We start from the raw sequence: 130139 nt of genomic DNA, 5'->3' as shown, positions 1-130139 counted from the left end.
TTAGATGTCAGGTCACATAATATTTAAACAAAAACTCTAAAGGGGTCTATGGAATTGAATAACCATCCCAACACAAGATATTGCAATGTGACAGCATGAATTCATGGACACCACATCCACACAGTTTGCCTGTAACTAAATATATTCTTGAATTATTTTTTAACAAGTTATCCAAATATGCTGTTTTATGATATGAAATTACCTTTCTATTATAAAAGGTTTTTATATCAGAAATACCATGTATGAATAACAGTTTTCTAAGCATGTCAGAGGAAAAAACTGTAAAAAAAGGTTGTAAACCCACTGATGAAGAGAAAATAGGAAAATAAAGTTCAAAAGTTTTATCATTGTCTTAATTTACGGGTTTTTCCTCATCCTTTTCAACATTTTTCACACTTTGTAGATAAACTTGTATTTTTACTAAGATTGCATGAGTTGGCAATTTCTGTCTTACAAAAAAATATCATCATGAAAATGCAGTCAAAACAATGTGATTCAGCTATTTGTTGTAAATGCATTTGTGGTTGCAATGTTTTTTTGCAGGTACCTTTTTAAGTGATTAAGGTATAATAAAGATATAGTGTAATACTGTTAAAGCATTTCTATTGCTAATTATTTTTACTACCTGAATTTATTAATAAAAGCAGTGAAAAGTTCATTTAAATGAAAAATTATAACTAAAATCAAATTAGAAAGCCTTCATTAATAAATAAAAATAAACTTCATTTGGCATGTTTTTGCTGTAGATAAGGAACAGTTCCAATGAAACAGCAATTATTAATAAAAAGCAGGCAAGTGACATGACTTATGAATGCTCTGTCTGCTTCATTTAGCCTGTGATAAAAGACTTTATTACGCAAAATTTTAATGTGTAGATACTGATATGCTTATTCATTTTTGTGATAGCACATAACCATGCTAAGGTTCTTCATAAATACTTCACAGATGAAGTGCATTCAGAGGACCATGTATGTGAAGGGTTAATAGTGAACCACTGAATTGCAGCACCACTGAAAGGGGTGACATCACATACAAATGTTTCTATCACGGGGTGAAGCTCAGGGCTTAAATTTCTCATCTCTTGTCCCTAAAATTTGTCTTTCTCTTGTTTCTTCCCCTTAGGTATGTTTTAAGAAAGAGCTAGTCAGTGAGTCAAAGGACATGTCCAAATTCATGTTCAAATTCAAGACAAAAAAAGAAGAAAAAAAATTAATTTAAATAATTAAATTACAAGGTTTTTTTTCCTTTTTCTGTGATGGGAAAATGAAAGTCCTATCTAGCCAACAGTAGCATTTTAACCACCACACATTCTCCTTCCAATATGGCATCTATGATTAGATGTGTCTTTATTTCTATATTATTAAAATATGTGGGCTCTCCATCCCACGCCAATTGGACTAACTCCTACATTCTAACTTCTTTTTCAGTCTCTTAGCTATTAAATAGATTGAGGTAACTTTCATTCACTTTCCATGCCACCATGATCACACTGAGTGCATCTTCAGATGTCCCTAGTGAATTCCCTGGACCAAATACATCATATTTTGTGCCATGTCTTTTTTAAATTCTGAACAACTTATTTCCCATACATAACTCTATGCGTCTTTTTTTTTTTTTTGGTACTAATATATAAATAAGGAATATTAGTTTATAAAAGTTGCTCTCGGGAGCTCATTAACATCTATTGTGCAATTCCTGTTCAGCCTTCTGATAGTACTGAAAGCCACATACATGCAAATGGTATAAACAGTATAAATGGTATGAACGCTCAGATTAGTGCACTTATCTGTAGCAGGCACAAGGCCTGCAAGGCCCTGGAGATCAGAAGCCTGAGCTAGGAAATACCAAAGTCAGCATGACTAAGGTTTTTAGAAGCCCCTCTCTTCCGCCTTTCGGACCCTGTTATCTCTCTGTAGATCCATAGGTCACTTTCCTCTGACCCTTACTATTGGACAGTTTTCAATCCCCCTGTAAGGTATAAAAACCCCTAGCTCTGCCCGGTTCGGCAGAGGAGAGCTGTCAATGGACCCTTCGCGGAGACCCGAATAAAAGAACCCTGCGGAACCCACACAGCGCTTCTCTCTCTCTCTCTGCGTCTGCTGCGGCGATACCCAGGGTGACGGCCCCAGGCGAGCTAAAAGAGCTGAAATCACTAAAGAGCTGACTGCAAATCACTATAGCTGCCTGGGCTGCCTGAACCCCCCGCTGGGCGATCCTGGACCCTCGTTGAGCTATCCTGGACAACCGGCCTCCCCGCTGGGCTTCTGCCCCGGGGGGCCATAGCTGGCGCCCCGAACATAGCCGACGCCCGAACAGCGAGGGGCCCCTGGGCCAACATCTGAACCGCCGTGATAGCCTGGCCGCGGAACTGAATGCCGGACCTGGCATTTCAGAGGAGCAGCATTTCTTCGTGAAATTGTCACTGCCTCCGCTCGCCAGAGATCCTGGAAGGAGAAGCTCTTCGTTTTAGAAGGACTCTTCTGGACAGGAGGTCAGCCGACCCGCACCCCGATACCTGGGCACGCGAGTGTCCGTGGAGGCTGACGAGCAGACGACCCCCAGCAGAACTTTGACCCACAACAGGCTGAAAAAGTGTAAGTTTAACACAGCCTCTCTTGCGCGCAAAAATATTTTTTCCTTGGGTCCTTTTTTTTTGGGTTTTTTCTTTTTTTTTCTCTTTTTTCTGCTGGTGGGAACTGAAACATGGGATCAAAGCTTAGTAAACGATCCCAGAACGAGAGAGATTTATATTCCCTAATCCTAGAAATCCTATCTTCTAACAACTTTTCTTTTTCTAAAGGTAACCTTTCAAAAACTAACCTGAAACGTTTTATAAAATGGATTCTCTGCCACTTCCCAGATACTAATACACAGACTATTACCTTAGACTCCTTTTGGGATACAATTGGGACCACGATATATAAGTTTCAAACTAACCAAGACTTTTCTGTAACTCAGTTTTTACCTATGTTCCACGCTATCACTAAAGCTGTAGAAAAAACTAACAAAAAGATTTTAACTACAGGGCTAACTTCTGTCGAACGAAACGAAAAGTTCTTATCTCACTTAACAGAAGCGCCTATTTCAAATGCTAATGGAGGAGATAACAGCCCCTCCACCCTGGATTCCAGCACTTCGCTGGGTCCTAGTGTCCCGCCATCTGCGCCGCAACCCCCCGACCCCAGGGCGCCCACGGCCCCTGCCCACCCCCTCTTCCCCCCCCGCCTTCCCCTCGGGAGCCACATCCTGCGCGCCTCCTTGCTCTGCGTTATCTCCGAGAGCATCTGCGCCAGTTCCCGCCGGGACTGACCCAAACCCCACCCCTCCCCCTGCTCCCCCCGACCCTACTGGGGCCACCCCCACCCCCCTTGCCGTCCCTCCTCTCCCTGCCGCGCCCGCCCCCACTCCCTCCCCCGCCCTCGCCCCCCCCCGCTACCATCGCGTCTTTCCCTGCCCCCGGCATCTTCCCTGCTGCGGCACCGGACCAGCCCGCCTGCGTCTCCGCGCCCCTCCCCACCACCGCGCTTTTGCCTGCCGCCGGAATCGTGCCCGCCGCACCCTCCCTCAGTCCCGCCGCCCCTTCCATCCCGCACCCCCCCTGCCCCCATACCCTCGCTGCGCAACCCCATACCCACGCTCCGCAGCCCCCGGTCGGGACCCCCCAGACTTCCCTCAGTTCTGCCCCCCCTCCCCACGCCCCCCAGTCCTGTGCATGCTGTATCACGCATTGCACGGCCACCCCGCCATGTGCCACGTGTAGCCACGTCCTGCCATGTGCTGCCTTATACCCGGTCCAGCCACAGGCACCTCTGCCAAATGCAGCTCCAGCCAGCCATAAGAAACATAAGGCAAGGTCTGATAGCTCTCACTTGCCGTCATCTGATGACAGCAGTGACAGCGATTCTGATTTGGAAATAGAATATGTAGATCCTTGGGCAAAAATAAAAATGGAAGCCACACAGGCAGGGGACTGGCAATTAGCTCAGAGAATTACTGCCTTTCCAGTAGAATATAAGAAGGGAAAAAAAGGAGGTGCCACTAATAGAAAGACATGGGAACCTATTACAAATAAAGAACTTGTGCAATTAAGAAATACAGCCACAGAACCTGGTAGAAGTTCACATATTTTTAGAAATTTCCTAGAGGCTACGTTCTCAGCACATGTTCTGGTACCCCACGATATTAAAAATATTGCCCAGTGCCTCCTTTCTCCCGCCGAGTACATGCTTTGGGAAAGGCATTGGAAAAAGCAATTAAAAACATTATCAGATAACTATGCGGCAGATGCTGATAAGACAAATTTTACACTCGAACAGCTGGCTGGTGAAGGGGATTTGCAGAAACCCTCTGACCAAGCTGATACTTTACCTAAGGCAACATTACAAGACGTGGCTATAGCAGCAAAAACCTCCTTACTTCTCACCCCAGATGATTCTACCCCTACCCAACATTTTTCTACTATCAAACAAGGAATAGATGAAAGCTTTATCAAATTTGTGGATAGAATTAAGGATGCTCTGGAAAAACAGATAGAGAGCACAGAGGCAAGAAAAGAACTGTTGTGTAAACTTGCCATGAGTAATGCGAATGAAAAATGTAAAACAATTCTGAGAGCCTTACCCATAGACACAGAACCTACCATAGAGCAAATGCTGGAAAGCTGCACACGCCACCTGTCCACTGAAGACACAGTGGCCCAAGCAGTAACTAAGGGTATTGCAGAAGGACTTTCTAGTGCATATGCAGTAATAGCTTCTAAAGATCAGGTCCGCTGCTACCACTGCGGAGATTTTGGACATTTTATAAAGGACTGTCCAGAGAGGTCACCTCCCAGGCACCCTCGCAATTTCCACCAAAGGCCCCAGAATCAGCAGTACTATCAGCCGCGTCCGGGAAACTTCCATCGGAGCGTGGTGGGGCCCCACGCAAGGACACCAAATTAAAGGCCATCCAGACCCAGTCACGCACCATCCCAGGAGATTCCAGACCACATGAGGAGGATCCAACACACGGAGCAATACCAAAGGGAACGCGCCGTCAGCTGGTAACTGCACTGTCCATTGACTTTAAAAATGACAATGTTTATCGTGTTCCCACAGGCAAACGTGGGCCAAAAGGAGGTCCTTCTAACATCCTAATTATAGGTGATTCTCTCCATACCCCAAAGGAAATATTTGTTGTTCCAGAAGTACAAACAGTGCACCCGGGACAAGAAATCTTTGTCCAGGTGTACTGCACAGACTTACCATATTTTCTTCCAAAGGGTACCCCATTCGCACAGGCCTTTCTACTCCCTAAGAATCACAGGGAACAGCTTCCTCTCAACCCCACAGCAATGTGGATACAAGTTGTGGGACCGAGTAAGCCTGTCATCGAGTGCGGTCTTACCTGCAGAGGAGAGAAGTTCCACCTACCAGGGATGCTGGACACCGGTGCAGACGTGACCATCATCGCCCGCTCTGAATGGCCAGCACACTGGGAACTACAACCTGTGGCAGGCATGATCACAGGGATCGGTGGAGCTACAGTTTCCATGCGGAGCAAGAACAACATCCTCGTCGAAGGGCCTGAAGGCAAGTTGGCAACCATCCGCCCATTTGTGGTAAGGGCCCCCATCACCTTGTATGGACGGGACATTTTATGTCAGTGGGGAGCCTCCCTACGTATTCCCAGTCCGGATTTCTAATTGGGGCCACTGAGGAGCGCGCACTGCCAGACACTCCTCGTCTCACCTGGAAATGCCATGACCCGATCTGGATCGAGCAGTGGCCCCTCTCTAAAGTCAAACTGCGCGCACTACACGCCCTTGTGGATGAACAGCTCGCCAAAGGCCACATCGTAGAGACCACCAGCCCTTGGAATTCTCCAGTCTTCGTACTACAAAAGCCTGGAACGGACAGGTGGAGGCTCCTCCACGATCTTCGAAAAATCAACGAGGTCATCGAGGACATGGGTCCCCTTCAGCCTGGCCTGCCCTCACCATCGATGCTGCCTAGAGACTGGACACTTGCTATCATTGATATTAAAGACTGTTTCTTCAGCATCCCGCTGCATCCCCAGGACGCTCCACGGTTTGCCTTCTCCGTTCCCTCTCTTAACAGAGAGGCTCCACTCAAGAGATATCATTGGTGTTTTCTTCCACAAGGACTAAAGTGCAGTCCAAGTATATGCCAGTGGTATGTTGCTCACATCCTGTCTCCTGTTCGGAACCTATTCCCAGGTGCGATCATCCATCACTATATGGACGATATCCTGGTCTGTGCACCAGAAAAAACGTACTTGGACAAAGCAGTTAAAAAGACTATTGAAACCATAGAACAGGCAGGATTTGAGATCCGTGAGGACAAAATACAGTACACCAATCCATGGACTTACCTTGGACTCCAGATCCGGGAACGGACCATCGTACCCCAGCAGCTCGCCATCCGAGACGACCCAAAAACCCTGAGAGACTTACACAGTCTGTGCGGATCCATCAACTGGGTACGTCCACTGCTAGGAATTACAACAGAGGACCTCGCTCCACTGTTCAGCCTTCTTCGGGGCAAGGAGAATCTGGACTCTCCATGCACTCTAACACCAGAGGCCCGAGATGCCATCACCAAGGTCCAAGAAGCCCTGTCTTCACGCAAAGCCCATCGCTTTGAGCCCAGCCTGCCTTTCCAGTTCGTCATTCTGGGAAAAGCGCCTCGGTTCTATGGACTGATTTTTCAATGGGACACTCAACTTCGAGACCCTCTACTAATCCTGGAGTGGATCTTTACAAATAACCAACCCACAAAAACCATTACCACCTTCCAAGAAATTATGGCACATTTAATAAAAAAGGCTAGAACTCGCCTCCGTTCCCTTGCAGGGTGTGAGTTCACATGCATATATTTGCCAATGACCACTGGGGACCTGGAACATTTGCTCCAGACCAATGAGAGTCTCCAGTATGCCTTAGATAGCTATACAAGCCAAATTTCAGTGCATATCCCAAAACATAAGCTTTTTAATCGTGATGTGACATTTCATCTGACTCCAAAATTAGTCCAAAGTAGGACACCTCTCAAAGCTCTAACCGTCTTTACAGATGGCTCAGGGTCATCCCACAAGTCGGTAATGACATGGAGGGACCCTAAAACCCAAAATTGGGAATCTGACATAAAAATAGTGGAGGGATCTCCACAGATTGCGGAGTTAGCAGCTGTTGTCAGAGCCTTTGAGAAATTCAAAGACGAACCTTTTAATCTGGTCACAGATTCAGCTTATGTTGCTGGCATAGCTATGAGAGCAGAACATGCTCTTCTCAAAGAGGTTTCCAATCCAAAGTTATACCAATTGATTTCCACATTAACACGCTTAATTTCCCACAGAAAACAACCTTACTATATAATGCATGTGAGGTCACACACTGACCTCCCAGGTCCCATTACAGAAGGGAACAGGAAAGCAGACACCTTAGCCATGGCAATAGAGACTGCTAATGTCCCTAACATCTTTGCCCAGGCAAAGTTGTCACACTCATTTTTTCATCAAAATGTGCCTGCCCTTATCAGAATGTTCAAGCTCTCAAAAGATCAGGCAAAAGCTATTGTTGCCACATGCCCGAACTGTCAAAACTACCAGATACCATCTATGGGGACGGGAGTCAATCCCCGAGGTTTAAACAGCTGCCAGCTGTGGCAGACAGATGTAACCCACTTTGCACCTTTTGGAAGGTCAAAGTACGTGCATGTATCGGTTGATACATTCTCAGGAGCAGTATTTGCATCAACACATACAGGAGAAACTGCGCAGCAAACCATAAAACATTTTCTCCTCGCATTTGCAACCCTGGGAGTACCAAAGGAGATCAAAACAGACAATGGACCTGCCTATACCTCTCGTAAGTTAAAAGAGTTCTTCAGTGAGTGGGGAATACAACACAAGACAGGTATACCTGCAAACCCCACAGGACAATCCATCGTGGAAAGGACACACCAAACTCTCAAAAGAGTCCTCAATCAGCAACAGAGAGGAACAAAAATCACTTCTCCAGTTGAAAGACTTTGCAAGGCTCTCTATGTCATCAACTTCCTGAACTGTACAACCTCAGAGCCTGATCCACCCATACTTCGCCACTTTGCAAATACCACCCAAGCAAAGCTCACAGAGAAACCACCTGTGCTGGTGAAGGACCCAGAAACACATAAAGTCTCTGGACCTTTCGAACTCATCACGTGGGGAAGAGGATACGCGTGTGTTCTGCTACCATCTGGTCCAAGATGGTACCCAGGGAAAAACATAAAACCATACCTAGGCACTGCAAATACCACTTCCACAAGCAGTGACAAGAATCCTCCTGAGTCAAACACGAGACCTCCTCAAAACCAGACCAGCTCGGCCTGGAGACGAAGACGTCGCCAAACATCCACAGGTGGAGGAGACGACTGTCCCATCACACAGCAGCAGACAAACCAGAAAGCTGAACAACATTCTGTGGCATCAAGCCCTAGACCAGGCACAGCCTGAAAACAAACTGTTCTTTGAATTAGATGTTATTACCCTTTTTACCCTAAAAACCCTATTATCCCTTTTATCTACCCTTACCAAAAGCCTCTAACCTTTTACCCACTCCCCCACTCTTAGCACCATAGAAAAAAAAAAAAAAAAAAAAAAAAAAAAAACCAGTAAAAAAAAAAAAACTAAAAATAAAAGGGGGGAGGTGGAAGGAACAGAGGAAAGGAACAAGAAAGGAACCCTAACCCTCCCCTCCTACCATAAAAATAACAAGTTTTGCTTATATTCCCTATCAGAAGCCCCATTCCTGCCCAAAGATGAAAAATATCTCCGTTGGCGCTGTCCTCACTGCTGCCTGGATGTTCCTCACCGTGCCGTGTGCCGTAGGTTGGATCGGCCCACAGCCGAGCCATAATGTCTGGGTAACCTTAGCAAGAACATTAAAACAGGATAACATGTGCTTATCCATGGGGAGCGTTGATAACCCACTTTCCACATGTCTAGTAGGAATTCCTTTTGTAGCCGATGATTGGCCCGCCTATAATTCAGAGCTTCTCCGCACCACAGGTAAGAGACCCCACCAGGTAGAAACTTGGGACGAGTGGACAAAAATACTGCCCAATGCTCTTGAGGAACCTCAAGAATTGGATCTATTGGGGTCCTCTAAGGCCACCTTCTGTGTCAAATTTTACTTTAGACGTCCAAAGAATAATTTGCCTGGAATTGATCTGAACAAAAACACATACCGAAAAGATATATCACCAATTAACAAAGCCTACAACCCTCACGACTGGTGTAATTACACTGCTCGTGTGATCTCTGTGTCCTCTCTCCATCCCAAAGTTCTACCCAAGGGAACGTTTCTCATCTGTGGTGACAGAGTATGGGCTGGGATCCCCTCACGACTCCAGGGAGGTCCCTGTACCCTAGGAAAACTTTCCACCCTTACTCCAAATATCACCTTGTTGCACAATTGGAAAAAAGAGAGCGAGTTAAAACGCCACAAAAGGTCCTACACAGCATTTGATGAAAATTGCGATCCCAAATTATACGATTGGAACAAACCTAAAAAGATAGCAGTCTCTATATTCCTACCATGGGTAGCTGCAGCTAAGGCCCTGGGTGACATAAATCACCTTGGGTGCTGGCTCAGTAAGCAAGCTAACGCTACTTCTGCTGCCCTGAGCGATCTCTTAAAGGAAGAAGAAACCACAAGACACGCCTCACTCCAAAATCGAGCAGCGATTGACTTCCTGCTGCTTGCCCACGGACATGGCTGCGAGGACTTCGAAGGGATGTGCTGCTTCAATCTCTCTTCACGCTCGGAATCCATCCACGCCAACATCCAGAAACTGAAGGGACTTGTGAAGGACTTAAAAGTAGAACAGACCCCAGACTGGGTCAATGACCTCTTCGGTCAATGGGGACTAACGGGATGGGCTGCATCTTTGGTTAAGGGAATGTTGTGGATTTTTCTTGTAATTGTCATCGTGTTACTTATGTTCTCATGCCTTGTCCACTGTTTTAAGAGAACCATAGGGAACGCCTTTTTTTCTAAATACAGAAAGTGGAGTTGTAGCAGGCACAAGGCCTGCAAGGCCCTGGAGATCAGAAGCCTGAGCTAGGAAATACCAAAGTCAGCATGACTAAGGTTTTTAGAAGCCCCTCTCTTCCGCCTTTCGGACCCTGTTATCTCTCTGTAGATCCATAGGTCACTTTCCTCTGACCCTTACTATTGGACAGTTTTCAATCCCCCTGTAAGGTATAAAAACCCCTAGCTCTGCCCGGTTCGGCAGAGGAGAGCTGTCAATGGACCCTTCGCGGAGACCCGAATAAAAGAACCCTGCGGAACCCACACAGCGCTTCTCTCTCTCTCTCTGCGTCTGCTGCGGCGATACCCAGGGTGACGGCCCCAGGCGAGCTAAAAGAGCTGAAATCACTAAAGAGCTGACTGCAAATCACTATAGCTGCCTGGGCTGCCTGAACCCCCCGCTGGGGGATCCTGGACCCTCGTTGAGCTATCCTGGACAACCGGCCTCCCCGCTGGGCTTCTGCCCCGGGGGGCCATACTTATCCATTGCAATTATCAATGTTTGCATACAATTAGAATCAAGTATTGTAATGCTGTAAGAGTGGCCCAGTCAGTCAAGAGAGATAAGAGGTGGAACCTATTTGTTTCCCTGGCAATTGCAAATATTCTCCAGATATGAAACTAGGAAAGCTATGAACCTGCAGTAAAGATGAAAAATGAAAAAGGGGAAAGGATCATCACCTAATGCCATTAAATTACTGAAAGCAAAGGAGTTGCTTGGCAGAGTTCCTTTTGCATACTTGTTGGGTTACTGCTGTATTGAAGTCTATGAGCAAGCTAGGTGAGTGAGTGGATTAAGATCCTGGAGTATATTTAGAAATAGTTTGGGTAATGCAGTGCACTGCACTGCTTTTGCTACACCAGAAGGGTCAACTTCTAAATTGAGAGATACAAGCTGGAATGGGAAGTCAGAAGGATTTAAATTCTCCTGTCTACTCCATGAACAATTAACAATCTAAATGAAAAAGTCACACACCAAAGATGGGGTAAAGTAAGCAGTCTCTTCTAGGACAATAAAACAGCATACCACTTAACCAGACTAGAAACTTTTCCTACCTGAATAGAAAAATAGACATATTTTTGCTCCGCTTAGACCAATGGCAGAAGATGCTTAGGAAATAGTAAGAATAGAGTAGATGTATAATACTATTTTCCTTGGAAAATCAAAAACATCAGAAATAACTCCTGAACTGAGGCTCTCTTTCTAATTAGTAATCTTAAACAAATTCTTCTTTCATGAGTTTAACCAGTTTTTAAACCCTGTAAATATTAACATCCAAAACATTTAGGAGTGAATGGGCTACTGTTTAGTAGCATGCTGTGTGCGGAATCATAGCCTTTATTTCGTCTGCACCTGCCACTTGCTAGGTTCATTTGCTTGACCTCATTTGTGTACTAGAAGGTATTGCACAGTCATTTCCTACTTCTGTTCTTTATGATACTCCTGATTTCATACCATTCCCTTGAATCCCACATCATACAATTTTTTCAACCTGAAGAGCCCAAGCCTACACTGTCATTCACCAGAGAAGAAATATTGAAACTGGGATATCTTTGTTTGTGCTCTTTTATAAAGGAATGAAATAAAGCAAAAGTGCACTAAACATTCACATCTTTTCCTGGTATAATTTTTTTAATCTTGAAAATTTGTCAAGAAATGCATTTGATAGCTTCCACTAGTACTTGCACAAACGATCTAAAACACAGATTTCCTGTGAGGGTACTCTTGCTTAGATGTTTATTTTAAAACAGGTGTCTGAGCTCTGAAGATCTGCAGTTCCCAAGAAAATGGAAGGTCTCTTTTGTGGTGGCTTTTCACTAAACCTCTGAGGCACTTTATATCAGGGGCTTAGAATGCAAGGTTAATGTGCTGCAGACTGTTGACTCCAGTGAACATGTGCAATGCTGTTTGACTCTTAAAAAGCATGTACTTTGTTACCAGTGTTTATTAATAAGAATTAAGAATAAGCTCTGTGCTGAAATAATTCAAAATTAAACATCTGGTTCTCTTTTAGAAGTTATTTCCATAAAGACAGCTTCCGTGCAAAAATCTGGCTGTGCCCAAGTGACTTAATTTTAATAAGGCCATTAAACTGAAATGTAGTAGCCTTTTACATATGTCAGGCCTGGAAGCCTCAGTAAATGCTTGAGTACTTCTAACACATAGATTGCAAACATACAGATTGACAACATCCAACTATTCTGCAATGGAGAGACACAACACTCTACCAAATTGGAGAACCACATGAGATCTAGATAGATATTTGTATCTATCTAGCTGATTAGGTAAAATCAGCCACAAAAATCATTCATGTGTAAAATGATAGACTGCAGTTGATACCCTGTATTTCATCTTACCAAGTTTATGACTGTGAAAACAAAAAGTATAGGATGAAGTAATGAGATGTGAGGCCTAAGAGCACAGCAGAACAGCTGAACCCAATAAAACAATTCATCTCCTGACAAAAATAATCCATCATCCAACATCTGTTGAAAACTTAACCATTAATTTTCCACACCATGGTATTCGGAGAACTTGTTATTGCACATGACTAAATTTTATAATCAAACAGCTGTAGAGGTCAAGGGAATAGCAATGGGATAGTAGGACTCAGTGCTAAAAACTGATTTCAAGCCAGACCTGTCTGCTACTGGCTAAGCATTATTTCCACATGACAGTGCAGCCAGCTGAGACAGCAATTGCTTTTTCAATTCACTTCCTGAAGAAAAAAGCCAACATTACGTAAGCCAGAATCACTGCTGGCCATTCTTGATTTGATCATCGGCACATTTTAAAATTTATGCACATAAAGTCCATCTCTCTTCTTTCAGTGAATGAAATAAGGATTGTCTTGTCACACTTGCCTTGCTGAGTTTGACAATGCCAGATATTCAGGTCTCCACAGGCATCCTACACAGACATACACACACACATACCTGTACACACCATCTCACTTTGCATTATCTCTGATGGGCAGTGTGGTCGGTCCTAAGAGCACCAGGCGGAGATTGCAGGAGGACTCTTGGAATGCTCGCATAATGAACATGTTCCAGAGATGGGGTAGCTGAGTAAGACCTTCACATGTACATCTGTGATTAACAGATCTTTATGCATGGCCAAATTCCCAGCTTCTAGTGGAAAACCTACAAATATTTATAATTGCTCCACTCTTGGACACATGGGGTTTAGAGTTCAGCACCTGCCCTGCCTTATGTGGCAGGCACTATATGAGACCTATCAGTTTGGCCCTGGAATGTGTACTGACATAGTAAAGGCTTATTTAAATCAAAAGCCACATATTTGGACTAGCAGCAATCTGCTAGTATTAAGTGATTAATTTATGGTATACTATCAAGAAAAGGTTCTCCTGTGCATGCTGACTCTATAGAATTCACCTCTCCCTCATGTTTAAAGTTGATTGTATCTTTGAGCTTGTCAAGGACAATTTCTGACTCATCAGTGTGTATCCTCATTTCTCCCAGGGTTATTTATCAGCAAAATATTTCCAGCTAGAGAGGACATTTGTATGATTATAGTTGTATTCACCACTGGCCATTTTGTGCACTGACCTTTGCTGAAGTTTTGTTGTCCATTCTCCATTATATTGCAAGCAATTATGAATAAAGCAAATGTGGTGATCCTTGATACAATTCATTTGTCTTAATTAGGTGCTTGTAAGTGATACATCCAATGACCACAGAAATACCAAAGCAAAACTAACAGTAATATTTCAATTCCTCGTACTACAACATGTACACTAAGCCAAATGCACTAAGCCAAAATCCATTATCCTCTGTAAGCCAGATAACATTGACATGCTACCATGAAAAGAATGCTTATTTGTATGAGGAAAGCACCTTTTTAGCAGGCTCCAAGGTGAAATTACTTTGGATTCTTATTAATCTTGATGTTCCCAGAGAAGTGTCTTCAGGTTTAGCACTGTGAAGTCAGAGCTAAGTCCATCTGCATTTGACCCCTCTGTTGGGAAATCCTAATGCAAAGATCCCGAATGTTTAAAAGCCAGTCAATGCTCAGCTGTTATCATTCATATCAGGTTGTTTTGTTGACTCTCCCTTAGAATCTGGTTCATAATTCATGTTAGACTCAGCTGCCTAATGAGAAATGGATCATAGAACAAGAGATTTCATAAAGAAGAAAAAGACGGATCATCTGAATATATACTGTGTATATAATGTGTTGAACTAAGAGCTTTCATCAAGATCTATATATCTCAGCAAACTGTTCATGAGATCCTATTAGGAAAGCCCTGACAGAATCTGAAGATCTTGAGTCATCTTTTTTGCTCATATGGCTCTGACACAGGAACACTTCGGCTCTTTTTTATGAAAAACACAATGGCTTCACCCTCTCTCCATTAGAGAACAGGTATATTAAGAAGTGGTCTGACAGCTGTACCACTTTTCTCCTTGATATATCCTGGTGCATCAACAACTAAGTTACCACACTACACTGACTGCCTCCCACCAGATATATCCTGAGTGGGTGTATTCATGTATAAATATTTAATGTAGCCAGTGAAGATAGAAACTGATTCTGATTGCTCTGAATCACCTTCTGAAAGTGATTATCGTTCCTCATGGACTAGAGAGGTAGCCTAGGCAAACTTAGCTAGCTATATTAAGCTCCTTATTTATTCCCAAAGAATAATAAATACAAGCTCTGCAAATAAGTGTTTGTCCTGTGATTTGTGAAACAGTAGTAGATGAATGAAGAATCACTGTCAAAACATCCAAAAGTCTAAGCCAGTCTAGTGACTAATCCTTGTCACTATTTACATGCTTTTTTGGAACTTCCTAGGTTCTGCATTGACATTTCATGTCTGATATACACTGTACAATTAATTCACTCATTCCAATACCAGTCTTCTCCATTCTTAAACCTATCATACTGTAGTAGATTTTTTCTTTCTTAAAAAGGTCTACCATTCTCCACCATCTCCAAGATTTGTTCCAAAACACTTTTGTCATCAGACTTTCTTTTTCACTAGTTCAGCAACACATTAATGGAGTTAATTCTCTCTATATAAAATTTTCATTACACATCTTCGCCAAAATTGGCTTTGCACACTGCCCTATTATTTTAAATAGACTCACCTGGAGTAATGATCTTCAGAAGATTAATAACATTTTTTTTTAACTTTGTGCTTTTCTAAAATATGGAAAGAAAGTATCATTATCCATAAGAGCCAAGGAATAGAAAGGTAAAGATATTTGCTGAAGGTCATAATGGAGAACAGCATTATTAATGCAGAATAAACAAATTAAATAAAGGAGACAAAAACTAGTGTTGTTCTGCAGCAGCTGAATTACTGTAACCCCATATCCTTCCATGACAGTAGTTCCCTTCCATAATCTTGTAACTTTCCCTGTCTCAGATATCTTCCAAACCCTTATGGCCTGCTCCCGCAATGTCATGAGCCCTTTGACCCTACTCCATGGCACACTGCATTTTTCCAGCAAATTAAGAGGAGTTCAAGATACTTCCTGTTGAAGATGTTCTGAAGTGCTTGGATGGCTAACTGCAGTTCCTATCTCCACATGTTTTTGTACCAAGAGAAGCACCAATATGGACACTTCTTATGGCCCCCCGGGGCAGAAGCCCAGCGGGGAGGCCGGTTGTCCAGGATAGCTCAACGAGGGGTCCAGGATCGCCCAGCGGGAGGTTCAGGCAGCCCAGGCAGGCTATAGTGATTTGCAGTCAGCTCTTTAGTGATTTCAGCTCTTTTAGCATGCCTGGGGCCGTCACCCTGGGTATCGCCGCAGCAGACGCAGAGAGAGAGAGCGCAGCGCTGTGTGGGTTCCGCAGGGTTCTTTTATAGGGGTCTCCGCGAAGGGTCCATTGACAGCTCTCCTCTCCCGAACCGGGCAGAGCTAGGGGTTTTTATACCTTACAGGGGGATTGAAAACTGTCCAATAGTAAGGGTCAGGGGAAAGTGGCCTATGGATCTACAGAGAGATAACAGGGTCCGAAAGGCGGAAGAGAGGGCTTCTAAACCCTTAGTCATGCTGACTTTGGTATTTCCTAGCTCAGGCTTCTGATCTCCAGGGCCTTGCAGGCCTTGTGCCTGCTACAACTCCACTTTCTGTATTTAGAAAAAAGGCGTTCCCTATGGTTCTTTTAAAACAATGGACAAGGCATGAGAACATAAGTAACACGATGACAATTACAAGAAAAATCCACAAGATTCCCTTAACCAAAGATGCAACCCATCCCGTTAATCCCCATTGACCGAAGAGGTCATTGACCCAGTCTGGGGTCTGTTCTACTTTTAAGTCCTTCACAAGTCCCTTCAGTTTCTGGATGTTGGCGTGGATGGATTCCGAGCGTGAAGAGAGATTGAAGCAGCACATCCCTTCGAAGTCCTCGCAGCCATGTCTGTGGGCAAGCAGCAGGAAGTCAATTGCTGCTCGATTTTGGAGTGAGGCGTGTCTTGTGGTTTCTTCTTCCTTTAAGAGATCGCTCAGGGCAGCAGAAGTAGCGTTAGCTTGCTTACTGAGCCAGCACCCAAGGTGATTTATGTCACCCAGGGCCTTAGCTGCAGCTACCCATGGTAGGAATATAGAGACTGCTATCTTTTTAGGTTTGTTCCAATCGTATAATTTGGGATCGCAATTTTCATCAAATGCTGTGTAGGACCTTTTGTGGCGTTTTAACTCGCTCTCTTTTTTCCAATTGTGCAACAAGGTGATATTTGGAGTAAGGGTGGAAAGTTTTCCTAGGGTACAGGGACCTCCCTGGAGTCGTGAGGGGATCCCAGCCCATACTCTGTCACCACAGATGAGAAACGTTCCCTTGGGTAGAACTTTGGGATGGAGAGAGGACACAGAGATCACACGAGCAGTGTAATTACACCAATCGTGAGGGTTGTAGGCTTTGTTAATTGGTGATATGTCTTTTCGGTATGTGTTTTTGTTCAGATCAATTTCAGGCAAATTATTCTTTGGACGTCTAAAGTAAAATTTGACACAGAAGGTGGCCTTAGAGGACCCCAATAGATCCAATTCTTGAGGTTCCTCAAGAGCATTGGGCAGTATTTTTGTCCACTCGTCCCAAGTTTCTACCTGGTGGGGTCGCTTACCTGTGGTGCGGAGAAGCTCTGGATTATAGGCTGGCCAATCATCGGCTACAAAAGGAATTCCTACTAGACATGTGGAAAGTGGGTTATCAACGCTCCCCATGGATAAGCACATGTTATCCTGTTTTAATGTTCTTGCTAAGGTTACCCAGACATTATGGCTCGGCTGTGGGCCGATCCAACCTACGGCACATGGCACGGTGAGGAACATCCAGGCAGCAGTGAGGACAGCGCCAACGGAGATATTTTTCATCTTTGGGCAGGAATAGGGCTTCTGATAGGGAATATAAGCAAAACTTGTTATTTTTATGGTAGGAGGGGAGGGTTAGGGTTCCTTTCTTGTTCCTTTCCTCTGTTCCTCCCACCTCCCCCCTTTATTTTTAGTTTTTTACTGTTTTTTGTTTTTGTTTTTTTCTATGGTGCTAAGGGTGGGGGAGTGGGTAAAAGTTAGAGGCTTTTGGTAAGGGTTGATAAAAGGGATAATAGGGTTTTTAGGGTAAAAAGGGTAATAACATCTAATTCAAAGGACAGTTTTGTTTTCAGGCTGTGCCTGGTCTAGGGCTTGATGCCGCAGAATGTTGTTCAGCTTTCTGGTTTGTCTGCCGCTGTGTGATGGGACAGTCGTCTCCTCCACTTGTGGATGTTTGGCGACGTCTTCGTCTCCAGGCCGAGCTGGTCTGGTTTTGAGGAGGTCTTGTGTTTGACTCAGGAGGATTCTTGTCACTGCTTGTGGAAGTGGTATTTGCAGTGCCTAGGTATGGTTTTATGTTTTTCCCTGGGTACCATCTTGGACCAGATGGTAGCAGAACACACGCGTATCCTCTTCCCCACGTGATGAGTTCGAAAGGTCCAGAGACTTTATGTGTTTCTGGGTCCTTCACCAGCACAGGTGGTTTCTCTGTGAGCTTTGCTTGGGTGGTATTTGCAAAGTGGCGAAGTATGGGTGGATCAGGCTCTGAGGTTGTACAGTTCAGGAAGTTGATGACATAGAGAGCTTTGCAAAGTCTTTCAACTGGAGAAGTGATTTTTGTTTCTCTCTGTTGCTGATTGAGGACTCTTTTGAGAGTTTGGTGTGTCCTTTCCACGATGGATTGTCCTGTGGGGTTTGCAGGTATACCTGTCTTGTGTTGTATTCCCCACTCACTGAAGAACTCTTTTAACTTATGAGAGGTATAGGCAGGTCCATTGTCTGTTTTGATCTCCTTTGGTACTCCCAGGGTTGCAAATGTGAGGAGAAAATGTTTTATGGTGTGCTGCGCAGTTTCTCCTGTATGTGTTGATGCAAATACTGCTCCTGAGAACGTATCAACCGATACATGCACGTACTTTGACCTTCCAAAAGGTGCAAAGTGGGTTACATCTGTCTGCCACAGCTGGCAGCTGTTTAAACCTCGGGGATTGACTCCCGTCCCCATAGATGGTATCTGGTAGTTTTGACAGTTCGGGCATGTAGCAACAATAGCTTTTGCCTGATCTTTTGAAAGCTTGAACATTCTGATGAGGGCAGGCACATTTTGATGAAAAAATGAGTGTGACAACTTTGCCTGGGCAAAGATGTTAGGGACATTAGCAGTCTCTATTGCCATGGCTAAGGTGTCTGCTTTCCTGTTCCCTTCTGCAATGAAACCTGGGAGGTCAGTGTGTGACCTCACATGCATTATATAGTAAGGTTGTTTTCTGTGGGAAATTAAGCGTGTTAATGTGGAAATCAATTGGTATAACTTTGGATTGGAAACCTCTTTGAGAAGAGCATGTTCTGCTCTCATAGCTATGCCAGCAACATAAGCTGAATCTGTGACCAGATTAAAAGGTTCGTCTTTGAATTTCTCAAAGGCTCTGACAACAGCTGCTAACTCCGCAATCTGTGGAGATCCCTCCACTATTTTTATGTCAGATTCCCAATTTTGGGTTTTAGGGTCCCTCCATGTCATTACCGACTTGTGGGATGACCCTGAGCCATCTGTAAAGATGGTTAGAGCTTTGAGAGGTGTCCTACTTTGGACTAATTTTGGAGTCAGATGAAATGTCACATCACGATTAAAAAGCTTATGTTTTGGGATATGCACTGAAATTTGGCCTGTATAGCTGTCTAAGGCATACTGGAGACTCTCATTGGTCTGGAGCAAATGCTCCAGGTCCCCAGTGGTCATTGGCAAATATATGCATGTGAACTCACACCCTGCAAGGGAACGGAGGCGAGTTCTAGCCTTTTTTATTAAATGTGCCATAATTTCTTGGAAGGTGGTAATGGTTTTTGTGGGTTGGTTATTTGTAAAGATCCACTCCAGGATTAGTAAAGGGTCTCGAAGTTGAGTGTCCCATTGGAAAATCAGTCCATAGAACCGAGGCGCTTTTCCCAGAATGACGAACTGGAAAGGCAGGCTGGGCTCAAAGCGATGGGCTTTGCGTGAAGACAGGGCTTCCTGGACCTTGGTGATGGCATCTCGGGCCTCTGGTGTTAGAGTGCATGGAGAGTCCAGATTCTCCTTGCCCCGAAGAAGGCTGAACAGTGGAGCGAGGTCCTCTGTTGTAATTCCTAGCAGTGGACGTACCCAGTTGATGGATCCGCACAGACTGTGTAAGTCTCTCAGGGTTTTTGGGTCGTCTCGGATGGTGAGCTGCTGGGGTACGATGGTCCGTTCCCGGATCTGGAGTCCAAGGTAAGTCCATGGATTGGTGTACTGTATTTTGTCCTCACGGATCTCAAATCCTGCCTTTTCTATGGTTTCAATAGTCTTTTTAACTGCTTTGTCCAAGTACGTTTTTTCTGGTGCACAGACCAGAATATCGTCCATATAGTGATGGATGATCGCATTTGGGAATAGGTCCCGAACAGGAGACAGGATGTGAGCAACATACCACTGGCATATACTTGGACTGCACTTTAGTCCTTGTGGGAGAAAACACCAATGATATCTCTTGAGTGGAGCCTCTCTGTTAAGAGAGGGAACGGAGAAGGCAAACCGTGGAGCGTCCTGGGGATGCAGCGGGATGCTGAAGAAGCAGTCTTTAATGTCAATGATAGCAAGTGTCCAGTCTCTAGGCAGCATCGATGGTGAGGGCAGGCCAGGCTGGAGGGGACCCATGTCCTCGATGACCTCGTTGATTTTTCGAAGATCGTGGAGGAGCCTCCACCTGTCCGTTCCAGGCTTTTGTAGTACGAAGACTGGAGAATTCCAAGGGCTGGTGGTCTCTACGATGTGGCCTTTGGCGAGCTGTTCATCCACAAGGGCGTGTAGTGCGTGCAGTTTGACTTTAGAGAGGGGCCACTGCTCGATCCAGATCGGGTCATGGCATTTCCAGGTGAGACGAGGAGTGTCTGGCAGTGCGCGCTCCTCAGTGGCCCCAATTAGAAATCCGGACTGGGAATACGTAGGGAGGCTCCCCACTGACATAAAATGTCCCGTCCATACAAGGTGATGGGGGCCCTTACCACAAATGGGCGGATGGTTGCCAACTTGCCTTCAGGCCCTTCGACGAGGATGTTGTTCTTGCTCCGCATGGAAACTGTAGCTCCACCGATCCCTGTGATCATGCCTGCCACAGGTTGTAGCTCCCAGTGTGCTGGCCATTCAGAGCGGGCGATGATGGTCACGTCTGCACCGGTGTCCAGCATCCCTGGTAGGTGGAACTTCTCTCCTCGGCAGGTAAGACCGCACTCGACGACAGGCTTACTCGGTCCCACAACTTGTATCCACATTGCTGTGGGGTTGAGAGGAAGCTGTTCCCTGTGATTCTTAGGGAGTAGAAAGGCCTGTGCAAATGGGGTACCCTTTGGAAGAAAATATGGTAAGTCTGTGCAGTACACCTGGACAAAGATTTCTTGTCCCGGGTGCACTGTTTGTACTTCTGGAACAACAAATATTTCCTTTGGGGTATGGAGAGAATCACCTATAATTAGGATGTTAGAAGGACCTCCTTTTGGTCCACGTTTGCCTGTGGGAACACGATAAATATTGTTATTTTTAAAGTCAATGGACAGTGCAGTTACCAGCTGACGGCGCGTTCCCTTTGGTATTGCTCCGTGTGTTGGATCCTCCTCATGTGGTCTGGAATCTCCTGGGATGGTGCGTGACTGGGTCTGGGTGGCCTTTGATTTGGTGTCCTTGCGTGAGGCCCCACCACGCTCCGATGGAAGTTTCCCGGACGTGGCTGATAGTGCTGCTGATTCTGGGGCCTTTGGTGGAAATTGCGAGGGTACCTGGGAGGTGACCTCTCTGGACAGTCCTTTATAAAATGTCCAAAATCTCCGCAGTGGTAGCAGCGGACCTGATCTTTAGAAGCTATTACTGCATATGCACTAGAAACTCCTTCTGCAACACCCTTAGTTACTGCTTGGGCCACTGTGTCTTCAGTGGACAGGTGGCGTGTGCAGCTTTCCAGCATTTGCTCTATAGTAGGTTCTGTGTCTAAGGGTAAGGCTCTCAGAATTGTTTTACATTTTTCATTCGCATTACTCATGGCAAGTTTACACAACAGTTCTTTTCTTGCCTCTGTGCTCTCTATCTGTTTTTCCAGAGCATCCTTAATTCTATCCACAAATTTGATAAAGCTTTCATCTATTCCTTGTTTGATAGTAGAAAAATGTTGGGTAGGAATAGAGTCATCAGGGGTAAGAAGTAAGGAGGTTTTTGCTGCTATAGCCACGTCTTGTAATGTTGCCTTAGGTAAAGTATCAGCTTGGTCAGAGGGTTTCTGCAAATCCCCTTCACCAGCCAGCTGTTCGAGTGTAAAGTTTGGCTTTTCAGCATCTGCAGCATAGTTATCTGATAATGTTTTTAATTGCTTTTTCCAATGCCTTTCCCAAAGCATGTACTCGGCGGGAGAAAGGAGGCACTGGGCAATATTTTTAATATCGTGGGGTACCAGAACATGTGCTGAGAACGTAGCTTCTATGAAATTTCTAAAAATATGTGAACTTCTACCGTGTTCTGTGGCTGTATTTCTTAATTGCACAAGTTCTTTATTTGTAATAGGTTCCCATGTCTTTCTATTAGTGGCACCTCCTTTTTTTCCCTTCTTATATTCTACTGGAAAGGCAGTAATTCTCTGAGCTAATTGCCAGTCCCCTGCCTGTGTGGCTTCCATTTTTATTTTTGCCCAAGGATCAACATATTCTATTTCCAAATCAGAATCGCTGTCACTGCTGTCATCAGATGACGAGAAGTGAGAGCTATCAGGCCTTGCCTTATGTTTCTTATGGCTGGCTGGAGCTGCATTTGGCAGAGGTGCCTGTGGCTGGACCGGGTATAAGGCAGCACATGGCAGGACGTGGCTACACGTGGCACATGGCGGGGTGGCCGTGCAATGCGTGATACAGCATGCACAGGACTGGGGGGCGTGGGGAGGGGGGGCAGAACTGAGGGAAGTCTGGGGGGTCCCGACCGGGGGCTGCGGAGCGTGGGTATGGGGTTGCGCAGCGAGGGTATGGGGGCAGGGGGGGTGCGGGATGGAAGGGGCGGCGGGACTGAGGGAGGGTGCGGCGGGCACGATTCCGGCGGCAGGCAAAAGCGCGGTGGTGGGGGGGGGGCGCGGGTACCCAGGCGGGCTGGTCCAGTGCCGCAGCAGGGACGGTGCCGGGGGCAGGGAAAGACGCGATGGTAGCGGGGGGGGCGAGGGCGGGAGAGGGAGTGGGGGCGGGCGCGGCAGGGAGAGGAGGGACGGCAAGGGGGGTGGGGGTGGCCCCAGTAGGGTCGGGGGGAGCAGGGGGAGGGGTGGGGTTTGGGTCAGTCCCGGCGGGAACTGGCGCAGATGCTCTCGGAGATAACGCAGAGCAAGGAGGCGCGCAGGATGTGGCTCCCGAGGGGAAGGCGGGGGGGAGGAGGGGGTGGGCAGGGGCCGTGGGCGCCCTGGGGTCGGGGGGTTGCGGCGCAGATGACGGGACACTAGGACCCAGCGGAGTGCTGGAATCCAGGGTGGAGGGGGTGTTATCTCCTCCATTAGCATTTGAAATAGGCGCTTCTGTTAAGTGAGATAAGAACTTTTCGTTTCGTTCGACAGAAGTTAGCCCTGAGATTAAAATCTTTTTGTTAGTTTTTTCTACAGCTTTAGTAATAGCGTGGAACATAGGTAAAAACTGGGTTACAGAAAAGTCTTGGTTAGTTTGAAACTTATATATCGTGGTCCCAATTGTATCCCAAAAGGAGTCTAAGGTAATAGTCTGTGTATTAGTATCTGGGAAGTGGCAGAGAATCCATTTTATAAAACGTTTCAGGTTAGTTTTTGAAAGGTTACCTTTAGAAAAAGAAAAGTTGTTAGAAGATAGGATTTCTAGGATTAGGGAATATAAATCTCTCTCGTTCTGGGATCGCTTACTAAGCTTTGATCCCATGTTTCAGTTCCCGCCAGCAGAAAAAAGAGAAAAAAAAAGAAAAAAACCCAAAAAAAAGGACCCAAGGAAAAAATATTTTTTGCGCGCAAGAGAGGCTGTGTTAAACTTACACTTTTCAGCCTGTTGTGGGTCAAAGTTCTGCTGGGGGTCGTCTGCTCGTCAGCCTCCACGGACACTCGCGTGCCCAGGTGTCGGGGTGCGGGTCGGCTGACCTCCTGTCCAGGAGAGTCCTGCTAAAACGAAGAGCTTCTCCTTCCAGGATCTCTGGCGAGCGGAGGCAGTGACAATTTCACGAGGAAATGCTGCTCCTCTGAAATGCCAGGTCCGGCATTCAGTTCCGCGGCCAGGCTATCACGGCGGTTCAGATGTTGGCCCAGGGGCCCCTCGCTGTTCGGGCGTCGCTGTTCGGGCGTCAGCTATGGCCCCCCGGGGCAGAAGCCCAGCGGGGAGGCCGGTTGTCCAGGATAGCTCAACGAGGGGTCCAGGATCGCCCAGCGGGAGGTTCAGGCAGCCCAGGCAGGCTATAGTGATTTGCAGTCAGCTCTTTAGTGATTTCAGCTCTTTTAGCATGCCTGGGGCCGTCACCCTGGGTATCGCCGCAGCAGACGCAGAGAGAGAGAGCGCAGCGCTGTCTGGGTTCCGCAGGGTTCTTTTATAGGGGTCTCCGCGAAGGGTCCATTGACAGCTCTCCTCTCCCGAACCGGGCAGAGCTAGGGGTTTTTATACCTTACAGGGGGATTGAAAACTGTCCAATAGTAAGGGTCAGGGGAAAGTGGCCTATGGATCTACAGAGAGATAACAGGGTCCGAAAGGCGGAAGAGAGGGCTTCTAAACCCTTAGTCATGCTGACTTTGGTATTTCCTAGCTCAGGCTTCTGATCTCCAGGGCCTTGCAGGCCTTGTGCCTGCTACAACTTCTCTTGCACCTATGAACCACTTCCTGTGACATTTGCTGGAAGAAAGTCAATTTCAGAATTAACTCTTCTGGGAAACTTTGTTGAAATTGGCTTAACCATTCACAACTGCATAAAGAAAACAGTCATAAGCAGTCATAAAGTCTGATCAACGACCTTTAAGAAACTGATCTCAAAGAAGTGCTCATACAACTCGGCTCTGTGGAGGGTTTTCTGGTACTTAAGTTCTGTCCATAAAAATCACAGATTTTGTGTTTAGTAATATTTCTGTACCAAACTGGACATTTTTGATGACATTACCTCATTGTTTTCACATTGCTATCTACTGTGTATAGCTCTCTTTGGATGATAGTATTTTGTCAATAAAAGTAATGAAATACCAGGTAAAATCGGGAATTTGGTAATTTTCTAATTTCCAGTTGCATTAATTAATTCCACCTTCCCTTTCTTTTTGTTTGGTCAATTAATGACAAATAAATTATAAACCTTTAATTTATGAAAATTAACCAACTCTGCTACTTGCCAAAGCCTTTCACCTCAAATATTTTCTTTTGACAATTCCTGTTAATGGATGCTTTTTATCAATATTTCATTTCCCTTATTTCCTCTCCTGATTCTCCTGCACCTTATTTAGTAAAGAGTGGCAAAAGGATAGCTTCTGTGGAAGTGATTCTTTATTTCACTTTCTCTTCAAGAAACTTTGATTTTGAAAATGCTCCAAGGTTGAATTTAAATGCAGCTGAATAAAAATATTTATAAAGTCCACAACCAAATAAATGGTTAAACTAAAATAGCACAAGGGCCTTTCAAGTTAAAGACAATTATTCTGAAATAGAAAAAAATACTTGTTCTAATAATACAAATGTTAGGTATGATGCCTACAGGCTAGTTAAATGGACTTCTGCTAGCATGGAAGTGTCATAACCCCAATGAAATAACTGGAGAAATTAGGTTTCTCTATCTAATAATTTACAGGCCAATGGTTTCTAAATAGAAACACTTATAGTCATTTTAGAAAAATCCCACAGACTTTAGTCCAATTACTAATTACTTTTATAACCCCATATAAAGGTGAAATGAGAGAAAGCATCTACAGATGCTGAATCATATTGGTACTGTGCAATCAGTATCAGAGGTGTGGTATTTGTCTGAACAAGCAATTCTTTTCTATCTATGGAATGTCAGAGAAATAATGCCAATGGAAGTGGTATTATTGCCTATCAAAGTACAATTTTCACTAGAAGAGAAGCTTCAAAAGTATGAAAAAATTGATTTTAGAAGAAGTAATTTGTCATCGACAGCTCTGTGGGAGCTAGTTGGTGAAAATCTGAAAAGCTGTTGATTAGACATCATTTGGTGTTTAAATTGTAATTTCTTGATGGAGAATGAAAATATTTGAACATGTTCATGAAACAGATTTGCCCCACAATAATTTTTCTTAGGTTGAAAGTATCAGCATTGGGATAGTAATAGTTCTCCTTGATTCCTCTTCCCTTTTTCTAAAACCTCTGGAAACAGCAAGACAGGCTGCTTGGAATAATAATTAATAATTAGTAATTTAAAATTATTATTTAATAATAAATTAATAATTTCTCTTGATAGAGAAATTTTGAAACATATTAGGAAAATATTGAAACATATTAGGAAAACACAATTCTCCTTTCTCATGTCTTTATTGGTTTGTCCCTATCAGTAAATTCAGGTAAACATTCACAATTTCTTTTATTAATTTTCCAGCTATTTCATTTGGAATGGAAAGAAGCCCTCTCTAACTATAATTTCTGGAACCAAACAATTTTTTTCTTTGCAATCCAAAATCATTGTACAATTTTTCCCAGGATAAATCTCAAAATGAAGGGCTAAAGCACAAAATATGTGCACTCAAAAGGGTACTTTTTTAAAATTTTTATGCAGTGAAACGACTCCCAGCTGTGACATATAATTGCTACCATTTATAAAGAACTTGTATAATACATAATATTTTTTATATAATAGAAAAGTGTTTATGCAGCATGATGCCTTCTTAAATTTCTCAAATATTATGCTGCTTTTAACTGTGACAGACTGGTTTCTCAGTCCTTCACTGATATCTCTGCTTATTACATGTTAAAATAAATCACTCTGTGATTTAAATTTTAAGTCTTAGATCCCAGTGACTGAATATTAATGCTTTTTCTAGGATCATGGAATTGTTTCAACATGTGATGTCTTAAAATATGTAGACAATTTATCCAAACAAGATACTTACTTGATTTTATGTCTGATCTCTTCAGTGCTAGGGGGGCTTGAATTTCTTCAATTTTCTAGTAGAAAGAACTTTGATGAAACATAAAATGAAACTATAATTGCTTCTCATGTGTGAAAAAGATCCCTCTTGTAACCCATTGGAAATCAATATGCCAGGCTGGGGAGCACATTTAGAGAAATGATGGTTCAGAAGAAAGTTCTTCAGCAAAATTAATTTAATTTCCTAAGAACATTGTTGAGAACAAAATAACTAGGACTGTAATAATGAAACTTTTATAAGGCCTAATAAAGAATAACATTATCAATTCAGGGATGATAGGAAAGAACTAGATGATCCTCAATACTGAGTAACAGGAAGGAATGATACTGAGGACTACAAAGTAGAAGGTTGTTCACAGAGAGACTGTGATCTGATAGCTAATAATTCTGAAAGGAAAAAGCATGAGAATGAGGACTGATGTTTGAGGGGATGGTTATCCATATGATGCTGCTATGCAAACACACACAAAATAATTTATCTAGTCAAAAATACTGATGCAGTTCCCTGTAGATGGAAAAGCACATTATAAAGCAAATATTACACTTCTAGCTTGTTATTTAGACTACATTGTTTCTTCTAACAGCAATGGCTGCTGTTCATCTGAAATACTAACTGATCTAAATGAAATATATCTTTGCTTCAGATTTAAAATTATGACAATAAATAACAATCGTCCCAGAATCCATTACCTGCTCCATTAAAACCTATATATTGTTTGCTGAAAAGGCACCCAAATTTGTTCATGTGGTTTAGATTTCAGCTCCTGAGGGCAGAGCAATTTGGTCACTGGAATAAATCATTAGAAAATCAGTTTTATTCACTGTGGTCACATACTTCATGTCAATTTCCCCTTAGTGGGTTTTCACAATAACTTTCCTAATGCATTATTCAGTTATTAGCTATAATTAAATCCAAGCCAAATTTGAGTTCTCGAAGATATGAACCTGTCTTTTTCCACTTCCTGAAATCAGAAAAAAAAATTCAAAATGAGGGAAAACAGCACTTTATTCAGAGCAAAAACAGATGATACATTTGCAACAATATCCCTTGAAAGTGCATATTAAAATTGCTAAGACTGCTGAGAAAACAGGATGAAAGTTAACTTAAATAATTAAACATACCTAGGGCATCTCACCTATGTACTGCACCAACTTTCAAAGTAGTGATTTGTGAAGAGCATTTCACAAGGAAAAACTGGTGTCACTGTGACTTCACATCCTCTGTTGAAAAATAAATAATTCAAAAGTAATTTCTTGCCTACATTGTGGAGAGCATCCATTGAAACAGTGGAGAAACGGGGAGACAGACAGTGGTGAACAGAGGTTTTTTTGCTTTTCTGGTGAGGGAGATAAAAAACCCCAAATTTTCTCCAGTGAGACCCTCTCAGATTTTTAGTAACGACTTTGCTCTGCTTTATTCTCCCCCAGAATGTGTTATACATACACCATCAGAAAAAAAAAAAAACCAAACTCTTTCTACTTTCCTCATGAAAACTCATATATTCCCTATAAATCATTCCACAGTCAAACAATTTAGTGCTGCTTCCTGGCATCAAACTATCAACTCTAACCTCCATTTCCTTACTTTCTTGTGGAGACTGGTTCTGCAATGCTAACAAAGGCAGAAACGGGTGAAATGACCCATTGCCTCTATTGTCAAGGCTTAGGACAGCAGATTATTCTATACCTTCTAGATATTTCATATTTAGATGGAAAGGAGATATCTTTAGCAGGAGAGAAGCATAGATGGATGTCAGCAGTAGCATTCTGGAAGGAAAATTGAGGCACTGGGTAGGCAAGAGTGAAAAAGAGAATGTTTCATTCCTGCCAAATGACCAATTCACTCTCTTCATGCATCAGTGATTCCTATTCCAGATTAAAACGTGAAAGAGGATGGGCAGTGAAATGACAGAATTGGCATCCAGGCAAAAGGTGATGCACAAGGCTCTAAACAAGAACCTCCAGTTCTTGGTTCTGCTGGGTGAAAATGGTACGGTGAGAATATGAATAAGATCCTTTGGGGCAAAGGGTCTGGTAAAATCCCCAAACTTGAGAAAATTCCACTTAATCTTTGTCTAAAATTCCATGTTTTCACTCCTTAAGGCATCAGGCCCAAGGCAAGAAACCACGGGAGAGGCAGAAATCTCTGTGTTGTTGGTCCTGTATCAAAGCACTTCCACGCAGAACACAAGGACAGTAGAAAAAAGGTTGTTTCAAAGACGTCTTTACATGTCTTTCCTGTTGGAAGTTACATGTGATTTTTCTTCATAACTAAACACATAGATAATAATTCTTTCTACAAGTTAAGCTCAGATCTTGGTCCACATTTCTAACAAAAGGCACAGCTCACATAGGTCCATGTAATTTCCTTCAGGCTTATCAGTGACTTTGCAATAGGAAATCCTTTTGTCTGAAACTGCACTATTTGTAAGATTTATGGCATTTTAATTACACTTTTTACTGTCTTGTTTCTTCTGAGCTGAAATTCAGCACAAAAATTGAGGGAGAAGAATTGTAAATCTTCAGCTTTGGTTCTAACAATGTTTTTTCTCTGGTTTGCATTCTGGGGTCCTTGAAGACTCTGTAATTAGTCCAGCATTGGATCGTCAGCATAAAATTAAAAAGTGTGACCGTTTCTGCTGATGAAGTGTTGCCAAAAAAGCTGCAGAATTGAAAAATATTATCATATTTCAGTGACTTTGCTCAATGTTATGCCTAAACCTGTGAAAGCACAAAGGAAGCATAAGCCTCTAGATATTTTATAATCTCTTAGATCCAGAAATACATCTTCTCATGGAAATCCTATCCCAGGCAACTCAAGCAGAAAGCTTTTAGCTGAGAAAAATACACCAGTTTCATTCAAAGCATTTTATGTGATGAAATGAATATTTTCTCAATGAAGGGGATGGGATTGTAAAGATATAAATAAACAGTCATGTCAAATTTTCTACCAGTATTAAATACTCGAGCTTTTGAAGAAACTCTTCAAGAAATCTTGGGGAGGACAACTGCCTAGAAAACCACCAATATGTTATGTAAAACAAAAGAAGGTACTGTCATTAACTTTAAACAGCATTAGAACAAGGATTCTGAACCAGCCCTTCCAGATGTTATATTGTTAAGGGAAAAAAAAAACAAAAAACCAGAAACAACTATCTGGTTTTAAGAGGAAGTTTGATAGGTTTATGAAAAGGATTTTATGCTGGAGTCGTGATATTGGGACAGTAATAACCATTATATTATCTGTAACAATTTCATATAAATTCTCACTCTCAATGCTTGGAAAAATTGTTTGAATTGTGAACTCCTTATCCTTACAGTATTTCAAAGATCCTGAGACTTAAACTGTCAGTTTGTAGCAGTTTGTAGAAACATGTGAAAGTGCATCAGGCGGCTATACAGCACGGAAGGGAGGTTGTGCTTCATTTGTCTTGTCCATCACCACACTTACCCCTGGCAGGCAGGACCCTGCCAGGCAGGCTGCTGACTGCAGTGCCCTCTGTGGGCTACTGGGAAGCTCAGAGGTTAAGGAGTGGAACACGTGTACTTCTGACCCCAACAGTAACAGACTGGCCTGAGCAAAGAGAAGATGATTCAGAAAAGCTGGTCTGATGCCAAAAAATTAAACAAAATCCTATTTAGTTCCTACTGTGTGGAGAGTAGAAATACAGAAACATTAGTGTGTGCACTCCAGAAAGATATGCTCTGAATGAGCACAAGCTTGAATTCTGTCACAGTTTCAGTCTCCAGATGGTTGAAAGTATAGTCCTTGACAAAAATCATTGCCAAGTCTGAGCTCAAAGTAGCAGATACTAAATGTGTGACTAAAGAAATAAGCCCAGCCACACAACTAAATGAGAGTGAAGGACAGGGAGAAAAACTAGATCCCATCCTCCATAGTAGCTCTCTGATTTTCTAATATTAGCAGAAAACCAGCCCCATTCCTATTTGCCGCTTTGAGTCAAAAGTCCCAATATTCTCTTTGCCATCTGTTCCATAGGCAGTGCTTTGATCCCTTTCAAATCAAACACCAGCCAGCCTCCCCTTGGCCCCAAACCCTTCCTTATCTCAAGAATAGATGCAGTTGCTATGGCTGGGTTGGGCACTCTGCATGGATACAGCTGAAGGTCACAGGCTGGACCACTCTCACACCAGACAGACCTGTGTTCAGAGAAGACAAAGGAAACTGATAAAACCCCATCCACAGAGATGGAAGATGCACCATGGCCTTGCTGAAACTCTCCTCAAGCAACAGATGCAGAAACTAGACATATTAGGATGGAGGCTCTGAGAAAGAAAAGAGCAATTCCTACAAATCCTGTTTAATGCATATATTTATTAGAGATATTATATATCTATAGAGAAGGCTAAAATATTAGAAGAAAATATTTGGGTTTTAACTTTCAAAATTGGCCAAATTAACCATTTTGATCTTATTTAACAAAACTTACATTTTTCTGCTTGGAAATAACTTTGTTGTTAAATTAGACTTATAGTTGATCTAAGCACAATCAATGTTTTTAGATCTTGGTGACAATTTTTTATAAATTAATGTAAAACATAATTTATTTGAATCGAAGATGCTTTGGACTTCCAGTTTGCAAAGTCGTGTGATGATTTATTCTAATTTAAAATAGATTTATTTTGATTCTTAAATCCATTTTCAAGTAAAATGAGAGATTTCCTCCTGAGGTTGTCCCTGCAACTGCAATTTATAAAGATTTTTTATGTTAAAAATATCTCCATCTGTGTATTATTCAGGTTATGGCTACTGGAAAAATCTTGTTTCAGATTTCAAGTTACTGAAATATGTATTATTTTATTATGCAGACAGGGACTTTTACTGAGATGCATGCTTCAATTTCTTTTTCAGTTTTTGAGAATGGCTGCTACATTGTGTGCAAACCTGGAAGAAAGCAAAGAACATGTTATCAAAATAAATCTCACTCAGCTGAAAAGGGCCAAACAGAGGTTAATTCAATTACTTAATGGTTGTCTCCTTTGGCCTCTTCCTTCAGGCAGCTGTGCTTTTATAGATTCCATTTCTCTCTGCTAACATGATTCTTTAAAGTTCTTCCTTTCATAACGGAAAAAGTACTTCATTGTTCTCTCCAAACAAAATCTTTTTCCATTATAGAGGAATAGAAATATGATCAAAAAATGTGCATATAGTATTGAAGGTGCTCCTTTAAATCAAGTACTTAATTTTCATTTAGAGTGAACAGACTACTGTTCTTAAATTTGTTTGACTTGTTCTTGAGGTCAGAACTCTTAAATATATGAGGTCAGAATTGAATTAAATATATGGTAGGAATAACACTGAAAATTTGATGAATGACATTAATTGATTTGATTGATAACAGTAATGTTTGACTCTAGTAAATACTTTTCTCCAGAGAAAGCAAGATAAATGGCAATAGGAGTCAAATATGCTTAACAGAATTCTAATTTAATGAGAACAAAATTTAACAAACTGCTTGTAAAAGTTTTCAGCATTCTTCCTTCAAGGAAATTGAGTGTGCTGATTCCTGCTAAGATTATTCCTCTGGAAGTTTAATGCCTAATCAGTAACCTGCACAAAATGATAACTGTCCTACAGGGAAGGAGGGCAGCAAATGAGCAGTGAATGAGATGGCAGGGACAGTTAATCTTTAGCAGGCACTTGTACCTTGTGAAATGATCATTCTATTGCCTTTAGGACACGCCAGGATGTTCATAGCTGGAGTACTCAGAACTAGACCTCCTGTGCAGATACACAGTACTCCTCTCTCATCTTCACAAACATCCTTGCGGTGATTTTTGGCACTAGCTGAGGTGGGCATTATTTATTACCCAGTCAGCCTGACTCAGTATTTCTCTCTCCCTGTAATAACATTACAATATTTATGCTATAGACATTTTCCAGAACAGCTTCTGCTTGATAGTGTATTCAGAGACGAAAATCACTCTTCTTCACTGATAAATGAAAATGGAAAACTTGCTTTCCCTGTGTGTTTTTGCTGTCATTCACTCAGAGAGCAAAGTTTTAAGTCATAACAATGGAACTAGGAATACGGAAAATTAATTAAAAATAATCACTGTAAGATCTGGGGATATGGACTGGATGACTAGACTATAAGATGGGTAAATCACTTGCTGGACCAAAAACTAGCTCAAAGTTGGGATTAAAGATTCAAACTTCAACAAAGATCATTTTTAATGCCTTGGAACAGAAAAGGAAGTGCAACAGTACAGGCTAGTAACTGGCTGGCTGGGTAATGATTCTGCAGAAAAAACATGTTAGAAAACAAGTCAAATATGAGGCAGAAGTGCATCCCTGCAATGAGGAAGACTAACAGCATGCTGTGCTGCATTAACAGTGTACAGTAAGGGAGGTGGTAAAAATGGTTATTCCCCTCCTCTTGACAATTTTGTGGAGGTATATAGGTGCTGTCCTGTCCCCTGTTTTGCCATCCCAGTACAAGAGGTGTGACTGGCAGAGAGGCCAGAGCAGGGTCAGTCACATGGTTAAGGGCTTGCATGGGGAAAGGTTGAAGGAAGAGATTTTTTTCAGCTTGGAGAAGACTAAGAGTAAAGACTAACTGCAATCTTCCACAACCTAAAGTGCAGTTACAGAAAAAGCAAAACCAGGTTCTTCTCACACACACAAAAATCATAATTTCCAGAGACAAAAAAAAAAAAAAACCACCATCAGAATGGTGACCACCAGAACAGGTGCCCAGAGATACAGCATAAAGTCTATCCTCAGAGATTTTCAAGATTTCACTGGTCAGTTCCTGAGTAAAATGGTATCATTTGGAAAACAGCTCTGCTCTGTCACTGTCATACTTTCTGAAAAATCCCTTCACCAGGATTTCTTCTCCTGGTAAGCTGAGAAGCCTCAGAGAAAATGAAAGCAGTAATTATCTGATTGCTTCTCCTGTGTTTTGCTGCTTTGGAGATTGTTTACCAACTGGTCATTGTTTGCTTGGTTTCATTTGAATTGTTTTTACTTAATGACCAATCACAGTCCAGCTGTGTTGAGACTCTGGAAGGAGTCGCAGGTTTTCATTATCATTCTTTATAACCTTCTGTCTGTATCCTTTCTCTATTCTGTAGTATAGTTTTAGTATAGCATTCTATGATATGATATGATATTATATATGATATGATTATCATACCATATCTTATCATAATGTAATATATTAGCCTTCTAAGAAGCCAGATTCATTCCTTCCTCCTCCATCCAGGGACCCAAAAAAGACCACACTGCTCTGTGCAGGACATAGTATCAGACCACTAACAGAGCTTCCTCCTAACCATAATTGCCCTATGAGTCCCCCAGCCTAAATTCCAGCCCTGGTCCTGCTCTGTGTTGAATTAAGTTCCTATCACAGTAAATCATTATCAATGTCATAAAAAGCTGATCTGTATGGCTTCCTACTCATCATACAGGAGTTGTGAAACACATAAAACAGCAGATGTTCCTTCAAGGACCTAGCAAGGGTGATTTACCCAAGGTCGTGCAAGTCTATGGGAGGTCTGGAAAGAGAACTAAACACAGCATTCCAGCCAGCCCTCTGATTAATCAGCTATCCATTCACGGTATGGTAGCTGCAGCTTCTACAGAAACAGGCCTGTCGAAGTGACGCCTTCCATCTGCACACCAAAATTTTTTACGTGGTCCAATAATGACTAAAAATGTAAATCTTCAGCTTCAGCAAACTCGAAGCTTTAAAAAAGAAACCCTGATGCTATGTCCAGTTCTTCTTTGTCTTTAGTATGTATTTTTATTCTTGACAAAAGGTCAGAAGCATAACAATAATGCATTCATATCCCCTTCAGCAGAGATGTTATTTTGATTCAGCAAACTTCTATGATCTTAGCTGTAAACAAAAGACCCTGACCAAGTATCAGAGAAACAGAGATTAAAATGATGGGATGTTTTAGAAGGAAAGGAGCAATCATGAAAGTATTTTCTATCTCTGTCTTTCTCTTTATGCAAAAGCATCATAACTCTTGGTCTCTTTCATTACTGCCTAAGTAAAACTCTTGCAGATTCACATTGATTTGTAGATTCTTTTAAAGTGCCTTATATTGCATCAAATATTGTGGACTTATTTATACAAAAGGTTGAATTATATTACCATAGCAATCATTCCTCTGAAGTAACAGATAATAAAATGATAGATGTAGAAACACATCTTGTAAAGATGAGGTCAGTCAGAAATCCTGTCTATATCCAGCTTGGATCCAGAGTTCCCCTAGAGCCTTGGTGCATTATGAAATTTTTCCTTGTTTTTTTAAAACCCTTATATATAAGCTAGGGTAACAGGAAGGTTGTAGGGTGCAATGAGCCAGAGTTTTGATCTGATGTAGCATTCCCATGTTACTGTGATGAAAAAAACCCACACAGATACAAGAATCCCTTTCTGTAATCAACCACGTTCTTCACAATATTGCCACACTTGCTCCTGTGTAATACATTCATGTGGTGAAAAAAATCAGAAGGCTCATGTCAACAATTATTTTTAAAGTACCCATCATTTTATAGCTTCAGAGAAAAAAATGATAGGAGAAGAGAGGCTTTAAAAATTCTGCATTGAGATCAGGTTAGCCATGCCCGTCATTTTGCTTTTCCCTATTTCTGTTCAAATGTGAAGTGCTGAACACACAAATATCAATAAGTGCAAGCTGTCCCTAAAAACCTGACTCTCTTTCAAATATATGAGTTTTATTTGACCCATTTCCTTATGAAAGGGATAGATAAAATGCCAGAAATCTCCCTTTGTGAGAGAAAATTCCTTAGGTTTTCTGCAGTGGAGAAAATCATTGCTGGCAGGGTATGCAAACATATTTCAAAGAACACCTCCATGACTTGCAGTAACAGTTAAGCTTTAAAGACAACTTATGTTCTGTGCAGACAAATTTGAGCTTGCAAAGTCATTCACAAGGCTCCGAGAGGAGGGGACTAAAAGAGGAGATTCACCTGACTAAACAGCTATCTTTGCTACATGTCACCGCAGGATTAGTTTCTCATGAATGGAGAATTTCTCTGCATTGTCAAAGATATAATTTCTAAAACAAGCATCTGAAAGAGATGAACTGTAGTCTTCTATTGTCTGCTAAACAAGTCTATACTGTCTAGCCTAGGCAGACACCTTACCTCTGCTTCTGCCCAGAACACATTTTTCCATTATTGACAGAATGGGTACAAACATGATTCTGGTAAATACTGTAATTGAATGGGGGTTTTTTGCTTTGTTTTTTTTTTTTGTTTTTTTTTTTTTTTAAATTTTATTTCTGAGTATCATATATCCTTACACTGTGTTTCAATGGCTTAGGAAACTGATGTCAGCTTTTTGGGATGGGACCTTGGGATATTCCTGCTCCAGCCCTGCTGCAGTGTGCTCAGCACTGAGGTCAGAGGGGGCTGCTCAGGGCTGTGCCCCCTTGGGGCTGGAAACCCCCAGACCAGAGCTGACACTGCTTCCCTGGGCACCCCACACCTCTGCCCCTCTGGCCCCAGGGGAGAAATACGTTTTCAACTGCTGCAGAACTGAAAGGAGACAATGCATAAAAAAGAGCTGACTTTGTATTTCCACATTACCAAACTTCCCAGGACACCTGCTGAGGTACCTGTACAACAGCACTGCTCCACCAGGGCATGTGCTCTACGTCAGAACTCATTACACTTCTCCTGTCCTGGAGGAGATAACAGAAAATGTGGTGACAGTAAATCCCAACCTCACTAAAAATAAGAATTTAAGCTTTTTTGCTGGTCTGAAAGTGACCAAATACTGCTGAGAATATAAAGTCAAGATAAGGTTAGAGATAAGTGTACGGCAGTCAAAGCCACTATCACTTACTGCTGGTTTAACTACAGAAAAAAGCAGAGCATTGAAGAAATGTTATTTTTGGTACACTCAGCCTTCAAATACGATTTTTCAGGCTGGCCTTTGATAACAGGTCTGTTTCATGCCCATTTCCTACTTTATACCTGCAATCAAAAAAGAATAGATCACCATCAAATGCATAAAAACCCTCCAACTTTAAGTCTTAGAATTATAATTTCCAGACCTGTTTTTCTAACTGGATTTGATCAGGTGAACACAGCAAAGTCATGAACTCATGCTGTTTTGGAGTCTTTGGGGTTTCTTTCCTGTCATATTAAATCATGGCAGGGAAATAAAAAAAGATATCTGAATGAGTGTCTTTCAGCAATATTACATTTGAATAATTTTCTGAGCATTGTTTCTGAGTCTTTAAAGTCATAATTTCATATTATTTATTTAATGTCCTGCTGGAAATTAATACTTCATATATGTCTTTCATGATAATATGGTATTTTGTCTGTACAGTTATCAAAACCAATATTATATACACAATAAATTTTAGAAAATTCTACACTTATTAAACTACAGTCAGGTTATTAAATTCTAAATATGATATTTAAATTCAAAATCACCATGTTCTGGGGCAAAATAATTGAAACCATGGTTTAAAAAAATCCACATCAGCTGAAAAAACCAAATTAATTCTAACAAGAACCAGTATCAGATTGTTTTGTCCTTTCCTGTGAGCAGGTGGTGTAAATACATATACATTTTACCAAAACATCCTCTGGTACAAGTACATCAAGCTCTATGGTGATTAAATTCTGAACCAGACCTTCAGGACATGTTTTATCAGCTCTGAGATAATTTATTTTATGTGACTTGGAACCAGTTGTAGTTTTTTCAATTCCAGAGAAAGATATATTAGTTTACCAGAACAATTACACATCACTGAGGTTAAAATGAAGGAATGGTATTACATTCCTGGCAAAGAAAGACACTAATTTAGAGAAGGCAGTGACAGGACTTAAAAGATACTGGATAGTAGAGTTGTCTATTAAAAGGCACATTTTGTTTGCATCTGACAATTCAATTGCTTCAAAAACCATGAGCCAGGTTTCCAAAATCTCAATACCTTTAAAACTGTAAAGACTAATTTTATCGAATTTAAATGAGGCTTCATCATTCTATCTGTCCATCAGTCTCCACGATTCACTGTTGCACATTAACCAATATCAATCATATTTTGACAGAGGTACTGGGGTCTCACCAAGTTCCTGCAAGTGCAGGGAAAACCACAAGTCAGGTGGAGTGCCAGAAGTGCAGCAGGTGGAGGAAAGGCAGGGGCTGGTTGGCACTTCTCTTTCTTGTCCCACAGCAGCAGCAGCCAGCAGTCACCTTCTCAACAGCTGTGGATCAATTGGTGCTTGACCAAGCACCATTATAAAGAAACAGGGTTAGCAAATGGGGTTTCTGAGATTCCTGGGTTTCCTCTTGATCTGTCAGGGAAAAAAAGTTCCTTTTCTGACCAGCTGAGGACGACTTGTAGGAAAATGGGCAGTATAATGGTAGGGAACACAGAATAGCTGCAGAAATTTGGAATTATGGTGGTGGAGGAGCAAGAAATGCTGTGGTAGAATCCAAGGAATGTAGGGCTCCTCAGTTCTGCTGTTCACAGAGAATGGAGTTTTCTTGTTAAATCCTCCTTGTGTTGTGTCCTCAGGCTATCTTGGAGTCAAGTATTCCAGCCTTTCTCCGAAGGTAGGAAGTTATTTTTAAGTTTTTTCCTTGGCAGCTAACAGTTCTCACAGTTCTGGGGGATGGAGCTTAAAAGAAATAAACTGAAATTTTAAAAAGCCACCCAAAACCAAAAGAAAAAAAAAACCCAAACAGACTAAAAAAAACAAACAAAAAGAAAGAAAACACAATACAGTTTGAGATATGTGGTTAAAATCAATAAACTGGAAGAGATCTTGAGTAGGTAAACTAAACTGTTCCTAAATTATTGCAAAGAGATTTTTACCTGTTTTATTTTTTAATCCGCCAGTGACAGAGATGTAAGTTTTCCTGGGTCCCCTGTTCCAGGGCTTCACTGTCTCTGCATTAACCTTACCAACATCTCCTGCCCAGTAGCTGTCACTATTATTGCTAATGCAGTACTTCAGAATAGCAGGAAACCTCTTACCAAAAAGGAATTGATGATTATTGTAGGCCCCTACAAACTGGAATTAATCTAAAAATTTAAAGAGAGGACATATGTTCCTTAGCCATAATACAAAGGTCAGTGACCTTTTCCATTTACCTTTAGGTGACATTAGGAAGAAAGGACCTCAGAAAACCATCCTGTCAATGAAACATTTTAATAAAAACATGAGTCTAGCAAAACGAAGGCAGAAGAGAAAGTCTTGCTTCAAGTTCTTACCATCACATCTACAGCTACACAAGTTATATAAATGTAATGTACAAAAATTATTATCAGCTGCCTGTAAGTAAAATATTTCCTTTGGTAAGAGACCAAAGATGCTTTACATCACTTTAATCTGGGAATAATTCGCATTTTAAAAGCTTCAAATTTTAAGTCAATCATATAACTTTCTTGCGGACAGACACTTGTTGACATCCTTCTGTAGGACGTAAAGTAAAAAGCTTCAAAGTAAAGCTTCCTTTAAGGAAAACTTCAAGATGTCTCTTACCTGCACCCACCTATCCTACTTCTTTTTGTTGCCTACTATTAAGAAATTTTAGAGGTCTCACACTATGCCACTTCTTTGAATGACAAGAAACCTGACCCAGGATTTGGCCATGAGCATACAGATACATATGACAGATTGAGACATAAGAGTAAATTTAATTCATAGCAATAACTCCTTGTTAAATATTAGAAGTAAAGCAGCATCTGCATGTGTTTTCTAAAGATACAGAACAATTTTGTTCTCAGCTCTTCCTTAAACAATCAAGATTGCTGCAAGTAAAACTGAAATGTGACTACTATGAAACCACTGCATTGTGAATATTTGTCCTTCTGCAGCATTCTGAAAAGAAAACCATCATTTAAAAGTAATTACTTTAGCCTAGGGAAGAGAGGCACTTACAAGTAAAAATCCTGATAGCTGTAAATAGGTCTTATAGCAGCATTAAAATAAAATCAAATAAATACCAAAATACCAAATAAAAAGATCCTTCTCTCACAGTAATTATGAAACTGATTTTTAAGCATCAGTTTGTTTTGCTTAATATTTTGAAGAAGGTGCTTGTGTGAATGTATGTCTCATTATTTAATAGTGCAGAGACCTTTAGAGTTTGAAAAAGCAGCTAGAATATGGCTATGACTTTGAATCTGAATTTGCAAAGATCAATGACCTTTTTCAGTAGCCATATAAATGGTCAATGTATCATCCTCCCTTCCCCTCTCCCAAAGGAAGCAGTAGCCACAGTCTCTCCCAGTGAAGGAACCTGATTTGTGTCAGGTTCTGCTGCACAAGCATCACTGGGAAATTAGGAATCATACTGACTCCTACTTGATCTGACTGCACTACAGCCTTCCGTGAGGCAAACCTCTGCAGAGCACCACTAATTTCCACGGACTCACATCATTCTCAAGGGTCACTGCTCCCAGCTGTGCCATGCAGGTACACAGTGGTCAGCAGGTATGGCTCTGGGAGCCCAGGTTATGTACCAGGCTATTAAGTATTTACTGTTGCCTAACTCCAGCAGAAAGAGTTCCTCTTCATCACTTCTAGGGAAACCTCTTTCTGCACACTCAGAATACAAACATGTTTGCTAATACAAACTCTATCACCAATGCCTGCCATGTCTGGCAGCCTAGTCCCTGGATGCCAGCCACTTGAGCAAGTTGCCAGGAATTGGATGGAGATGGATGCCTCCAAGCTGCCAACACACCTTAATCCATGCTCACTGGCTGCTTCTGTTAGATCCAGTCCCCTTTGTTTCCTGCTTTCACTCAGACTCTTTTCACTCCTAGTACTAGGCAGGCTTTGCTGTAAGACAAAGCTGAGTCTTATTTATCCGAGTCAGAGGCAGTTGATTCAGAAGCATAAATCTTCATTATTTCCTTTATAAAATCTTCATTAAAATAACCAAGTTATTAAAAATAATTACATCAAGTAATGATAAAAATCATTAAAATATGTCACACCCATTTTATTAAAATTTTGACTTTTGGTGTTCTTCCAGCTTTTTCCCTGATACTGCATATGGCTTTTATGGATACAACTTCAGAAAAGATGGAAAACTCTGCCTGTATGAGTATTGACTTGTGTTCCCTCCTCAGTACCTGTTCCAGATTCCCAGTGTCTGGAGCAGAGCCAGAATGAGCTCCTATCAGAAATGCAGCATATGAGTCTGGGGGTTAGCACCATTTCCACAGTTACCTCCCACTGCCACTCAGAGCTTAAAGTCAGGATAAGAAATTACAAAAACAGACAGAAAGTCAGAGTAATTTTGTTCTTGAGAGACCTTGAGGATTATCCAATGCTGACAGCCCTGACTGCTTGGATAAGATAACTTTTAGAGGGCTAAAGCCTTCATAATTGTTTCTCTCTTGGACACTGAAATTACCTGCAGACTGTCCTCAGGGACCCTCCAAAGGGACAAGCATATTAAGCTTCTAAACCACTCTTTCTCTGGAAATGGACACTAAATAAAGAGGCCAGAGGACAAAGAGGAACTGTAAATGTCTGTGAAACTATATCCTGCTGGCTCATTAAATTTTTTTAATTCTGCTTTTTTTAAAAGGCTATGCAATTACTAAGAATACATAATTCTAAATACAACTAGAAAATAGCAGCATTATATAAAGAACAGTTGGGAACAACCCGGAGAATATTAGTTAGCCCAGCTCTGGCAGGATCAATTATCCCTGTGTCGCTCATGAAAGACATATGGCTAAATTGTTTTTAATATCTCCAGCAATTAAGATTTTACAACCACTGCAGATGCCTGCTCATACAGAGCAAATCTATGACTAGCAGTGTCGCTTTCTTTTATAAGCAGGAAGTGTTTCCTAATATCCACATTGATCACTTCTTAATGAAAATAAACTTTATCATCGTTTCTTTATCTAACAAAAGCTCGGAAAACAATTTTTCATCTCTTTTTTAGCACACTTCCATATGCCTAAATCTTATTACATTGTGCCAACTATTTTCTATTCTATCTTATTCAGATCCTGTTTTTTCAATATTTCCCAAAGGCCACCTTTTCTAGAGATTCTCCTGGACTCTCTCATGCCTTTCTCAAAGTGTAACAAAAACAGAAATGTATCTTGGCCAGAAACGTCAGAGAGGAACAGAAACCCTGTGGGCTGCATGGCTGACAATATGTCCCAGACATGATGTTCACAGGTGCACAACCCCATTAACTTATGTTTATCTTGTGGCTCCCCACACACCACATTCTGTCTCAAAGAACAAGTATTTCATCCTGTTTCTGCTTTGACCATTTTTCATACCTGCCAATAAGCTCCAACTTTGTCTTTCAGACTACATTGGGAAGATCTGGCTACATACCTGCAGTGTTACTCCCCTGTCCTTTTTAGCTATTAACCAGAGACGTTTGGGATATATTTTGTACTTTCAGTTACCAAGTATGTTATCTTGTATATGCAAGACAATACTTTTTTTGCTTCTCCCTTATTTTCCTCCCAGACCATAGTATACCGATTTTTGCTCATATTATAGTCATGAGTTATTCCATCTCTATTATGTTGCTTATTTCACAGCAGTGATGAGATTAAGTTTTTTGCATTAATATATAGATGCCTATATAGTATCTATAGTATTTAGTCTAGAAAGCTTTGATGGATTGACCAACTGTTCCCATTTTTATTCTTACTAAAAAAAACCCTTTAGGGACTTAGTGGCTACTAGGAATAACAGTTTTGTATCTATAATATTGTTGTTTGTATTTAGCTGGGATCTTGTCACGTATCACTGATGCAGTCTGGTGCCTCTCCTTCCTAAATCAGAAAGCGAACAATTTAGTATTATCTAGGTTGGTGAGATAATACTCCACTTTTCTGAGGTGAATTCAATTTGTCAGTGGATCACTGAACTTCATTTCCTGCTGAAAAGACCAAAGCTCATGCTCTTGATGAACATTAAGATAGTCAAAATTTGAGTTTCAGTTACAAAGAAAGTAATTACACATGCAAATATGTCAATTACTTATGGAAATTGCAGGTTATATGAGTACCTGTTCATTTGCATGCACAATTACCCAAACTGAAAAAGAAACCATGACAAATTTAATGTGCCAATTGGGTGTGCAGTCAGGCATTCAGGTAACTCGTGCCTAATTGGGCACACGACATTTTGAAAATTATTTTCCCAGGTTTGTGTTTACCTTTAACATTTTAGGTGAAGGCCCTATAGTAATTATTTCACAGTTATAAAATTGAACAAAGGGTAATCACAGCTTCCACAAAGAACACACATCAGCACTGCCTGTAAGTTTTTTTCTACTTTGCTTTCCAGTTCAGTCTTGTCTGAAAACTATACAAGGTCCAGCCATGATGTTCATGTTGTCATTAATCAGTTTGCAGTCCCCATTCCACAGAAATCTATTAAATTTTTTGAAAAAAAGTCAACATCAAGAGCACCAACATGCAGAGGTTATAACTGACTTTTCCCTCAATTTTGGGATTTAAGGATTAAACTACATCTAATGCTTGCTCAGCATGAAGTTAAATTTCTAACAAGGATGACATTTAATTCAGTGGGGACCAGAATTTTGGTGACAGGCAAATATAGATATTTGTGGATGCCTGATTTATGTGTATAAGTGTCAGCTGGGTCATCACAAATCAGACACCTGCACACATACCTACTTATATTGTGAGTGGCTCTGCACATAGACAAAATGATAGAGGTATACAGATCCACTCCTAAGTTAATACCTGGGGTGCAGTACAAGCACTCACATTCACGTTAGTCACAGCTAAACTGGCTGAAAATAGCTGAAGAAGAGTCCCATAATAAAGCACGAAAGTTTTCAGGAGGAAACAATAAATGTAAAATAAGTCTCATGAAGGTAAGTAATTGCAATTCTGTATGTATAGCAGCAGCTTGCAATAAGATTTTATGACTCAAAAATGAGACTGTGGAGATCCTGTGAACAATTCTTTGGAAATGTAAGCCCAGTATTCAATAATAGTTACAAAAACAATTAGTAAATGCAGATTATTTTTTTAATTTAAAATTTAATTAATTTTAAAGTTTAAAATTTTAAGTTTTTTAATCAAAAAGGTCATGGAAAACATTAATAAGAAGTATGGTATATTATTTTTATGGAATATAAGATAAAGGGTATAAAATGAAATTATAGCCAGCAGGTTTAACATTAACAAAAGGAAGCAAGTTTTATGAGATATGCAATTAAACTGTAAAACCTTTTGCCACAAGATGATTTGAATAGCACAGATAATAACAGGTCCAGAGATTTTTGAACTAAACTTGGAAGTTACACTTAGGTATTCTAAAATATGATGTTGGAGATGTCCATCCACTAAACTTCTAATCCCAAGTGCCAGAAGCGCAGAGTGCGTCAGGAGTGGTGGCATCCTGTCCTTCCTGTGTCTTGTAGTATTTTCCTAAGAAGAAATGTTGCTTACTGTCAGACATAGACACTGTTGGACTGTTTACCTTGGTCTGTATGATTGTATTCATAATCTATATCAATCCTTTCCTTGGGAACTTTTATTTGTCTTTTCCCTGTCTTGTGTTCTGTTCTATTTCTCAAGCTTATTGAACTGCAACCTAGTTTTTTCTGACCATTTCCCCAACTTGTCAAGATCATGATATTTAAATCCATTTCCTCTCATCTTTAGTAACAATGATTACCTGAAGGAATGTCTGACAACAGTAACACTAAACCTTTGAAGACCTGCACAATAAAATTACCTTAAATATCATAAAACTGACTGATGCCATATACAAGGGAATTATAGCATTTTAAAGTTGTCATATAGATGTCAGGATTGATCTGGAAAGACGGAATGTTATGGTTCCCAAAAGTCTATATGATTTTCCTTCTATGCGGTTATTTTTCATAATATGACTATTAGTATGGAATACCCTAAGAGTTGTTTCTGGCTTATTAAAATTTATAAGATTGGTACAGCTACTGTTCTCAGTTTGTAGGCATATGTTAAATTAAGACAAGTTTAAAAAATGTTTAATGTGATGTTATTTTGAATGATTTCAGATTATACTTTCAGGGTAGATTTTCCTTCTGTTACCAAATGGTGATACTTATTTGGAGGCACAAAAACCTTAGTGCACTGAAAGCCTGTCCTTAGGCTGAAGACCCAAGAGCTCATTATTTTCACTTCTGGCAGTAGAGCCAGGAAGGCAAAGGGCTGCTATGTGCAACGTAATGTTGCTCCCTCTGAAGACTTAAAATATATTAATGCTAGCAAAGCTCTGTGTTAAATGACAGCTTGACCAGTGAAAACCTACATTTGCCAGGCATAGACTGGGGGCTGCACATGCACAGTGATAGACAGCAACCTGTGCAGATATCCTTTCAGGTGTCCAAAAGTGGATTGCACAAAGGCAGGCCTGGGAGACATCTAAACTAATCATTCAGAAACAGAGATGGAAGGAAGGACAGCAGGGAAGAATTTAGGCATTTTATCCTGTTTTGCGCCTCTTTTTTGTCCTGTTCTGCCATATTTCTTTCAGAAGATAAGGAAGAGCCAGTGTGTTTTTTAAAGTATGTCTGGAACACAGGGCCTGCATAGCCACTCAAGCTCCCACTCCCTTTTTTCAACACCATGGTGTACTAAGACATCTCTTGCATTTGAGGAGCAATGTATTCAGGGAGGAAGCTGCCAGAAAGAGAGAAGCAAAAGGTATTTTTATTCCCTTCCCCTGGAGATGCTAGACCTTATACTAACTCATTTTTCATGAACTTACCTGAAAGTGGACTGCAGCAGGGTTAGAGGTCACAGTCATGATTCTAAATTCCCTCAGTGAAATTAGCCCTAAAGAAATATTTTAGTACTTTTCTCTTTAAAAGATATTTTGATTCAGATTCAGTAACTTAGTCCCCAAGATGACTGTAGCTATAATTTTATTTTCTGAGATTTCTAACTTGTTTGACAAAAGCAATTTGTAAAGTCTGCCTTTCATAAGGTGTTTGATTTAGTGCCACATATGAGTCTTATTACTAAATTAGTTTCTTATACACCAGTAGAGAACACATTAAATGGATTAAGAATTCACTAATTGGCAGATGCCCAAATGCAGCTGTCAATGGAGTGTTATACTGAAGTGAGGAATATTCTAACAGGATGATCCCTGTACAGGGATTAATTCAATAATGTTTTATTAATTCTCTCTAATAATACCCACTATCACTGTTGGTAAAATGTGTGGATGACACATAGATTGTCAGAATAGCAGATAATAATGATATAGACATCTAACTTGTCAGTCTAGGCCCTCTCAAACAAATGATCTTTTTAAATGCCAAGTATCTCTAGACAAAAGCATCTAGACCATGCCTGAGAAACCAAATATTGCATATGAAACAGGGACTTTGTGAGAACCAGAGAGAATTAGCAACTGAGCATGAGATTCCAGAGTGATGATGAGGTGAAAGGGGGCTAATGAAGACACCGTCAGTATGCAAATAGTGGAATTGAGGTTGGGGACAAGAGTGTACTTTGTTATGTGACTCTGGTGACAGCATGAATACTGCTGGAGAAATTTCCAGCAATTGCCACTGTCTTCACAACAAGCAGCAACCTTTCTTCACAGACTGTTGTTCATCAAATCCTGTCTTCCTGTGTCACATCCTTTGGACAAAGCCTATGAGTTGGGTCAGGAGTAGGAGAGTGCTGTGAGCACTGGGCAGCAAAGCACTGCTGTGCTTGCAGCCCCTTGCCCTCTGCCCCTGCTCCTTTGCTCTTGGTATCAGTTCTGCCCAACGCCCCATCCCAGCAGGATGAAACAGCAGACTCAATCCCATATCCATGCTACCCCACAGTCTGACAACTTTCTTCATTCTTCTCAAAAAACATGCAAGTATTTATCTCAGCAATGAGGCCTGATGTATGGCTGCGTGTTTTGGACATTTGGACAGGCATAAATTAGGTACGCTTTTTTTTCAGTAAGATACAGCTTTGCACATCTATCACATTCTTGATATTTTGAAAAATATTTATGTTTATATAGTAAAACAATAAGATTAAAGTTTTTTAAATCTTCAAACAAGATTTCTAACAGTAACAAATCTACACCTGCAATGTTTCTCTTCTCACTATCTTACTACAAACAACATAAACAGCACATTATAGATTTATGACAACTTTAATTAAGACAACTTCCCCATCCTCAGTCTCTTCTTTTCATCTGATTGTATAGCTGAAATAGGCATATATAGACTATTATGGTTGATTAAGAATAGAACAAGTTATTGAAAACAAATCTATCAACATTGGAGTCACAGAGCTACTGAAGATTAAGATTCAAGCTGCTTAGAAAACACCGAAATGTCTAATAATGTTTTTTTATATTAAAACTTCCCAATTAACTAGTTTAGACTGCTCACTATAACATTTCAGACCCATGCATAAATACATATTAGATACATTAGTCTTGCTACTCTACTAAATGGAAACTTTTTTCCCACTAAATGAACTTATGCCCAATGCCCCAATACTGTCTTCAAAACTTGTAGGTTTACCCATCCAGGGAAAACCCATCCAAAAGTAGCAGGTATACCCTTCCAAAAGTGTACCTGCTTTCTGCTTGAATATACAATATTTAAAACATCCTTAATAAATACCTTCCTAAATATTGAAGGATCAGATTTTGACAAATTCAATAACATGGTCAGTCCTTATACTCTCTCTCATACACTTGAATTTGACAGGAAGGTTCCTTCAGGTCATCTCTCTATCAGAAAAGAAATCTGACCCCTGATCAGCCCATAGGTGAGAGTGGGCAGACACACCACACTAAGCACACACTCTTGTTCTCTTCCTAAAGCAGACAGAAGAGAAGGACCTTCTCCACCCAGTTGAAAGGGTGCCTTGCCTTCACATCCAAAGACAGAGACAACCTCATGCAAGTTATAATCACAGTGAAAACTAAGATATATCTGGAAATACAATGTCTATCAGTCCTTAAAAGAGATGTTTGAGTTGTCTTTATAGCCTCTCAGCTCTCCAAGAAACGCCATGCCATCCAAACTGAAGACCCAAGCTCTAGCCTGCACTTCTCACTAATCCCTTTTGGAGACACAGTGCAAGAGACTGTGATCTGAAGTAGAGGATTGTAATGTCATAGGGGATGGGGAAAATAATGCAGACTTTCTCAAAGGAGGGCCTGAAGCTGCAGTCTGAAGTGCCAAAATTACCTAAATCTGATATCTCATAGATTCTTCCTTTCCTTACATTTACAGTTGCTTTCTTTTTTCTTTTTTTTTCTATTTTTTTTCTTTTTTTTTTTTTTTTTTTTTTAATGAATAATGCACCGATCCTCTAGCATGAAACCAAGCTATCTCCAAATCACACCAGGCTGATTCCACAGAATCCCAGAGGAAGACTATGATCAATATACAACGTCTTTTTGCAAGACTCTAAACACAGTAGGACTACAACCAATTAATGTATTTTAGAGAAGCCAACCATCCTAAATCATTGGTAAACACAAGTCCAGAAGATTAGACTGCTGGAAAACCTATCTGTGAGGTGCAATAGATTGCTATTATTAAAGTTTCTAATGGGTTCCCATGGAAGGAGTGATTGATTTCCAGTAAGAAGCATTGGATTCACAATAGGAAAGCTACCACCAGCCTCTGTTTAAAAAGAAGGTCTGAAATGTATAAAGTAATTTGTGTACAGCATTCTCTTTTCCTGCTGTTAATTCTTTAAATTACCTTTTAACTGCTACTGATACCATTTCTTTTTTGTTCATTAGTCTTAGGTGGCCCTATCAGAGAATTCTCAAAACAAACAAGAAAATATCCTTCAAACTTTTATAACGAATATTGTTACCATCCAACACTTCACAGAAATGTGACTGTATAGTGAAAAAACATGTACTCAGATGTATAGACAATTCCATGGCTGGAGCCAGAAGAACATAGTATAAGGATGTACAAGAGGGTAAGAGCTATTCCATGTGTTACAAGCTCAGTTCATGGAAACACAGAGAGAAGGGGCTTTTTTAATTATTAAGATGAGCATGTTGCTATTCTGAAATAAACTCAGGCCATAGAGTATTCTGATTGCTATTGTGATGAATACTGTCATGCTACACTTGGTTTTCAGGCTCCCAAATTTTCTGATGCTGCCCTCAGTCATTCAGGAAAAAATAGCAGACTCAGATACAGCAACAATACACAGACTTCAGCTCTGGTTATGCAGCCTGTCATTTTTGAAGGAGAGCCATACAAATGTTGGTCCATCTCCAGCTTCCTGTGTCCACACAACAAGCAGTGCCTCTGGCTGCTTTCAATATCCCATGGCAAAGTGTGGGTGGCTGCTTAAAGAACTACTGAATTTGAGAGCAACTTCCAACATTGGATAAAGCTCCAACAGACACATCAAGACAGATATCCTAATACATTAAACACTTTTCTGCCATCCCTTTTTTCACTTCCCTTTTACTCTTTTGCCTCCTTTAAATCCTCTACATGAAGTTAGTTGTCTTTTTAAATTACAGAACAAGTGAGTACCAAAATAATTTTTTCCTGACTGCTGCAAGCAGCAAATAACAATTCTTCCTTTGCTGACTGGTAGGTCAAGAGAACCAAAGCTGCATCTCCACTCCCTGTTCCCACATGAGTCAATGCTCAGCTAGTGCTCAAACACAAAAATTCATTGCTCAGAGTAGAGGTCTGAGTTATTGACATCTCCCAACCAAGTTACAGTAACTGCAATCCCAAATGAGTAAGCGCTGCTAGTTCTGAAGATTTCCTTCACTCTATGAAAAATAGAGTAATTTTTAATTTAAAAAATGTGCTAAGTTCTAACTGCTCCTCTTAAAACAGCTGTGGATCTTTGGGTTATGATACCCCTCAGCAAAAGGATGGTGAGACATTAGAGTGAAGCCTCTGATAGAAGTCTTTGTGTCTCCATTGCTGTTTGAATAGAGGCTGATTTTTTCAAGGAAGAGATTTAGCTGACCACACAAGAAGTGTTCTCCAGATTCATAGGCAATGAGTCCATGGATCCAGCAGAGGACCATATGATTTTGGGACTTTTGGATTTTTTAAGGGAAGAAGAAAAATGTCATACTGTAGTATACACCCATCTCACAAACTATTCTGATGTTCATTATGTGATGAATGTAAAGAGGCACCATTTGTTAAGAGACACTGCAGTATCTTTTATTGATCCATCACAATGCAGATCAGTTGTTCAGAAAGCCTGAACTTATATTACTCACACTTCTGAGGACTTGAATATTCACCATAAGATCAATGCAGAAATGTTTCCTGCCATATCACACACAGTCCATTCCTTTTGCCTTGTCTCTCAGAAGAGTAGCTGGAGCACATTTCAGTACTTCTAGCATGAGCTGAAACATCTTCTGAAGGAGGTGAAGGAGAGGTCAGACGTGTGTGCAGCAGGGCCTCTTTGATGATGCAAGCCTTATTAACTGCATTTTATTAACCAAGAATTGTCCTTTAGAGATCTACCTCTTAATTACACATAAAAGGTTCAAAGGCAGCTTTTTTCATTGTTTAATAACTTGTAAAGAAAAAATTCTCTTCTCCTGTGGACTGCCTCTGTGCAGTGCATGGGCTGTTTCAGGTTCCCATTATGCCTCCCCTGGCAGTCATACCAACAGCTTCCCCTAGCTAAGGTTTCTGCTGTAGGATAGGAGGAGTAGTGCCTTAGAAGTGACTGTTCCTCTTTATTGATGAGGGTGCATAGAGTTAGGTCCCATGTAAATGAAGGTTGGTCAAATGAATGCCTCCCATTTTGACTCAAGTAGTTATTTGTCAGCTGCTCTTATTGTATGTTCTCCTCCATGCAAGTGTCCAGCAGCTGTAATTTTGCATCTAAACACCATAACAGCAAGCAGTTCCCTGCAGATTAACAATGCAAAACATAGCATTTGGAGCATAAATTATATGAAAAACCCTGGCTCAAGGCAGATGGAGTACCCTCGATTTTGGTACATTTAATTTGTCTGAGGAAGGAGTGGTGAGTAATTTAAGTGTTGTCAAGAAGACACAATGACCTATTACAGATGCAGATCAAGAAGAGAATGATTTTCAGCTTTGAAAATAATATATAAATATTTAAAGGTGAAGGTATAATTGCAAGTATAGACACAGATATTTGGGACCTTCTTTTTCACCGGTGATAGGAAAAACATTGAGGTAAAAAACTTCTTTCCATATGGCAGAAAGACAGTTTATTTTATCTTGAACATAGAAACAATACTCAAAATAATATGTCATGCATCTGATAAAATGCTGTGAATGAATTCAACCACCAGGAGCTACAGTCCAGTTCTGAACTGGACTCTGAACCTAAGCAATAGCAACCCACTCTTCCTTGTGCCGCCTTTCAGATGCTCTGCTCTGTGTTCACCTCCTGTCTGATATTATTCCTAGGCAGTTTCATTTCCATCATACAGCTTTTTAGAGTCAGGAGTGATTTAAATGCAATTTTCTCATTACTAGCTAGCCCTCTGAATCATAGAAACAGGATTTTGGAGAAAATACATGACAGTCAGGCAATTAACATATTTTTTCCAGTCAAATTTATCTTTTGCAGATGTGTTACACTCACAAAGGAAGAATAGGATCTTTCTGGATAACAAAAGATGTCTAAAACATCTTTGTGGACCCCAAAATTGATTGAAGTCTGTATTCCAGAGAGCTTTTCCAGCTGACTTGCCCTTGCACTCTTGTTTTAGAAAATACACCACTCTCTCCCTGAAAAAAAATTCAAAAGCCATGTTTCTTGCTTTTTTTTTTGCAATGTGCTCCACGAGGGAGGAAGTAGAACCAGAATACAACTCTCTACTTACTTCCCCTTCTTACCAGTTCTCCCCTCACATTTTCTCCAACATGGCTGCTAGTCAAGGGCACTGAGAGTTAATCTCTTGGCTCCCCTTTCAGAGAGTTCTGTGTTTCATAGTGCACATGACAATAACCATAGATTCTCCACTGATCAGAGCAGGGATTCAAGTGATTACCTCAGATATAGATGTCTTATATCAGGTAATGTGAACTTCCCACATCTATCTTAATGATAGCAAACCCCTGCAGCACAACAGTCTTTTAAGAATCCTAAAAAAGGACAGCTCTTACAACCAGCAAATCTGAAATCCATCACAGTGTTGGACAATAAATAAGCCTGTAGCATACAAACTATTTTAGTGAAGGCAGGAAAAGCCGTACTGGGGAAGACTGAAGGTCTGCCTAGTCCTGTTTCTGATAGTGGGCAGCAGCTAATGCTCAGGAAAGATATGAGAATACTGCAAGCAGGAATGGATGTTCCCCTGGTGAACTGTCAGAATACTTGGAGCCTTGTGTCCCTGAGACAGTGGACATACTCCTTTTGTGTTTAATGACCCTAAATAAATAATCCTTTTATGAATGTATTTTTGGAAGTCATATAAATTTTCAGCATCTACAGTGCTCTGTGGTAATGGTGAAAATATTTTAGAAGGTGAATGAAGACTCATTTTTTCTTATGCATCCTGAATGTGCAGCAATTTCATGTCTCTCTTTGCAGCTGATAATTTCATGTCTCTCATGTTACTCTTTGCTCATATAAGAAAAGAAAAAAAAATCAGAAGACTAAAAACCACTCATGAGTTTTTAGGCTTTTATCATACTTCAAACCCCACTGGCTATTTTCAGGGCCGTACTGTCTTAGCACATTTATTCTTCATGTGCAAATACCATTACATCATCTTTGTTATCACTCTATTAAAAATGTTTAGCTTTATCCTCTCTGTGCAAGCCAGCTCAATGCTGGACTTTATAGACTGACTACTGATGGTAATCAACAATGCTGCAAAGACAATACAATTTTTTAAATAAATAACACAATAACATTATGTGCTCTCTGTTAAAGTAAATTGATTTTTAGTTGAGAGCTGATCAGAAAGGGAACTATTACATGCTGGAATAATACTTTGAGCATGGCATTATTTATCCTAATGTTTGAGTTCCTTGCTATCACTGTCACTCTAGACTTTCACTTTTCCCTCTCTCTTATCTACCCCTCCATAGGGGGTAGATTGGTAGATTTATTTCCTCTCATAAATTGAGAAGTTTGTTGGTTTTCACATGCGAAAGTTTAAAATTAGAAACAATTCTGACAACCATATCAGAATTGTAGGATTTTGCAAAGAAAGATGCAAAGCCACAATCTTATTTATTTAATATGAACCTCAGAAGATTTGAGATTGAGCTCTTTGACTGTCAGCAGGTGACAGAGGATGAGGCTTGGGATGGATAAATAGAAAATAAAGAAATGAACAAATCTTTGAATGGATGAAGATGGTTCTGAAGGACTGGAGGCACATACTGATCAGGTCATGACCTTCCTGAAAGACACATTCAGCAAACAAGAGATGCTGATCCAAACAAAAGATAAAAAAGGAAATTTAGTTCATAAGAAAAGTATATGGATTTTGAAATTATACTTGCCTCATTTTACAACTAATTGTAAAAATCCCATAGTTTTTAACACAATAAAATATACAAGTTGAAGCAGAAGCATTTTATGCCATTGTTTTAACAAACACATCATCAAAGGAATAAGTTTATCAAAATAAATTTATTTAAACTGTTTTTAAAAATTACTTCAAAATGCAGATAATGTTGAAATGTTTTACAGCTTCAACTTTGCTGTATCCAAAATCTGCAGTAGAAAAGAGCTTCTTGTACAAATTCTGACCAGTCTCACACAGAATAATAGAGAAAGATGTAAAAAAAAAAAATTCATAGGCCTGAAACTGCTCCTTCCTGTGCAGCCTGACTCATCACACAGATGCAGGAATGCAAACAGGGTGGCATTAATCATCTGTGCCCTGGAATTATGGACCTCAGTATCTGAGGATGGAGGCAATAAAGCCGAGCAGTGCATTGCTTAAATTTATAGAGCAGGTGCAAGCATTAACTAAACTTTTCAGAAGACTAGTCTTGCATTTTAAGATGAGAGTTAATGACGTTATCATTTTCTAGTTCAGTAAATCAGGAAGTAAGTGACTTTTAGTGTCCTCTTAGGCTCTTTAATCTTATTTCAGTTCATTTGGTAAAGGAACCAATATATATTTGCAACTTATGACTTTATATGACAGAAGTCAAGCAACAGAGCACACTCAATTTAAGATCTTCTCTTCCATGAGAAATTGCGGTAGTTTCACACAAAAGACACAAAATCAAAAAGGACATGAGAAGAAAACCTCCTTTAAAAGGTGCAATGCTAATTATTCAGACTCATGATATCACTTTAATAATCAGAATAGAAGGCTTGATTTTGAAAAAAATTACATTGTTTTAGTTATAGATTATAAACAGACAGAAAATCAATTTTAAAATCAAAGCCATTTTGAGAAGGAAAATCAAAGTCAGGTCATTTTAATCAAAATGGTCGTGCAAATAATGACTCCAAACTTGAACATTAAAATCAATACCAGTACTGCTACTAGCCTCTGGTAGTTTTCCTCATAAAATAAAAAGTCCCTTGGGAAACTCTCTCAGCTTGAAAAAGCTGACAGTTTTATTCTCTGCCTTCCCAAAATTAGTTCTCTGATGGCACTGATACTTTTCTCCCTAGGGTGCAGCAGTTCTGTTCAGTGAAGCTGTGCGACAAAAATCCCTTGGAAACTAAAACCCATATAAAGTACCACTTATAAAGAAGAGGTTTCCATATCTGAAATGCAAATCAAGGAGCTCTGCTGTAACTGGTCTCTATGGTCCCTCATTATTTAATGACTTCAGCCAAACACAAACTTACTTCTGCAGTCTGAAACCCACAAATATCACTCTGCAAACAAGCAGCAGTAAAAGGCAGCAGGCAGGTGCCTTTTCATTAGGGGGTGCCCAACCAATACACAACTTTCCCTGACAGCCTTTTGTAGTAGATAAATTCTTACCTGAGCTTTAACATCTAAATAAATAAATAATTGAACAGTGGTCATCTTATTAGTCCTTTTTTTTCCCATGTGTGAGAATAGAGACAGGATAAAATTAATTTTTTCCAGCAGAAAACATTCAAGATAAACCATGTTATTTGCATTTTATTGCCTCTGCAGAGGTGTAAATGGTTGTCATCTTGGGCTTTATATTGCACTGTTAAGGTGCTTCTAGGAAAGGAAAACTAGGCAGGAAATTGGTATAATTATATATATTTAAGTTTCTTATATTTAATTGTTAAAACCAGCAAATATTTGAATAATAAATTGGGGGGAATAAACAGTAAAAAATAAATTTTTGTACCTGCAGGATTGTGAAAACATCATTTGATTAATTACCTTGAAAGAGAAGAAAGGACTTATCTCCTTCCCTTCAAAAAAACCCAAACAAACAAACAAACAAACAAACAAACAGAAAACCACCAAAAAACAGCAAAAAAAAAAGAAAAAAAAAGAAAAACTCTCACACAAAAATCCCCTCATCATCAATAAAATTGGAAGTCAAGAAAACAACAATAAATGAAGATTAAAGAAATTCTTCTCTAGTAGATCCATCTGCTTCCTTTCATAATTCAGGACATTAGCAGAGAAATTTAAAGGCAACGAACTTGAGAGAACTTAAAGGAAAAAGCAACAATATCAGGTCACATTCCCAGCTTCTCTGAAAACCTCTGCAAGATCTTCCACCAAACATCAAGTGGCAGAGGATGTTATTCACAGGAATTGGGACTTCAGGTCAATCTCAGTTAATGACTGAATTTTAATTAATCCACAATGCACTGCAGTTGCCTCTGTATCTTACTAAATTCTTATAATGAGGCAGTTTTATCATAGTGAGAAATTACCAGTAGGCTGAATCCTAGAATCACAAAATGTTTTGGGTCAGAAGGAACCTTAAAGATCAAGTAGTTCCAATCCCTCTGACATGGACAAGGACACCTTCCACTAGACCACGTTGCTCAGAGCTCCATCCAACCTGGCCTTGAACATTTCCAGGGATGAAGCATCCTCGCCACCCTCTGAGTAAATAATTTCTTCCTTACATCTAAATCTCCCCTCTGAATCTCTCCTCTTTTAGTTTTAAACTGTTCCCTCTTGTACAATCACTATCTGCTCATGTAGAAAGTTGTATTACTAGAAGACATATTCTTTTTCCCTTGGCTTTAATTCTGGAGGTTGAAGACCATCACTCTGTAAAGTGACAGCAAACCACGTCTCTTTAAGAGACTGTGTATATGACAGGTAAGTTTGCAAGCATTTTTTCAAACACTCTCTTGAGTGCAGCAGCATCATTATTTCATTATTAATTTTAGTCTGTAATTTTTTTCCAAAGACACCATATGTCAAAGGCTTTTAATGATACTGAAACAACTTAGGAGACTATTGTGGTTTAGCCTGCTTGCACAGGGGTGCATCAAATTAATGCAGCACATGAACTGAGATCCATTGCTACAGTTTTCTTAAAGAAGAAAAGAAAGTCATATGAACAAGAAATTAAATCAAAAAAGATAAGCTGTGAAGTGCCAGGTCCATGTTTCCTTTCTATTTTTTTTTTTCTGTAAACAAGACAATTTGTTTCTCCTTGAGGTCTTTGCTATATGAGCATTAAAAGGCTCTAATAATGATAATATAGAGCCTTAATAGAAAAAATCCAGGTCATAGTATAATGCACAGTTGTACCTCATACTTTAGTCTAAGCACTTTCAGATTTCAGAAAATATTTTTCAGGTATATTCTTGGTTTGCGGTCTCTTGATCTGAACTCTAAAAGGGTATATATATTAAAGAAAAAATTGTAAAGCTTTGAATATTTTCCATTACTGTGTTTATTTAGAAATTAATTTGATGCTTCATATTTCACATTCAAATTTTATAAATTTTGGTTTATGCATAAAAATATTTTTTTAAAAATCTCACTAAGATCAGTATCCCCAACTGCTTCTTCATCAGGATTAGACTTTATTTGGGGATTCTCGGATTGGGATAAGGTTAAAATCAGTCTCATTTTTACTTCATTGCTCCATGAGGAAGAAATTACATGTCTGTTGAAAAAACATCTCTATTTTCAGAGACTGAAATGAAAATTAATGCTATCAAACCATATGATTATCTGTTTTCTGCAGCATTACCACTGCTGGAGATAAAATTTAAACAGCCATATTTAAATCATTTTTTTCATTAATATTTTTTTCTGTAAATTTAATGGGGAAGGCTGCAAAGTTGTATATCTGAATAGAAGAGAATGATAGTGTAAAAATAATATTATCTCCATTTTGACCAGTGTGACATATTTTTGCTACATAGGCACTTTCTCAGTTGCTAATCTCCAGGGGTTTCAGCAGTTAAGCTGATGGATGATGGGAAGAGGATTTCTTGACAGCCCAGTAATCTGTCCAGAGGGGAAAGGATGCTGTTGGTCAGGGTTCAGGTACTGGAAGGGCTTTTGACTAGCCAACCATCTGGACACGTCTGGAAGGCCAGGGCTGTTTTCCCCCACTACTCAGCTCATGGGAATGAAAACAGCACTGACAAGAATCATGCAGGCAATGCAACAAAATACTTTATTTGCTACTGACACAAAGAATTTTTGGCTTTGTGAACACTTACTTTGTGTATATTGTGCTCAACAGACAGAGATGTGTGTAAACCCTGCCAGTACTATTGAAATGCTTAGCACAGCTCCCAGTTTCACTATCCACTCCTCTACCCTCCATCACTGCAGCACTGTTGTGGGCTGCACCAGAGCTGTGGCAGCATGACAGGTTAATTAACTCCACAGACAAAGCTCCCACACTCCTGCACATCCTCCTGGCCATGCCACTACACTGATGGGAGTTACACTGACATTCTCCTTTCGACTGGAGCTCTTGTATGAACTCCTGCCCACAGGGAGCAAAAAGCATTCCTCTGCCTACCTACCTACTTTTATGGTACTCCATGTCTAAAATGTCTGTGTAGCCTTAGTGTGGGTCCCCATTTGTAGCAGGCACAGGGCCTGCAAGGCCTTGGAGAACAGAAGCCTGAGCTAGGAAATACCAAAGTCAGCATGACTAAGGGTTTAGAAGACCCCTCTTCCGCCTTTCGGACCCTGTTATCTCTCTGTAGATCCATAGGCCACTTTTTCCCCTGACCCTTACTATTGGACAGTTTTCAATCCCCCTATAAGGTATAAAAACCCCTAGCTCTGCCCGGTTCGGGAGAGGAGAGCTGTCCCTGGAACCTTCGCGGGGACCCCAATAAAGAACCCTGCGGAACCCATACAGCGCTGCTCCTCTCTCTCTGCGTCTGCTGCGGCGATACCCAGGGTGACGGCCCCAGGCATGCTAAAAGAGCTGAAATCACTAAAGAGCTGAGCTGCAAATCACTATAGCTGCCTGGGCTGCCTGAACCCCCGCTGGGCGATCCTGGACCCTCGTTGAGCTATCCTGGACAACCGGCCTCCCCGCTGGGCTTCTGCCCCTGGGGGCCATAGCTGGCGCTCCGAACAGAGCCGACGCCCGAACAGCGGGGGGCCCCTGGGCCAACATCTGAACCGCCGTGATAGCCTGGCCGCGGAACTGAATGCCGGACCTGGCATTCCAGAGGAGCAGCACTTCTTCGTGAAATTGTCACTGCCTCCGCTCGCCAGAGATCCTGGAAGGAGAAGCTCTTCGTTTTAGAAGGACTCTTCTGGACAGGACGTCAGCCGACCCGCAACAACGACACCTGGGCACGCGAGTGTCCGCGGAGGCTGATGAGCAGACGACCCCCAGCAGAACTTTGACCCACAACAGGCTGAAAAGTGTAAGTTTAACACAGCCTCTCTTGCGCGCAAAAATATTTTTTCCTTGGGTCCTTTTTTTTTGGGTTTTTTCTTTTTTTTTCTCTTTTTTTCTGCTGGCGGGAACTGAAACATGGGATCAAAGCTTAGTACGTTGAAACGATCCCAGAACGAGAGAGATTTATATTCCCTAATCCTAGAAATCCTATCTTCTAACAACTTTTCTTTTTCTAAAGGTAACCTTTCAAAAACTAACCTTAAACGTTTTATAAAATGGATTCTCTGCCACTTCCCAGATACTAATACACAGACTATTACCTTAGACTCCTTTTGGGATACAATTGGGACCACGATATATAAGTTTCAAACTAATCAAGACTTTTCTGTAACACGTTTTTTACCTATGTTCCATGCTATCACTAAAGCTGTAGAAAAAACTAACAAAAAGATAGTAGCCTCAGGGCTAACTTCTGTCGAACGAAACGAAAAGTTCTTATCTCACTTAACAGAAGCGCCTATTTCAAATGCTAATGGAGGAGATAACAGCCCCTCCACCCTGGAATCCAGCACTCCGCTGGGTCCTAGGGTCCCGCCATCTGCGCCGCAACCACCCGACCCCAGGGCGCCCACGGCCCCTGCCCACCCCCTCCTCCCCCCCGCCTTCCCCTCGGGAGCCACACCCTGCGCGCCTCCTTGCTCTGCGTTATCTCCGAGAGCATCTGCGCCAGTTCCCGCCGGGACTGACCCACACCCCACCCCTCCCCCTGCTCCCCCCGACCCTGCTGGGGCCCCCCCCACCCCCTTCGCCGTCCCTTCTGTCCCTGCCGCGCCCGCCCCCACTCCCTCCCCCGCCCTCGCCCCCCCCGCTACCATCGCGTCTTTCCCTGCCCCCGGCACCGTCCCTGCTGCGGCACGGGATCAGCCCGCCTGGGTACCCGCGCCCCCCCCCCACCACCGCGCTTTTGCCTGCCGCCGGAATCGTGCCCGCCGCACCCTCCCTCAGTCCCGCCGCCCCTTCCATCCCGCACCCCCCCTGCCCCCATACCCTCGCTGCGCAACCCCATACCCACGCTCCGCAGCCCCCGGTCGGGACCCCCCAGACTTCCTTCAGTTCTGCCCCCCCTCCCCACGCCCCCCAGTCCTGTGCATGCTGTATCACGCATTGCACGGCCACCCCGCCATGTGCCACGTGTAGCCACGTCCTGCCATGTGCTGCCTTATACCCGGTCCAGCCACAGGCACCTCTGCCAAATGCAGCTCCAGCCAGCCATAAGAAACATAAGGCACGACCTGATAGCTCTCACTTCTCGTCATCTGATGACAGCAGTGACAGCGATTCTGATTTGGAAATAGAATATGTAGATCCTTGGGCAAAAATAAAAATGGAAGCCACACAGGCAGGGGACTGGCAATTAGCTCAGAGAATTACTGCCTTTCCAGTAGAATATAAGAAGGGAAAAAAAGGAGGTGCCACTAATAGAAAGACATGGGAACCTATTACAAATAAAGAACTTGTGCAATTAAGAAATACAGCCACAGAACATGGTAGAAGTTCACATATTTTTAGAAATTTCCTAGAAGCTACGTTCTCAGCACATGTTCTGGTACCCCACGATATTAAAAATATTGCCCAGTGCCTCCTTTCTCCCGCCGAGTACATGCTTTGGGAAAGGCATTGGAAAAAGCAATTAAAAACATTATCAGATAACTATGCTGCAGATGCTGATAAGCCAAATTTTACACTCGAACAGCTGGCTGGTGAAGGGGATTTGCAGAAACCCTCTGACCAAGCTGATACTTTACCTAAGGCAACATTACAAGACGTGGCTATAGCAGCAAAAACCTCTTTATTTCTCACCCCAGATGATTCTACCCCTACCCACCATTTTTCTACTATCAAACAAGGAATAGATGAAAGCTTTATCAAATTTGTGGATAGAATTAAGGATGCTCTGGAAAAACAAATAGAGAGCACAGAGGCAAGAAAAGAACTGTTGTGTAAACTTGCCATGAGTAATGCAAATGACAAATGTAAAATAATTCTGAGAGCCTTACCCTTGGACACAGAGCCTACCATAGAGCAAATGCTGGAAAGCTGCACACGCCACTTGTCCACTGAAGATACAGTGGCCCAAGCAGTTACTAAGGGTGTTGCAGAAGGAGTTTCTAGTGCATATGCAGTAATAGCTTCTAAAGACCAGGTCCGCTGCTACCACTGCGGAGATTTTGGACATTTTATAAAGGACTGTCCAGAGAGGTCACCTCCCAGGAACCCTCGCAATTTCCACCAAAGGTCCCAGAATCAGCAGTACTACCAGCCGCGTCCGGGAAACTTCCATCGGAGCGTGGTGGGGCCCCACGCAAAGACACCAAATCAAAGGCCACCCAGACCCAGTCACGCACCATCCCAGGAGATTCCAGACCACATGAGGAGGATCCAACACACGGAGCAATACCAAAGGGAACGCGCCGTCAGCTGGTAACTGCACTGTCCATTGACTTTAAAAATAACAATGTTTATCGTGTTCCCACAGGCAAACGTGGACCAAAAGGAGGTCCTTCTAACATTCTAGTTATAGGTGATTCTCTCCATACCCCAAAGGAAGTATTTGTTGTTCCAGAAGTACAAACAGTGCACCCGGGACAAGAAATCTTTGTCCAGGTGTACTGCACAGACTTACCATATTTTCTTCCAAAGGGTACCCCATTCGCACAGGCCTTTCTACTCCCTAAGAATCACAGGGAACAGCTTCCTCTCAACCCCACAGCAATGTGGATACAAGTTGTGGGACCGAGTAAGCCTGTCATCGAGTGCGGTCTTACCTGCAGAGGAGAGAAGTTCCACCTACCAGGGATGCTGGACACCGGTGCAGACGTGACCATCATCGCCCGCTCTGAATGGCCAGCACACTGGGAGCTACAACCTGTGGCAGGCATGATCACAGGGATCGGTGGAGCTACAGTTTCCATGCGGAGCAAGAACAACATCCTCGTCGAAGGGCCTGAAGGCAAGTTGGCAACCATCCGCCCATTTGTGGTAAGGGCCCCCATCACCTTGTATGGACGGGACATTTTATGTCAGTGGGGAGCCTCCCTACGTATTCCCAGTCCGGATTTCTAATTGGGGCCACTGAGGAGCGCGCACTGCCAGACACTCCTCGTCTCACCTGGAAATGCCATAACCCGATCTGGATCGAGCAGTGGCCCCTCTCTAAAGTCAAACTGCGCGCACTACATGCCCTTGTGGACGAACAGCTCGCCAAAGGCCACATCGTAGAGACCACCAGCCCTTGGAATTCTCCAGTCTTCGTACTACGAAAGCCTGGAACAGACAGGTGGAGGCTCCTCCACGATCTTCGCCGAATCAACGAGGTCATTGAGGACATGGGTCCCCTCCAGCCTGGCCTGCCCTCACCATCCATGCTGCCTAGAGACTGGACACTTGCTATCATTGATATTAAAGACTGTTTCTTCAGCATCCCGCTGCATCCCCAGGACGCTCCACGGTTTGCCTTCTCCGTTCCCTCTCTTAACAGAGAGGCTCCACTCAAGAGATATCATTGGTGTTTTCTTCCACAAGGACTAAAGTGCAGTCCGAGTATATGCCAGTGGTATGTTGCTCACATCCTGTCTCCTGTTCGGAACCTATTCCCAAATGCGATCATCCATCACTATATGGACGATATCCTGGTCTGTGCACCAGAAAAAACGTACTTGGACAAAGCAGTTAAAAAGACTATTGAAACCATAGAAAAGGCAGGATTTGAGATCCGTGAGGACAAAATACAGTACACCAACCCATGGACTTACCTTGGACTCCAGATCCGGGAACGGACCATCGTACCCCAGCAGCTCGCCATCCGAGACGACCCAAAAACCCTGAGAGACTTACACAGTCTGTGCGGATCCATCAACTGGGTACGTCCACTGCTAGGAATTACAACAGAGGACCTCGCTCCACTGTTCAGCCTTCTTCGGGGCAAGGAGAATCTGGACTCTCCATGCACTCTAACACCAGAGGCCCGAGATGCCATCACCAAGGTCCAGGAAGCCCTGTCTTCACGCAAAGCCCATTGTTTCGAGCCCAGCCTGCCTTTCCAGTTCGTCATTCTGGGAAAAGCACCTAGGTTCTATGGACTGATTTTTCAATGGGACACTCAACTTCGAGACCCTTTACTAATCCTGGAGTGGATCTTTACAAATAACCAACCCACAAAAACCATTACCACCTTCCAAGAAATTATGGCACATTTAATAAAAAAGGCTAGAACTCGCCTCCGTTCCCTTGCAGGGTGTGAGTTCACATGCATATATTTGCCAATGACCACTGGGGACCTGGAACATTTGCTCCAGACCAATGAGAGTCTCCAGTATGCCTTAGATAGCTATACAGGCCAAATTTCAGTGCATATCCCAAAACATAAGCTTTTTAATCGTGATGTAACATTTCATCTGACTCCAAAATTAGTCCAAAGTAGGACACCTCTCAAAGCTCTAACCGTCTTTACAGATGGCTCAGGGTCATCCCACAAGTCGGTAATGACATGGAGGGACCCTAAGACCCAAAATTGGGAATCTGACATAAAAATAGTGGAGGGATCTCCACAGATTGCGGAGTTAGCAGCTGTTGTCAGAGCCTTTGAGAAATTCAAAGACGAACCTTTTAATCTGGTCACAGATTCAGCTTATGTTGCTGGCATAGCTATGAGAGCAGAACATGCTCTTCTCAAAGAGGTTTCCAATCCAAAGTTATACCAATTGATTTCCACATTAACACGCTTAATTTCCCACAGAAAACAACCTTACTATATAATGCATGTGAGGTCACACACTGACCTCCCAGGTTTCATTGCAGAAGGGAACAGGAAAGCAGACACCTTAGCCATGGCAATAGAAACTGCTAATGTCCCTAACATCTTTGCCCAGGCAAAGTTGTCACACTCATTTTTTCATCAAAATGTGCCTGCCCTTATCAGAATGTTCAAGCTCTCAAAAGATCAGGCAAAAGCTATTGTTGCCACATGCCCAAACTGTCAAAACTACCAAATACCATCTATGGGGACAGGAGTCAATCCCCGAGGTTTAAACAGCTGCCAGCTGTGGCAGACAGATGTAACCCACTTTGCACCTTTTGGAAGGTCAAAGTACGTGCATGTATCGGTTGATACATTCTCAGGAGCAGTATTTGCATCAACACATACAGGAGAAACTGCGCAGCACACCATAAAACATTTTCTCCTCGCATTTGCAACCCTGGGAGTACCAAAGGAGATCAAAACAGACAATGGACCTGCCTATACCTCTCGTAAGTTAAAAGAGTTCTTCAGTGAGTGGGGAATACAACACAAGACAGGTATACCTGCAAACCCCACAGGACAATCCATCGTGGAAAGGACACATCAGACTCTCAAAAGAGTCCTCAATCAGCAACAGAGAGGAACAAAAATCACCTCTCCAGTTGAAAGACTTTGCAAGGCTCTCTATGTCATCAACTTCCTGAACTGTACAACCTCAGAGCCTGATCCACCAATACTTCGCCACTTTGCAAATACCACCCAAGCAAAGCTCACAGAGAAACCACCTGTGCTGGTGAAGGACCCAGAAACACATAAAGTCTCTGGACCTTTCGAACTCATCACGTGGGGAAGAGGATACGCGTGTGTTCTGCTACCATCTGGTCCAAGATGGTACCCAGGGAAAAACATAAAACCATACCTAGGCACTGCAAATACCACTTCCACAAGCAGTGACAAGAATCCTCCTGAGTCAAACACAAGACCTCCTCAAAACCAGACCAGCTCGGCCTGGAGACGAAGACGTCGCCAAACGTCCACAAGTGGAGGAGACGACTGTCCCATCACACAGCAGCAGACAAACCAGAAAGCTGAACAACATTCTGTGGCATCAAGCCCTAGACCAGGCACAGCCTGAAAACAAAACTGTTCTCTGAATTAGATGTTATTACCCTTTTTACCCTAAGAAACCCTATTATCCCTTTTATCAACCCTTACCAAAAACCTCTAACTTTTACCCACTCCCCCACCCTTAGCACCATAGAAAAAACAAAAAACAGTAAAAAACTAAAAATAAAGGGGGGAGGTGGGAGGAACAGAGGAAAGGAACAAGAAAGGAACCCTAACCCTCCCCTCCTACCATAAAAATAACAAATTTTGCTTATATTCCTTATCAGAAGCCCCATTCCTGCCCAAAGATGAAAAATATCTCCGTTGGCGCTGTCCTCACTGCTGCCTGGATGTTCCTCACCGTGCCATGTGCCGTCGGTTGGATCGGCCCACAGCCGAGCCATAATGTCTGGGTAACCTTAGCAAGAACATTAAAACAGGATAACATGTGCTTATCCATGGGGAGCGTTGATAACCCACTTTCCACATGTCTAGTAGGAATTCCTTTCGTAGCCGATGATTGGCCCGCCTATAATTCAGAGCTTCTCCGCACCACAGGTAAGCGACCCCACCAGGTAGAAACTTGGGACGAGTGGACAAAAATACTGCCCAATGCTCTTGAGGAACCTCAAGAATTGGATCTATTGGGATCCTCTAAGGCCACATTCTGTGTCAAATTTTACTTTAGACGTCCAAAGAATAATTTGCCTGAAATTGATCTGAACAAAAACACATACCGAAAAGACATATCACCAATTAACAAAGCCTACAACCCTCACGATTGGTGTAATTACACTGCTCGTGTGATCTCTGTGTCCTCTCTCCATCCCAAAGTTCTACCCAAGGGAACGTTTCTCATCTGTGGTGACAGAGTATGGGCTGGGATCCCCTCCCGACTCCAGGGAGGTCCCTGTACCCTAGGAAAGCTGTCTACCCTTACTCCAAATATCACCTTGTTGCACAATTGGAAAAAAGAGAGCGAGTTAAAACGCCACAAAAGGTCCTACACAGCATTTGATGAAAATTGCGATCCCAAATTATACGATTGGAACAAACCTAAAAAGATAGCGGTCTCTATATTCCTACCATGGGTAGCTGCAGCTAAGGCCCTGGGTGACATAAATCACCTTGGGTGCTGGCTCAGTAAGCAAGCTAACGCTACTTCTGCTGCCCTGAGTGATCTCTTAAAGGAAGAAGAAACCACAAGACACGCCTCCCTCCAAAATCGAGCAGCGATTGACTTCCTGCTGCTTGCCCACGGACATGGCTGCGAGGACTTCGAAGGGATGTGCTGCTTCAATCTCTCTTCACGCTCGGAATCCATCCACGCCAACATCCAGAAACTGAAGGGACTTGTGAAGGACTTAAAAGTAGAACAGACCCCAGACTGGGTCAATGACCTCTTCGGTCAATGGGGATTAACGGGATGGGTTGCATCTTTGGTTAAGGGAATGTTGTGGATTTTTCTTGTAATTGTCATCGTGTTACTTATGTTCTCATGCCTTGTCCACTGTTTTAAAAGAACCATAGGGAACGCCTTTTTTCTAAATACAGAAAGTGGAGTTGTAGCAGGCACAGGGCCTGCAAGGCCTTGGAGAACAGAAGCCTGAGCTAGGAAATACCAAAGTCAGCATGACTAAGGGTTTAGAAGACCCCTCTTCCGCCTTTCGGACCCTGTTATCTCTCTGTAGATCCATAGGCCACTTTTTCCCCTGACCCTTACTATTGGACAGTTTTCAATCCCCCTATAAGGTATAAAAACCCCTAGCTCTGCCCGGTTCGGGAGAGGAGAGCTGTCCCTGGAACCTTCGCGGGGACCCCAATAAAGAACCCTGCGGAACCCATACAGCGCTGCTCCTCTCTCTCTGCGTCTGCTGCGGCTATACCCAGGGTGACGGCCCCAGGCATGCTAAAAGAGCTGAAATCACTAAAGAGCTGAGCTGCAAATCACTATAGCTGCCTGGGCTGCCTGAACCCCCGCTGGGCGATCCTGGACCCTCGTTGAGCTATCCTGGACAACCGGCCTCCCCGCTGGGCTTCTGCCCCTGGGGGCCATACCCATTGCCACCCAGTTCCCTGAGAACAAAGGCAGGTCTGGCACTCTTTCCCCCATCCTCCAGCCCACAGGCTGGTCTCTTGTGGTAGGAGCTGAAGGTACTGGAGTCACAGGTGAACTGCAGGATGCTCCAGCCAGCTGCACATCAGAGCCAGGCAACCTGAGCCTGTCAGAACACGCTGTCACATGGCAACAGGAGATACCAGCTTTGAGGCCTCTGTCTTCTTCCCACAGAAAAACAACATTAGGGAAGGGGGTCCAGCATGAGAGGTGGGGTGAGACAAGCAGACATAGGTACACACCCACACACACCCAAAGGTGACACACTGAGATCACATTGTTTGCAGGGAAAAGCAGCCTGGCCTTTCATACAAATGGGTAGTGGTTATAACTCAGAACACTAGCATTGCAAGCCACACTATTATAGGGGTTTCAAATCTGCTGTCAGCAGGATGCAAGTGAGGGATTTCCAAGGGAGCAGAGACTGGTATGTAGCTTGTACAGTTATTTCATGATGACATGCTCCCTTGTGCAGCAACAGCTTATATATTGTGTAGAACCATGCAGCACCTGGGAGCTGAAGGACTGTATTCCCACAGAGATGAAAAATCATCAACATTTTTTCAACACATTGGTATAAGTAATGCATCTGCATACACCACTGAAATGATGTGTGAAACAGGAAGCTACTGCAGCCTATTTTTTTTAATCTGTGCAAACCAAAGAAAATATACAGAAAATGTGTACAGAGAAAGTGAATGTGTCCTTGTGTCTAAAGCAAGGCATACTACAAAAATGACATTAAAGAAGCACATAAACACATTACTGTAATTTACTGGGCCTTGCCTCTCATGGAAAAAAAAAATTAGAATGAAATATGGTCATTGAGCACACAGTGCTCAAATGTCACACAGCCTGTTCTATCCTACCATGGTTAATCTCTCCTGAGAAGAAATATTTTGCTGAAGAAAGGGACATCTCTGTGATGTGGCATCAAAAGAAAAGTAAATGAACACGAGATTATGCTAGGGAACATACTACAGATGAAGCTTAGAGTCAGGAGAGTAGGAATTATCTTGGAGGGGGAAACAAGTTTTTTTTGTGTGTTGCATCTCTAAGTGCTCTTCACCTGTCCAAGTGACAGTTCAAAATGGCATTGTACATATGAAATATGTTAACTCTCTAAAAGTTACTGATGGGTGGAAAGGGACATTCAGATGTTGCCCTGATTTTCTAAGATTTTCTAAGCCTTCTGATGTTTACATTCTTGTAACGAACTTTCTCACACACTTGCTGTAAATAACTTATTGTTTTGCATTATTTTATGGAGGAGGAGAAATTTGATGGACTGTTGGTTTGTCCAGTGTCACTGGAGAGGTGGCACTTTCACCCACCAATCCACTGTCACTTTTGTCAATTTATAAATGTTGGAGTCAGAAAATAAACTGTCCATTTTTTACCTTGAGAACAGCAGTGTGTTTGCATTGTATTTTTTCGTGTCTTATAGTGACATTCATTGTTAACACACTTTCAAGCTGACATAGCACTCAGTACTTTTCTTTCAATACCTTGGTAAAAAAAATGCAGCTCATCCAGTGAAAGTATGTCTTCCATATATGTTTTACCACAAGGAAGCCAGACAAACACTCCCAAGTACAAACACGAAAATATATATGTATTTTAATTTTCATTTGGTCATATTTTATTTAACAGAATGTCATTCTTCCTCAATAACCAATGATGACTCAAAGTAGTAGCACTCTCCAAAGCAGCCCATTGATCACAGAGAACTGATGAGATTTAAATATACAATATAAAGAGTGATGTTTCACAAAGTTGCTTTATCTTCAGACTTTAGGTTAGAACACAACAGAACAAAATTAACCATTTCACTAGGTTCAAGAATAAAATTCAAACTGACAAGTTGTGAAAAGATAATAGTTATTGAAAGTTTACAGAGAAAGAACATGATTAATAAACTTGTCCTTGCTTTACAAATCTCAGACCCCCTGAGTCCTAACAATACTAAACTGAGAAACAAATTTTATCCTGAGGATACAAGCATTGTTTGCAAATTACTCCTGCAATTTAATTTTGAATTTTGATATGGTGCTATATTTTCCATAAGGCTCCAAAGTAGATTGCTGCATGCAAAAAGAACATTATTCAGTAGTTACTGCTATGCAAGTACTACAGATCACAGGAGCCTTAAGGCACAGATTGCCAATCTACAATTTTAGATGTCACCATGACTAGCTGTTAATCATTATTCTCGTAACAGAGATGTATTAATAGATTATGTGAGTGTTTTTGTATTTGCATGAGTGCAGAATCAACAGAGTTAACATGATTTGTGCACAGCCTTCACTGGGACATGAGTACTTCCATAATATGTTGTTGATTAAAGGCTGGGGCAGTAGTTCTTATGTGAAGGGTGACAACTAACAGTCAGGGAAGGTAACATCTTAAATCACAAGAGCTGTTTCATCTACACTTCTAGCCAGACTTTTTCGTTTTATATTCTTTTATGATGCAGTTGGCCTTGGTCTCATTTTCCATCTCACCCTGTCAACCAGAGATTTATAGAAGGGAAATATTTAAAATACTGGTCCTCAAGATCTACTCTGCAGATTATCAGTGTGTTTGGGTTTTTACAGTTTTCTTCAGTTATTCACAGAATAAAGTACACACAGAAGACAGGATGCTGTTGAACACAAGAGGATAGGAGAAGGGATGAAAAGCTGGAAATGTTTTGCAGAACACATTTCACACAGCAATCCATAGGGTGAAAGAGATAGAGAAGCAAATTATTTAAAAGAGCCGTTATTCACAAGTTGAACACTAGCAAACTGCAAAACAATTTTTCTTAATATTGTCAGGTAATCTAAATGTGCCCCTCTGAATATATTCATAGCTTTAGAATGATATTTTCTACTGTTTAACTCCTTTTACCATTGCTGCATCAAAGATGCATGTGAACCTCAGGAACAACCATACTTAAAGGAAAGTGATTATACACTAAGTCCCATCAAGGATACAATGCAGCCAAACCCTGGAAGTCTTTAAGTTATCATAATCTTAGGCATTACTTGTAACAATCACCAATTTAATATTCTTAGGCATTAAGTGTAATGCTTAAAGTTGTCAGTTTCCTTTAAATCATCTCTGCTCTGAGTGACTAATGGCTACAATTAACACTACCAGCAGCACTGTTTAAAGACACAGGACACAGATCACCAGCTACAGCTCGAAGGCTGCATAATTAGCACAAGACACCGAGGATGGCAGGGGAGATTCCCACACCACTTCCACTCACAGCTTTCCACAGAGTAGGTGCTGATACTGATGTCAGGGCAAGGCAGGCTGTAACTTGAACAAGTGTTGAATTCTCCCAAAAATTTTCTCTGCAGCAGGGTTTTTGCAGACAACATCCCTCGATTCTCTTCCTATGGACAAGTTAGGGGGCTCTACCCTTCCAGCTCCTGCATGCCACATGATACCCACATCCTGCAAGCTACTGTGGAAACAGCAGCACCAGAGGCACTTCAGGTTTAGCATATGCATCAGGTTTAAATATATCAAAACTGAGTTTGTGTGGGAAAGTGAGAAACATGTTATCTCTCCTTCCTGATGACAGATGCGTCATGGGGTTTGTAAGACCTCTCTAATATTACTGAGCAGGTGAAAACCTCCCTCATAATTAAAATGGTTAACCAGTTCACTCCAAATACCTAATGCTGCTTTCTCCCTAGGCCTGCCACCTTTCCTTACAGCCATAGGGCTCCTTTAATTACCTCCTTCCATGATGACTTCACCCAGGGAGGACACATCACTTCTCATATTCCTGGGACCCATCTACAGGTGAGGCTCTGCTGTCTTTTTCTGACCCCTTAAATTATGTTCACAAACTCAGCTACAGCACCTACCATTTTACATTGTAACTTTTTTTCTAAAGATTTGGGAAACTCCATCATGGCCATACATGGTAGACCACATGAAAAATGGAAACTCTGCTCATTATGCAGAGGTGGGGGACTCATAATAGGCTGATTAATTTCTTGGAAGCATTAATGCAAATTCTATCACATCATTTTTGCCATTCATACAGCTTTCCACTGCAAGCTTGCTTCTCTGTTTTGATTTTTTAATTATTGTGTTTTATCATCTTCTATTATCTCTCCCCTTGATTTTTTTTCTACTCTTAAATTTTTATTAACCAAGGGACCTGAATTGAGATGCCTGCCTTTAGGCACTGCTGTTTGTTGCTGATGATGCGACAGCCTCTTTAAGGAATCACAGCCGCATTTCCATATCAAATAAAAATCGTAATTAACTCTTGCCATTTGTCTACTGCAAATTGACAGATATGTCAATTCTCTGGAAGTGAATTCTCTGCAAAAGGAAGGTTTGTCATACTTTTATTTGAGAGGACTTCCTGTGAGCCACTGCTTCAGAGAGAATAGATCTGGCTGACCACAGTCTCTGCAGACAAAATACTTTGGCCTCATTTTAACAAAACATGTACCATAAGGAATTATCAGCATCTTCCTTTGGAGGTCTCTCTACTTCCCCCATGTGCAATGCTTCCCCCCCAGCTTTGGATTCCACAGCAATAGTTGATCAATTCATATTTTGTACTCATTGCAGAAACTTCTTTTTTCTCTAGTTTTAAATTCTTCATGCAAGTGTTAACATGTCTTCTATCAATCAAAGCAGTTTACACACACAAGACACTGGAGGAGGAGTGACAAAAGAGTGGGAACTTCTCAGCCATGTTTCAACTTCACCACTGCCCAGCACTGCACAAGTTGTTTTTTGGGGTTTTTTTAACAAAACCACTTCTCAAATTATGCAATCCAACAGGGGTCAATGCTGTTTTGTGCCAACAGACGCTTATGAAGGAAACAAATTAAGATCTCAAAAGCCGATAGGAAAAAAATTCCTACACAACTGAAAGCTGAAATGCAGACTGAAAGGAACATCCAAGGTGATCTGCTAAATACAGATGTTGACACAGGATCATTCAAAGTTACAAGGCAATGCAGGACGTGGGATTCTATCTACCTTGCTTGCACTTTCATTTGGGCTCACTTGAGCATGCCTCTAAACAAAATCTTGATGTTCCTTGTATAGTTGATGGAAGATAAGTATCTTTTTTTGTCCCTTACAGAATTCTTTATGTGGTAAATTTCATTTTAGGGGAGTCTTCGGATTAAACTACCTTTTTCCCCAACAATCAGACAGGAAAGAAAGGCATTTCATTTGGGGGACATACACCCTTTTTGCCATTTCCACAGCAGAAATGGTTACATGTACACTCAGATTTAACTCCACAGGAAAGCAGATCACCCCTGGTTTGCAAAGGTCTCTTGGTAAAGTGTTCTAAAGAAGCTAGGCATGAGTGAATCAACAATAACACCTTCTTCACAAAACAGGGACACAATATTTTCTCTCCTGTTAAAATCAGACTGAGTGATCAGTGTAATCTTTTCCACATGGAAAAATGTCTTCCATTGAGATATGTTTCTAACTCACTGTGCTCCTGTTTTACTACCTGAGAAATGGGATGACTATTATTTTCTCAATTTCATAGAGTGTTTTGAAGTTTGTGGACAAAAGAACTATTCTCACCACCAGAAGTACACACTCACAGGCTACTTGCAAAATACCTTTCTTTAGAGGCACCTGAACCAGCAATGTGATTAAGTATTTTCTTCAGTGCAATGCTTTGTGACTTTTGCTGATGTCTTTCACATTGATATTTATCTTCCAAATTTGTCTTGGAACACAACACTGCTAATAGCTTAGCAGCACATTCCCCAGACACAATTTAAGATTATAAAATCCAAACTCTCCCTACAATCCCATTTTAATATTATAAATAAAATCCTTTAGCCTGATTGATTTTGTTTTTTTCTCTCTTGCATGCTCTTTCAAACAAATTTATCAAAAAAAACTGGACAAATACATACATCAATAATCATAACAGAAACAATATAATAACAAGGATATGACCAAAACTTATTGCAAAGTGTTTTCCAAGTAATGCTAAATGGTAGTTCTTATGATGCTTGACAAAATTTAATTTCCCGAACAGAACAGAAAAATAATAAAAGGCATGAACAAAATACTGTCAGGTTACAATTTTGTCAGGTAGTGTGCTTAGCATTGGCTCTGACTGTGATTAAGTAATACAAAGAGCATTCCATGCAAGGTACTGAGCTAAAACATTTGAGAGCGACATTAAAGTGAATCTGCTTCTCCACTTATCAGTGACCTCTTGAGGTCCCTTTTACTCCTCTTTCCTTTAAGACTGTTTTCAGTTTGTGACTAGGCATAGCATGTTTGTAGAGTGCAAAACATCTTCTTAAATATGCTATACAGTAAATTTACATTTCTGTAAAGACATCTCAAACTATTTTACAACTAATAACTATTGGGAGGGAGTCTGTGTATTTGTTGGAGCTTAGTGGGTCTGATTACCTGTCTCTATAAAGCCAAGAGTCTACTGACGTCTCTGATTACAAGCAGGTTTTGGTCATGGAAGTTTCCATAATTTTTCCATATTTTTAAACATCTGTGTCTTGGAAAAGTCATCATGTAAGAGGATATTTTTAGATCTTATCAAAGGCCCAAAACTACCAATTTTTACCCTTTTTTAAATGTAGTTGGACAGGTATATCGAGTTTCTCCACTAAGTTCCTTATATTGCAGGATATTTTTTATATGCATATCAGCATGCATAATTACAACAAGGTTTTATTCTACCCAATACACAAGAAAGGTAAGAAATTAAGAGGAGTTCCTCCCAAGCATGTGCATTCTGTTTTAGCACTTCAATTCTGCTATAAAAATTAGACAGCAATTCCTATGATAATAAAGATTGGAAAAAGTTTTCAGTCCAAATTCATTTAATAAAAATTGAACTACCTATAAAGATTTTCTACAATAAAGGAGGAACCCTTTATGTACCCTGATATGTAAAAGAGAAATGCCTTTAAAGAATAGTGAGAACAGGTAAAGTATATTTATTTCTTTTACCCATTTCCATATTCTTTTTCAATGTCACAACTGCAATTACCACTGTCAGAATTTGATTTAGTGAAATAAAAGCTGCAGCCAAGATGACCTATAGCCCAACTCTTCAAGAGAGAGGATCTTATTGAAAAAGCAATTTTGTTCTTGCTGAACGATGAGGTCCCAGTTACACAAAATTATAATATATCCTACTTTCACTTTCTGGAAAAAAATATAATCATACTCATTACCTTAAAATTGAAATCAGACATCAGAAAATATTACATAAATTACAGTTAAGTGCACAAATAAAGGATATTCAAACAAAAATTTATAAGCTTCAAAACAAATTTTAAGCTTCATACAGTGGAACAGATTTGCATTTTGTGATTAGACAGGTGGTGTACTCTGAAATCAGCATTCTGCTGTTTTACACCAGTCTGGCCCATGTATTTAAAAGGATCCATGAAGATTTTGATCACCACTGTGTCACAGCTTGTATAAATGTGGAGTACTGACTAAATCCTGAAGCCCTTACAAGGAGAAAATTTCTGCTGATGTTTTAGCTTTATCTGATAAGAATTTTTAAATCATAACTGTGGCAATACACTATTCTACTAATCAGAAGTGCAGAAATATATAACACACATTCAAAAATGGCACTTATGCGAATACTGGAGACACATCTCACCTACACAGAATGATTTTACAAGGAATGTGAAAAATAGAACTGAATAAAAGGGTATGTAAGAACTGATCATTTTTTCAAGTCTCTCAAACCACAGAAGCAGTATTAGGACAGTTTTTACTACTGACAACTTGTAGAACTGACTGATAAGAAGTTCAGGCTCTATATCTTTCCTCTGTATTTCCTAACACGTACCATGAAAACAGAATTAGGAAAGCAGAAAGGCAATGAGTTGTTCAGACAGGTTCCTGCAAGCTGATGGCATATTAGGGCATACACTATTTATCAGTGCTGCTAATGACCTGCGAAGAAGGAAAGCTTTACCTGTGAGTTGCCTGGGCTAATCAAGGGTGATGCTGGAAGAGTCAGGGTCGTCTCAGCCCTGAGAAACGCTGAAGCTGCTACCACAGGAGTTACAGCTAAACTCGAGACACCAGACTTTCAAGTTTTCGCTCTCTGCTCTTAACCCATCTCAGCCTACCAAATCTTACAGCTGTAATCATCCTGGATGAGAAGAGGTCACCTACAACCAATAACTTGGAAACTTCACCTATCACTGGAGTGATGGAAGAAATGTTTTAAACCCTAGCACTCGGGAGCCAAAGTTGCTGTGAACTATCACCTCCAGTGTGGTCAGTGTTTTCATAACTAATGCCTGCACTGCCTGAACATGCTCTTACAACATCTTTAATTATTCAGATGTCTTGCTGGGGACCCTGTGTGTCTTGACACTCTGACTGTCAATTTAAGTCCTAATAAGAAATTACATTCTCACCTCAGCACACCACAGGCTGCATGCACATCAGCCAGCACACAGAGATGACACAGCCCCTATGTTTCAGCTGATTGACCCAATCCCTAGTGAAACCTGTTGCCCTTTTGAGGTAAAATGTATTTCTCTATTATGGCACATGTTCAGTATATACAGTTACACTACAACCAAAACAAAGGTGTCCCAAACTATAGGCTGAGATGTTTGACTAAAATTTATTCATATTAGTCTTTGCTTGGAGTGTGATGCTGTTGATCTATGGAAAGTTTTACTCTATTAGTAATGACAGTGTATCAATATACAATCTATAATATATCTAAGTACATTGAATAGGTATGATTTCTTGTACAAACCTTCAATGAAATATACTTATCTAACAATGTCATCTTGTATGCTTGTCAGAGATTGGTAAAAATATATATATATATATATATGTATCCAGTCTCCCAGTGCACAGGATTCAGTGACTAATCTCTGCTGCCAGGCTTTACTTTCAGATACTGGTCATTCCACTGTAGTTAGAGGACTAATGTCTCAGTCCAAGGGAGAACAGAGTTCTGGAAAAATTCTTGATGTGCACCCAAAATGCAAGAGAAGTAACTCCAATGTGTCCCACATTACAACACCCAGATTATGGTACCAAGCCAGGTTACTTGTGTAAATGAAAAGTTAGGGAAGAAACCTCAGAGACCCATACAGTCAAATTACAAAGCTATCCAAGAGTTGGCTCCAGTTCACCTGTGATCTTTCTCACAACGCACATTGTTTATCCTAAATAACAATCCTAGACCCCAGTGTTATTTAAGAAACCAATTCCCACAGTTAGGAAACATTGAACCGATTACAGCATCTCTCAATGCCATATTCCCTCTCCATATTCCCTCTTTATCTTAGCACACTATATGATCACTGCAGAAAAAATCCAGCAGTCAATGTACTAGTTGGCTTCCCATGGGAAGGGCAACACTTTACTGCCTTTGATATTTTTCTTTGTTCAGTATGTTTCTCTCTGTGTATGTGTGTGCATGTGAGAACACACACGTTTTCTTCTCTTTTTTATGGTGCACTTCGCTGACATATTTAATAGTCACTCATTTCCATAGCACTTGTTTACCATAACTTACAAAGTAAAATTGGAGGATTATATTGTATTTACAAACAAGTTGGCACTTACAGAATAAATTATTGATTCCTTTTCTTTTTTATTTAATTTTTTTTGTCTCCACTTCTTTTTCACCAAAGGGCTTCCAGAATTCAGGCAGAATAGTAACACCTGCTGCCAATATGCTACATTAACATGAGTAAATAGGATTCCAGCTGTTACACTCCTTCCCAATGATTTTCTTGTCGCTGAGAGGCAGTGCCTTCCACCTCAGTTCATGTCCAATGCTCAAAAACTGCTAGTCAAGTGAAAGCAAGGGCTGCATGTTTTCTTCCTCATTCTTATCCATGCGTTTCAGCACCCCAGGATCCACAACTGACTGAGACCTGCAGAGAGACAACATGTTTATTAGACATTTCTAGATCAAGAAAAATGAGGGTTGACCTCAGCTTTCTTTTGTTTAATTTCTGTCAGGGTTTAAAAATAACATTACCCAAGCATCTGATCATTGCAGATCATTGGGAAATACCCTCACAGAGGGATGACAGGGCTTTAAAGGGCTCAGTGCTGATCTGTAAATATGGGAGCAAAAGGTGGAATAAAGTGGATCCTCTCTTCAGTGAAATCGTGAAGCAGGGAGTATCCTCCACAACAAGCACAAACAAAGCTGTCCTCAGTAGTGACTTAAGCACTGACTGTCTCTCCAGAAGGTTATACAGCAGTGGGCTGGCAAAGAAGGTACAATTCAGCCACCCAGCTGGCTAATCATACACTGCAATTAGCGGGATGTGTTAGCTGGAAGCACAGGTTGTTCCTTTTCTGAATAGCATCTTAATTCAACAGTGCAAGATCCTATGTCAAAGCTAGGAATGGTGCCACAGTTAGCAAGATTTCTGAAGCAGCACACAAATATGTCAAACTCACTTTTCAGCTCAACTGAACAAGGCAGGGCAAATTCAGTGATGACTGCAAAATTTCCCTAGATTCTCTGATTGAGCGCAGAAGCATAACATGAAACCAGTGCCCTGCAACAGCCATATGTGACAGGAAAAGAGGAAAACTGAATCTCCAGCAAAATCAAAATGTACCATCGAAAACAAAGCCAGGAGTGTTAAGATGGGGTCTCACATCAGCCATGGGTCAACCCATCAAAAAGCAGCCACTTCTGGGCTACAGTAAATGCAACCCTGGTTAGATGTTTCCTTTAGTGAGAAAAATCTTATGCAGGAGATGCCTATTTCTCTTTCTTTTTGTAATGATTTGAGATTACTAAAGAGCATGGGTACATCTCTACAATGCAGGCATTTATTCTTGATCAGTGGAAGCACACTGTGCCTGCAGCATTTCTAAAGATTTGCCCATTTAGAGGGCTACAGTGCAGAGAAAAACCTTTACAAATTCTAACCTTTCCTAAAATAAGCATATGTAGTCAATCCCCCCCTCTTATAAACTGGCATCATCCAGTCAAATCAATGAATGAGGCTGATGTGGTCCTTCTCAAAAAAATCTAAAGAAAACTTACAAAAACACAAGAAAAAACATCTGACTTAAAAGCTTGGGCGAAAACTTTAGACACAAGGATATTTTCTAATAATATTTATCCCATTTTCATACTAATACTAAAATCAAGAACATTAGCTTTTAAAATATAATCATTTCTCTTGTGATAAGCATAATTTAAACTTTTTTAATTAAGAGTGCACAATAATACTCATCCTGAACACTACTAAGTTCCTCAGGCAGAAAACTAAACCACTGAATTAAAAATGGGTTTTTTTAAATCTTCACAAGGTACCATACCAACGCAAAGCTGATTGAAAATTTGCTGGTGGGAAGCTGCACTCATGGAAAATCCAGTTCATCATGATAAAAATTGCTGTGGAAGCAAATTAACTTCAAAGGTTTGCCAACTGGATGTAAGTGCTAAAATTGAGCCTTTTCCTTGGCTGCCAGTGACTGAGCAGACAGGGTTTCCAGTTGTCATCTGGGGAAAACTGAAGGGGAGCTGGAATGGCTGCAAACCTGGCCTCCAGTTCCCAGTGAGGAAGCTTTGGCTATAAATTCCCAGGGCATCTAAAACCCGCAATGCCAAGGCAGGTGTGAAAATCGAACTGCACAAATCCTGATTTGTTTGTAAGCTCAGATGCCCAAATGCCTTGAAGAAGACGGAGAAAGTTTGCACTCAATTTTAAACAGAAATTTACTGTCATGCTTCATCCTATTCAGCAGCAATTCACAAATGAAGGTATGTGAAAGGAAAAACATTTGTTTAAGTCTATAGCTCCTTCTCTTCTGCCTACATCTCCCAGATAAATTTACAGACATTACTGAACACATTCTGAGAAAACACAGTAGGACAGAGGTACACTAAAAAGTCCCGTTGCAGAGGTGAGGAACCAAACCACAGCTCTTCTGCAAAGTCATCAACACAGACATCTGCCCTGCTGGGTTAGGTGAGAGGAGGATGCAGGTCTCCAGCTGGGTGCCTCAGGATGACAGCCAGGGGTGAACACAGCCACAGGCTAAATCTGACTGCTGACACAGCTGCAGTGTTGCCAGATGACATAAACAAGTTCTCCCCAGAGGTCTGTGCTACAGGTGGCATTAACTCCTCCTTATCTCCATCATCCTCCCCCCAGTCAACCTTCCTTTCAAGGTGAGGTCATCCAATTCACCCAAAATTCAAGGAGATCTGGAGGAATGGCAGTAGTTAACACCACTGGAATGGCAAAAAGAAATGGGGGGTAAGAAAGAAATTAACTCTCAGTAGCAGTCTGGGTTTAGAAAGACATTCTTTCAGGAAGTAAACTAATTTTAAAATGGTAAGCCAAATTAAACAGGGTAATTGTTGGAGATCTGCTAGATGCTTGTGAAATTTGTTCTAAGCTAAGCACTTTTTATCACCTTAGCCATGGTTTTTATATGTTAAAAATTGTATGCACTAACATATACTGACTGTGGGTGTAAACCGAGAGAAATAACCTATCAGTTTCTGAATACAAGTTAAAATTAATTTTTAAAGAAATAGAGTTTCTGTTTTATCATAACTTTTCTATTTGTGTTTTAACAGAGTCTGCACACCTAGTACACTGAAGTCTTGGGACTTTCTGTCAGTTTTAGTAGTAGCACAGTGAGTAGTACTTTTATGTCCAGCAGCAAGGAGCAAGGATTCCAGCAGATTCTGGAGGCGTGCTAAATGAGAAGGAATGCATTTAAGGTGAAGAAATTTTAGCATAATATTATATAGGTACATATTTCAACATGTTTATTTTCTGCACTAGGTCTCAGACTGAGTTAGTTCACCCATGAATTGATATTCATGAAAGAATATCAATTTGAAGCTTACACTGAAGTGTAATATTATATGGAAAGAGTTTTCAAGAACAAGTTAAATGAGAATAAAAATTATTTGACAAAGAATGAAGAATCTGGACAACTCACTGCTTTTCCACTTAATAATATGCTTGCCCAGAACAATCTGGAAAACTCTGCTCCAAACAGGCTGCTCCAAAAGGACTTGTCACAGGCCTTCTCATATTTTATTTTGTTGCACTCTTGGATAAAGTTATGTACTCTCACAACATCGTTTTGCAGCAGAAAGATTTCTGCACTTCAGTTCCTTAATTCCATCCTTATGTCTAAGACAGCTTCCCTATTGTCTCGTAATTCTTGTATTATGTGCAAATCATATATAAGTGCATTGCTCACCTTTCCCCTCCCTGGCTCTTTTTCTCTGTCCCATTTTCTCAATTAATTGTGTTAGTTACACATTTCTAGCTTCATATATATCTGGGCATTAGGGATTTTGGAGGCTCTGGGAATTTATGACCAAAGCTCCTTCACTGGGAATTTTGAGACCAGGTTTGCAGCCATTCCAGCAGCCCTGTCATACAGTTTCAGAATCTTTTTAAACTTCTTATCCTAGATCATTCCTGTCCAGTTTCTTGCTATTTCCCACTCTCAATAAAGTGGAGGTTTTTTCAACACAAAATCCTTAAAATTTGTTGGGTTTTTTTCTTTTTTTTTTTTTTTAATTTCCTATAGCAATCTTATGTTTTCTCCTCTGTTTCCACAAAAATATCTCCCTTTTAAACCACACTGTCCTTCCTAGTCTAGGCAATATTTTCCAGCCAAAATCAACGTCCTGGCTGAGAAATCTGAAAATATTTTATCCTGTTTGATCTGTTTCCCTTCTGCATCACATGCTGTCTCCTGAAACTGGGTTCTCAGCCTAGGATATCTAACTTCATTTTAATGACTTTATATATTGGTTTCTGCCTTGTTTGTTCTTTTCTGATCCATTGCTAGGTCTGTCCATTATAAGCTGCACTCTGACTTTTGCTGCCCTTTCTGCTGCCCTTTCTGCTACCTTTTCTATCACAGTTGTAATCTTTACCCTTTTCTCTCCTACTGCCCTGGCAAGCTTGGATCAGATTCACCCCTTCCAAGTTAATGACCTCACTGCTTCCATAGCTACTGGAAAGGTAACTAAGCTCTTCCTATACTTTACTTTGAATGGTAAAATGCAGCAAGCAATTACACTGTACCTTCTCAAAGAGAAGAATATCAGAATGCCAGAATGTTTGAGTATAACAATTGACACTGATTTCGGTCCTGGTTCTCCTCATATTTTCTCAGGCATGCAGTCATTGTGACTGATGATTCAGATGCCGTAAATATCCTGGCACCTACAGGCTGGTGGATACCAGGCAGTGGGCTATGAGATAGAGGAAGATAAGAGCTAACATCACCACCCAGAAAGATAATTGGCCCAAATTTACCCGCTGCATGGAGGCTCACACCAGCTAGCACTGTTTCTCTAATAAGTACTGTAGGCTGAGGTGAGATAGCAGCTTATTTCAAAGACTGTGCTGTGTATACAACCTATATGGCACCACGGAAATAATCAGCTGCACTGAGTTCACAACTCACATGTGTAATAATCACAGCCATGATGCTTCATCAACACTAATCTTTTTAAGAAAGGGGAAAAAAACCCAATTACCTTCCTATACGATAGACTGAACTGCCTACAGCTTCATAAAGGAGGAAGAAGGTAAATGTTAATTTTATGGCATTCCTAGAAGACAACAGTACCTTTAACTCACCTTTTCATGGATTTGGGAGAGAGGTCCTTTTCTATATCCTTTGCAGGAGTGTTGTAGGAGTCCGCGTTGCACTCACTGTCATCATCGTATTCGTGGTCAAGCAGTGTTCTTGCCCACGTGCCCATGTCATAGGGGGGCAACATTCCTCCAAACTCTGAAGGCAGGATCTCAGGGTGTATGAGCTGATGCAGGCTGTTGAGGTTGTTACCATGCAGGAATATCTGTATGTATGCATGCAGGTAAAAACACAGGAGCATCACCAAAAAACATCAAAGCCCAAATGACATCATCATTATTAGGAGGATACTGTGCAATTGAAATATTCTGGTTGTGTTGGGCTAACAGAGGTGCAGAGGAGGGCACACATCACCTCTGCCTTGAGCATGGTCATACTATGTTCATAAATCTCCACAATGATTAAAGCATAAATAACTAAAATGTTTACAAGTAAAGGGACTTAGGGAGGGTAAGAAATGCTGTCTGGTAGCTAGGTGGACAGAATATTAGATAGACAAACTGCCTTGTTAATCTCTTGTCAATTGCTCTCTCTAATTCTGTGAATTAAGTGAATCAATTAAAATTATAACAAATTAATAAAAATAAGTAAATGAATAAGTGAATAAATTAAGATTATAACAAATTAATAAAAATAATAATCACCATATACAACAAGGAATATATCTTGACTTTCAGCATGCAGCCATGAGTTCTATAAATAAGATAAATTATGCAGTGTAATGATAACAGTGCTGGAAATATTTTCCTCAATCTCATCCTACAAGTAAGTGCCATTTCTACTTGACAATACATTAAGTAAGTAAGTAAGTAACAGCAGTAAAACACTGTGACAACATTGAGGGAATAGCTGATGGACTATTTGATATTTTCCATCAATGTTTTGGTAGACTGATATTCATGTATACTTTATACTTATATATCTGTATATTAGTATGGTGTGATATGAATACTTGTATTTATATTTACATTTAACTTTAGTGTTTCCCCTCAAAGATCTTTCATGTTCCATTTCACCTTGCAGGGACTCCTCTGGGCAGCTATACCCCTAGCATGATTTATAAGAGTTACATTCAAAAGGCAGAAAGACAAAGACCAAATATATGCTTGTCTTTTATTGCTTACTTCAGACCACATTCCAGTCAGCTGTGGACACAGGAAAGTTAGTATGACCATGCAAAACCAGTGATTTTCTTCCATCTCAGAAAGGAATTTATCCTTTTGTGAAAGAACATTTATTAATGGCGAAAGTTATTTGCTTTATGGTGCCTTTACAACTAAGTGTTTCACTTCACAGTAGTTGTTTTACATATGCCTAGTACTGCATTTATCTGAGTGTAACTATCACTTGCAAATCTACATGACAAATTAAAAAAAAACGTAATAATTCAGGATAAAAACAACAGACAAATAATAAGTCTGATAAAAAAAATCTAAAGAGAATTCTCTTAGGTTTGAGGTTGTTTTTTTTTTTCCAATCATTTGTTCTGCATCTAATAATTTTTTTTAAAGCTGTTTTTAAATTTTATGTGCTGGTCATAACTTTCATATTTTGACACTAAGTTTAGAACTGTAAATCAATATTTAACCACCTGACTACTTTTTATAGGAATTTGGTATTGACAAAAAACAGTTGTAAACAGTCAGCATTTCTGAAAATATATGCCATTGATTCAGGTGTCTAAATAAAAATTTAGATGCTAACTGATAAGCCTCCATGTTCAATGCCTTGTCACTTATTTTAATGCTGCAACCCTCCTATGAGCTGCACTTTAGTCCCTAGTTATGCATATGCAGCACTTGAGTTGAAAAGGCCTCAGACATATCTGGCACTACAATGTTCTTTGCAGAAGCTGCAGTCAACAGAGTGCAACTGAATCCTGCAAAATGGGGCTTCATTTGCATATTTATAACAGATATTACATAAAAGGCTTTGTGATCTATAGTTCAAAATCTGTAAATACCAGAGGCCTCTCAAGCATAATCTGTCAGTAAAAAAAAGCTCAACACCAAGGATCACTGTGGCCTTGCAGGGTGTGTTTGAGGAGAAAAAATACATAGCTGCTTAGGGAGCTGATTCCATTAAAAAAAAAACAATCATCATGCTCTTTGTAGCACCGTTGTACATGATGTTGATTGTGTTTTCCTGGATGACAAATTTCCTGTTACAGAAATAATATCATTCTATACGCTACCACCACCAAGCTCTAATTTAATTGCACTGATGCAAATGGTACAAATTCAGCAACATCTCAGAGGCTGCTCATGCTTATGCACAGATGCATGCACACAAATTCCCTTTTATTGGTTTTCATTCAAATTAGTTTTCGCAAACTGATACTACTGGATGCCAGCTGGGTATTTTAGCTCATGCTAATGTCAAGGAAAGCACACTAGGAAAGTCACTAACTCTGTTTTAAAAAGAAGACACAAATAATTTTAACAGAAATTAAACAGAACTGAATTGAATACAATCTTAATAGAAACTGTAATGTTGGCAGTATTTTTTTATATAACTCCCAGGAGCAAGCATATGCTTACATTTTAAAATACATTTAAGTGCACGGCTTGACTGTGTCCTCAAAGGATAATGTTGTAAAAGTTTCTAAAGCAGCTGAAGGTACCCTTTACAACACAGATATATTTAAATATTTTCCACCAATAGCAAGCTGATACCTCATGTTAATCTACTTTATTAGAGTATGATGCATCTGCTGATGACAACTGCCAGGAAATGGACAATTAAAAAGAAGAATACCCTTTTTCGTGTCTTCTCCTTTAGAAAGGGCCGGATAACTGTGTAGAGGGCATGGATATACCACGGTTGATTGACGAAATGTATTCCTCCAAACCGAGCTGGAAAGCTGTCCTGTGTGTCACAAAACAAATACATACAATTTGATCTGATTCTTAACATACATAGCATATGCATCAAATACTTTTTTTTTTTTTTATGCCTTCATCTTAATAATAAACCTTTAACAAGAAGAAAGATTATTCAAAACTGCATCCCCTCAGTTGACTTCCAACCTTCCTCACCAAGGAGCAATACACCTTGGACACCGTAAATGTGCTGGGATAGCTTTGTTATTCAAATAAAAGCACAGCATTTCTAACCTCCAGAAATGCTTTAAACATTTACAATTTGCCCATAATCCATCTATACAATGTATTTTTCTTTTTTCCACTTCTATGGATTTTATTCATTTTTAATAGTAACAATCTCAACTCTTACAATGTCATTGAAGAGCACTAAAAATGTCCCTCGTCTCCACCTTAAAAAGTAAGTGTAAATAAATCTAAGCTACTACTCCGAATGTCTCCAATATTATCCATATTTCATAAAACTGAGACTGCATTAAACATTATGCACAAACCGTTATGCAATATCCGTGACAGTAATTCTTGTCACATAGTCAGAGACCTTCTGGGAACTTAAATGTAAGGATAGCATATCTGCACTGAAGCAATGGCTTTTCTTTTTTACTTGCTGAAAATCACAAGGGGCAGATAACTCACTAGGAAAAGATTCTGATATGCATTTTCAATTTCGAAGTCGAGAGAATATGCCAGAGGGTTTGCAAGTTTCAGGAGGGCAGCCACTCTGTCCTGAAATATAATTGCCAAATTCCTTGTGTTGTCCTCCTTTTGTCTTTGCCTGGTTGATCATATGCACAAACAATGCAATAAGCCAGCTCGCATGTTTCCTAGAGTTTCACCATTGAGGAAGGAGGAAAGAGGTGTAAACAGGTGCAGTTGATGCATGCCTCCTTTTATTTTCATGGCTTATGTCAGAACCTTCTCAGTGAAGAACCTCCTCCTAGTCATACAGATTTCCTAAATTAATGGCTTTCATTTGAAACTTAATTCAACAGGTGACACAGCATAGGCAGTCACTGAGACCACAACCAGGCTCCTCACTGCAGCAGTAGCTCCTGTTAGACCATACAGGTAACAAACAAGGACATCCTTTCCAGCTACACCTCCTCCTCTTCCTCCTCTCTTCCTCCTCCTATGTGGATGCAATGAAGGCAACTTCAGGTCTGTGCCACTGGGATCAAAGGCTCAAAAGGAGGCAATCAAGTGGTCTGACATGGTGCTTTGTACTAACAGACCTATTTTGCCTCCTCTGGAGACAAGAGAGGAGGTCCTATACAAGCACCCAGCAGCCTCAATGTAATCTGCAAAGCACCACTTGAAGCATAGGGTCATACAGCACACACCAACAAAATGGCCAAGAAAATAATTATAAACTGTTCCGGCCAATCAAGAACTGTCACAAAAGGAAATCAGAAACTGCAGGAAGGAAATCTTTCATTCAATGTTTCCAGCTAGGAATAAACTTTGAAAAAGCGCAACTGCCTGCATATCCACAGAACCTCTTCAGTTCTGTGAATGTGGGACCTGTGGGAATAACAAAGTATGAATCACTTACTTCTCCCCAAGGATCCTTTCACATCCTGTCAGGCATGCCTAACCCAGGGGCTCTTTACAGCAAGGTACCTCTTGCCTTGCTGGATTTTCCATCAAGGAGGCAGCACCTTGACAATAATTTACAGGGAGGATGACAACCACAACACACACTATTCACATCTGGCTGGCCAGGGCATAAGTGAATGCAATCAATGGTCTGTTTTGCAGCTTTTCTCCAGAAACTTTTGATTAACAGCTGCTTTGAAAGAAAACAATCCTACCAAGAGATTGCTGCAGAAGCCTCATTCTGCTAAATGCACAATTTCTGTCAGCACTAACTAAACCTCAAACAGGATGGTTGATAACTTGACACATAATTCACCCTGTTCAGTATTGTAAATCCCCAAACACCATTCTGAGGACACAGCTATGATGTGCAAAAGGTAGTAAATTATGTTTGTATCATAGTGATCCTACAAATCCATTTGGGAAGAATAAATCACCGGATGACACCTTAACCTTTAGTTACAGGAGATACAATTAATCTACAGAAGGTTGTGTTTATTTGGATTATCACAGCTTGTTCTCCAGCAAAGAAATCAGGTGCTCCATGCTGCATACCATGCACAAAAGAGCACATGCTTAGAGCTGCAGAAATCTCAGCAGAGCTGAGAGTCACACAGAAACTGAGGATAATTTGTGAATATGAAGATCTCAATAGGCAAACTGGCATATACAAACACAGATTCAGAGCAGAGTGCCAACGGCATTTGTATTCTAATGTGGCCTCAGAATGCTCTGTATCTTTTTAAAGATATAAAATTTCCAGCAGACAGAAAGATTATCCTTAAAAACTACCACTCTGACACATCTACTATCTTTTCCTGCATCTTGAAAATCATTTACATGGAGGATCATGAATATATGTGGAATGATCCTCAAACTGAAGGTGCCACTTGAACTTAAAAGCCAGTTTGTTTCAGTGTTTCTCAGAAATTCTGAAAGCATTTTCTGGAACTAAAGAAGATGGGTATTTATCAGTCTCTGTGACTGAACCAAGGTGCTCAAATTCAGAAGCAGTTCTTAAGGTGAAAGTAGGACCCCCAAAAATTGGTGCCAAAAAAGAGAAAGGGTGATTTGGTCAGAATGATCCTGTGTTGTACACAGTGCTTAAATTAGTATTCAAAGGCTGCTGAAAGTAGATCCAAAAGCAAATCTCAAAAGCACCTGCTGAAAAATAAAAAGCAGAATAAACAACTACATCTCCTGGAGAAACAGGTGTCAGAAGGTTGCCTTGCTCTTCTCAGATGTACCTGATTTCCACATGGGGATTTGCTAGACAGATGGTCATCCTTACACAAACAGCAGGTAGGAAATTCTTTCAAAGCAGTTACTCTTCTGGGATTTATGTAGATTAGGTTACAAGCACGGTGGCAGTCACAACTGCCTCTGCAGACATACTGTACTTCAACAGATGAGCCTGTAACCCATGAATCACATGAATTCTAAGTAAAAGGAATCTCTTGCCAGAAAACAGCAAGAAATGGAGATCAGCTGTAAAGTGAGCTGTGCTTCTGACTGGAAAAGTAATAAATCTGATGAGGCATTACCAAACTTTTGTGACATGGCCATGCCATAGACACAGACTAGCAGGCAGTTATTATCAGAGACCACAAGCCCAGTGACACGAGGCTTGCAAGTGACAACCAACAGTAGGCTGCCAAGGAAGAGGCACACCCTTACACTACTCTCTGAAGCACGACCAGTGCACCAGCAGCGTCGCAGAACTATCCCTCGCTGGGTTTCCAACTCTTGTGAAATGGTTCTGTGCACTCACAGCACAGCAATTATACCCTCTCTGCCTAACATAATTTATACAATCTATCCTTACAAACTTTGACTCCAAGGACCCAAGTGCTGTTGCCTGCTGCCACCCTTGGCACATACTAAGAAGCCAGGTTTCCACTTGCGAGCCCCACATTCCACCCCGTGCTGGGCTCAGCCATCACCTGAGCCAGCTCTCAGGGCTTCACAGAGGGTCCCTTGCTCCACTTTGGCCTTAAGGAACTCTTACAGCACAGGCAGTAACAGCAAAACCAGTATAGGACATTTTTAACAGTACTTACATGAAGAAAGTGCCAAATTCCTACTGAAAACCGATGTGAGTCTTCTTAATGGTGTCATGGCTGTTATCATAAAAATGACCCATCTTTTTATCTTTACTAAATGCAAAAAAACAAAGAACTTCTTAAAGGCCACAGCACTCTTCACTCCTTGAGCATCGTGTCTACATTTAAAGCTCTGAAATCTACTTTTAATGAAGCAGCCTTCCTAGGTGAACTCAGTACTGTAATCAAATTTGTTTGCACAGCTTTTAGGAGTGTAGTCTCAGAAACTGCTGAGTCCACTGTATGCCCAAAGGTACTTTGGCAGCCCATTGTCATCAGAGCCTTAACAATATGCTGCACATCTACAGCAAACAGACTGTCTGGACACATCTTGCCACATATTAACACCAGGAGAGTGCTTGGACATGTGTGCTCTGGGGTTATTTTTAAGGGTTTGCCATCCTTATGTGCAGTGAAAGTGTTTTTGCAGACAGTCTAGAGATGTCCTTCAAAGTACAATCTAGACAAACATAATGAATACGCTCACACCCTTTACTTAAGGCTGCACTTGAGTGCTTTGATGCATTCAGACTGTTGCATCTGCAGACAAGAGGTTACAAAGCCAAAACCTGCAACAGCTGTATTTGTAACAAAAATTGCAAGTTCAAAGAAAGCATACAAAACTATTAATATCTTAACTGTGACTTAAGACTTATTCCTCAAGATAATACATTTGTCCTCCTTTAGCTTTTCCACTAAGTCAAGCACTTCAGGGAGAAAAAAAAATTATTATGATGAACCAAAATAGTACCTTCATAGTGGAAAGCTCCACTAGAAAGAAACTGAAACATTCTGTCTTCTACAAAATGCATCACAACTAAACTTCATTTTTAGCATGTTAAAGAGAAAACTATGGAAACTCATTAATAGAAAATACTGACTAGAAGGAATAGTTCACATCCTTATCCAAGAGATGCAGTACTGGAGGAACCAAGAGTCATTGCCATCTACATCAGGAAAGGACACCCATCTTGCTGCCAAACTGTACCTTTCACCAAAGGTAAGAAAGAACTAGGCATTCCTAATACCAAACTTCCTGCCAGCATCCATCCATGACATGAGTACTTGCAATGCCTCAAACAAACAAACTTTTATGTCAAGACTGATCACCTACACTCAAGACAAGACTGGAACCAGTGGTGAGATTGGATGATTAGGAGACTGGAAAGTGAATATTTGGCATCTGAAAGAATTTGGGTTGGATTTTTTTAAGGAAACAGATGCTGAACACACCAGGGAGAATAAATAACAGGTGAGGAAAGAACTTTTCAAAACAAAGGACAATGTTGACACCGAAGCAAAGGGGAGAAAGCTGACCAGGAACACAACTAGACTGGAAACTGGTCGACAGATTTGACTCACCAAACATGCAACAAGACTGGCACCCTAACTCATTTTGACAAAATTAGTAAATTCTCAAAAAGCTAAGCTTCTGCTTGTCTAACAACAGGAGACCTTCCCTCCGTATCTCTCTGTTAAGGCTCTTTTAAGGTTCAGATCCAAAAGAGAAGTCTCAGGTGATAAAATTTTGCCTGACTCCTGGAACAGCTGCATTAGATTTTCCTCTTTAAGACTAATTTGTTGTTCTCTCCTAGTCTGAGCTTTTCATTTTTATTACACAATGTTGAGCCATTTCTATGACAAAGAAAAAGTGCCCAAATAAATTTTTTGTTACTGTGCTCAACCAAAAGGACAGTACCTAAAGGCAAATTGCATCATTCAGTGATATTCCTACAAAATAAGATTTAATTATCTAGAACTGGATGTTGTCATTTGGCTAAGAAGCTTCCAATGAAGCAATTTGACTTTTGGCAGTCCTTTTCATTTCTATTAGTCATTTTATCTTACAACTCATATAGAAATATGTTAAGTTGAATGAAATGAGAAGAGAGATGGTATCCATCCAGTGAAAATATGGCTTTTTTATTGAAGTATCTGTTTTAATTTCAAATAGTCTTCCACATTTCATTTCAATATGCTACTCATAAAAATTATATATTGTTTAAATTAATTAGGTGGGATTTAAAATTCATTTGACTATATGTGTCTGCATGTTTATATATAAATATAATAACACTCAAAACCTACATAGATTTAGTGATTTCACTGTTTGGATAAAGGGATTATATCACTCCAATTTTTAATTAGGTGAGCTTAATAAAGAAAGCCTTTTGTGTAAAACCTTCATTTTAATTTGAAATTACTTTATTTCTTTACAAATTACCTTCAATAGGTTTTGACCTTATTTTTTTCAAGTTTTAGTTATAAATTGGGAAATTATTTTAGAAATTTTTCCTTATTTTGACGGGGACTTGGGGTTTTGAACATGGGTCCTTGCCCCATTTGTTTAGTTTAACCCTTGAATATGAAGGCTTTAATTTTAAAGAAGAAATTAAAAATGCTCTTTTTCAAGGACAATACTGCTTTCAACTATCAGCACTGCCTCTTTTCTAACATTTAATTTGGAATGTGAGATATTAAGAAGAGGGAAAGTAACCCAAAAATTTTTACGGCCTGATGCTATTTTCCAAATCAGCAAAGCCAGAAAGAGAGTAAGAAGGAGGATAGAAGTAGGTTCTTCTATTTTGTTTTCTACCCTGTGATGAAGATTATGCTTTACAATAGACAATTATCAGATGGTGATTTCTTCTATGGAAATTCCCATAGGGAAAAAAAAAAAGTCTTTTTTTCAGGCAGCTTGTGAATGTTTTATTAGATTAAGATTACAGACAAAGAGAAAAAAAAAATACTGTACTGCAAATTGCTGTGCATAAATACAGTAGCAATACTTTCATAATACTGGTGGAATAAAAATAATGTGGAAAATTACTGTCCATAAAGGATTCCATACTCCAGTTCCTGAAGGCAGAAGTCTTTGTGCAGGGACTGCATAGCAAGAGCTGAAATGCCACACCAGCATCTCAGCTTGTACCACCCCCGTCCTGAGGTCACCCTCTTTTTGTCAGTGAGATTGTCCAAACAGCCGCTGGTCTCTGCCAAACTGCTGACCACAGGATTACTGTCAGGATGCTTTTCATCATGCAGAAAGCTTCCCACAGGCCTGAGGTCATTTCAAAGAGGAACATTAGTAGCCATCAGATACCACCCCCTTCCTTGTACCTGACCACTTTCAAAAATGAGCAGGTTAAACAGCACCTGGGAATGAAGGGATATTTTAGGATAATGTTAAGATGGGGATTGAAAGAAACAAGGCAAGGCAGAAACCATAGAAATAAGATGAAAGTGAGGAGCAGAAGAAATTAAATTAAAAAGCAATTCAGGGTGAGGTATCAAGATACTACTATGATCCACAAGAGAAAATCATTCATCTTGTTCTTTCTCTAGCCCCTTTTTCAAAATTTTCACAGGAAGCTAGGGAAAGAGAAATAGAAGGTATTCCTGCTAGAAGGACCCATGTTTTACAGTTACATATCAAGAATTATTTTAAGTGCAGACCTAAACTCAAATACGGTAAATAAATACCAAATCCTATATTTTCCATGTAATTTTGTATATCATTCCTAGGACCAGACCCAGCCTAAGGATTTTCAGTTTTTCAGGATTGACCTCTGTCAAAATTTGCAAGAAGCTAATCTGAACCTGTCCAGGAAATGGGGCACACGTCTGCTGATGGATAAGGTGAAGAAAGATCCTGCACAGAGACAAAATGCATGTTTTCAAAAGGCACTGCATAGCTATTCAGTGCCAGTAAGTTACTGAGTTGAAAGATACCATTTCTCCTACCATAATATTCACTTTTTCTCCCTTAGAAATGGAGAACTTCTAAACTGGTGCCTACAATTTTATTATTCAGAGCTCCTCCGAAAATGCAACTCTCAGTTTCAGACAAGATGCATTAAAATTGGATTAGCCCTTTGTAAGTTTCAATTTACAACAATACAATAAACTGAAAACTATAGTGTTTCAAGAGTTATTTAATGAGCCATGTGTTTTGTCATACTATGAGGAATCAATCTCCATCACTGCAGTAAGCACTAAGAGCTACAATCATTTTAGCCATCCAATTTTAATCTGTCACTCCATGCAAATGACAGTCCTGAGAATTGAACTGAACCGTAAAATTGGAGTGATAGTGATTTGAGAAAAATCAGCTGAGGACAGCCACTGAGATCTAGAATGCTGCACAATTAAGATTTAAATTACTGAGGAAATTGAATAACTGACTTGAGATCCATTAATGAGTATTATATTTTATTAAGAGTAGAGGTATCATGAACTATGCAGCATACATAGTTTCAAGAGGTCAGTTCCCCACAGGACAGATCTAATTCGAGCCCCAAAAAGTGTTCAAATATCTTTGTCATAGTACAGAATAAAGATTTATTTCAGCCTTTCAGCTTTAAAGCAAGCCTTAGTCTGAACTGCACAGCTACACTTTACAAAGGTGCTTGAAAAAATAAGATTTCCTGCATGCTAACTCCAGCTTCCCTCTTCTTCTGCACTCCAGAACGACTGCTGGTGGTACACACATGCAATATGTGCCTGGGAGTCCAGGGAATTTCAATATTTTTTGAGGGAGAACTGTCATTTGAGTTATTACTCTAGAGGACCACAAATCATTGCTGTTGAATTCTAACTTCAGACATCAGCCCCCTGTCTTTGTAAAGCCATATAAGCATGGGTGTCTCTGGAGGACAGAGACACCCCTCCTATGGAGGAAATCTTCCAGTAAAAAGCAGAGATTCACAACAACTGGGAAAATAAATAGTTACACGTTTTACCATACATATCTAGGACAAGGCTGATGTGTTTGCTGAGCTATCACTGGATACGCCAGTAATGAAGAAATGTGATAGTGGGATCTCTCTTAAAATCACACTTTCAAAACTCTTGAAAGTTCATGTGTGAGGAATTGGGAGATCAAAACCAGAAATGCAGATGTCTTCTTGCTAAAATAAAAGTGGAATCCATGTGAATGTATCCTCAGCAAGAGACAACAACAGTAGCCTCAGCTCACATCACATGGATACCCACAGAGGAAAGAACTCAACTCTGAAACTGTCTGGAATGCGGGGTCTGGTGTTGGGATTTCCAGTACAAAGCAGACAGAGACATACTGGACACAGTCCAGCAAAGGGCCAGGAAGATGACTCAGGGATTGGAGCATCTCTCTCATGGACAGAGACTGAGGGGGCTGGGAATGTCCAGCCTGGAGCAGAGAAAACTCAGCGATGTACATAAACATGTGAAGGGAAGGTGTAAGAAGCTGGAGCCAGGCTCTTTTCTGTGGTGCCCAGTGACAGGATCAGGAGCCATGGGAACAAACTGAAACACAGAAGGGTCCTTCTAAACATTAGGAAACCATATAAGAGCACACAGTTCTAAACAACACTGATGAAAAATATAAAATCACTGAGCTTAAATAGTCTTTTTATCTGGTATTTTTCAAACCACTTATCACAGTTGTGCTATTTTTTAAATTCCTCACCAGCAGAAGTAACCAGTGTGATGACAGACTCCTCAAAGGCAATTAAAAATTATTTGCTGGTAGATATTAATATTTACTCTGTGCAAGTTACTCAAGGTTCTTGGCTTGGCTGAGGTCACTCATCTTAACAAGTTATCGTCAAAAATATGCTAGACTTTCTCCACTTAAACGAAGGCTTACCTTTACCTGCAAACTGTGATATTTCATGCATCACACTCTTTGAAACAGGATTACAAAACATAGCCACTGCCAAAGCTGTCTGCACAACACTGAACACATTCAGTTTCCAAAGTCTGAGAATGACCTTCCTCCCCAGTTCCGGCACCCACCAGTGAGCCCACCTTTCCAGAAATGTTAGAGAGCAACAAGGGCAGCTCACAGACTAGGGAAAGTCAGCAACAGTCAAACTCCATTTTTTAACCACACCTCAAGGAAAGAAGTTCAATTTCCTTTTTGAAACTGACAATTTGCTGCTCTGCTCTGAGCTCTAGCAACGTAACAAAGGATGGTTTAAAAGTATGTCTTTTTTCTAAATATAGCATTATTTACAAAGATATTGCTTTTGCATATGTAACATCTTCAGATGTTTATAACTAGAGATTTCAAAATGTTTATTGCTCTACTGCTAAAACCTTATTCAAATTGTAGCATCTTAAGTACAATGCAATATACTAGACCAGTGTAACCTACTTTTTACAGGAAGCATAAGAATGTATGCAGAAAGATGCTCCTTCCCTCACATTCTATTCTACTTTTGTGATTTGCCACCCTCTTCTACAGCATGGCTTAAATGTTCTGCTTTCCTCTACTCCTGTCACTCCAGTGCTAGTGGTTGATGCTAAGCAGAGAATTAAATCCCCAGTACAGGGATGATGGCATATGGCATGCGTGAGTGGACTTAATGGAAGGCGGAGACTCCCTGCTGGCTGTCTCCTGCTTCCCATCCATCGGCACCACACAGGGCATCGTGCCGCGCTGCCCGGCGCATCCGCGCTATTAGTGGCACAGCGCGCAGCCGCCGTCCGGGTACAGGGTACAGCTGTAGAGGCCCCTGCTGCGACCACCAGGTGTACCTCCAAAGGAGGCTGAAAATACACAGCTCCTCACTTCAGTGAGAGTATCATTAAACATTAAACCGCAAACAAGCTTCTACCTCCGCTTAACCGAACAGTCAAGAGTCATCCCTCAGCAACACAGGACGAGCTGAAATAAAATCAGAGCCAATGCTAATATATATAGACACGGTCTCTTCCAACCTATCCATTCACAAATGGATGCTGCTGTTGAGACCATGTCACAAAGCTCTTGCACCTGTACAAAAAAATAGGTTAAGTAAGCAAAATCTTTTGTTAGGTACTACCAGGTGTGGGGTCACAACAGGATGCAGATATAGACTCAAAATGCCCAACATTTTCTAGGCATAAGACACCTTCAATTGCCAATGAACAGAACTGCATTGAAATCCAAAAGGAACGTGTCAAACAGTGCATGTGTATCTGTGTATAAAAATCATTATGCCTCAAACAGCAAATTAATCCCTTAAAAAAACATTAACATGGCTAATTGGGCAATTTCCGGTAGTCTATTCACTTTAACATAGATTTAAGAGCATGGGCTATCAGCATCGGGCAAAAAAGGCATTTCCTATCTAGGAATGAGAATCAGTTCCTTGTGCCCTACTGGTATATCAATTATATATTAGAGCTGCTGCTGCTTGACTTTTAATCCACATTAGTTCACAGACCTTAAACAAATTTGATGTTACCATATTAAAAAGGGAAAGCACCAGAACAAGTTATACATAAACAAAAAGGAAAAAAGATCAAGCAAGAGACCAATTAATCAGTCAGAGGCTGGCAGTGTGGGGACAGGCTGTCTACTGCCAGCACACAGGGAAGTAAGACACACAGATAAATCACTTAAATTTCCTTAAATGTAATTAAATCCAACCTGGAATAACCATAAGATGATTTTTAATGTGTTTCTTTGTTAACCTTAGTTTCTGGTGATTCAGACAGAAATTTGCTGATGTGTATATATGTGTACAGTGTAGTAGATCTGTAATACCTGTTCTCACCCTGAATAAACAACATTTTGAGCCACATTCTGGACACCAGATACCAGCTGTATGCTTAGCCATTTGAAGATCCTGGCTGCGTATTTACTGAAATAGATCATTTAAAGCAATACTACAGTCAGCTCTGCTCATTTTGGAGTCTGGCTGATAAACCTTCACATGTAGCCCAAGCATTAAAAAAATCTTCCATTTTCTGAGCCCAAATTCCTGCATCATTGTATCCACTACAGTCTTCCAGCACTAAAATTAAAGACAGCATGAATATTTAAATGTTCTGTGACAAGAATGCAGCAGTTAAATCTGCCAGTACACAAAATGCAAAGGCTACCTTAGAATTTGAGTTCACGGGAGGGAGGGAGGGAGGGTAGATGTAAAAAAAAAAAAAAAAAAAAAAAGCAGGGGGGAAATTATCTCAGAATTCTTGCTAGCTATTGCTACTGCCCCCCCGAAGCTGTAGTTTGAGTGCTCTAAGCTTCCATTTCCTTACAAAGACGATGTTATTTGGTTGAAATATTTTTTCCTACAGTGCACAACAGTGTCTCCTGGAGACAGGAACAGATACAGCCTTGAGGTAAATGGGGATCTGAATGCTCCACTCAATGCTGGCAGCTTTCCCAAAATTAAACACTTTGATTTTGACCTGTTTGATACTTTTCAAATTAAAAAAAAATCTCTAGAAGGGAGATATTTTACATAAACATTTTATTTTAGTTGTTATGGAAAATATGTGATTCTTCTTAGAAAGGCTTTAGAGTCAAAGACTATAATGTTTCTGTTTAAATTTTTAGAAGAACTATAGCCTTTGTTTCTGTGCCTAAGAATGCGGCATCTTGGAGCTATTCTAACAGATATCATTCTGTTACTTGCTGTGATCATACACAGCACAAGCTTACACCAGGATAAGGAATTGAATTTCATGCAGATCTGATATGGAGAGCTATGTGATGCAATAAATCATAGACAAGCACAATCTTGTGGGTCCCAAGACACCCTCAGTATTCAAACAGATTGCTCTGTTATTTTAAGCTGTCACACTGCTGCAAATTTCATCACCCAGTCCTGTGACTGTGACAGACCTCACCTGCAAAGTGAGGCCATGCAGAACAACCTCCAGGTGGAACCCAAAGGGATGCCCAGTGGTTGTTGGCACTTCAGTTAATTGGTTCCTCTCCTCTGGCGCAACTCTGCCCCAATGTGCCAGCACAGCTGAACAGTTGGTGTGCTCACTGAAGCTGCCAGCTCTCAGCAGGAAAAAAGTAATGATGGTTCTTGACCATTTCTGGGTGTATAAAGTCCCATGGTGCCACTGTAGGCAGAGAGGCATTAACCTCAATGACTTGGTCATAGAACAGCTCGAGGAATCTTATTCTGCCTATCTAAATCCTCTCTGTGCTTTCAGCTGGCTCCAGCATTTTTACAGCAGCATTTAACTGCCTCAAAGTGTCATCAAGACTGGGAAAACAACAGACACGACAACTTATCCAATGTAAGATGTGATCATGTCATCACTACGAATAAGTGTTTATAGCAAGTGGGTCTGAATGAGCTTGACTAACTCTGTGACGTTCCAATCCTGCTACATCAGCCTGCAGGGGTGAGTGCAGGCTCACCAAAGGTCTCCAAAGCAATGTTCTTTGCATACAACTCACTAGCTTCAACTCACCACGGACTTGCAGTAGTTTGATTGTATCAGGTGTACTCCATCATTTCTAACTACAGAGCCAGGCCTTTCCCTAAAGAAATGTACCACAAGAAGTACCAAGATACACAAAGTAACATTCTACAAAATCCCAAGCAGTATTGACACTGCACAATTTACAGCATCCACAAACATTCATGGAGGAGAAACTCAATTATCTATACTGTGAAACTGTTAGAGTAAGTCATAGCCACAGTCCCTCTCCCAAACAATTTGGAAGGTAAACAGAAATCAAGCACCATTTCCAAAATTATCTTTGAATCTAGCTATATGCTTAGGTAACAAAAATAATAATAGTCAGGACATAGCCACTGCAGCAGAAGGGAGCAGCCCTGGGCATGTCTGTTTTATTAGTACACAGTTACACTCAGCAAGAAACTCAGGAAAACATGAAGTAATTTTAAATTTTTATGCCTCATAAAAAACAAACATATTCACTTTCAAATGTTAGCTATGGATTTTTAAAATTCTATTCATCACACAGATTAAACCTTTTAAATACCATTAATTAAACAGAGTGGCTACTCAAGCACTATAAGGTCTATTGTGTAAATACACAGTAAGGAGTCCTGACAGATGTTTTTATCCACTACAGTGACCTCTACTGAATAGCTTTTTTTTTTACAAAAATTGGTATTACACCAGTGCTTCTGTTCATATCATCCCTGTTAAAATTTTTATTGTCCATATTCTGTACAGGTGTAATGGTGACTAGAAATGGCTGCAAAATACAAGCAATTCTCCATGCAAAATATGCATCATTATTACTTTCTTAGCCATCAGGTCTTCAGCATCCCAGTTCCTCTTCAACATCACTTGAGAAATGTATTGTCATTTACATTTAAGGTAAGTTATAATTAATTAATTAAGTTCCATCCATATTCCAATTAATTCAGCAAAGGTTTCAACCAAAAACCCTGGGATCAGTAACAACATTTGGTAAAGGGTGAAAGCGAGAGAAGAGCACAGATCTGAATATCAGTCACAACGGAAGGACACCAGAACTCACTCACAGATAAGCAGATCTAGTGAGAGCATGCAGGGGCTTTGGAGAACCTCAGTCTCAGCAACAACTGTCTATGAGGAGCTGGACTCTGCATCAGGTGAAAAACAAGTCCAGTGTGAGTAGGCAAGTAATAAATACAAAATAATAAAAATAATCCACATGCAGGGTTGTAAATGTTGACGATAATAAATATTTCTAATAGTCTTAAAGAGTAACTCATCTGGGCCATGTGCTTCTCCTTTTCCTGAACAACATACCTGTCTGAAAACAGTTCTCCACTACTGACTATCTACTGAATGCTTTTTCTATGTAAGAGGCTTCAAATGCATATAATAAAAACAACTTATCCCCTATCATCAGTAGGGTGAACAGCACAATCCCAGTAGGAACAGGAGCTAGATTAAAAGACAAGCTGAATTCATAGTAAATAAAAAATGTGAGCAAGACCTTTGCATGGTTTTGCATTTCAAAGAGAAAAAAAATTATTTACAAGCATTTTATACTTTTGAAATAAAACTCTCCCTCATTGTGTTGGTTTTCTTTGACACTAACAAAAATACAGATGTAGATGTGTTTGCAAAAAAACTCTTTTCTACAACACTGTTGTTAAACAAGTGTTGACAGATCAATACAATTCAGCATCAGAGCAAAGACCTACAATGTTTATTCCAATAGAGCACAAAGTTTATAAAATAGATGCATCACTGCATGATCAGTAGGCTGTATATAGTTTTATATAGTACACACAAGCTATAATTATTCCCTGATCCATACCTATCATACTGACATGTGCTTTTCAGTACTACACAAGGCAATAACAAGTACAGATGTTATTTACTATCAAAGCATGTTCACAAGTATGTACATCATCTACAATTTCTGCAGAAGAAAAGTTTTCCCATGAGGATCATACTGCATTGCCCTTGACATGGCTTCCAGCCAGGTAGGGAAGATACTTTCTCTTCAAATGAGAGATCTGAAATTATGCCTGAAGCAAGAATCAAACCAGAAGTCAAAATTTTGAAATTCAAGCAAGTAACTCTCTGTCCAACCTGGCAAGCCTAGCTTTGTTCAAATCCACATCAAATTGACACCAACTCTGATGATCTCCATGGACAGGCAACCACTGCCAACCCTCCAAAGCTGGAGGGCTTTGGAAGCACAGGAGGCTGCACCAGAGCTTGCAGGAGCATGAAGATGGGCACAGAGAATAAAAAGAACACATAAAGACACCGGCATCATGGATGGGAAAGTTTGGACCTCCTGCACGGGAGCACCTTGTCTAGCTACAGAGGAAATCTTGGATCAGTTTTGGTGAAAGTCACCGGCACACTCACTGTAGGTAACCACTGAGCCTTTTCTGCTAGGATGGAGAGCGACATTCATTACTTTATATGTGTTAAGTAGAAATTTGATTGTTAAAACTAATTAAAGATATTGAAAGTCTGGGTTTGACTCAATGTTATGTAACACTAAGGGAAATTAGATCTATTTTACGACTCTAAAAATGAGGGCAAAACAAATGGCACACACAAACATGAGCCTCTATCCTCAAGTCTCACTTCACAGTCTGGACATCTCCCAGACTCAACACACTGACCTGTTATCCAGGAAACAACATGGAAATTTTAGTTTCTAGGACCAGCTCCTCTAACTCTATGCCCGATGACATTTTCTTGCGGTGACAGCTCATTTTCACCCCTCCTGCTCCTTCTCATTTACATATAAATTCATTACAGTGCATTTCATTCTAAAAGAACTTGCTGTTCATCCCATTTCTATTTCACAGTTAATGCTCAAGAAACAGGATGACCTCAGTTGCTGTGTTACCCATCCTCTCTGCCTTCTCCCCAGTCTCCCTGATCCATTCCAATTGTCCTCCCCACGTTTCAGTCCATGGGTCACCTTTCACCTCATCACCTACAGACTTCAGCGCTTTTTCCTTGCTCACTTCACATTGAACCTCAGCCCTAGAGAACTCCCTTTTTCCACAAGCATTTCAGTGTCATTCCTGTGTCAAGCCACATACAACCTCAACTCATGTCTTCCACTGCCAAGCCTCACCCATCATTACTACTTGTCTGAAAGCTCAGTAACAGCACCAAGCTCAAATTCACTCAGTTTTTATTTTTTCTAGTGTTGCAGCAATTCTCACAATTAATTCAGCCAGCAAACTCACAGCCCTGGGTTTCTCTGTAAAGTCCTGTTCTCCTCTAATACCACTGTGTCTGCAAGATTAACACTTAACCACATACAACATTGTGGGAAACCTGATCCTGTTGTCTTTAATATCCTACTGCCACATTTTGTGCTGCCTAAAAGTTACTCTAAGGTTGAGGTTTTTTAATCAATATGTGTTTGATGAGCCCAGGGCTGTGAATTTCAATCCATGCTGAAAGGATCAAATCCAAGAGTGAAAGGACAGGAACACATCACCCTGTCCAAGAGAAGCAAAAAGGGAAACTAGGCTGACACTATTTGCATGACCAAATTGTGATCTATGTGAATCCTGACTGAATTCCCTTCTAAGTTTTTATTGTGTGTTGAAAAGAACATCAATGCTCTGAACAAGGAGGGGTGAGAGAAGTAAGCAACACCTGGCCCAATATGATGTGCTAATAGCAAAAACATTCATTTTTAAACCATCTGCTTTGCAGCAAAACATGTCTCCTGCAATACAATATGTGAGTCAAAGCAGATTATGCCCGAGCTTTGCTGCAGAACACAGAACAAAGCAAATCATCCCAAACCAACCCCCATCAGACCATGGCTGATGCAAGGTCGGGAATGCCAAATAAAAGGCTGAACAACATGCCAGGGCTGCATTCGCTCCATCCGGCCTTACCTCAGGAAGAGGGACAGATGGTGCCAGTGACTCAGAAGAATGCCAAAAGGCTCTCATCTCACAGCAATAACCTATGTCCTGGCCCTGTAACAGTCTGTCATCCGAGCAACTGATATTTTTCAAGGACATAAGTGTGAACTTGATGCTGGTAGGAAAACATGACAGAGTGCTCTCACAGACAACCTCTCTTTTTGCAATCTGGGCAAAGACAATACTATTCTGCAATTTCACCTGTGTGCTCCTCTGTGTGAGAAGGCAGGGCCTTGGGTAATAATGCCTAGCAACATAAATTACAGTTTAGTGTACTTCTTCTGACTAACTTTAAATTGTCAAATGCCTATCCAGGAATAAAAAGCCTCAGGGAAAGCATAAAAGATTTGTGAGCAAGACTTTATAACCTTAAAGGAAATCAATCCCAACTTTAAAATGTGGTAAAAAACCCCCAATAAACCAGATCCTCCAGATTCTGCTTTTCTATTTTCTGGGATTTTTTTAAATTACTGTATTTGCAAAATAGAACAAAGCAATTGTAGGTCTGTTCCCTGCCTCTTTAATTTTTTTTTCCATTTTCAAAGTTCAAAATAATGGCTTCCATTTCTACTGTGGGGAAAAAAACTGCTATTGTACTTCTTTTCCCCGAAGCAGGCACTGAGTGAATAAACACAGGGAAACACCGACTCAACATCTGGTCCCATACAGGAGGCAGGACTAATTTAGGACAAAGAGAATAGGGACAGAATTTTGTGTCGGTAGACCAAGACCTGGGCATAAATGAGCTGCTGAGAAGACCTGTGCCAGTAACAGCTCCTATGATGGCATTCTCAGAGACACAAAGCTGTAATGACATAACCACATTAAGCTTCATGGGGAAGAATAATTTTCTCCTCTTAGACAAAATAGCACCGAATGAGACAGCTACATCTTGGCCCAAAGTGCTATTTTGGGGAGCTGTTCCACAATGAAAGCTTTATATTGCACCTTTATGTCCCTTACAACACAGACACTTCTACTCTTCCAGTCTCAGCCCAGTACACCAAACATTTGGGGGCTTGTCAGTAAGAACTCAGTTTCCACTTGCCCTCCCAACTCAGAGTTGTTTCTCAAAAGACCCACCCTGCTTCACACGGCCCTGAAGTACTCTGCCCTCTGTCCCATTCTTTTTTTCCCCTGTGTCTGTCTGACTGCAAGTTCACACATCACCTCTCTGCTGGCAGCTCACACAAAGATATCCCCAGTGCCCTTCTGAACAACAATTTAAATTTGCAGTGTGTCGTTCTAAGAAATGTCCAGCTAAAGCCCAATGTAGCAAGAAAAAGATATACTCAACCTGCCAGCATTACCTCCAGTCTCAAACCTTGCACATGACAGAGCTGAGTCATTCATCACATTCAGGTCATATTCGATTTCAGCTGCTCTCAAGCCCCACACATCCCACCTCTGTTTACATTCTGCAAACTCTCCTTGCATGGTGTTGCTTATACAATGTAAGTGGCTAAGAAAGTATGCCCACCAGTGCAGCAAATTATCTTTTTTTTTTTTCCAAAAACACAGAAGTGTGGCTTTCCTGTTTTTCAGGGAAGACATCAGTGCTGCAGATGCATGTTTTTTTCATCTCAATCCTCATGTCTGCTTTCCTAGCCTGTGATTTAATGAAAGATTAAAGACTAGCTTATGAAAGTTCACCACGGCAACTGCTGATGTCATTGGGAACTGGATTCACAGTCAGGGCTTAAAGAAAGATGAAGACCACATTGATAATTGACAATATTTCTGACATTATTCATCTACCTAATTAAGCCACAACTCCATGCCACTACATATGCTCAAAAAAACTGAATGAACAGAAGATGTAGCACCATTTATATGCTTAGCTACTGGTGCTACATAAAACTAGCCCACAGAAATTAACTGTTCATGGAAGGTGTAGATTATTTACTCCTTTCTTATGAAGCAGCAGAAAAAGAGAATTATTCATGCATCTTCTTCATGATGTCATGCCTTTAATAATCCTACTGAAAAAAGTATGTGCATTCTAAATGCTGCATTCTACATACCGTAAAATGAAGCAAGGTGTTTTTTTTATTCATTTAATTGCAAGCACATTCAAGCACTGAAGGAAAGAATACACACTGACAGCCTGGACAGCTTTGCTGGTAATCGTTGTCATGTTTGCTGTCCATTAGGGAAGAGGTAAAACTTTTGTCTATGTACAAACACAAGAACAAAAGGCACATTCGAAGTAACTGAAGTGCACATATGTTCCCCTTCTGAAACAAGTTACTGCTGAAGTTAATGCCTCCATGGTAGTTTGTTGCTTGCTTCATCCTTCTACAGCAGCCCAAAGCAATGTAGTGATGGGCAGTCAGCCCACAGCATGGAGATACACCCAGTAAAGGAAAATATCTGCCACAAACCTGTAACTTTCAGGGAAGGCGAATAAGGGGCTGTTCAGGACTTTAGCAGATTTCATGAGGAGACAATGCAGTTAGGGGAGGAAGCAAAGGTTCATTACACAAATTTAAGAAACACTAGCAATGAGTACAAACAGTTATGCTTCTGTATCTACTATGATTACAAGGATTTTGATGACAGGAATGAGAATGGAGGTAGACAGACCATCTTCTCCCTGCATTTAAGTGAAAGCCATGAGACCTGGAACTGTGCCTGAGTGCTGGACACACAGCCAAGAGGCTCTGCAGCTCTTCTATACAGGGTGGCTGCCATCCTCATGACAAAAACAGGATAAGGTTATCAAAGGGGAGCTCTTAAAAGAAGACATTTACAGTCCCCATATGAAACTAAAACAATCCACCAAGAAGATTTAATGGGACAGAGTATCAAGCGGATGAAGAAAAAAAAACACATAGCAAGACTCGCCTGGCATGTAAGATGCTGCTTAGTTTGGCTTCATTCCTACAACTTAAAGCAAGAACACACATGGTCCAACATGTTCCCATGGATCTTCAAATAAATTCATTCTTAACTGGCTTTCACACAGCTGTTTTAAAGGCTTGTGTGCTGCTTTCATTTGATACTGCATTGATTTTCTCTGAAGTTTCCTCCTACCATGGCTACCCTGATCAATTAGTGTGCTATAAATAGAGCAGTCAGATTCCTTTCACTGGTCTCATTAAATTGCACTCCTGCTGAATTTCTGTGGAGAACAGAATTGGATCATACTGATAGCAATAGTATGAAGACATCCTAGTGTTTTCCAGAGAAAATCAATTCCTCAATATTCCTAACAAAATGCTTTGAAAAGCATGACCCAATGGATCTCGGATAATCCCCAAAACATATGTCAAGCCTTGCTAGCAGTTCTGCATGTCCAAACCACTGAAAAATAAAGGATGAGAAAATAAGTGGTTAAGATACTCAGGCAGCTTCTCACTGATACATAATCCCTCATCAATCACAACTATTTGACTGCATCCCCTCATAATGGAAACATATTGCTGGAGGTTTGCAGTTAACCCATGTAATTCTTCTGGAAAATGAATTAAGAATTTGAGGAAGATCTCAGTCTCAAGGCACACTTGGTGCCTCTCAAAGTCACCATGTTATGGTGGTGTGCTCACTGACTAAAACTAGAGGGGCATGATAGTATCTGGTGCTATGGTAGAGGTCAGTTACTGCAGCAGATATGTGACAGCCATTATTTCAAAAATGTTAATCTTTATTTTCCAACAGCACGTCAGTATAGCTTTTAAAAAATTTGTTTTAGAGATGACAATTTAGTAAATGAGATTCATAACAACCAAAAAATAGGAAATATAATTGTCTACTTTGAAACATCTCAAAATCTAAACTAAAGGACAGTTTTTAGGTCTGTCTTCTGCCCAATGCCTAGTTCTATCCTTTCACAATTATCCTGTCTTCTCCTGATATCTTCTTTTTCCCTCTGTTAAGCACTATCCTTCAAAACCTTTTCCATCTTCCTTGCAAAATGGATCTACATTTTCACCATATACACTTCTGCAGGTCGAAAACCCCCATTGCAAAAGCTGGGTTTATAACTGCACTTGAATTACCAAATGCATCCAGTATTTCTACATGGACTCACTGTGGCTGGAGCATAATCCATGGTCTTTCTGCATAAAGACCAGAAAGATCTACTGCAGATTTCAGAGAACTGGCTGTACCTTGCAAAGCCTTTCTGAGGAGAATGCTGGAGGACTACCAGTACTTGATGATTTGCCCTGGGCTCTTTATACTTTGCACAGTGGCCTTCAGCCAGAAGATGCAGTGCTCTAAATTTATATTATACTATTTAATCTGTGCTTTCAATCAAGTAATTTAGCATGAGATGAAGGCACATCCCAACAAACTCAGAAGCTTTTGTAGGTAATAAGGCACATTCCGTGCAATGTCAGGCAAGAATTAATGAAAACTGCAGTTGAAACACACTTTTAGGGAGGCCCTCCCCTGAATCACAGCAGAATCACTTTCTCCCTCCAGAAAATGTTTTCAGTGGTGGAGGTGGCCACAGGTTGAAATCCAGGTCTTCTCAGAAAGGAAGCCCTACCCCAAAAGATTTTAACAGCTATAAAGGATTCATGAGAACCTACTAAAAAGAGCAAGGAAATAACAAGTACATTTGAAAACACAACCTTTAATCACTGATTAAAGATTGCATTTTCCAATTACACGGTGTGATGTTAGTCAGTCCTATAAAATATAGGGACAGGAATACATATTTCATACTCAAAACCTCTATTGTGAGGGACAATGTAAAATGTGATCCAAAAGAACAAACAAGCACCTTGCCACAGCCAGAACTGTGCTGGGGGAGATGCTGACTCAGTGTCAGGTGCTGGAGTGAAATTCATTTTTTTTGACTGAATGTAAATTTATTTTCCTCAAAAAAGGACGATATGTTCAGCCACCTCGGATTTCAGTCCATACCCATCTTTGGATATTCATTATGTGTAAACAAATCATTACTACCCAATCCTTTTAATTACAGAAAATACTGGAAAAGATTAAAAGCAATATTTTCATATTCCATATAATAAGAAGAGATGTTTTTTAAGAACATATATTTTTGAAAAATATGCAGGAAAAGACTACAGAAATGCTTTTTGAGGAAGGGAGCTTTTTTTTTGAGCACATTATCCACACTAGATTATGATATTTTAGAAAGAATGAATACTTTTTTCTTCAGAAATATAATCTTCTTCATTTGTTATATATCTAAACTTTCAGCTCATAAACTACTTTAAATCACCACCAAAGTATCACTTATTTAAACAGTTATGCCTATGAAAACATACAAAACTTGAATTTTCTAAATTGTTTTACAATTAGGAAACATGAGATGAGAGAAACCTTCACTAGCCATATAATTTCACATTTTTTATGGTGCTTCCCCAGAGAAGTTGTTTTTAAACATCAGTGAATTATGACAGCAGTGTTCTTTCTGCACAGCAATCACTTATAAACCAAGTCAAAATTTTGCTTATAACCAAAGGTAAATTGGATTCATAAAAAAAATTTCAAAGGAGGTGAATATTTGCTAAGGAATAGAAACCAAAATCACAAAAAAATTACATTATATTGCTTTGTGGATGGAGCACAGTCAGACTTGCTGGCAGAGGCACTACATGCATGGACAGTATGTGCAGAAGACACTGAAATAAAGACAACTGTGCACAGCCTAATAAGATCACAGAGGATTTATTAGCATCATGGAAAATAAAGGTTAGACTGGTTTCAGAAAATAATTACAAAATGATCCAGTGTGTAGTTTTGAGGTAAATGTGAAAGATGCATATATAAAATGGATTGATAACACAGGTAAATTGAACACTATAAAGAAAACCAGATTCAGGCTCTCCAAATAAAGAGGATCCCGCTGATTTCCACATCTCAACATCTCCAGTGCCAGAGAAGTCAGAAAGAACATCTCCAGGTCCTGATTCCAAATCACTGCTACTGCAGTTAGATACTGCCTCAAAACAATTCCTTTCTATGGGTTACTGAGTCACACACCAATTCCTGCTTTGGGCCCAACAGCACACAGTGAAATAGCAAAGGGTTTTATAGGAGTTGACATTTTGAAATAGAAAAATTAGAACGAATGCCGAGAGGAAATCTGAAGAGCAAGAAGTCTTAGAGAGGTTTCCAAAGAATGTGCCAGACTTGCCTTCAAGCTTTTAAATTAAACTGTGAGAAGCACTAGAAAATATAATGCACAGGATAATCTTGCCTTAGCAGGGAGGTGAACTATGGTCGTAAAACATGTCTTCTGTCTCTAACATTACAACTTACAACAAATTAGTTTTATTTCTGAGTGACCTTACAAGGAAGACTACTATTTATTCCCTTTATTGCCTTAAGATACTGAAGAAAAGAGAAATATTTGGACCTTGACTGAAAAAAATCACTTTCAAAAATAAATAGATATCCTGAAGCTGAGGAATGGTTATAACCGTGTAGTTGTTGAAGTGTCATCTACCAGAGACAACAGAAAGTCACTCGCAGTGACAAGAATTAATTGCCTATACTGAGTTTGTGCTAGAAACCCTTCATGTTTGTGTCACCTTGGTATTGTATTTGTTTTTCAGCCTAATCAGAGCAATTAAGTCACTCTCTTTAGTTAATGCATATAGATTTGGTTTCCTAATAAAAAGAAGAAAAATAGAAAAGTGGATAGCATTTAGCAAAAGCTCAAGAAAGAAGCAATCCTCATGTATGAGTCTTTTGTATTTTCCTTCTCTCAAGATGCAATAATTTTATTTGAATGTTTTTGTCTGTTGACAGAACTGATGGAAAAATGTCAACTATTAACATTTTCATTGGTTTCTACACTAACCACATATACTTTGTTGAGTAGAAGAGAATGTCAGATTTTTTTAAAAAAATTTTCTTTTTCTAGATCATGCCATGTCATTCCAATAACACCCTCAGAAGCTCCCAATGTCTCCTGCCTCGCCCCATGAGCAGCGAGTCATATGTTCCAAGCAGGCCAGCTCTGGTTTGAGGAACTGAAAGGAGTTTCCTCAACAGCTGGTGTTTAAAGGATTCACTTGGTATGTGAACAGATCAGGACTCTCTCCAGTGCTACTTTCATGACTGTTATGAAGAGCAAGGGGAAGAACACTGGTTAAAAGAAGATGTGGAGATGGGAAGTTTGAAGGTGATTGCAAGCCAGATGTGGAGAGTGTGTGTCCGGTGAGATTACAAAAGGCTGAAATCTCCTAAGGAGTCTAGGATGAACTTAATGTGCCATGCAGTCATCTATGGTGACTGAGGTTTTAGAGGATGCCATCAGAATAGAGACAAAAAAAGCCACATCAGTGAAGACTAGTACAAAATAAGACAATGTGGGTTGAGGAACTGGGGAAACAGCAGAACTGTGGCAAAGCCTGCTCAGAGCAAAAAGGGCAGGAGGAACGAGCAGAAGAGTCTATGCCAGTTAGATCAAAGTGTCTGAACAAAAGCCAAGCTCCCCACAACGCCTTGCTTACAGCAAATATCTGCAAACCATTGGCAAAGTGCCCTCTGTCTGTCTTTGTTCAGGTTCACACGGAGGATGACAACCTACTGCAGGCAGATACTCCACTAGCTCCAGCAGCAATGTTTGGAGGGTGGCTATTTAACTCCATTAAGCTTCCTTGCAGTTTTCAGTAAGATGCCACAGAGCAGAGTTTCTTGGGGGGAAAGGAGAGTTTAGTTTGCTGCTGCTTCTCATTTGTTTCAGAGGTGGCAGCCCACGTGCCACTATGTGCATTCAAAGAGAATCTAATGAGAAGCTCTTAATTTAGCCATGTTAGAATTCAGACTCCTGGCTTGGGCACTCAAGATCAAGACTAAAATCTTGAATCCTTCTGATCAAAAATAAATGGCAGCTGGACTCCAAATATATAAACTGTGACTGAAAATCAGACCACAGCGTGTCACAGTAGGCACCCCAAATTAGGAAACACTTTACAGTAACCTTTCAGTGGAATTATTCTCAGTTGGGAATAGAAAAATAATAAGAAAAAAAGATTATGGTATCCCCTCATCTAAAAATGTGCTTGTGAGAATACATAAATCAACAGTCCAAAGGCATTCAACCATTTTTTTTCATGAGCATCATAAAAGAATCTAGCAAAGGAATTAATTATTCTGCCTTCAGATAACAGGTTAAAAACTGGGACCACACTGAATAATGTCTGTGTCTACACAGACATGCCTGTTTGTAGCTGAACTCGAGCTATGGTCATAAAGACCTTTCTCACCCAGCAGGTCAAGTCCATCCACACAGCAGGTGAGGAACTAGAAATAACAATCACTTCCAGTCCACCCTGTTTCTACAGTAAATTGCTGGTAAGCCTTTTTATGGTCTTTATACAAGTAAGGAAGACCAAGTGTCAGCAAACTCTTGAAAATAACAAGCTCTTAGGAAAAATATCCCATTTAACTGCTGTTGCTACTGAACATGAGTTGAACTGGTATGAAATTATGCTGTTTATAAGCACATCCCTCTGTTCTCCAGGAAGTCCTGGGCTCAGGGGACCCCAGCCTTTACAAACAACTTAATTCTTTGATTTAAAAAAAAAAAAAAAAAAAAAACACAACCTGAATTAAATTATTTACTAGACTTCCTAAAAATGGAAGGTACTCCCATTAAATTTTGAGTCTGCTACTTTTTAATATTCTGCCAATGTGAAGTGTCAGGACCATGTTCTCAAAAAATGGTAGAGAATTCAAGCACTGAGTGAGAGGAGTGGACGGTTTTAAGTCTGGATGTAAAACATTTAAAGCTCTGCTTTGTGATTTGCAGCTCACTGCTGCTCACTGCCAGTACAAGCTGTTCCTTCAGCTCATTATTAACAATCTTATGCACTGCATGAAGCATGTGACCATGTAATTATATGAAGTCATGATACTGTTTCCAGAGGCATCCTTGGTTCTGGAAGTTCCTATCTTAGGAATCCTTGGCACTGCAGCATGCTGGTCGCATACATGTAGTCCAGAACCAGGTGGCAAAGTTTAAGCACTCTGTGCTTGCTGAACCAACCCTAATGTTCAGCAAGATTCCCTGCAAGACACTGATAGAGTTCACACTTAAAGAAAATGGGAGTAGGAAGTCCTGTCACTTTCATCATCAGACTCTACATGGTCTGTGTCTGGTACTTCCACCTTGCACTGCTGCAGCAAATCTGGCTGGGGGTATTGCTCCTACAGCTCACAAGGAACAGCTGTGTGAAAGACGTTTTGGAAAGTAATTGTAGCTGCAAGGATGCTGCCTTCATTAACTTTCTGTTTTGCTTTCATTTTTACAGCACTGAGTTTGTTTTAGCTTATGAAGCCTTCCTCTGTTACCACAAAAAAAAAAAAAAAAAAAAAAGGACACAGTTAAAAGACCTGCCTTGTCCCCCATAACACCATCACTGTTTCTCCCAAACACCCTTGTCCCAGAAGCAAGAGTCTTCTGTCTTCTGCAACAATGCTGACTGTCCACATATGCTCAGCTCCCCATTTAAATGTGTATGGTCTCTTTTCCACCAGCTTTTTAACTAGAGGAGAAGCATTCACATTCAGCCAACTACACACTTTTACAAAGCATTGAGATGTACAGCCTGACCGAGTGAAAACATGCATGAAAAAAATCTGTCATGCATGCAACTACTTTTATGCACTAAATAGAAATCAATATTTAAGAAGGAATTAGTGGTCCAGGTTTTAGAATACTAAATATCAGTTAATCAGTTCATGTGCTTCATGCATACCTATAGTGTTCCATTTTGCAAAATTCAATTATAATTACCCCCAAAGCTGTCAGAGTTAATAATAATTCCAACTTTCAATGTAATTTTCAAATTGAATTTTCAGTCTTTGAAACTGTTTTCACCTGTCTTATGAAAACACTGCTGTCTTGATAATAAAAATTAAAAAAAAATTTAAAAAGACCATATAGGGATTTATGTGAAAATGGACTACCACAAAGAAAATAATCATACCAAGAACTTCATCCCTCTTTCTTCTCAGGAGTTCTCAGCTGGGTGTTTTGGTAGCAGGGGTCAGGGCAGTGCCAGAAGCAGTAAAACAAAAGCCAGGTTTTCAGAATGGGGAATGGAGAGGAATATACAAACCTGACTTTATCATCTCAGACAAAAAGTCCACCTAGCCTTATATCCTGTCCTTAACAGAGGCCAAAACAGAGAGCCTAAAGCAGTTACAACTCGGACAACATATGTGATTATTTCCACTCAGCATCCACCTCATATCCAATTTTGTACAGCCTAAGGAATTCTGAACTGTGATTTGGTTTTTATGTATTTACCAATCCTCAGTTCATCTCTCTTTTCATTTTCCCTAAACACAGCTAAAATTTAAGCATCCAGAATTCCTCATGGCACAGAGTTCCACAAGTTACCCAGATGTTGTACAAAGGTGTCTTACAAAGAGCCAGGCCTCCTCCTAGTATCACCTGATGATGCCCATTTCTTAAAATGTAAATAATAAATAACATCTGCAGCTTGTCCACTCTCTCCAGCCACCCATGATCTTTTTTGTATCCTGGTCTGACCTCATAAGGGACCCCGCTTTAAGGAGGAGGTTAGATCTCCCAAGCCTCTGAGATCTTTTCCAAGCTGAATGATTCTATGGTTTCACAGATCTCTGTACTTTCCTCTACAGTTTTTCTTCTTCCATCCAGACGAATTCCAGCCAATTTAATTGTTCCTTATACAGAAACCAACTACATTTTGGGCTTTTTGCTCAGAGTTCATCACCATTTACAGATATTTAGGACTGGCTTTCTTCAGAGCTCCCAAAAGTTCTCTCTTCTACTGGAAAAATAGCTAAAGCACAGAGATTGCAACCCATTACTGGTGAAGGATGTAAATTTTTGTAAAGTATTTGAAAGAGACCTTATCAGGCACTCAGGTATTGAAGCACACAAGGCTGTTAACACTCCCTGCTTTCAGGAGCACCACTGCTGAGTAACATGAGCTTCTTCACAAGCCCAAAATCAGTGGCTGGCTACAGAAATCAATGAACGGGGAAAAGTGGGCACCTAAAGAGTGGAACTCACAAACATCCACATACTGAGTAAGTAGGGAGAGTCAACACAAAGTCCTAAAGTCTAGGCATGTGTTCCAGCTCTCAAAAAATATTTTCCTTCTGACTTGACACTAGGGAAGAAGTAGGAGCTCTAAGTGAAAATCCTCCTTCTCCATGATGAGGAGCAACAGGAGTGCTGTAGGCACAAGCATCTGCAAGGGAGAGTGTTGTTCCTTTTTTCCAAAAGCACACAGCCAGTGTATGAGCCAGGACTGGAGCAACAAGAGTCCCGGCTGAGTGCCCCCACCTCCACATGAAGTTTTCTTCTTGTCTAGCAAAACCATTTGTCCTACAAATCAGCAGTGACCTACACTGCACCAATTGCTTGGCACAGCACTGTTGCGATGGATATGCTAGAATTTCACATCAGATTACAGACAGGCACTGTCCTGTAAATCCCATGATCAAAAGTCTCTTTTCCTGGAAACAGATACCTAGGAAGTTTTCCTAATTCATACAAGTAAGTTTGGGGTATCATTCTTTTCACACTCCCTTTTAACACATAAGCAGACAAAGTATATACCAGAACTCATCTTCTTCTATACAGAAGAAAACTGTATATTTACTTCTCTTACTTTCAAAAGCAATTTCTCAAACATTAAGCCATTGTGAAAACCCCAAAAACACCATAGCTTGTAAAGTCTATGGTACATACCATATTGAATATTCTGCTCACCATGGAAGCTAAGCAAATATAAGGCAAATTCAGTAGGTTTCATTCAGGAGGCAAAGGGATTTGGTTAACATCAAATTCAGTGGTCACTAATCCTACTCTCACTGTCCTCTTCTGCCTAAGCAACACAAATATTTAAATTCTCCAAATGGTAAAGTTCAGCATCTTGAGCCCTATTAAATCTTATAAGCCAAAATAAATTTCATTTCTCTGATTAAATAGAAAGTATTTACAAAGATCATAAATAAATAATGTGAGTTTTTCTTGTTCTCTTTCATTCTACCTGATTAAGCACCTTTTACTTTGACATCATTCAGAATGATGTTTTCGCTATGCATCTTCCTCCAAAATAAAAGGCAGTCATTAAAATGCCTTTTCCTTCTTTCTTCTGGAGTATTTCACACCCACTTTTGCATCTCTGCAGTAAACAGCACTGAAGACAGTGGGCACAAAATGGTGCCATATGTGCTGGCCATCAGACTTGGAATATTTGAAACTACAAAGCTGGGGGCATGGGTAAGTTCTATAAGACAAAGGACAAGTCTTCAATTCAGTCATGAACCAATCGATGGCAGGAGAATGCTGAGTCTCAGAGCCCACCTGAAGTTTAGTAGGTCACCCCTCCTACTTTCATATACAATTATTCACTGCAGCTCTCTTCAAAATAACCATCTCTGAATAATGCCCAAGAAGAAACACCATCATTTGAAAACAAAGACCACTAATGCATTTGCTCATGTTCTAAACCAGAAAACAATGGCTAACTTTGAAAACAGCACAAAAAAGAAAACAACTTTGAAAGCAATAAAAGGAAATGCAGCACTTCTAGAGCACAGGTCTCTCTGCTGCCTTCTAAGGTAGTTGTGAAGACGATGAAATCACACTGTTGCATAAGGAAACACAACAAAATGAGAACTGAGACCTCTGCCTCATGTCACTACCCTTCTGTGTACAACAGCAGGCCGAATACTAGTTGAGCCATTTCATCAGTTAGATCAAAACTTTGTATCACTGCTATACAAGTTTCTTCAGAAATCACACTATCACAGGAAAAAAAGTTCAAAGGTAAGGCTGTTATTTTGCTTTATGAGTAACAAAAATTTATAAATTATAGAAACATCACAGAAAAAGAATACATGTCCTCCTAAAAGCAAGGCACACTGCCACAGGAGTGAATTACAGATATTTTTAACATGGTAACTGTGGCTGTACAGAAAACAACTACCTTAACCATTTTAGTTTCTCATTTTAACAACAATAAAACACCATGGGAAACAGATGCGAGTTATGCAGTATCCTTTTCACCAATGTGCCTGTGCCATGTAAAGTGCATTTACAATGAGGTGAAAAGAATTTAAATCACTGCATACTCAATCCCAGAGGCTGCTGCTCAGATTAATCTTGACCAAGAAAAAGAGCCAAGCACATGCTGAACTTTGAGTAAATAAATAGTCCCAGCTAACTGTCCAATCACAGGGCCCCTCACTTTCATGACAAATGATGTACAGCCTGTCTCCAAAAGAATCAACAAAAAAAGCCAGCCTGGCATGGCAGCAGCAAGCCCTATTTCATTAGCCCTGCGCATAATTACAACATGAACTGATTACTTCTAACTTCCTGCTGCAGGAGCTACCATCTGAATTTACAGAAAGCCATGCACTTTGGAATAAAGACAAAAACATTACCTCATATTTATAGCAAGGAAGGAGCCTACACATCAGGAGTTACTGCAGTTAGCTGACTGAATTCACACTTTTGTCACAAGCAGCTTGCCTGTACACCCACACGTTAAGGTGTTAATAGCCTTGCTATTCATAAGTTGTTGGAATTTTGTTTTGCTTCGGTCTTTTTTATCAACCTAGATTTGTAATGAACTGAAAAATGAAGAAGAATTAGGAAAAGAAAGAAAATAATAATGTTACCTGAAGGCCTTCTATGGCTAATCTAAGCATGCTTGGTGTGAGCTTGGAGGCCTGCTTGAAGGTGAAGTTGCTCCAGTCTATAATCAAAACAAATCCATTCACTTGCAGCTCGGGGTCTTCTATCATGGCTTCTAAAGAAAGAAGTATGGCACGCAGAATATCCACCAGTGTGTACCTGAGAATGGGAAGAGGAGATTTGGTTAGGAAAGAAGCAACAACCACAGAGATGGAGAAGTTCTGAGTAGTCTCCCTTTGTCAAAAGTTTAAATCAGACTGCAAATGTGTCCTCAGAAGCGCCTGAAGCTGGGAAATCCTCAAAAGCTCAATTCATTGAGCTCATCTACTGGAGTAGGATCATGTACCTATAGACCATCAGCCAGCCAGAACAAACTACAAGAATGTAACACATCAAAAACAAATTTGAAATTTTCTGTAGTATCCTAAGCTGCCTTAGTATCCTTATGTGGAATTACATGTCTGTATAATAGCTTCTACACAAATTGTATTTTTCTAAAATCACAAGGATACCAAAACCTGAGACTAATACCAGAAGCATAGATCCAAAGTTTCCTCCTATATTTTCCTAAGGAAATGAAATAATAGGTCCTAAAAAATTATCAACTAAAATTGGGAATTTCCACATGCTCTCCATCATCCCACTCTCTGTGTAATTTTTTCTCTAAAATCCACAAGTAGTGAAGCCTGATTATTCAAGGATCTTAAAAGCAGTAGGTAACACACACTAGGGCTTTGAGGTGATAATTTACTGAAGGCTCCCTTGCTTGTGGCAGGAGGATTAGAACTGGATGATGTTTGAGGTCGTTTCTAAACCAAACCATTCCAGGATTGTAAAATTTTATAAACAGTTACCAAAATAGACATAAACACAATATGAAATGAGGTACTAGAAAGTTAAACCTGAAAAATATCAGAAATACAAATATTCCAGAAATTAAAGAGTTAAATATTCAGTGTACAGATATTTTTAAGCAAGGCCCTTTAAATGTCTCCCATGATGGCATCAAACAGAAGTTTTCAAAAATGTGAGTCCCTGGAGAATTCTTCACAATTCTGCATATGTAGAAAGGAGCATGTGTGCCTTCTTAGAAATTAAATCAAATTATACTGAATTTGACTTACTTTAATACAATGAGTACACTGCTCTGTTGTGGACATAACTATATTTTGAAAATATCTGCAAAAGGAAATAACACAAATGAAATTAATCTGTTGTAGCTGACTCCTCACATCTTTCCATCTTTGTTTATTTAGCCAACTAAAACTCAGTGAACTTCCCAATTATGCATTCATAGGAAAGGGATATAATATCTGAGCAGGAGAAAGTGTCTTTTCCCCAGAAAACACTAAGGGAAGCATTAAAAATAATTTTGTAAAGACAAAACTCTTCATTTTGGAGATACTATTTTTTTTTTAATTTTGTTTGATTGACAGGGATAAAATGTTTCATATTCACTCCTTTGAACTTTTCTGAGATTTTGCTCTTTTCTAATGCTCTACTTTTCTGAGATCTAAGGTTTACAGGAAGTTTGGAATGCCTTGGTCTGAAGACAATTTTGACCACAGCTCATACATGGAATAGACATTAAAAATGTTCAATTCTAAAATTAGCCTCCACCCCACCTGACATTTAAGTTGTCCCATTCTCCAGAAGGACTCCACAATGCAGAACCTTACATTCAGTCCCAGAATAAGGGTCCCAAGTTCCAGATGTACATCTCTAATGTTCTCCCTAAGGAGCTTAAGGAGACTTCACATGCCTTGGATTAACAGCTTCCTAGTCGCACAAGTTTGCTAGAAATCTGGTACATCAGACATAAAGATTCTTTGTATATGAGGTCAGTCAGCTGTCTAAGACTGACACAAACATGCTTTTTTAATGTATACCTAAGAGTCCAATACAAGATGTATGCACGCAGAGATACACCTAATTATGTGTTTAATTCATTTAAGTAAATGGAAAACTGTCAGGCAGCAATGGGAACAAGATTTCAGCTGCCACAGAGAGTAAAAAACAGTCACAGGGGCTAGGTCTCCACAACCCTGTGGCATATTCACCACCACCATAACTCCTATTATAGGTCTAGTCTAAGAAATACAGTCCACAACAACAATAATATTTATGTTTACTCAGTGAAAATAAGAGAGAATCCTGCACAAAACAGGTCCTGCTAAAACCAAAGAACACTTTCTGCCAGAGGGAGGTACCTGAAGTATTCTTAAAGTCTAAAAAGCTACATCAGGAGTACACAGGGACATGTCACTAACAATCAAGCTTTCCACCTCAAATACCCTTCAGGGCAATTAATTGAAGATAGGAGCTATTATTCGTTCTCTACTGGATCTCTTCTCTTGGTTTCAATACCTTACTTACAGTACAGAGCACCAGAAAAACAGACAAATCCATTAGCGAGTATTCAAAGCAGCTTTTACTCTGAACACATGCTAAGGCAAGCCAAAAATGTAAACCTGGTGTGGTAGATGAAATCTGAGGTGGTGCAAAACGCTGAGTATTGAAAGTATCAGCTAAGCAGCTCAAGCATAAACATAATTGAAGAAAGAGCACAGACGCTTTCACACAGCACACAGTTATTTGATCAAAGACTCATCTTTAATCCATTCCAGCCCCACGTTGTCTGACATTTCACCTCACGGCTACCACTGTTTGTGCCAGCACGAGGATGCACAGGCTCTGCCATAAAATGCTCTCCATCCCTGGCTGGACTTTAAGAAAATCAAAATTCTATGTAAAAAGATGTAAAAAATTACTCAGTTTTGTTGCTGAAACTCCTGTTCCACACTGAAATTACCTCCCATACAGATACAGAAATATGACCAGTCAAAAATGAGAAAAACAGGACAAACTAGTGAAATATATTTGGTCCAAGGCAGCTTTGACTGCCTTTCTACTTTGAAGGAAAAAAAAAAAAAGAAAATATTAGCCTTTAATTTGAAGAGACTGTGGTGTACAGTCAGAGGGGAAGATGGTTCTGTTTTACTCTTACCAGTCTGTGCTAAGTAAAAACATGTACTGAAGTAACAGCAAGCTACTCATTTTGCCCTGGCACCAGTTCTCTAATGACTTTCCCCAGTGCTGCCAGATATGTAGGGTGTGCTGGGCCCAATTGGCTACAGTGCATGTTCTGTAGCAGCTTGAAGTTAGGCTGTGAATAAATAAATCCTAATTTATTTATGGCTAAATCCAGTTGCATTCACTTGTTTAAACAGACTCTTATGGGACATATTGTAGCTAGCAAGATATTACTAATTGCTGGAATAATCAAAAACTCACAGTTAATTTAAATGTATTTAATGCCTTCTATTTATAGAACCATGCTTAATTCAATGGAAAACTTGGGCAAGTTTTTTTGTCCTGTTATTAATGTGAGTAACAAATGCTGGAAATATGTTATCACATATATAATGCACTCTTAATGTTCCTTTTTTATGTGAGTCCTAGTTCGAGACTGACTGAAGCACGGACTGGTGTGCAAGACATACTCTGCTACCTCTTGAAATTTTTCATTCAGGTTGACTTGAAAGTAATAGAGCCTGAGAAGGTGTGACAAGTGAACAGCCACACCGACAGTGATTCTTTCAAATGCTTTGGGACAGCTACCATTTCCATACCAACAGTACACAGCTTTCAAGGGAAATGCCTCACTGGGGTCTTTATTTGTCAAGAACAGAAGACCTCAAACAATTTACTGAGCATCCCACTCTCCTGTAATTCAACAGTGGCAGCAATTTCCCTTTTACAGAAAAGTTATATGACACTTTTTTTGTGGGACATGAACAGATTCAATGTATTTCCAAGGATTTCTTGGAAAACAGTCTGGAAGACATGGCTGTCAACTCTTGGTAATATTTCACCAGGACCTTTCACCTTTACCTCTAAGTGATGTGGTCTATGCATCCTCTTGTATGCATCCACTGCAATCTCCACCAGGCCAACATGAAGAAAAGAGACAGGGAGAATGCAGGGTACAGATGTCTCATGTCAAACTCAGCTGTGTCAGCTGTTTTCAATACTTTATGCTCTTGATGATGAGTGGCATCAACCATATCATCTGTTAAACCAGATTCTGGTTCCAGTCAATTCACTTTTGCCCTGAATAACAGATAATCTGATTCAGCAGAGTTGCCCTACTATCTCTATGGCTATTTGTCATGTCCTCCTTAAAAGAAAGAAATTTGAAGTAATTTTGAGAATTAGGACTGAATGGCATAAATCTGCCTCTCAGGATGGGAACTAGAAGAGATAAATAGTAAGTCTCCTTTGCTTGAATTTCACCCATATGTCTCTTGAAGGTCTGAAACACATAAAGAATGCACAGTCTGTATTTTAAGCTCCTCACCATTTGGACCAGAAAAGACTTCTGTCAAATGAGCTCTTGTGCCACTCTGATTTAAAAGAGAAAACTGGTCAAGTCTGTGAGCCATCATCCCATCTCTAAGGTACTGTTCTGGCTCAATATTTTTAGAATTTCACCAAAACGGGAGCCCTCAAGATACACAAAGGAGTACTTTGAAATTGATGTCTCATATCTTCTTGGTTTGTCAGGCTGGGTACAGATTTGAATGCTGAGAAGATGGGGGATTGAGAGTTCTCTTATGGCTATTCTGCTTAAATAGTGGCAGCATGCCCTGAAGAGACCTTATTCTAAATACAAAAAGCACCACCATTGTTACAAAAAATGCAAAGAAAAAATAGATATAGCTTCAAATGTTTTACCAGATTAGCTTTTAAATTCCAATTTAATACCATTCATTATGCCACATATTAGCCTAGTGTCTAACAGTCACAGCCACAGATGAAGATTCAGCTGATCTAAATTTTACATTGATCATAAAGGTCCCTAGCCAAAACCCCTACAGTTTAAATACAGGTGATGATAGGCAGATAGGGATACCTGGGAGAAAACTAGGAAACAATAAAACAGCATCAGTCAGTGGGAGTAACTGTAGCAAAAATGACAGGGTTTACACTAGTTAATAGTTATCATTTGGAAGATATAACTTCCAAACAAAAACTGACTTTGCTAAACAGTTGGGGCTTTTTCTTTACTGTTTATATGTTACTACTGTTAGCATTTCTATTTATTTTGTCATGCTGCCTCCATCAGAGTTTGAAAAATACCTTGCCATGTTGCCTGTTGTTTATTGTGAGCTGAGGAGCAGACCAGCCTCCTCATAGCTACAGAAGTTAAACTTTCATTTAACACAGGGAAAAGTTTCTATCACTTGTGCATGTGAAAGCCTAGTTTTGAAAGCAAACCCATGGACTCTGTGTCTTTGCCCTGTTGCAAACTGTCTGATGCAACAGCAGAACCTGCAGTAAATGAGTGCAGAGGATTTTCATATTCACTGAGGATGGTGCGAGCTGACTGGGTCACTGTGACACCAACAGAACTAGGTACCATTTCACTTTTCTAATGCACTTGCTAGAGAAAAACCTGAGATGATTAATACCACAAAGGTTTCAAATACAAAACATCAAAACAGACTGATATTCCTGGGGAATGTGTGTCCAGGTGCCAGGAAGAATACACAAGACCATGCATGACAGCAGATCTCTTGCAGCTGAGAGCTGAAGTGAACTGCTCTATTAACTGAAAAAAAACTTTACCAGCTGGACACATTAGGAGAAAGGGAGTCTTCAAAAGCACATAGACACCTACAAGCCAAATGTAGTTAAGAATCAACAATCTGGAAGCTAATAGTGAAGGCTGATCCCTCCCTGAGTGCTATCCAGCTTCCTGGCAGGAATGCCACTGACCTTCATTTTCCCCCTAATAGACAGGGTGGAGAGTTAGGCTGGATCACATTGAAAAACTGCTGGGCTAGTGAGCCCATTATCTTTCACCTTTCCTTTTTTGTTTGTTTGTTGTAAATACATGTCTGATTGGGTTGTTCAGATGGCAGGACAGCTGGTACAGTTTTCAGGCCCTGCTTTAATTTAATGATTTAACATCTAGTACACAGGCTTGTTTTACCACAGAAATTTTTTGCCTCCCACACTTTTCTTTCTAATTGGAACTATGTAAATCATAGACTGACAGTGCTATATAAATCATCTCTAGTATGTCTGCTATTCATTTAAATAACAAATTGGAACTTTTTTTTTCTATTTGTTACATCCTGGCCATAATAATTTGCACATATATGATAAAACTGGAGGTTTGCTGTGCTCTATTAATTTAGTTTATGAAGCACACAAAGAGAGCCTAACCATTCAGGCTTCAATAAGTAATTCTCCTATTGTTGCTGTAAGAGAAACACTGGGTTATGTACTGCAAGATCTCAAGTCAGTTAAGGCACAAGCTTGAGACATATTGCATAGCAGCCCAGGCATAAGTCCCACAGTGCTCCCCAGGTTCAGCCACTGAGCAGCAGATAATGGAAGGCACTAAATTAATTAGAAAAGAAAGTGACCTAGCTCCATTCCCAGATGTGTCACTGACTTGTCATGTGCCTTGGGGCAAGCCACTCCCCGCAGCTGGGCTTCAGCTCTCTCTGCTTTGTCTGAGTGGTCTGCATGAAAACAAATCCCTCTCCCCAGAGAAGAGGCGTGCCGTGAGCATGCAGTGCTCAAAAGCAGTAGGCACCCAATTGCAAACACATCCATTAAGCACTCTAGTGAACCCCAGCCACTTTGGTGTCATAGCATAAATAGTATTAATCATACCAATAGGAATTCATGAAAAAACCAAAATAAATTCATTGCTGTGTCAGGTGAGCTCATGTATTTTAAATATCAGCATATCCAGCATCAAGAAGAAAATAAACCTATTCTTTGTACATGGCAATTATTATTTAAAATGCTACTTTATCTCTGCACTTGAATTCTTGGTATTCTTTTGACTATTGTGACTATTGACTATTCTTTCTTCTATTACTAGTCAAGTAGTATGAAAAGCATCACACAAAGGTTTAGGATTTTTCCATTAATAAGAAACAACAGTATACAGTAGGTCATGCTACCTTTAACAAGGGAACTTCTTCATCATAGACACAACTTAATAAAAGTCCTAAACATGTGTTTCTTCGCTAATTTTTCCTTCAGGGATTTTTAAGATTTTGTGGAGTCATTTTTGAAATTAAAAGTTGACCTGGTCCTTATGTGGGAAACAAGGAAGGTCCTTATCTGGGAAAGGAAACACAGTCAGTGAGTCCTTAGCCTCATCACCACTGCTCTTCACTCAGCTTTTATGCTCCATCTGCTAGAAAAACAAAGTAGAAAAGGTACGCTGGTCCCAGCTCTGCATATATTCATCCACCCTTTCTAGTCGTTACCCTGGCTGTGGGCAGTTTTTATTTGGGCCAGACAACTTTCTCCTAGTCCCAAGACTTGATTCATGGGTTAGCAAGGGACAGAAAATTTCTCCCACAGACAGTGTGGGTGTGGCTGGCATGTCTGAAGGAGAGGAAAGCCAAGGTGGGCCAGCATCCCTCTGGAGAGAGACCTGTCCACAGCCGTAGCACCAGCCGGGGCAGGGAGCTGTGGGAATGCTCCCTGTGATGGCAATCCACACAGCCCACAAGAGGACAGCTAAACAAACATTTAAAGGTCAAACTTAAACATGCCTCTCACCAAGGTTTTGTCCTTTCTATCCACACTGACAGTTGTTTGAGTCCCCCCAAAGTTCCAAAGTAGCTGAGCTGAAGATATCTGCACTGAACACTCAGCACTATGTTGACTAGAATAAAGATGGCAACTTAGAAGGTTCTAAGTTTTCTCACTGAAAAGTAAGAAATCAGATCTTAAACCTGCACTCAGGTTGGGAGCCGAAGAAAACAGTGCAGTGCTCACAGAAGCAGGTTTTAGAGAGTTTAAATGTACCGAAATCAAGCCATTTTTGTGGTTATAATTTTAAACTGCAGGAGAAACTGAGCATGACACCCCCACAATGTATTTAGAATAAACAAATAGTGTGACATAATATCAAGCCAATTGCTAAAAAAGGCCTTGATGGAAGACAGCTCTTGGGTCACCCTACTAAATCATCAGCAGGTTAGAGTAGCCCCAAAAAAAAGATCACAAACTGTTCTACAGACTAGTCTTCAATTTGCTATCAAAGCTTTGTGTACTCAGATTATTATGCAGAGAATTGACATTGAGAGCATCATGAGTGGAAAAAGAATTGGTTACAGAAACTTCCATCCTGGCATTTCTAGGTGGCTCAGGAAGAGCTTTCTTCAGCTGAGGAAAAGGATTCAGAGTCTCAGCTTCCTACACAGGCAAACTTTTCAGCTTAAAAGCCATACTCCTGTTTTACACACAGCATCTCCCACTTTCTCCCGTGTCACCTGAGCAGCTCTGTGTGTGCTGAAACAGAAAGACCAACCGAGAGTGCAACCAGCCTTTGTCTGGGGGATAAGCACATCATCTCCGTGCCAGCTCACTTCGGCTGAGGGGAGGCAGAAGGGTGTAAACCTCCTAGCAGACAGTTGAGAAGAGCACTCCAGCAGTGTCCACCTGCCTCCCAAAATTCACACCCCAAAGGATGAACTGCTTGAAAGGGCCCTAAGCCACAAAACGTATTTCTCCTTTATTCTCTCCCTCTGCCTTCCAGGCTGCTGCCCAGCCCCCTGTGGGCAGCGCCGGGTGTGTCCCTGCTGCCCACCCTCTCTCCCTCTCCGCTGGCACCGCTTTCCCACGCATTGCCCGGGGGGAGAAGGGGTTCAGGTGGGCGAGTGGCTCTGCTTTTACCTGCTCTGGTCCCAGTTGGCAGCAAAAAGGACGAGGATTTTCCTGCCGTAGTGGTCCAGGTTGGCCAGCCCGCCGGGGAAACCATCCTTCAGCGCTTGCTTGATGCCCGGGTCTGTGGCCTTGAAGCTCTTAAACATGTCCAGGTTCTGCTGTCGATATTCAAAGTATTGGGCCAGGAGGCGAAACGCCTCGAAGTGCTGAAACTTCCTGGCCCGCAGAAACCGCAGGATGAAGGCATCGTCGGTGCGGAGGAAGCCGATGTCCGGCCGGGTGATGACCATGTCCCGCACCTCCTGGATGTCCTGGTGCAAGGTGTCGGGGTTCTCGTTCAGCTCCAGCCGGGCTTTCTCCAGAGTCTCCGGGGAGAGACCTGCCTGCAAATGAGTCATGGCGCTGCCCTCCTCCTCCTCCCCGGCTCTGCTGCCTGCGCTCCTCAGCCTCCCGGCCGCTTGCCCCCCGGAGGCGGGCTGCCCCGGCACGGCCGCCCGCCGCTCCGCCGCCGCGCCGGGCCTCGCCCCGCCGCTCCCCAGCCCCGCCGCCGCGGCCAGTCCGTCCGCCGAGCTGCCAGCGGCTCCCCGGCAGCCGGGTCCCGGCGGGGGCTGGCACCGAGACTGCCCCCGGGCTGCGGGCGGAGGCGCGTTATCTCTCTGACATAGCGCCCTCCCCGCCGCGGGGTCCAACGCGCCGCATCATCCCCGCAGCCGGTCCGCGGAGGCGCCGAAACACGCCGGGAACGGGGCTGCGGGCTGCCGGCTGCTGCTCACCGCCCGCCCCCGCCGGTGCCGCTGCCGGGGCGGATCTCGGGCAGGGCGGCAGCGAGGAGCCCGGTGGCTAGGCAGGGCGAGCGGCGCCCGAGGATGCTCCCCTGGCCCGCGGCTGGCAGGGGAGATGCCCTCCCCGGAGCAGCACCATTTACGTAAGATCAGCGGTCACCCCGCTTCAGAAGCGTCTCCCTGGATTTGAGGGAGGGTTAAGAATGTGGAAAAAAAAAATTAAAAAAAAAAAAGCTCCACCACCACCACCAAACTGAAAGAAGCCAGCGAGGAGGAGGAAAGCCGATCCGCAGGTACTTCGCCGGTACAGCTGCCTCCCGCTCGCCGGAAAGCCAAACGGAGCCTCGGCCCGGAGGATGCTCGTGCCCCCCTCCCGCGCCCTCCTCCGCTCCCGCCCCGCTCGCAGACGGCACCAGCCGGCGCGGGGCTGCCCGCTGCGCGGCCCCGCCTTGTGCGCGCCCCCGCCCGGGCCCGCTGCCGCTCGGGCGCGCCCCCGGCGCGGAGGCAGCGCGGGGCGGGCGCTCCGCCGCTCCCGCAGCGCGGCCCGCGGCGTGCGGGGCTCCCGGCGGCGGAGCAGGGCGCGTCTGCAGCGCCGCGCCGCCGGCGCCGGGGCTGTGCGGATGGAGATGGTGGTGGCCCGGTGCGGGGCGGTGGCCGGGGGGCTGCGGGGTGGTGGGACACGCGTACGCACCCACGGAGCATCCCGCGGGAGTCGGACCAAGAGTCCGGTCTCGAGGTCGTGACAGCAGCGAGATGTTGTTCATCAAGCCGTGGTTTTCCGAGCAATCCTCTTTTGTGACCGAATTTCCTAACGTGAAGCACTGTGAGCTTGAAAATCTGGGAATAAAATAAGGCAGCCCTCTTTTCTGGCCTCGTGTTGGAGGCTGCATGTCTTTAGTTGCATTATATTGCAAAGGGCAACAATATCTTGCTTCTGTATGCAGAATATTTCCGTGAGGAAAGATGTCTGTTTTCATGCAGGAAAGTTTGATGCTGCAGTCTCTTTTGGGGAAAAGTTTACACTGAAAAGCATTTGACCTTTGTCTGTAGGACTGGACCTTCCCGATGCAAATGCGCCTGTGAAAATCAAGCTTACACAAAAGGCACGGCAAATGTGGGAAAGCCTGCAACATGTACCTCCTCCTCCTCCTCCTTCCATTGGGAAGGGCAGCTCTTGGGTACTGCATTGGGCTCCTTTCCCAAGGTGACAAAGCCAGAGCACACAGGCTGAATTACTGACAAAGCACTGAGGCCGCTGCTCCATTCAGAGGGTGTGTATGGAGAATACACCAGAACAAAGTAGAGGATGGGCTCTCAGACAAATAGCGGGGCTCATAGAGACATTTCAGTGATAGCCTGCAGGCCAGTATCAGGTGCTTGGCTGCAGGAGGGAGCCCTCTGCAGTGAGCAAGGTCCAAGCAGTGAGCAAACCTTCAGGAACAAAATTGGTGTTCTTTTGGAAGCTAAAGAGAGGGGTTTTTGGGTTTACTGGATTTTATATGGGTTCCTGCACTGGGATCAGACTTCCCATGTCCTAGTTTAGGGAGAAACATGTGGAAGGAGCAGTCTAATAATGCCCAGTCATTGTGCCCCACCTCTGTTCAATCTGAATTTCATTATGTGATTTGAGATGTCTCACAAGAGAGAAAGATATGCTATCTATCTAAGGACTGAATCACTCTCTAAAAATGCTTTTTTCTCTTTGTCTGATAAAATGACTTTAAATTACCCCCCTTTTGTAGATGTGATTCATCTGGGTTGATACCTTTTTCTTAGAGCAGTTATTGCTCCTGAAATAGTTTGTGTGCTTTTTTTATTATTTTCTATTATTCTGAAATCTTCATTTCCCTTTGCTCTTACTATCTTCCTCTACATTACCTCGGCAGCGAGCCTTTCAGAATAGCAGTTCCCATTGCCCCTGTGGAACAAACTGCCAGACTTTTCCTGCTATCGTTTTCCATTTCTGATTCTTCTGCTCTGCCTTTTCCATTGCAACTAAGCTAATAAAAGAGTGGGTCATGTGACAAGTGCCTTAAATTCACTTGGTGCGAGGCAAGCCCCAGGCATCCAGTGTCTGGCAAAATCAAGTTCATAATGTATCCTGTCTGTGACCTTGTAGTGGGATCATGCTGGCTGAATGCCAGACACCCACCAAAGCCACTTCTCCCTCCCCTCCACAGCTGGAGAGTGGAAAGAAAATATAACAAAGGGTTCATGAGTTGAGATAAGGACCAGGAGAGATCACTCATCAAATACTGTCATGGGTAAAACAGACTCGAATTAGAGATATTAATTGAATTTTTTGCTAAGAAAATCAGAGCAGGATAATGAGAAGTAAAGTAAGACCTTCTCTGCACCCTTCCCCCCTTCTCTCCTCCTCCCCCAGTGCCACAGGGAGACAGGGAATGAAGATTATGGTCAGTTCATCACATATTGTTTCTGCAGCTGCTCAGGGAGAGGAGTCCTTTCCTTGCATCAGTATGATGTCCCTCCCACAGGAGACAGTTCTCCATGAATTTCTGCAATGTGAGCCCATCCCACAGGCACAGTCCTCCTCAACGTGGGTCGCTCTTCTACAGGGTGCAGTCCTTCAAGGACAGGTTGCTCCAGTGTGGGTCCCCCATGGGATCACAAGTCCTACCAGGAAACCTGCTCCAGCATGGGCACCTCTCTCCATGGGTCTGCAGGTCCCTACCAGGAGCCTGCTCCAACACAGGCCTCCCATGGGGTCACAGCCTCCTCTCAGGCATCCACCTGCTCCAGTCTGGATCTCCTCCGTGGGCTGCAGGTGGATTCTGCACCACTGGAGCTCCATGGGCTGCAGGGGCACAGCTGCCCCACCATGGTCTGCACCATGGGCTGCAGGGAAATCCCAGCTCTGGTGCCTGGAGCACCTCCTGCCTCTCCTTCTGCACTGACCTTGGTGTCTGCAGGACTGTCCCTCCCACATGTTCTTGCTCTGCTCTTCTCTGACCACAATTGCAACTGTGCAGAAATTTTTTTTCCTCCTGTTAAATCTGTTATCCCAGAGGCATCACCACCATTTCTGATGGGCCCCGCCTTGGCCAGCAGCACATCCATCCTGGAGCTGGCTCCATTGGCTCTGCTGGACGTGGAGGAAGCTTCTGGCAGCTTCTCACAGAAGCCATCCCTGTAGCTCCCCTGCTACCAAAATCTGGCTGTACAAACCCAACACAGATTTCTAGTAACACAATCCTTAATCTGCTATAGTTTTCTTTTGCAAATGAAAACATAACACATATATTAGATTTTCTCCTTTACTCCAGAGCATAAATGCACTGAATAGACAAAATAAGCAAGCTGGCCAAAATTAAAAGGTTAAAAATTTTGACAGGAAAGTCTATTTCTAAAGGTTCTTAATAAAAAATAAAAATAAAATTAAAAAACCAAACCAAACCAAACCAAAAAAAAAAAAAAAAAAGGATAATTTATCTGGAAACTTTCATTATTGTTCCATTTTTTGGTTTTCCCCATTTTGACCATATTTAAGGCATTCTTCTTACCATTTTAAAAATGTTTGAAAAAACACAGGGAAAAGTATGAAAGAAGAGGATAAAGAAATATTGAATCCAAATAAATTAAATTAATCAAAAAATCTCTGTTCTCTATACACTTCTTTTTTAAAGACAGATTCAGTCTCCATAAAAATTGATTTAATAATGTAACAATTTCTAAATTTTACATTGCCGTATTAAAATAAGATTCACTAAACTTGAACAGCATTTCAAGAAAATCATTTTGGGAATGAATTGTTGAAAGACAGAACAAAACACCCTTGTGGACCCTTGTGGAGGGCAGTGTGGAGGTGGAAGGAGGTTCTTTAGCCAGCTCTTTCCTGAAGTGACTAGATTTAGGAGGTGGACACTATGAAAAGCACACGTAGCAAGGCAGCCTGAAGGCAGAGTAGGTGAAAGAATAAGACATTGGTCATGTTCTATCTGAGCCACAGACAATAATATTTTTTTTAATATTTTGAGATCTTGCATGTAAACACACAAAAGATCTGGTTTAAATATAAGTAACTTGGTAGAAAGAATAAAAAACTCTGTCATCTATAAACAGATTTTTCAAACAAATTAAGTAGGATAATGAAAAAATATGTGCTTTGCAACATGTTACCCCACCTAAGTCACAAGGGGAAAAATGGAGCCACCAATGCAATTAGATGCAACCTACTGATGGCAGATTGTAATTTATTTATTGTGCACATGCACTTTCCCTCTATAAAACAGTAGGGGTGTCTGACTAAATCCATTATGTAAATCTCAGCATCTTTTCACTTGCATTTAGAAACTATTATTTTTCTTTGAGGCTTTTATAGTCACTTTTGCCTGAACTTGATACAATTAAAATCCAAGTGCTCTGCAGTTCTACAAGCACTGCAGTAGGCGCCTGATTTGAAATAAACACAAGGTACAAAGGTGTTTGTGTAGGTGTTTGATATCAGAGATCTTAACTCACATTCAGAATTAAATTGTTTAAAATCAGCAACAGACCAGTGTATTCATGAACAGAAATAGAATGCAGAAATAAAACTTAGAAAAAAATAATGTTGGTGGATAAGAAAATAACTGTATTAAGACCAATGCTGGTACCACATTTTCTCTGAACTTTTTTAAGATCCTAGACAATTCTTGCTGTTGTTTTTGATTTAGAGTAACATTGTCCTCAGCATCCTGCTCTGGGCATTCCTTCAGGACAGTTGTTCACTTAGGATCAAATTTCCAAGACAGTTTGTCCTACATAGCTGTGATATAGCTAAAGAGCTGAGAAATATATTTGAAAGTATGTATGACCAGGAATGTACACGCTCACATCCACTCCTCTTCAGCAGTGTTTTTGTGGGTACATATTAAGTGTGTCCTTGAAGCTTTTGAGAAGTGCTAAATACAACTTTGTGGAAAGCACCTAAAAGAAACCTAAATCAAAACATGCTCAATTTAAAGTCTAGGTCCTGTTTTCCGAATCAACTTAGAAACTTCAGTCAAACATTTTAAGAGCATAACAAATATAGGTCTGAACAAGCATTTTTGTCAGTTCATAGTGTGCCGCCCACCAGATTAGGTTGGTCAAAAGCCCTGTCCAAATGGGCCTTGAACACTTCCAGGGATGAGGCATCCATGACATTTCTGTGCAACATGTCCCAGTGTCTCATCACCCTCACAGGAGAGAATTTCTTTCTAATCTAAACCCACCCTCTTTCAGTCTAGCACCATTAACCCTTGTTCTATCACTTGTGAAAAGTAATCCTTAACCCCTGTCACAAGTCCCCCTCCAGCCCTTACAGGCCCCCTTTAGGTACTGGAAGGCTGCTATAAGGCCTTCCCAGAACCTTAATGATCTTGTTCATGACCTTGTCTACAAATAACAAAAAACTTCACCGTTTCAATCTCAGTGGAAGCCACTTGAAGCTGAGGATGAGCTCATATCTCATTCTGTAACTAGGTGAGTTAGAGGAATGCAGCCCTGTCTCGGAGCATGATGGGAGTTCTTTACAAGCATATTTGTAGAAAATGTCAGGATGCTTGACCTAGAAAGTCCCATTATATCTGAAACAAAGGAATTTCTAGACCTGAGCTCTGTAGGAAATCTGGCTGCAACTCCAGAGGCCAACTGGCTGAAAAATTGGCTTCTGAGAACAAACTAGGCATCTGTCTTTTATTCATCATCATAGGTCTCTAACAACATAAGGATAAATAGCTTTACAGGAGCCAAAGCATAGCATCAGACCCTAATCAGAGAAATATTTCAGTATGACAAGCCTACTCACAGAATCATAAAAAAAAATTAAACTGGAAGGTATTTTAAGAGATTGCCTAGTTTATCTATCCCCCATCCTGATGGATGTTTGTCTGAATGGGATTTAAAACCTCCAGCAGCAGACACTCCACAGCTTTTCTAGACAGTCTGTCCCAGAGTTTCACTATCCATTTAGTACTTTTTCCCAATGTCGGGCCTATCTATCAGTTGCTGCAATTTAGCCTCCTTTTTTTTTAATCTTATCTACTGTAGACTGACAGAAAAATTTATTTCTTTATTTGGAGACTGGTATAAAGTCTAAGGTAAAATCTCCTCCTTTTTTAGTTGCACAGCCTTTGTTCTGGCCTTTAAAACACTTCAGATGTACATTGTGAGGGGATGGGTGTCAGGAGGGCATCAGCATCCTGGGAATAGCATTTGGATGGGCTTTCCTGTCCTATCTACAAGAGGTCTTTATTTGCACAATC

The 130139-nt window shown here is 40.9% G+C and overlaps 2 protein-coding genes across 2 annotated transcripts; one reads left to right on the top strand and one right to left on the bottom strand.

Moving 5' to 3' along the window:
- The first annotated feature begins 9325 nt into the window (after positions 1-9325).
- Positions 9326-66377, top strand: LOC135296581 (uncharacterized). Its single transcript, XM_064413058.1, has 3 exons — positions 9326-10135; positions 57715-58442; positions 64610-66377. Exon 3 carries the CDS (start codon positions 64631-64633, stop codon positions 65930-65932), a length of 1302 nt encoding a protein of 433 aa, XP_064269128.1. The 5' UTR covers positions 9326-10135; positions 57715-58442; positions 64610-64630; the 3' UTR covers positions 65933-66377.
- A 1675-nt stretch (positions 66378-68052) lies between these two features.
- CLVS2 (clavesin 2) lies at positions 68053-124256 on the bottom strand. The gene is made up of 5 exons (XM_064413059.1): positions 123119-124256; positions 114388-114562; positions 83839-83949; positions 81066-81286; positions 68053-76343 (listed from the first exon to the last, which is right to left on the bottom strand). Exons 1-5 carry the CDS (start codon positions 123505-123507, stop codon positions 76256-76258), a joined length of 984 nt encoding a protein of 327 aa, XP_064269129.1. The 5' UTR covers positions 123508-124256; the 3' UTR covers positions 68053-76255.
- Between the last annotated feature and the right edge of the window lie 5883 nt (positions 124257-130139).

The sequence above is a fragment of the Passer domesticus genome, chromosome 3 (assembly GCF_036417665.1).
Source record: "Passer domesticus isolate bPasDom1 chromosome 3, bPasDom1.hap1, whole genome shotgun sequence".
Classification (NCBI taxonomy): domain Eukaryota; kingdom Metazoa; phylum Chordata; class Aves; order Passeriformes; family Passeridae; genus Passer; species Passer domesticus.
The sequence above is the reverse complement of the archived record's forward strand: the minus strand, read 5'-3'. Positions and strand labels throughout refer to the sequence as shown.

Coding starts and splice junctions, on each gene's coding strand:
- LOC135296581 (XM_064413058.1), top strand. CDS start 64,631: ATGAAAAATATCTCCGTTGGCGCTGTCCTCACTGCTGCCTGGATGTTC.
- CLVS2 (XM_064413059.1), bottom strand. CDS start 123,507: ATGACTCATTTGCAGGCAGGTCTCTCCCCGGAGACTCTGGAGAAAGCC. Junction 83,950..114,387: donor TAGCCATAGAAGGCCTTCAG/GTAACATTATTA, acceptor TGTGACACACAG/GACAGCTTTCCAGCTCGGTT. Junction 76,344..81,065: donor TCTCCCAAATCCATGAAAAG/GTGAGTTAAAGG, acceptor GTCTCTCTGCAG/GTCTCAGTCAGTTGTGGATC.